At 42.7% G+C, this 109,075-nt stretch overlaps 1 protein-coding gene and 2 pseudogenes across 2 annotated transcripts; 1 reads left to right on the forward strand and 2 right to left on the reverse strand.

Annotated features, from left to right (window-relative positions):
- Window positions 1-745: 745 nt before the first annotated feature.
- Window positions 746-9,510, reverse strand: LOC105746608 (large ribosomal subunit protein uL6-like; annotated as a pseudogene).
- Window positions 9,511-17,727: 8,217 nt separating this feature from the next.
- On the reverse strand, window positions 17,728-96,099 carry VPS26C (VPS26 endosomal protein sorting factor C). Of its 2 annotated transcripts, XM_004463545.4 has the most exons (8): window positions 95,876-96,099; window positions 37,456-37,599; window positions 36,110-36,259; window positions 30,342-30,422; window positions 27,643-27,717; window positions 23,379-23,529; window positions 22,941-23,093; window positions 17,728-19,724 (listed from the first exon to the last, which is right to left on the reverse strand). In XM_004463545.4, exons 1-8 carry the CDS (start codon window positions 95,930-95,932, stop codon window positions 19,642-19,644), a joined length of 894 nt encoding a protein of 297 aa, XP_004463602.1. In that variant the 5' UTR covers window positions 95,933-96,099; the 3' UTR covers window positions 17,728-19,641. The 2 variants fall into 2 exon arrangements, with proteins under 2 accessions (XP_004463602.1, XP_071071072.1); XM_071214971.1 differs by lacking the exon at window positions 36,110-36,259 and having other exon boundaries at window positions 95,876-96,027.
- A 174-nt stretch (window positions 96,100-96,273) lies between these two features.
- LOC131278306 (ribose-phosphate pyrophosphokinase 1 pseudogene) lies at window positions 96,274-103,509 on the forward strand (annotated as a pseudogene).
- Window positions 103,510-109,075: the final 5,566 nt, after the last annotated feature.

The following is a 109,075-nucleotide window of genomic DNA, read 5'->3' on the forward strand; positions in this document are numbered from 1 at the left end:
CCAGGAATGGCACCGCACACACGGAGAGCTGACACAACAAGATGATGCAACAAAAAGATTCCCGTGCTGCTGACAACAACAGAAGTGGACAAATAAGAACAAGCAGCAAATGGACACAGAGAAAAGACAATGGGTGGAGGGGGAGGGGAGAAAAATAAATAAAATAAAATTTTAAAAATGAGGGTGGGTTTAAAGTCTTCACAGGCAAACAAAAACAGAGAGTTTGTTACCAAAAGACCAGAATTACAAGAGATCCTAAAGGGAGTGCTGCAGTCTGAAAGGAAAAGACAAGGGTGAGAGACTTGGAAAAGAGTGTAGAAATGAATTTTATTAGTAAGGGTAATTAAAATAGTAAAATGATATGACAACAAAGAGCCAAAGGATCAAATGGATGAAACAAGTAATGCTTTTACAGTAATAGCCTTGAAGGTTAATGGATTGAACACCCAAATCAAAAGATGTAGACTGATAGAATGGATAAAAATAAATATGAGCCATCTATATGCTGTCTACAAGAGACTCATTTGTCTGATTGTGCAAGGACACAATCAGGATGAAAGTAAATAGCTGGATAAAGATATTCTATGTAAATAGTAAACAAAAAATACCTGGAATAGCAACACTAATATCAGACAAAATAGATTTTAAATGCAAATGCTATAAGAAATGAAGAAGGTCATTTTTTTTTTCAAGTTAAAGAGGAATTTTATTGTGTCTTTAAAATACCACAAATAGGTCTGGCATCTTGTTGTTCCCGTTGCTGCACCACTCTTAGATTTTATTCATCAGCCTGCTGAACTGTTCCTTTTTCAGAGACATAGATACCATCCAAAATTTTTCTTATATCCTCGTTTTTACTGTTGTGGCTTGTTGAATCAAAGTGGCTGAATTTGATACAAGTTCAATATCATTTCCTTCAAGAATTAACTCATCTTTCTGGGCTTGAGATAATGAACAAGCACACCTTCCCTCATCCAAAGCCTGAAAATGCATTTTTCACCCACGAAATTTCGGATTTCAACCAGAGACCCATTCTCCTGAATAACAACATTGATGGGGAAATAAGCATACACAGAACTCACCTTGTAATGGAAGCCCAATGTAACACCCTTGATCATGTTCTTTACATGACTACAGATAGTGCGAACTATAGCCAGCTCCTTTCTATTTCCCCACCATTTGTCAACCTAAAACTTCTTCTTTTTCTTCCCAAGTAGATTTAGTTCTACATTGATGTGATTGAAGTCCCTCCACAGGTTCCTCTGGGGCCCTTCAGAGTAACTGTGCATGATGCTGACATTTTCTGGAATGTCGACAGCCTGGTTGCTGAGACTGGTCTTCAATGTGGCAAAGAGAGAAGAAGGTCATTATATATTAATAAAAGGGGCAATTCAACCAAGAAGAAATAATAATAAACATTTATGTACCTAACCTGGTTGGCCAAAAATGCAAGAGACCCACATTGGCAAAACTGAAGGGAGAAATAGACATCTCTACAATAATAGTTGGAAACTTTAATACATCACTCTCAGCATTGGATAGAATATCTGGACATAGGATAAATAAGGGAACAAAGAGCCTGAATAATACAATAAATGAACTAAATCTAACAGACATCTATAGGGCATTGCACCCCAAAACAGCAGGCCTTATATTCTTCTAAAATACTCTTGGATCTTTCTCCAGGATAGACCATATGTTGGGTCACAAAGCAGATCTCAATAAATATAAAAATATTGAAATTAGACAAATAACTTTCTCTAATCATAATGTAATGAAGCTGGAAATCATTAACAGATGGAAAAAGGGAAAATTGACAATATATGGAGATTAAATAACATACTCTTAAATAATCAGTAGATCAAAGAAGAAATTTCAAGGGAAATCAGTAAATATCTTGAGACGACCTTGAAATCTATTTGGTCTGTTTTCCAAGTCCAAAACAGCCCAGGAAACACCCAGCAGAAGGGGTTTCTATGATTCCCGGGGAGGTGGGCACCAGAGAAGTAACTCTGAATGTCCAAGACTTGAAGCCTTGGGCACTTTGATTCAGAGAGCAGCCAATTATCCCCTGAGATTTATCTCAGGAGCTTCCATTTGGGGAACAGTGCAGTCAATCTCAGACCATGGAATGTAGGGGTGCTGAGAACCAGAGCAGTAAACTCTTCATGGCTACCATGCTTTGGGCCTTTCCATTTACAGGGCAGCCAAACATCCCCTGAAACTCAGATCAGGCACTTGGTTTGGGAAACTGCTCCCAATGTCTCCCACCAATTCAGCTTAGTAGCTTTGGTCTGAACTTTGGGATTTCAGGCATCTTCCAAGACCTAGTTGAGCCACAGGAATTCTTGTTGGAAGGGCTCTGGATTAAATTCTCAGGATGCTGGGACAGAGCATCAGCTCCAAATTATTTGGAGTGGTGAACATTTTAGTCAGACTTGGACTCTGGGACACCAGATCAGTCAACTAAAAAGTGCTACTTCATTCTTCCTAGAATAATGGGCATGTTCTCTAGCCCACCATAGGAGTGTCTTCTCAAGAATCAGGAAAATTTGCCAGTAAAGCCAAGAGCAGCCGCTGTATGGGACCCTAAATTCCAATTAAACCAGTGTAGAACAGGAGGACAGATAGATCTCAGGCCCAGAAACCTCATATCATGTCTCCTTAAAGAAATGAGGAAGCACAACTCAAATTTCCATTAGTTTAAACTCAGTTGTGCCTATAGAAAGTATGAATAAGGATTAAGATTCAGACCAGTTACTAAACCTCTTCCAGAAAATAAGAAACCTCATGTGCCATCAATTAATAGCAAAGAGTTCCTAAAAATGCTAAGGGTATAAAATTCTCTCTTGTTTTAATCTGTGCTTAATTTTGTGTTCAACCTTGAAATCTGTGTTTAACTTTGTCAGAATTGGATTGTGCCAAGGAAATCAGATTTGGCGTTCACTTATTACAAATTGGGTAATGGTGAAAGGTAATGTAAAAATGAGTCTTTAAATGTCAATGTATAAATCACAAGTGGAATTGATTCAAATGCTAGAAAAGCAGAAAAATATAGCAAAGTTATTACTAATAAAATTCTTATGGCTTAGTTAATAAAGGTACCCAGTGTGCCTTAAAGCAAAAATTTACTAGACAGAGTATAAACTACAATGTAAACTATAATCCATGCAGTGCAGCAGTGCTCCAAAATGTACTCACCAAATGCAATGTAAGTGCCACAATGATGAAAGAGGTTGTTGATGTGGGAGGAGTGGGGTGAGGTATGAGGTATATGGGTACCTCTTATATATATTTTTTAATGTAATATGTTTTGTCATCTATGTATCTTTTAAAAAAAGGCAATTAAATTAAAAATATTTTTTAAAAAGGACAGTAAAAGAATATTATGGGGAAGCGGACTTGGCTCAACAGATAGGGCATCAGCCTACTACATGGGAGGTCCACAGTTCAAACCCAGGGTCTCCTGACCCTTGTGGAGCTGGCCCACGTGCAGTGGTGATGCACACAAGGAGTGCTGTGCCACACAGAGGTGTCCCCACGTAGGGGAGCCCCACACACAAGGAGTGTGTCCTGTAAGGAGAGTCACCCAGTGCAAAAGAAAGTTCAGCCTGCCCAGGAGTGGCACAGCACACATGGAGAGCTGATGCAGCAAGATGATGCAACAAAAAAGAGACACAGATTCCCAGTGCTGCTGACAAGAATAGAAGAAGACACAGAAGAACACATAGCGAATGGACACAGAGAATAGACAACTAGGGCGGGGGGTGAGGAGAGAGAAATAAAAATAAATCTTTAAAAAAAAAGAATATTATGGACAAGAACAACAACAAAAAACTACTAGAAACTGTAACCAAGAGTTAAGATCGTTTATAGATGTCTTTATATTATAAAACAGCAGAATGATAATAACTGAAATTATGACTGGGTAGATTTAGCCTGAACCTACTATTTTAAGTATAAATCTTAAACTGGATTTACCTATATTTAGGCCATTTCAAGCCTAGCCTCACCCCTTGCCTTTGCTTATGGTTATTTCATAACAGCGTCTGCCCCTATGGCTCAGGGGAAAGCAAACTTGAGACATCCCTGTCTCCTGTCCTACTGGTATTACGGACCCTGCTTTCTCTCATGGCTCCAAATGTGAACTTAATTGTTGCCTGGTGGAATTCTCAACCCTTGGGGTTGAACACTCACTCTTCCAGTCCAGTGGCCACCAGAGTCCTGTCATCTCTGGGAAGTGAAGGAGGCCTCCTGCCTTGACCTGCAGTTAGTACCCATAGAGCTCGTGTAGGTCCCTCCTGCTTCCTCCTTGCCGATATGGGACTGGAGCCTAGGCTAGAGCCACAATCTTATCTCGGTGGAAAGAAGTGGGTCCCTAAGGTCGCTGCGATTTTCAATCAGCCCCACTTCCCCTCATGCTGGTAGCAGAGCTAAAATGGCAGCTACTGGACTCTTTTTGACTTGGATAATTTCAAACTTTTGCCATTCTTAGGGTTATGCTTTAGCCTGCCGAATTTACTAATCAATAGCTGAAGTCAGTGCCCAACTGACTCTTTTGCCCCCCTTTTTGGGAAGCGGGGCTTCCAATTCCAGCTATGGAATAGCTCCCGAGATGGTTTGTGCTGCCAGTGGAGGATGGGCACTGGCCTCTGCGGTGTAGAGCACTCTACTCACAAATCTTCTCTGCAGATGGGCAGTCTCCTCCTTCCATTCCTTCATGGATGTTGCAGGAAGCTCTTCTGGTCTCCAGGGTTCCCAATCAGGTGTTTTAGATGGCTCTGAGTGATTACTAATTGCCCTGTAGGATGAGCTGACTCTAGCAGCACCTTACTCCATGCCATTTTACCTCCATCCCCTTTATTAGCCTTTTTATAGGAAAGCCACACCAAAACTTTCTCTAATTGTAGAAAACTTGAAGATGCCTTCAGATGGTTTTACAAGGTAAAGCCTTTTGGATAAAATATTTCCTAATATTAAGTCATTTAAAATGACTTTTTAAATGCCATTTTTTTCTTACTAAACTTTTAATATTTACTTTAAAATATCAGGACATCCTTTCATCCTCACATTGTGGAATTCACGTCCTGGCCTTAATCTGATTATATTTATCTTATTTAGGAGTGTCCTCAATTGAGAATGTCCTTCTAGTTCTTTTAAAGTTGGGCGGAACAGTTAATGGTTCATCTGAAGATGCAAAGAGTAGCACAACGAAATGACTTAGCTTCTTATCATGCAGCAATGTGCTTCACAGGAAAATATATTTTATGCTTGTCCATTTTTCCTGTGGCAAGAAAAATAAAAGAATACCATTCCTTAATCTGGGCATAGTAACTAGTAGGACAAATTAAAAATTTATTTTCAGGATGTTACAAACAAATTCAGATGTCCAAGGCCCTTTCTTTATAATTTCTCCCAACTCCTGTCATCTTCTGTTTTGTTTACAGACTATCTCCTCCTAAAGCGAGAAGCCAGGAGGTCAGAGGCTGACAGCTTCACCTTGGGGACCCCAATTCAGCCCAGAGCCTGCCCCATGGCGAGGGACCAATACCGATTTGTTGATTCAATTGCTCTATTTGTACCTGACTTCTGTTCATTAAAAAAATGTGGTAAAATACATAGAACACATAGTTTGCCATTTTAACCATTTTTAAGTGTAAAATTCAGTGCTATTCACCACCCTCACAGTGATGTGCAACCTTCACCAGTATTTATTTCCAAAACTCTTTCCTCACCCCAAAGAGAAACTCTGGACCCATGAAGCAGTGATTTCCCATCCCCCCTTCCAGCTCCTGTTACCGCTAGTCTACTTTCTGGCTCTAGGAATTTGCCTTTGCTTGGGTTTTTCATATAAGGGACTCACACAATATTTGTTCTTTTGTGTCTGGCTTGGCATCATGTCCTCGAGGTTCATCCATGTTGTACCATGTATGAGAACTTCATTTTCTTCTTCTGGCTAAATGATATTCCATCATACAGATAGAACACATTTTATTTATTTTTTCATCTGTTGACGGACACTTGGGTTTGTGAGATTGGGATGGTAAATGAATTTACGAACCATCTTGATTTGCGGGAGCTTCCATTGTTCCAAGGAGTTAGAAAGAAGAAAGAGAGCTTAACTGAAGCAAGCTGACATACAGGTAATCCTTTGCAGTGGTGATAAAAACCCCTGCCCAAGCCTGAGAGGAAGAACTAGAGCAAAGAGGTCAAGCTGACACCTGCAGGACCTGTGACCTTCACCAGAGGGCTGCAATCCCACATCCACATCCTGCTCGCTGATTAGCACACTGGGCTCAAGGGCTCCCTGCCCAAACAGCCCCCGTGGCCCCCGTAGCCCACGCAGCTCACAGAACACACGTACTAACCATACGTCACGTCCCCTTTACCCCTCCCCGCTCCCCCACACCTCTCCTTTGTCTCAAGAGCCATATAAGCTGCTCCCCCTGCTCAGCCCTTTGAGCAGAAATCTCTTTTTGGTGCTACTCCTGCATTAATGCAACTTTAGCTCCATAAAATTGCTCTCCGCCCCCTTTTTTAAAAGTCTGTTTTATTTTCAGCACAACAGGTTGCTTCCACCTTTTGGACTTGCGAATGATGCTCTTGTGAACACTGGTGTGCCAATACCTGTTTGTGTCCCTGTTCTCCTTTCCTGTTTTGGAGGAGTCATCACGGCCACCATTTACGCAGCCCTTCCCAGGGGCCAGGCCTGGTGCCCTGCATTTTAACCCTTACCGCGGCCCTGCAAAGAGTGAGGCGTCCCGCATTTGAATCCTTACAGCCCTGCAAAGTGTGAGGTCCCGGCCACATTCTACAGGGGAGGAAGGTGTGATTTATCGTTCTAGACACCACGGAGGCCAGCCTGCGGATCTACATGAAATCACTAACTAAATAGGGGTTGAACTAAGGTAGATGCTCCCCTCAGCTGTGTTTCAAAACCATGGCCAGTTTAGCTGGACTCCCCGCAGCCCGGTGATCTCGTGGGTTCTCTCCTTCGGCCCTGCTTCTCGTGCTCCTTGTTCAACAAATGTTTCTGGAGCACCTGTTCCCAGCCAGTCCTCGTCTGGGTGCTATGGAAGGAATTGTGTCCGCCCAGAAGGCTGTGTCCGAGTCCTAAGCCTGGGTCTCGTGACTGCAATCCTATTTGGAAATAGGATCTCTGAAGATGTTATTAGTTAAGATGAGGTCGAGCTGGATTAGCCCGGCTCCAGTCCAGTGCGACTGGAGGAGACGGCCGCGTGGCGGGGGCAGAGCCTGAGTAGTGCCACCAGCTATAGAACACCATGGGTTGCCCAGCAGCCACCGCCAGACCCCTACGGCCTTCAGAGGGAGCGTGGCCCTGCTCCTCGCCAGGACCGAGGCACTAAATTTCTGTTGTTTTAAGAGGGCGACACTGGGAGGCGAATAGAAGCCTTTAAGTCTCGGTACGTGGCCCGGGGTAGAGGGGGAGGGAAGCCTTAGTCCCCCAAACGACTGCTGCAAAGGGGAGGTGAGGTTCCAGAGCTAGAAGGGTACCAAGGGGGCGAGGGGGTGGCAGATGTTTGCCAGTGGCCGTGCATCACTGGTCACCTCCCTCTCAGCCGCCAGGGTCTACACACGCTCCAGGGCACCATGCCTCAGTTTCCTCATCTGTAAGATGGGGCTCACAGTAGTGCCTTGCTGGTGGTGAGTGCTCGACAAGGGTCAGCTGTTATTACAGAGCGCTGCAGACAGAGACCTGCGCCCCCACCACTAGGGACCTTCAAACCAAAGAAGAAAAGGCGTTGACAGCCACGCTTAGGCGTCCTCGCTGCTGGCCTGGGCGCCGTTGGTCAGAGGCAGATCCTGGTGTGGACAGGGGCCAGCGGTCACGACTCAAGTCGGGTCGCCAAGGCCGAAACCCCTGCGGGGAGCCCTGGGCATTCTCAAGGACAGTCGGAGTTAAATCACCTGCTCTTCTTCACAGGTCTCACTTTTTTCCAGCTGTGTTTTGAGCACTCTCTGAGCCCTCACTCGGTTTTCTTTGGTTTCTGGTAAATCCCAGGATGAATGGTATATGTTGGTAATGATTTTTTTTTTAAAGATTTATTTATTTATTTCTCTCCCTTTCCCCACCACCCTGTCCCCCCCCCCATTGTCCACTCTCTGTGTCCATTCACTGTGTGTTCTTCTGTGTCCGCTTGTACTCTTGTCATCGGCACCAGGAATCTGTGTCTCTTTTTGTTGCTTCATCTTGCTGCATCAGCTCTCCATGTGTGCGGCACCACCCTAGACAGGCTGCACTTTTTTTGCACTGGGCGGTTCTCCTTACGGGCGCACTCCTTGCGCGTGGGGCTCCCCTATGCGGGGGACACCCCTGCGTGGCAGGGCACTCCTTGTGCGCATCAGCACTGCGCATGGGCCAGTTCACCACACAGGCCAGGAGGCCCTGGGTTTGAACCCTGGGCCTCCCATGTGGAAGGCAGATGCTCTATCTGTTGAGCCAAATCTGCTTCCCTGGTAATGATTTGCTGTAATGTGTAATGTGGACATTATCATGGCATATTTTCTTTACATTTAAAGTATACATTTTTGTGGGTATGTGTGTATACAAATAAACATCTATAAATGCCAGTAGCTCCCATCAGTAGAGTATGACAACACATTACATATTCTAAATTTTAAAATTGTATTTGTTTGGAAGATAAAAAGAACACACAGGTCAGTTAGAAATTCAAAAAGTACAAGAAGTAAAAATAATAAAGAAATAAAAATCTGTTCCTCTGTATCCCTCTACTGACTCCTTGCTCCAAGGGAAACTGATGTTAAAAGCTAGCTGCTAACCTGCCATAACCTACTGAATGGACTGGGGGAGTATAAACCACAGAGTAAATTATAATCCATGCTGCACAGCAGTGCTCCAAAGTGTATTCACCAAATGCAATGAATGTGCCACTCTGATGAAAGAGGTTGTTGATGTGGGAGGAGTGGGGGTGTGGGGAGTGGGGCATATGGGACCCTCCTATATTTTTTAATGTAACCTTTTGTGTGATCTATGTACTTTTTAAACATAAATACTTTTTAAAAAGTTAGTTGTGGGGAGTGGGTGTAGATCAGTGGTTAAGTGCCTGCACAAGGTCCCCCTTTCAATCCTCGGTACCTCCTAAAAAAGAAGTTAGCTGGGGTTGCCTTCAGATCCCTGTTTGATACACAGGCATTGTATATGTGAAGATGCATATCCTTTCCAAAATCACACGAAGGGAACTTCCTACACCTATTGTCCTACACTTTGCTTTTCTGACTTTAACTTATCTGTCCTATTAGCACATACAAATCTGCCTTATCTGATTTACCCACTACCCAGCATTGCATTGTAGTGGGAGCAATGTAGCATACTTATTTAACTCCCCCCCTTTGATGTGGCAAATCTCACCTTAACTGCAAAAGCCTTCATTTATGCACATTCACTGATGAACAAACAGGAGAGCTGCTGATACTGGAACATGCGAATATATAAAGGTCGTCCAAGTTCAAGTCAAGATGAGCGCCTCCCACAAGGAAAGCAGCCCTCCTCAGTTTTCTGAAGGTGTTTCATTTCTTATAAGATGCCGAGGCATACTTCCAAGGTCAAAGTGGTAGGATATCCATGGCAGAGAAAGAGGAAAACCTTTTTTCATCACATTAGGCCACTACACGTCCGCAGTTCCCCTTGGTAGGGGGAGTGCCAAGCCCTCCTGGGCGCTGGCTAGGGCAGAACACGAAGGGAAAGGGCGGGTGGGAACAGGAGAGCCGCCAGCGGCAGGCAGGGCCAACCGACCACCGCGCAGCCCGGCGAGGCGCACCCCTGGGGCGCGGACCCCGGGGGCCAGGCGGCGGTCCCGGGCTCCCCTCGCAGCGCCGGGGCTCATGGTCTTTTAAGTCAGCCCACGGGGAAAATCCTTGCCCAGCAGATTCAGCTCGTCATTGAATGTTCGTCATAAGAAGCTCAAGGAAATTCTTGCTCTCTCTATGGATTCCTATTTACCAAATTAAAGCGTTGGTTACAAAAATTAACATTCTTGTTCCCGTAAGGGTTTGCTCTACACGGTGGAATGGTTTCAGAAAAGCATTGCGTAATTTTTATTTTATTCTACACTTCAGAAAGGGACGGCAGGAAAAGCGAGGAAGTGTGACTCATTTCCCGACGTGGGGGCCCAGCCAGGACAAAACCAAACTTCTCGGATTCAAGGCCCAGCCGCGGCTTTTGGAAGTTCCAACGCCCGCGGGAGACCGGCGGGGCCCATCACCTCCCAGCGCTGCCGGAAGATTCCACCACAGGTTCTAACCAAAGCTACGGTTAACGCTCCAGAGCGGTTCAGCTCGGCCTCTAAAATCCAAAACGGTAGCCTTTCAGCAAGAAATAATCCCAGAGAGCTCATCTCAGAGGTGACATCGAAGAACCCCGCGCGGATGTCTGAGGCCAGCTCCCCCCAGGCTCGGGGACGCGTGCGGGCGGCTCCTGGGCAGCGCCACGCCCGGGCCGTCGTCGGAGCGCGGGGCTGCGCTGGAAACGCAAACCAGGGCCTGGAGGCGTCTGTGCCGTGGAGGCAGCAGCAGCTCATCAGGGAACCCCTAAAGGGCAAGATGCTGCTGATGGGACAGAGCAGTCGTAAGGGCCCCACAGACACGATGCCATCTCTGCGGGGAAAAGCAGGGGCCGCTGTCGTGGGTCTTGCTGCACCAGCGCCGTGGCTTGCGAGCAAGGAGCTAGGGCAAAGTCAAAGGTCCCGGAACAGAAAGGGCGCGTCCGGGGCGCGCGAGGCTGGTGCGCCCCGGGAGCAGGCGCCGCGCACCCCAGGCCGAGAGGAGCAAAGGTGGGCTGCACGCGGGGCCGCTCGGGGCGCTCGGCCAACTCCAGCGCCGGGACCGTCAGGCCGCCGGCGCCTGCCTCTGGGGCCCGCGGAGCCGCGCCCAGGGCGCACCCCTCTCCGTGCACCCGCCGCCGGCGCAGCCCTGCGAGCGCGCGCCCGGGTTTGCAGCAGCGTGGGCCCGGGGTGCCCTCCCTGCTCCGCGCCGCCCCCGCGCCCGCGACGTCGCCGTGGGCTGGGACCCGCCGCCCCCGCGCCCGCGACGTCGCCGTGGGCTGGAGCCTGAGACCCCCCCCTAAATAAAGACTCTTACCTTTTAATTTGCATCGGGTTAAAATATTTTTTTCTGCGATTATTCCTTGGAATATTTTCCTGTCCTCCCTGCCCGCCACACCCTTTTCTAGGACTTCAATTATATAGTGTATGTTCAGCCACTTGATATCGTCCCAAAACGCATGGAGGCTCCATTTATTTGTTTTCACAACATAACATGGCATTTATCTCAATTTTTGAAGTATTATTGAATAATGTTTTATAGATTTCTTCAAATCTATAATGTTTTATAGATTATAAAACAAATCCTATTAACAGTTTTTGTTAAAATATTTACTTTATATTTTAAATCTGTTCACATGTAGGTCTCTTGTGAATGGCAACACTGATTATAAAACTGAATTTTATAAATGTTTATCTCTAAATTTTAGAAAACGATTAGTTTCTATGGATCTATTTATGAAATGGGCTATCATATCAATTGTCTCTCTGATTCTAGTAGTTTCTTTTTTCCAGCTGATTTTCTTGGCTTTCCGGGGCTTTCAATCATATTGCTCACTACTAATGGTAATTTTATGTCTTCTTTGCAGGATTATACCCACACAAGGAACAGAAACTCATTCAGATTAGCTAAAGTGGAAAATGAAGGAGTTTGTAAAGATGCATTTAGACAAGAAGGCAAATGCTATTTGCAATCCAAGGCAAGTGTGGGGACTTCCATTTACTTAACTTGCTCTAGCGGTTCCCATGAACTCATTCACGCAGTAAGTGCAATCACATCTACATCCCTTTCCCTAAGCAGGGAAGGGCTTGCCACTTGGCTCATCACTGTGTGAGATGGAACTACCCCACTCTCCATCCTGATTCAAGCACCTGGTCTAATTAGCTAAGGTCAGACTAGAAGGGTTTGTTTTGTTATAAACATACATGGTGAGCTCTATAAGACTTCCCAGGCCAATCCCATACACCCTTCTCTTTCTTATCCTAATGCATTGGCCCAAATTTCAACTTTGCATGGAGAGTATATATGCTCTTGCTCTCAAAATTAGATACACTTTACTATTCAGGATGATGTTTCATTGCTTTTGAAAATCCACTTCATCATACTTGATTACATTTTTAAAAGTCTGTATTTTCTTCATTTAATAAGTTAATAAATAAATACGAGTTTAAAAAAAATAAAGAATAGATGCCTTGACCGATATTCCTTAAGAATATAGTTACAAAAATTCTCAACAAAATACTAGCAAACTGAATCCAGAAACATACAAAAAGGATTTTTGACATTGGCCAGTGGGATTTATTGTAGGAGTGCAAAGTTGGTTTAATATCTGAAAAATCAATTAATGTAATATACTATATTAATAGAATAAAGGGTAAATCTCACATGATCATCTCAATCAATGCAGAAAAAGTATTTGCTAGAATCCAATACTTTTTCATAAGAAAAACACACTAAACAAACATGGAATACAAAGGAATTTTTGCAACCTGATAAGAAGGTTTACAAAAAACCCACAGCTAACATCATACTTAATGGTGAAAGACTAAGTTTTCCCGTGAGATCAGGAACAAGATAAGGATGTCTGCTTTCATCACTTCTATTCACTACTGTACTGAAGGTTCTAGTTAGGGCAATTAGGCAAGGAAAAGAAATAAAAGTCATCTGGATTGGAAAGAAGAAATAAAACTACTTCTGTGTGCGATGAAATGACTCATATTTGGAAATCCTAAGGAAGCTAAAACAAAAAACAAAAAACAAAACACCACCAAAAACTATTAGAGGTAATAAATGAATTCTCCAAGATTTCTGGATATGAAATCAACATACAAACATCAATTATATTTCTATATACTAGCTGTGAAGAATCCAAAAGTAAAATTTTTAAAAATTCCATTACGACAGCATCAAAAAATAGTTAGAAGTATATTTAACAAGAGAAGTGCAAGAGGTGTTCACTAAAAATTACATAAGAAGTTAAAGAAGTTAAAGAAGAGCTAAATAAATGGAAAGGTATCACAAGTTCATAGATTAGAAGATTTGACATTGTTAAGATGACAATACTTCCAAAACTGATCCACAGATTCAACATAATTGCTATCAAAATCCCAGTTAGCTTTGTGTGTGTGTGTGTGTGTGTGTGTGGAAATTAATGAGATGACCTTAAATTCATATGAAATGTAAGGGGCCAAGAACAGTCAAGACAATCTTTAAAAAGAAGAAAAAAAGTTAGATTTCAAAGCTTAAAACAAAGCTATATTAATAAAGACAGTGTGGTACTGGTGTTAAGAAGAAACATATAGATGCATGGACTACAATTGAGAGTCTAGAAATAAACCCATACATTTATGGTCAATTGATTTTCATCAAGACTGCCAAGACAATTCAACAGGGGAAAGAACAGTCTTTCCAACAAATGGTTCTGGGACAACTGGACAGTCACATGAATAAGAATGAGGTTAGACCCTATCTCACACTGTACATAAAAATTAACTCAAAATAGATCACAGACATAAATGTTGTAGCTAAATTATAAAACTCAGAAAAATGTAGGAGCAGGCCTTTGGGTTACCAAAAACACAAGCACCACACACACACACAAATAAACTGGACTACATCAAAATAGAAAACTTTTATGTTACAAATAATATCATCAGAAAGTGAAAAGACAACCAACAGAATGGAAGAAGATACTTGCAAATCATAGATCTGATAAGGGAGTTGTATCTGGAATATAAAGAACTCTTACAATTAAATAATAAAAAGATAATAACCCAATTAAAACCAGTCAGAGAAGCTGAATAGACATTTCTCCAAAGATGACCTACAAATGGCCTTAACAAGCATATGAAAAAAATGTTCAATATCATTAGTCTTTTAAGGAAATACAAACAAAACCACAATGTGAAAACACTTCACATCCACCAGGATGGCTATAACCAGAAAGATGGAAAATAACAAGTGGAATCAGATATGGTGGCTGTAGCTAGCTGCTATCTTAGACCGTGAAGACAAGGGCCACACTGAGGGCTTCATGAGTCTGGGTTGCCCTCCCACCCTTGGAACAGCTATCTGTGGACTTTTATATGAGAGTCTTAAGTCACTTACTATGTATCTCCCTCACTCACAAGAAAACCTAATCTCAACTGATAAGTCAGGTTTTGATATCAGGGTTACACTGGCTTCATAAAATGAATTGGGAGGCTCCTCATCTTTCCCTATAGCCTGCAACACTTTAAATAGCAGAGCCACCACATAGTTCCTGGAAGTTTGATAGAAATCTGCTGTAAAAGGCTTGGCACCTTTTTAGTGATTTTTCACAATTTTCTCAATTTCTTCCAAAAGTTATCATTTTATTCAAGTAGGCTACTTCACCATTTGCACTTTATTAAGGTTTTCAAATTTGGAAGACACTGCCTTGATTTCCTCGCTGCTAAAACAAATACATACAATGTGTTGGCTTAAACAATGGTAAACAATTGGCTCACACTTTTGAGGCTAGGAGAAGTTCAGTATCGAGGCAGCAGCAAGGTGATGCTTGTTCCTTGAAGACTGGAGCGTTTTGGGGCTGGCTGCTGGTAATCCTTGGGGCTCCTTGGCTTTCTTCACACGGTGATGTTCTCTCCTTCCCCTTCCAGGTTCCGCTGACTTCCAACTTCATTCCTCTCCTCCCTCGGGGCTTTTTCCTTCATAAAGCCTCCAGTAATAGATTAAGGCCCAATCTCCTTCAGTTGGGCCACAGTTTAACAGAAAATAAAATCTTCAAAAGGTCCTATTTACAATGGGTTCATACCCATAGGAATGGATTAAGGACCTGTTTTTTTTGGGGTACATAACTCCATCTACCGTAGTCTGCCCTCTGGACCCCCAAAAGACGTGTTCTTCCCACATGCAAAAGACATTTATTCCATCACAACATCCCCAAAGCCTCAAGTCATATCAGTAACAATACTAAATGCAAAGTCTCCTCGAAATCAGTTATGGGTGTGGTCCATCCTGGGGCAAAATTCCCCTATTTGATGGACTTGAGAAACCTAGAAAACAAGTTACCTGCTTCCTATTTATAATGGAGGGACAGGCATTTCTCCAGAAAGGAGAAATTGGAAGGAAAACAAGGGTCATGGATCCCAAACCCTTCTGAAACCCAGCAGGGCAATTTCCATTAGATTTCAAGTTCTGAGAGTATTCTCTAGAACGATGTGTTGTCCTCTGGGCCTGTTGGAACGGCAGCACAACCCTTTCAAAGCATCTGCACAGTGGCCACGCTGTGCCTGAACACTGGGGCGAGAGCCCTGCCCTCTTTGAGCATTGGGGTGGCAGCCATCTCTTTTCACAATGGGGCGCAAGGTCCACCCCTTCCATGCACATCATGCTGTACCTGAACCCTGGGCTGAGAGCCCTGCCCTCTCTGAGCATTGGGGTGGCAGCCATCTCCTTGCACAATGGGGCGCAAGGTCCACCCCTTCCATGCACCTGGACAGATTGCCTAACCCCTCTAAATGCAGGGGCAGACCCACCCTTTACACACATTGGGTGGCCTGCTCTCTTGGTCCAAGAGATCTATTTGGTCCAGATCTTTGCTTTCACAGGTCTGCCCTTGAAGTCACTCTTCCTTCAATTTGTCCTTTCTCTGCCCCTTTAAGTCCAGTTTGGCAGTGATTCTGCTCATACAAATTTTGCAAAAGCCTTGTCAGCTTTGCGTGCAATTCAAGGGGGTCCAAACGATAGACAGTAGAACTTTCAACAGATCTTTCCTGGATAACTGCATCTCCCATACTGATTTCCTCTGAGATGTCTGACTGGACCCACGTTCAGCCTTTTTAGCCATGTGGGTGCTCCCCAGAATGTGACAAATGTTGTCTGCAATTTATAGTCTTCTAAGTACTTAAAATCTCCACAATATATGTTTGCTGTATGCTACGTGCAAGGTTTGAGAGAAGTGTTAGGGGGTCTGGTTGGTTTGGGTATCAGAAATCCCAGTTATTCATACAATCAAGTCTACCCGAATGTTAAAGTCACCACTTTAACACTGACAGTTAAGAGCCAGAAAAATCCTCGGAGTCTGAATTCCAATAATTTGGCAGCATTTTATGAGTGTTGGACAAGCTTTGATTCTATAAATTAGGTGCCCTTACGTTTCTCAGCAAAAGTCACTTTCTCTGAACAGTCATTCTGACAGTCTTAAATATAAATAGGTTTTAGTGGTCAAAGTGGAGAAGAGATCAACCCAGGAGACTTAATAAAACCTCCATCTCCTAACCCATGTGCTTGACTTTTTTTCTACCAAAGAAGCTAGTGTTGACAGCCTTGGTGTTACAGAATTATTTATATTCAAAAGGCTTTCCCTTTCCAGAGCAATCTGACATTCTCCAAGGCAATTGTTCTGCTTTGTAATTTTTTCATCTCTACTCTTACTCAGAGTCCCAAATTAAGTTATCTTTAAGCCTCACCATGAAAATAGATTTCTTTGCATAAAGGTTTCCTCTTTCTGAAAACCAGCTGGAAGTGATGCCAAGTGGCTTCAGTGCCATGGTTCATGAAGAACAAAGCCACATGCTAGCAGAGGCTGTTTTCTTCTCATAGTTCTTTCAAGGTTGGGGTAAGTTAGTATGGTTTGGGGGCCAAGAATCAGCAAAACTATGCAGCTTGGGCAGGTTGCAGCTGCTTTCTCGGCTTGCTCGGCTATGAAGTGGGGATAATAAAATTCTCCTCAGAGGGCTATTGTGAGGTTTGTACCTATACCTAATAGAGGATACTGGAGTTCTCTGAAGGGATCTAGAACACACACTGGCATTTTTACTCTACATAAAGGATGAGAATGTGGACTTTTTGGTCATTTAATCACTTCTATTCCTAAGCTGGGTCCAACTGCAAATCATTTCCTTGGTCTCATGACTTCATTTTCCTTTGATTCAGTGGATTAAAACTAAAGCCATTAGACCTATGAACAAAGGCAGCAGGGCACTTGGCCTCTCTCAACTGAAGTGGTGACACAGCTAACTCATATGTACTGGGAAACAGGAGGAAACAAGTCAAAAATCATGCTTTTGGCATGGCATGGTGAAGTCCCAGTGAAGCACGGGGAGGTGAGAATGGGTCAAAGGGTGGAAAACATGTGACCATTTTACACAGAATGTTCTCCAGCGGAGGTGGGCAGTGCTAAAACATGGACAGGAGCCTGGCAAAATGGATATCCTTATGTAACAACAATTCCCTCATCTATCGAATGGGATATGCTGATACCCTCTTCACAGGGGTGCCATGACAAATAAGATAATACAACATACAGCCCTTGCAACACAGCCTGCTTCAGAGCAACAACTGATGCTCACGCAGCTCTTACTATCATTAGAGCCAAATCCATCGCTGGTCTCTCTTGATGCCTCAGCAACTTAAAACCACCAGAGCTGAGCAACCCTGAGCAGAGCTACAGCCATCACATACATCCAAAATGGGGAATTTAGGCTCACATAAAGTAGTCCTTCTAGAAAGTTCCAAGGATATCATGGCAACTGGCATAGATAGCAGCACCCAATTATGAGACTCTGATGGTAAGGGACAGAAATGGACCTCAAGCATCCACTTTCCCACAAAGCTACCTGAGAAAGTGGATAACAACGCCCACTCTGGAGGAATTCAGGACACTGCTTTGGTTTTTTCATATAGCTTTATTTGTGATGTACCTCTACCTTTTCTCTGGAACTAACAATGTGGTAGGGAACTGGAGCCAGGGAACTGGAGCCAAGGCCCATTTCTGTTGAAATAATTAGGGAGCTGATAGCCAAAATATGGTCCTGTCTAAACCAAAATGTGGTCCTGTCTAAACAAGCACTACCAAAAAACATCCTGTTTCAGGTTCGGTTTGCTGCCTCTCCTTCACCTTCCCCTTTCCCCTTCCTCTCCTCTTTTTGATCTAATTGGAGAATCTCATAACACTGAGCATCCAACATGGGCACCCCGAACCCAGCCAGCCTGGGCAGTATTGGGATGGGTGCTGTCCACAACACCCAAACTTCTGAGTTTTCCCAAAGAGCTGATCATGGAGATGTCAGACATAGTGGGAGGAAGTGACCAAGCAGAGGCCACTCAGGCTTGAATGAAATGATAGAGGGAGCTGGGCCGGCTCCTCAGGTAGTAATTATTCTCCTCTGCTGAGTGCACTCTGAATGTCATACTGACATTCAGAAAATCAGTTTACTGAGGAAGTTATATAGCAATAGGCAAACCAAACATTTCCTCAAAATTCTCATTTAGCCTACTTTTTAAATTAAAAATGATTTCTACCCTAAAGATTTCCCAGAAAGTAGGGTCACTTTATTTTCCTCTGCTCTAGTTTAAACACACAATCAAGGGCAGACAATTACTAATGTCATGAGATTTATAATCCAGAAATGCATTCTCTGGGAATCAATTTCTGAATGACCCGTGGTGCTGTTTCTCTGGCGAGGGCCTAGAATAGAGCAGTGCCCACGTCAGGTCTGCCTCCTGCGTCACCAGCACAGGGAAGTGCAGGGGTGGCGGAGCCTGCAGGGCTCTGGCCCCGGTGGCCTTGTCCAGGCCTGCTGAGGACAAAGGGCTGGAAGGGAAGGCCGCTTAATGGCCAAGGGGGATGGCTTATTTCTGAGGTCTTGCTAACTGCAGACCAACAGACACAATGGCAGGATTTTCTGGAATAAATGTACTGCAGCATACACCACACACTACGAATCTCAATGAGAGGTGAGGCCAAAATTGGTCAAGAACCCCTGGCTCAAAACACAGGCCCTCTGGTGAGTGTGAGAATGGCAAGACCCACCCTGGGGATGGGTCTCCTGCCATCCAGAGTCCACCCAGCATCTACAGTAGCAGCCATCACCCTTTCTTCTGTAACCCTGTGTTTCAGTATCTCCTGGGAATACAGTAGCAGGAACTTTTACACCAGGTCCTGAGACTTAAGAAATACTCCAGCACCAGCCATCCTTACCAAACCCCTCACCTCTGTGAGGGCAAGGAAGACTTCCTGTTTCAGTTCCCTAAAAGTTTTGATGGTGAAAAAATATTATAAAAAGAATTTCAGACTAGAGTGATAAAAAGCTGCGCAGTCCCAGGAGAGGCCACGGTGTACTTCTCCTTGAAGGATAGCTACACACTTCAGAAACGACAACCCTCGTATAGCCATGTCAGCTCACAGAGCTCAAAGCCATCCTGTGCCCTCCAGTCCATCCATGGACCCGCTGCATCTGCTAGCAAGCTGGGGAGGTTTCTCACTTCCCAGCAAAGCCCAGACTACTGGTATAAACTGTCTGACTATGCCTAAAAAGGAACAAGTTGAGAATAATAGGAAGTTTTGTTTTCTGCGAAGATGATCTTGCAAATAATATTAAGAAATCCTGTCGAATTTCAAAGAAAAGGTCTGATTACAGAGGCACACCCTGGAAGCAGAAGCCTTGAGGAAACAAGAAAGGGTGATTATGATGTGGGGAGTCAGGTTCTTTTCTAATACAAAATAATCGAGAAAACAAGTTCATGCTGCAGGCGGAGGCTCCTGTAGAAGCCTGGCAACCGGCTGGACTTCCACGTGGCCTAGATCCTGCTGAGCTTCAGTGGGAAATTCTCTGTGATGAGATGATCAGCATGAAGGAGCACGACGATGTTCACCTCAAACTCTGCAAAAAGAAGAGAGGGCATTGTGTTCACTGGCACTGAGCGGTGGGAACTCGACACCCACCCACTCCAAGTCCAGCAATCTCTGAAAAGCCAGGGGAGCACGAAGTGCCTTTTGGGCTTTTGTATTTATGTTTCCTGAGCTTTTCGGAAAACCAGTGGGGATGACTGTACGGACATCCAACCACCTGCTGTAAACTTTCTCTACATAAATTTCTATCTCCTCATTCTGGAACAGTAAGTCATCAGGCCTCCCAAACCACAATTTCCTTGTCCTTTGTCTTTTCAAAGACTCTTCTAGAATGCTTCAAACTCTTTTGTATTGTTTGACTTTCTTTTTTCCATTTCCTACAGTTCTGAATGGACTAGCATAGACACTAAACGGGCATGCAGTTGCCTGGGTACATTTCCCAAATGCCCCCGAGAGAAACTCTGTTCAGAAACAGCATACAGTTTAACTGCTGTTCCTCTGGATATTGGTCAGCTTCCTCTGAACCACCTGTTCACACCGACATCTCTTAGCTTTTAGCCAACAGGCTTCTCTACTAGCTCTTCAGCTGCTGTGGTGAGCCTTGTCGATCACAACACAAAGGGGTATGTGTGAAGGAGAAGCTCCCTGAAGACAAACACGCAGTTCCTGCCCCAACGCAAAGTGGGAGGAGGAAGGTGGGAGCTGTGTGTGCCAAGAAGCCAGCTGTGAAAGGAGGGCCTCAGCACTGGCTACAGAAGCTTGTGTTTGGAAGGCGCTCCGGGCAACGAAGCCCCAGGTGGCATCTGCCTCTGCCCAAGCAAAAGCCAGCATGTCTCTCCTCACTGTAACAGCCTCAGACCCCGACCCTAGCCCTGGCCCTCCCACCACCACCCTCTGCATTGCTTCCTCCCCACCTAGTCAGCCCCCGGGCAGGGCGCAGGGGACTGGAACAGAGCAGCAGGCAGGGGGGACCACATTTGGCACGGCCTGGCTCCTGGTGAGCAGAAAGCACTGGATGGAACGGCAGTCTGCGTGGGGCAGGGGCTGGAAGATGCTCTCTGGGCTGCCAAGCATCTGAGGTCCGCTGCAGTCAGCCCCGACAGAGCCCAAAGGGAGCTGCACAAAGATACTGCCTTTGACACGGGATGTCATGCCCTCTCATATCCTCTGGGGGTACCAGAGTCTCTGCTGCCACCCCCTGCCTGAGCCTGAGCGTGCTGGTGACGCAGGGCTGGGCGTCGTCGGTGGGCACGGCTGTCCTTTCTCCACACTCACTGCCGCAGCCACAGGCACTCAGTGATTATTTTTTCCTGTAGAGATCTCCCTTACTAACATCACCTGTCATTTCTCAAGACCCCGAACAAGACCAAACATCAGGTACGGGGAAGGAGTACTGCTGGTATCTTAGACCAGAGACTGAGGGCACTATTTTATATGGAGGAGTAAGAGGCACTGCATGCAACCGTTATATGGCAATGTGTAGAGATCTATTTCCTCTGCAAAATTTTGATAAATCTGATAAAGGTAACATGCAAAAAATTTAAACAATTTATACCATGGCAGAAAAGAAAAATGTTTTGTCCCTTTTGGAAGTATATAGGAAAACCAAATTGAGAAATAACAGACAGCATCCTCCTCAATTTAAAGCAAGGTAATGCATGTAGTTGTCTAGAGTCCGCAAAGAAAAACCCCCATGAGCCTGTGAGCCGGGTGCTCTCCAGCAGGAGACGCCCAAGGCCTGGGCACACCGGCTGCTCTGGGTGTGGAAACGCGGGGGCTTCAGGGAGGGAATTTACTCTCCACGCCCTCTGGTACTTTGGATTTTACACTATGGATATGTACTACCTGTTTGACAATAAATGTAAACTTTTTTTTTGAGAAAAATCATGGTACCTTAGCTGGGAGTTAAGCGTGACTCTCCAAGTCAACTTTACGGAAGCTTCGCTGTCCTCCTCTGTGTATCTGGCGAACAGCTGAGTCTGCTGCTGGTCATGCTACTGGCCCGGGCTCCGGGGCCCCGTTAGGCTTCTTCCCACACATCGTTCCGTACACGGAATGAGCGCCACCAGTAGGGACTCGTGCTCTGAGCCCACGGGCCGGCTGAGCCGAGGACTCAGGACCGCAGCAGAGGCACAGAAAGTCACGGAAGCTCAGTGACTTCCTGGCACACAGGACATGCCTTCCTCTCTTAAAACAAGCAGCCTTATGCTCAGCTATGATGGTACAGGTGTCCTAACTTATATTTTAAACTGCATTACTTGGAATTATTTAAAGTGAAATAATGGTACCATTTTTAAAAACCGAAGATTCTCACTGGACAGTTAATAATGCACTTTAAAGGATTTAGGGGGAATAGGACATTAATAAAAAACATACTGGTCTTAGAGAACCAGCTCCCATTTCTCAATACAGCAGGTAGGACAGCAGAAGCAATTTCAATTGCTTCCTTCTGCCGGGTGTTTATTTACCAAAGCGCCTCAGGCACGGCTCAGAGGAAGTCCCAGGGAAGTGTGGGCAAGCTCCTTTGCCGTCTTTTCAATCAGTGTGTGCAGAAAACCAGGCAATTAGGGCCAGGCTCCCTTCCTTTTGTGCCTTTGTTCCACTTCTTTACAGTGTGGGGTTATCTCTCCAGTGGCCTTCATAAACATGATTCTTATTGGGATAGATTACCACTAAAATAATTTATAAGAATATTTAAAATCATGGAGATGTTGGTGTTACAATGTTAAGGGGGGAACAGCAGATACGAAACCGTGTCTGCAACGTGGCTCAGACCCTGTGGTCAATACACTTAGGTATCTACTCATGAAAAATGACCAGACACCGCCTAGAGGCAGAGCACAGTCTCCATGTGTCACCTCCATGGTGATGCAAGTTCACAAAGGGATTTTCACGCATCGGGTCTGGGCTTACCTTACTGGAGAAACCTGTCCTAAGCCCATCTGCACTGCTCCCCTCCGCTCTCTAGTCCTCGCTCGCCTTCGTTTTACTCATAGCACTTATCACCTGGCACCCGAGCTGTCCTACATTTACAGGCTCCCCGTGCGACGACGTCAGTCCCAGGAGAACAGGGACTGGCGGCAGCGACATCCTCGGCGCTGGCACGGCTGCGTCTCTGGGAGGTCTTGTTGCGTGGTGCGCTGAAGTGCTCTGAGCTGTAGCCGGCCCCCAGCAGAGCCCTTCCTGTGGCCGGGCTGCGCACCAGAAGGCTCTGCAGGCCGCGGGGCTGGCAGGGAGTGGGGCTTACCCACTTTGAAGTTGGTGGTCTCCAGCGTCGGGCAGGTGAAGAGTCTGGGGAAGACCATGTATATGGGCACAGAGAGGCTCGTGCAGACGTCCCCGTCGGCAATCTGGATGTTCTGAATCTCTGTGGCATCCCGGGCGTAGCCTTCTGCACACCCTTGAGAAAGGAGAGACCAGCAGTGGTCAGAAAACATCAGGCGTCAGAACAAGCCGGCCCAGAACTGTTGTGACATCCGAGGCTCTGCGGGGAGCTACCCCCCACCCCCATTTCTCCAATGTGCCCTGCGGGATCCTGGAGCGCTCCCTTCCCTTCTCCTCAGACAATGCTGGAATAAGAGAGGGGCTCTGACTTCCACTTCCACGCACAGTCCCTTCGTCTCTGCACACCCGAGGGCACCGGCTGGAAGCAAGGCCAGCCCGTGGCGGTCACAGTGCCCCTTACCACAGGTCTCCACGCGCACCAGCTGCAGCTCGATGCTTCTGATGGCTGCATCCGAGTTTTCAACCACCAGCTCCCCTGTTAGTGGCTGTGTGATAACACAGTTAGTTGAGTTGAGATGTCCTCTAATAAGAAATTTGGGAAGCAATGCTCTCTGAAACAAAGTAAAAACAAATACATGAGGAATGGAACAAGCAAGGAGAGATTACTCGATAGTTACTTTGGTACAAATGAGAAGTTAAAACAAAGCTGGATAACTGGTTATAGAATCAACTGGAATCCTGTTTCAGAGAACGAGAGGAAAAGGAATCAGCATGCTTGTATCTTCTTTCAACATGGACATTAACAGACTGAATTATTCAACAACCATATTTTTATGGCCCCTAACTAACCCCACCCATACAGAATGATCAGAATCATCCTAATTGTCGACACTTGGGTCTGGAAGTTTCTTCTTACCAAGTAATCAGATAAGAAAAAAAAAAGTCTGAGGACATTGCAAGGGTATTTTAGTTAGAAAAATATAAAGCAATGGCAATGAGCTTTAAAACTCTTTTAGGCACCTGAAGAGAACAGAAAAGCTTTCAACTTCCAGCTCAAGATCCTGACTCCTCTGATCTCTCTTCCCACTGACACGATATTATCATATATGAAAAAAATAACTGCTGCTAGAGAAGCTGTGGGGAGCGGCCCTGGCACACTTCCCCTGTGAGGAAATTCTGGGAGATAAAAATGGTTTGAGAAGCAAGCACAGGAGAGTGCAGGAGCCCAGAGGGAGACGTTTCCAGCAGGCCTGTGACAGCCCTGAGATGGGGCAGGGGACTTAGGGAAGGGGTGGCCCGTGTGCAGTGGCAGCCCATCCAAGGGCATGGCCTCGGCAGAAGACCCGTCAGCACACCCTGAGGGAAAGGCGCGGGGTGAGGGCCCACCCTCCCCGCACAGCACTCAAGGCCAAAGCAGAACGCAAGGTGGTAACTGGAAGAAGAGATGCTCATCTGGGCTTAGGATGTACAGTCCAGCTAACAACGCCAGGAATTGATAACCAAGAATCAGCAAACACTTCAGGAAAACTAAAGCAAGAAAAAGAGGCACATGCTCCACAAACAGAAGAAGCAACCCCTAAGAAAGAGAATCAATATAGGAAATGAAAGGTCATCTTGCAAAACCAATACTTAAAACCCTTAGAGAGAGGAAAGAGCACTGCGTCTATGAAAAAAGAAGAGGCTACCCTGAAGAAGGAACAGTGCTTGGAAAGGAACTGCATTCTCGTTGAAGCCATTGTTTCAGTGGATGGACCACACACTAGCTGAGGAGCAAAAGAGGGAACTCAAAGATCGAGCCAACGGGCTCTCCCATGATGCACCTCAGAAATGATACAGGAGAAGTTCACAGAGCTGAAGGAAGGCTCAAGCCTTCAGCAGGAAAGTCACACCAAATGCCACGCACACTGACTAAAATACAGATCCACACCTGGGCAGGTCCTTGTGAAATTTTAGAACACTGGGAATGGGAGATCTTGGAAATTCTCAGAGAGTGGGAAAGAGGAGAAGAAACTGGTAAGTATATGCAACTTTGAGAATCAGATCATGTGAGCATCAATAAACACTAGCAAGCCAGGAAGTTACTTTTCAAAGTTCTGAAGGCACACGATATTAAAGCTAGAATTTTCTACCTAGACCAACTAGGATTCAAGTGTGAGGGCAAAGCAGGATATTTTTCAGACACTCAAGGACTTAAGTTCACTTCTCACCCTTTCTGAAAGAATGTGTCTAGGATGTATTCCAGCAAAGCAAAAAATAAATCAAAAAAGGAAGAAAGCATAGTTAAGTAGAAACAACTGTAAGCAACAGGCTTGGTAAGACTTATACGGCTATTGTTATTGAGGCAACTATTAAGAAATGATTCCTAAGCCACTAAAGATTTAATGTTGAGAAAAATAAAACTGTTAACAATCTGGAACTTTCAGATAATTTCAACAAAACAAAGGAGGTGTGATGGGGAGGGAAAAAAATCAAGTATGAAAAACATTTTCCCTTTTCAGGCAGAAAGTTAAAAGCACTTATTCTCAATATGGTCAGATCATCTTATAATTGTGAACATTTATGAGTAACTATTGGGAAAGTAGAAATCAGATGGCTAACATCCTAATGACTAGGAAAAAAGGAACAAACAACAACAACAGGAAAATCCCATAACTGCAATCTTAATCAGGTAAAGACAGGGAAGAAAGAAAGAGACAGGAAAAGTGAATACAGGAAAAGATATAAAGAATAAAACAAAGGTGACAGTTTTCAAAATTAGAAAATGAATTGAATTCCTCTAAGAGATCATATTTTTAAAAATCCAACTAGATGCTACTGACAGTGACACCATGACATGGTACTGCTAATCTCTGCTCAGTGCCTTTCCCTCACACCATTTCTTTTACCAATTTCTGCATTATTTAGGTTCTTTAGAAGAAAGAGAAAGAAACTTATTCTAAGTAACTTAAACAAAAAAGAGGCTCAGACACTAATGGGAAGATCCTGGTTCTTCTCAGAATCAAGGAAAAGGCTCACCAGCCGGGCCTGGGAAGGACCCAGGGGCCACACCCAGGGCACTGTGGGCTCTCAGCAGCAGGCGTCTGCGGCCTCCCTACCACCTGCTGTCCCCACACGACTCCAGTCCAGGTTCAAGTTCCTGGGAGAGAAAACCCTGACTGGCCTCTGGAGGCACCCACACTCTGGTGGGGCGAAGAGAGCTGTGAGGTGGACAGGAGTGGCCCGGGCCACTCAGGTCGGTGAGCCTCCAGGACGAGGCCCCAATCCTCACTGTACTCACCCTTGACCAGACACTCATCTAGTCCAGAGAGCAAAATGCAGAGGCAGAGTGAGGAAGAAATGTCACGCCCAGAAAGAACTGCGGGAATTCACGGCTTTCTTCAAAATGGGTATCATTAAAAAATACGTATCTGGGGAATATCTGTGGCAATGGATGAGAGAGCTAGACCAAGGAGGCCAGAACATAATGTGAATCTGGGCCAGATTTGCTTCTCTGTCTGCACAGCCTGGGCAGCCAGGTGGGATCTGCCAGGGGGGCTGTCAAGAGGCCAGATGGCCCCTGGCTTCATGCAGGATGCAGGAAGGCTCAGCAGGCCCAGTCGGGGGCTTCCAGACCCTCACTCTGTCGACTGCTGAAGGAAAGAAGCTGCTAGAATCCTCAAAAAGAATGTTACTGGCTGTAGCGGTTTATACTGTTATGAATTCCAAAATTAGATAGTGGATTATGTTTGTAATCTGGTCTATTCCTGGGCGTGACTGAGTTATGATTAGGGCTTTGATTGGGCCATGTCATTAGGGCATCGAGTCCCCACCCATGGGACTCACAGATAAAATGCATGGCAAGGACAGAGATGAGGGTTTCTGATGTTGGAGTTTGATGCTGAAGTCTTAAGCTGGAGCACCAGGAAGTCAGCATGCAGAGGAAAGAGAAGCAAGCTCCGGAAGAGAGGACCCGAGCCAGGAGAAGAACACAGAGGAATAGAGATGGCTCCTTAGACATGGCAGAAACTCCAGGGAGAGAGACAGAGCCATTCACCTGATAGTCTACAGCTGACCTTGTGGAGAGAGGGAAAGTCTAGAGAGCCTCAGAGTCTACAGCTGACCTTGTGGAGAAAACAGAGGAGCTGAGCCCAGAGGAACCCAGGAAGCCTGAACCCTCGCAGATGTCGACAGCCATCTTGCTCCAACACGTGAAAACAGACTTTGGTGAGGGAAGTAACTTATGCTTAATGGCCTGGTAACTGTAAGCTCCTACCCCAAATAAATACCCTTTATAAAAATCAACCAATTTCTGGTATTTTGCATCAGCACCCCTATGGCTGACTGATACACTGGCTATTCTTTGTTGGATGGAAATGTGGGTGGGGGACGCAAACTAAATTTCAGTAAAGGATGACAAGATACGAGGGGCCAAGCCCAGGGGACTGACCATGAGAAATAAATAAAGGGGCTGGTGCCCAGGGCTCAGGAAAGACGGCCTCTGAGCACAGAGCAATGAGTAAACAGTGGTGAACACAGGAGCTTGACAACGCATTCCTCCACACCACCTTTCAGTTTAAAAATACATGAAATTGAAAATATAGACTAACTTGGATATAGACAACAGTCAGGAATTTTCTCTTGCTGATGAGCTGATACACAAAGAAAAAGTGAGCTGCCAGTGTCTGTCAGTGGACTCTAGTTACTAAGAAAATATTTCTGGTATTGGAGTGTAGGGAATGTGTTACCTCTTTGACATTCTGTAAGGTTTCAGGTGTGATGGTGAAGTCCACAGGACTTGGAGTCAGCTTTCCCTTCTGAGGCTAAAATGGGAGATAAAACCAATATCAGCTGGTTGAGGGCAAGAGCTCTGCGGGTCAAACTCCTCTGTCTCCTTTTTAAAACTGAATGGCAGCAGGAAGAACTTGGTAACAGAAGGCAGGATATTTGGGTTCCAAACACAGTTCTGCCAAAAGACAATATGCTCTTTGTCAAGTTGCTTCATCTTCCAGGAACGCATTGGTAAAATGAGGCGACAGACCTAATAATGTCTAAGGTTCCCTAAAATTAGCCATAAGAAATAGAGAAGCATAGCCGGGAGATGTTTCCTCCAAACATCTCCCCTGGAGTAAGAGCTCGGGCTCGTGTGCCTGCTGGGTGCCATCTCAACTCAGTACCCTGGGAGGTGTAACTCCTGCCAGGCCCACTTACAGGTGAGGGCAGGAGGCACAGAGGTGAAGCGACCCACCCAGCAAGTGGAGGACCCAAGATCCAAGCCCAGCCAGTCTGGCTCCAACGCCAGTGTGCTAGCCACCGAGCTGTGCAATCCCTGGGAGAATCATCCCTGTGAAACATTTGTAAATACTACCATGATTAACTAAACTGACCATCCCCCAATTACCTAACTGAAAACCCCCTGGCATCTTCCCAGGGACCCAAGGGGCCCAGTAACCAATGAGGAAGCAGCAATCAGCTCATGAGCATGTTCTCTAGCAAAGGTTCTCTTCCCTGAGGGGACGTAACGGCGTACACGCGTACCCACGGATCGCACGTGGGTTACCTTTCTGCTATTCATTCCTGCAGGGGTAACACCCCGCGCTGCCCAGCTGGCAGGGGCTGTGCCGTGAACAGCGCCCACTGCGTGGGGAGGCCTCACCTGCCTGGGGCTCCCAGGGGCCCCGCACTGGGTGAGCTGCCGAACTGGGACTCATTCTTCACAAAATTGAGTGCTCTTTTATTAAGGGCACAAAAAGGTATGTGTTTCTCTTAGGGACTAATCTACATTTTTTAAAGCAAATTTTTGGCTTCTATTTGTAGACCTTTGATAGTAAAAGGTAAATTATCCATCTAAATCATAGAACTTACAAAAAAAGATAAACATTTTAAAAATTTTGTATATGAATTTATGCAACAGTTTTATCATTACAATAGACAGTGATTATTAACAATTTAACGAGGGAACTGCAAATGTTCGAAGTCCTAAAAAGGCGACAAAAATGAGTGATTTTGCCAATCTATGCACAAGAGACTTAAATCTTAGATTTTCACTTAATCACTACCAATGGACATTTCATAAGAGTGTAAAAGAAATGCCATAATTGCAAATTTCCCACAAAAATTTATGGAGATTCCAGACAATTTCTTGACAGTTCCTCTCTCACAATATACCTGTGCTAAGGTACCCCCCGCAATTATTCAGGCATGTGGCAGACTGTGAAGTTGGGGTGAGGACCCCAGGATGCTGAGTCCTGCTCAATGCCAGGAAGCTGCACGCTGCGCTGAGGACTGCGTGGAGGAAAGCAGCTGTGCCCAGGTCTGGGCGGTGCTCTGACACGCTGCCCCGCCCCACAGAGCCCACATGCCGATGGACCATGGGTGTGTCCCAGCTCGAGGAGGCCTTGGGGCAGCCTGCCCACGGCTGATGCATATGCACCCCTGCCTGCCCGCTGTGGGGCTGCTCTCAGGCTCACCACCTTCAGGCATGGCTGAGACCTGGGCTCCTCCAGGAAACTAGTGTTTTGCTAACTTCTGTCCCCGAGCTGCTCAGAATCAAACCAAAGCCAGAATGTGCCACTGCTGAGCCTAGTCATGAGGGAGAGAGCTGGACAACAGGAAGACCGGGAATGAGGGAGGAGGCTGGCCCTTGACCAGAGTTGTGAGCACTGTCGTACAGGGCAGGGAGGGACTGCGGGGCAAGGACCAAGGCACAGCAGCCTCCTTGTGATACAGAGCCAAGAGATGCCCGAGAGACGATCAGCGGACTCTAATGCCGTGAGCCTATCAGTCACCACGTGTCCAGCCCTGGGCAGGGGCTGACGGTCACTGCTGGAATCTGCAGGACTAGGGAACTGATCCTTGCTGGCTGCAAAGGGCTCTGCCGGGAGCTCACCCAGAGTCCACCGCAGCCAAGTGGAGCGGGAGCCAGCTCCTTAAGCTGGCACATGAAAGGGCTCTTTCAAGAACATTTTGTACTGTAAATTATTAGCAGAGCAGGAAGGCACTGGGAGAGGCAACCCCCACGGGCCCTGATGGCCTTGCAAGGATATGCTGGGTGTGCCAAGAAGGCAAGGCTCTAGCCACTCTTTACCAGGTTGTTTCTCTGAACTGTTTTCCTTGAGCAACCTTGAGGGACTGAGGCGGTGTCTCCCTGAGACAAAAAACAGGCTTGCTTACTGCCAACTGTAAGAGTGGTGGGTTCCCAAGCTCAGCGCCCCTCATTCAGCTGTGACGCACACCCTTTACGGGGGCAGCATCCACCTGGACCCATGGCATCACCCCGTGGGGTGACGGGGCAAGGGGAATGACCACAGGTTGACGGCCAGGCCACCTGCTGTGCCACGAGACATGAGGGCCCTTGTCTCGTCTCCTGCCAGCATCCACGAAACAGTAATGGTTAACTTACTAACTTGTAAAAAGGTAAAATCCCAGAGCCCCTCATAAAGCTTACGACAGAGTGAACGATGAATTCACAGGTCTTTGTCAAGTCCTTGGCCAACAGAGACCGCCTCATGTCACAGCGCAGTGTATACTGGAGGGAAAAAGGTAGAGAAGAAAACGTCATGTTAGTGAGACTTCTTTTTGTCTTAGAATTATATTCCAAGAGTAAAGAAATGAAACATACTTTAAGGAAACTTTGTCCAATTAAATATGTTGTATAAAATGAATATAAACAGTAGAGAGAGGCGAGACTCAACATAAAGCCATTTCTACCAGAAAAAGATAATAAACAAAAACACTTAAAAGTTTCTTCTTTAGCTTATCCCCACAGCCATCCTGTAGTTGGACCCACTGGAAAATAGGTGCATCTTCTTACCTGTAATAGAGGAAAAGAATGGGCGGTACAAGAGAAAGAGCAAAGCACTTAGAGGCCGGCGCATGTGCAAATCCTGGTAATTGTCCTGCTGTGTGACCTACTTGATGGAAGCGAGTGCTTTCCATTCCTTCACCCCCTCACTCACTGTAACCCACTCTGCGTGCAAAGCCCTGCAGAAGGCACCAGGGCTGAGATGAGAGGCACAACCCTGCCCTCGGGGAGCGTAGCGCTTCCTGAAGAGTACTGACCTTGAGAGCCCCACGTAGTAAAGGCCTTAGATGACCTAAGACTCTACGGAATCTGAAAAACAGTTCCTCAAGGGATAAAGGGGGGAAAGTCTTTAAAATTTTTATTTGGGAAAAATTTCAAATGTATACAAAAGTAAAGAGAAGGGCACAACGAAGCCCCACATGTCCATCAACCAGGCTCTACAGCTGTCCGCTCATGGCCAGTCTGATTTTCTCTCTACTTCCTCTCAGCCCTTCCCGCTTTGCCAACACACAGATGCATCCTGTGTGCAAAAAAAAAAGTGGACAGGAAAGGAGCCTGGCATCACCCTTGCTTTTAACTGAGCCCTACTCAACTTCTCTACCGTCCCTGTATTAGTTTCCTGCACTGGCCGCTGCAGGTGTGCCTGCTGTGGTGCAGTCCCTTTACAGGTAGAATTCTCGAGCGGGAGCCCCACACAGTGCTGGTTACTGAGGTGAAACCATGACTTTGAAAACGGAGTGTCTGTTCACATCCCTGCCGATGAATTATGAGACTGGGTAATTATTCTATATCAAAATTCTATAGCATGATTACTGTCTTAATGCTAGTCTTAAAAAAAAAAGTCACACAACCCATGTTAATAAAGTTAGCTGTTGCTTTAACCATCCAGGAAAAACATCAGGGTTATATTAAAAAAAATTTTCAAAACTCGGGCTATATGCATAGTTGACTCAAGAGGCTACATTCTTAGGAACGTTTCCCCATTGAACAACTTTAAGGTATTACAGGGGAGAGTAAGAGATTCTTTACAGCGCTAGTCGGTATTATACGTATTCTCCATCAAGATCCACTCTGGTCTCCCCAGCCAGGCAGCTCAGCTAGACATGGGCTGGTACCACATGCATCCCCTTCCACCTGCACCCCCACGTGCCGGCTGGCATGGGTCTGGGGTCAGAGGACATTTTGTTCTGGATTGCTGGATTGCCTGGTATCTCTAATTCTTTCCCGATGGGAACTTGCCCCTCCTCAGTTCTACCTCAGGGGTTTGGTTGGGGCTGACCCTCTCCTCGTACCTGGGTCCAGAAGCTGGGAAGAGGAAGAATTCCCTTTCTGCTGGGGTCGCTGACCCAGTAGATTGCGAGCCTGCAGCTCCTTGCTGCCAGCCAGTTTGGCCATCACAAGGGAAGAGGCTGCATGAGAATGAAGCCTACTCAGAAGAAAGCCGAGCTGAGGCACTGCTGGAGCCCCGGGATCCAACCCGGCTTCAACATTCCCACGGGACTGTCAATTCTATGACCCAACAGCCCTTTTATAGCTCAAGTCTATAGCTTGCAAATCAAAGGGTGTGAATAACAGGCAACGACTTTTGATTAGCACATAGTTGTTAAGTGTGAAAGCAATAATTAGTAATATAAGGCAGCTCATTATAAGTGGGAAGGAAAAAAGGTAGAGAAGAAGAGGAAAACACTGGTATATGTTCTAGGAATTGTGTTAAGTTCTTTTACAAGTAACTATCTCATTTAATCCTAACCATATCAATATAAAGACTATTAGGGTAGTATGAGATGAGTCATCATTAATTAATTTATTCAACCATTCAGCAAATACTTAATTAGCACATCCTGTGTGCCTGGCACTGTACTATGTACCTTCCAGGATTATCTCAATTTTTTGTGTTTTTTTTAGATTTATTTTATTTCTCTCCCCTCCTCGCCCCCCCCTCCCTCAACCCCCACCGTTGTCTGCTCTCTGTGTTCATTCGCTGTGTTCTTCTGCATCCGTTTGCTTTATCTGGTGGCACTGGGAAACTGCGTCTCTTTTTTGTTGCATTATCTTACTGCATCAGCTCTCCGCATGTGTGGTGCCTGGGCAGGCTGAGCTTTTTTCACGCGGGGTGGCTCTCCTTGCAGGGCGCACTCCTTGAGCGTGGGGCACCCCTATGTGGGGGCGCCCCTGCATGGCACAGCACTCCTTGAGCACGTCAGCACTGCGCATGGGCTAGCTCATCACACAGGTCAGGAGGCCCTGGGGATCGAACCCTGGACCCTCAATTTGGTAGATGGACGCTCTATCAGTTGAGCCGCATCCGCTTCCCAGGACTATCTCACTTAATTCCCTAGGAGAGGTAAGGACAGCTGCAAGGAGCACAGAGGTGCCAAACCTGTGCTCTCCTGTGGCAAAGCTGTTACCCAAGCCCAGATCTGTCAGCTGCAGACCCTCCATCTGTCCACCTGATCCTGCTCTTTGCCTAATACCAGGGAGGGATCCCAGAGGTATGAGCCACAGGAGGTCAGACTTGAGCAAGGCATCGAGAGGGAGGTGCAAGATGCCACCTTCTTCAACTGTCAATAATGCAACATCAACAGAAAAGAAGACGACGCCTATCACTAGAAGCACAGCAGACTCCTCTAAAGAATACTTTTATCACTCATCAAGAGTAACTTCAACCTCGAGAAATTACTTCTGAATATACCATTTCAAATGACATGCCAGCACTGCTATAGTTTGTGTTGTGGTATTAAATCTTGCTAGCTAGAGTGGAACATGATAAAGCTTGCCTACAATTTCAGTAAGTTTTAAAAGAAAAGGTAGTTGCAGAAAGGACAACTAGGAAAGACTGACAGTTTGTTGTATGGAGTATTTAATATAAAGACAAGAAATGAACTCAGCATGTCGAAGATGACTAGTAAGAGTAAATATAATCAAGCATTCTATCTAGGAAATAACAGGCCAAACAAACCCCCTGCACCTTAGGCATTTAATCCTGGTTAAATTTTTAAATCTTTTATTCTGTCTAACGATTTTTATATTTTTACACTATGTTACTATAATACAATTCAATCCCAGAAGTGATATGGGTATACAAATATTATGGCAAATTATAAGCAAAAATTTTCTCTATGCCGTTATTTCAGAAAGATGTTTTTATGACTTACAATAGAAATTTCTATCCAAAGGAATGTACCCCCTCAGGGTAAACAGAGTAAACAATGGGTCCCCAGCGGAGGTGGTTCCCTGAGCTGAAGTTTGTTGTGTGACCAGGAAAGTACTTGTCCTCTCTGGGTGGAACTTGCTCTACTATAAACAAGGAAGCCAGAAAAGGACTTTCTAGCGTTTGAATGAGTGAAAATAGATTAAAAAAAAAAACAACAGCTAAACCTAGTGTCTCTCAAAAAGCATCTTTTTTCAAAATGTAAAAAGAAGTACTGACATGTGACTAAGAATAGAAATTAGATGAATTTGGGAATTTTTGTTCATTTTCATAGTTGAGAAAATGATAACTGGTTAAGTAGGAGAATGTTCTTATTTTTGGATGTGGCTACTGAAGTATTTACAGATGAAATATCAAGCTTCTGTAACTCATTTTAAAACTTCAGAAAAAAATATGGCAAAATATTAATAAATGTTGACTCTAAATGATATGACAGGTGTAAGGGTAGTAATCTCTTATAAATTTGAGGTTAAGCTAAGAAGAAATCTCTTCAATTTTAGATATTTGTGAGATATCTGTGGAGATAACAGAATTCCAAATTGTAGCTTCTAGATTCAATCCTCAAGTGGCGAAATTTGATGGTAAAAAAGGAAGCGGTGATTATTCGCTTTACTAAAGAATTGACCACATGTTAAGCCTCCCATTGCACATGAAATAGTTTCCAATTTATACACAGCTTTGCAGGAACACAAGCATGCAAGTCTTACACGTACATCTGTATGTCTTTCTTGGCAGTATCTGGAAAAGGATGAGGTTTAATTTATATTTAAACAAATGCATCTTCTTTTAATGGGTAACAATAAAAATAGGAGAGATTAAGAAGTAGTATAACCACTGAAAACTGATGTCATTCCATTCAGTTTCTAATTAACATATCCCGATGTTATTAAATATGTTCTGTATATGTTATAGTATTCTATTTTTCAAATAATAATACTGTTATTATTAAAACAGTATTAAAGAACTACCAGGTGGGGAAAGCAAATTGGTGCTGATTCTGGAAAAGGAATGGAAATAATTTTCAGAGTGAAACATGTATGATGTTTTCAGTTTTGCTAAAAATGTATTTTTCGTTTACTTTCTTTCATGGCCAAAGTACTCCCAGCCTAGAAGGTTAGGCAGAAAATTCACATCCACATAGCAGCGACTGGTGCTTGTACGTGAGCAGCTTTCTCTGGCTCGAGGTGCTGACCCAGTTCCTGTTGGGACTTCCGAGGGGCTGTCCGAAGCCTGAGGCGTGATGCCTGCAACAGGGGCATGAATCGTAAAGGCCTGGAAACGTTTCTCTCCACAGAAGGGTACTGACTGCAATAGAAGGCATCCTACTGCAAGTGATTCGTTTTGACAGATCCTCTTAGGCAATTCATAAAACTGCCGGGCAGACAGACCTTTGGTTAAACCCTCACAAGTATTTTGAGGATTTTTATTTTAAAAGGTGCTGTATATTTCAAGCAGGGAATGGTTTCCACCAATACCACATTATCAACTAAAATGTAATAAATCAAAAAAATTTCTAGCATTCTGCCTCTTTGCACATACGTAAGACAAAACAGTTTTGCCTCATCCAGCAAGGGACTGCGGCCGACTGATGTCACAAAAGTACCTTTCTTTCCACCAAATAAAGGAAAGGCTCTCTTTCTCCTGCTCTGAGTCATGACTCCGAGTGGCTCCTGGGACAACAATAGCAACTGTGAAAGACATCCTTAACTAGCAGAGGTAGCAGGAAGTCATAAATCCACTTCCCCTCATGTCCGAGGCCTGCTCAATAGAGAATTCAAGCCTATGTTCAAGTGGGAGCCTTGGGGTATCAGACAAAGAGACATTTACAAGTGTAAAATAGACAAGCCGGGCAGTGCTGCTGCCAGAAAGAGGTTAGGGCATGTCCTTCACCAGTCAATGAGAGCACGCCTCGCAGGGCGGCCTGCGGCCTGGAAAGAGCCCAAGCGACACAAAGGAACTTGAAAAAAGAAGTTGTAGCAAGTTCTTCCAGGGTTGCCATAAAAAAGCCAATGGTCTCCTATAAAATGTGTTCAGCAGGGCAAAGTGAGAAACCGCTACAGAATATACATGAGAGGTCTCAACAATCAGCATGGTATGAAATTCTTGGGACTATCTATGACTGTTCCATGAAAGACCAAGGTGGTGTTGGGAAGCCACGTTTTCAGGGCAGGCCGAGGGCCTGGGAGCAGGAACCTCTCACCTGGATGTTGACAAACACGCCGTGATAAGTCTCATATAGGACCTTGTTGCCCTTCACGTGCAGAGGAAATTCAAAAGGAATTTCTGTTTTGCCGCTGGGAAATTTTCCTGGCTTCACCATTTCTATGGTACTGGTGATAATTTGGATAGGCTGTAAACAAAAATCAACTTGGTCCATCAGCTTGCACTTTTAGGGCGACTTTCAGAGGACAGTACCTGCGAACAACCTCCTCAAGGCACACCCCGATCCCTTGGGCACTGCCGTGCAGGTGTCACAGGTGGCTGGTGAGCCACGAGTGGGGTCCGTTCTGTCAGTGCGGACCCTGAGGTGCTTGGGGCACGGCAGGAACTGAACAGGTGTTTCCCTCTCCTGACCATATGTCTCCTTTGAGAGTCACCACGGCCAGTCAATGCAGCTTCTTCCTACCCCATCTTGCAGGATGAAGAGGCAGACACGGCACAGGAAGGGACCTGGCTAGGAGAGCTGCCATGGGACCCCGCTGCGTGTCCCCCCCGTCCAGCCCCAGCCCAGCCCTCTGCAGCGGGGGCGATGCAGCCGGCACACAGGCCTCCCCGGGGCTGCTCGCCATGCGGGAAGGCAGGGGCTTCCCTCCAGCCTTGCCTCCAGCCGCCTCTGCCTGTCCTGGCATTTGGAACCGTGCCCAAAAGGCGGATATTCATGTTTTTCATGCGTGGGTTTATCATCAGTCTGAGAAAGTCCATAACTTCGGAGGCAAGCCTCTAGTGCTAATGGGGTCAAGTGAGCAACGCGTGGAAAAACATGGGAAGCCCGGCATGTGCACGCTGAGGATATCAACATGCACCTTCCTTCCCCCTTCAAACTGAAAGAGTGCGCATGTCCTTCAAGATAAGGAAACTAGAAATACAGAAAAGGAGCTTACATTTACATTCTGGAACACATAACTCTACCCTACACGGCAAAAAGAAAGGCTACTGCTCTATTTGCATGTCGCCTTAATGTCCACTCCAAGAGCAGCAATATACCGAGCTAATAAAGCGACACTTTTGGTTTAGGAAGGCAAGGACCAGCACAGTCCCAGGCACAGCTTCTCAGGAGAGCTTTGATCTTTTTATGGTTGAAATTATGAACTATTTATAATTCTCTTAAACATACTTATCAAATAAGAATAAATACTTTTTCAACAACAGGACATATTTAGAAACAAAATATCTGAATATTTTTTCAAATTAATTATTAATTCCTGAAAGTCTGACTATGACTATCCCTTGCAAAATAACAATGGACAGCAATAAAGACAGCAAGTGAAAAACCACCATACACATTTGGATGGAGAACTGAAAAATCTGAAATCTGAGCATTCTTACCTTAACGGAATTATAAAAAGCCTCAAACACGCCCACACTTTTGGCACTGAGCTGGAGGTTTACTGTTCCTTCCATTGTCAAAGAAACTCCCTGGTGTTGGACTGAATCCTTACTAGATATGACCACCACGCCGGAGAGCATTTCCTAGGAGAGAAAAGAGAACCACAGTTCACCTGGTGTGGCTTTTTCATCCACCTTGTTCATTAACAAAAGTCAGCCCCCTTAGCGCAGACATCAGACTTCCACTGAGTACTTACGACAGATTGACCCCAGCTGGGGCCAGATACCCACTGACAATTACATGAGCAATTTAATCCAACTGGCAGTTGGTCTGGTGTACTTTCTGCCCAGAAAACCTCAACTGAGAAGGCGAGATTGTGAGGTTATCACTACAACATGGCCACTTTCACTAAAGACTGTTGTCCCCTGATGTTCACTGTGTTGTCCCCCGATGGTCACTTTGGTAGCCATTCAAGCCTGGAGTTCCTGGTTCATAAACCATAGAGGGAAGATTTCACAAGAGATCATCTATCCATTTATCTGAAGGTAATTACTGAGTAATTGAATATGAACATTAACTACATTCTTTACTGGATGGCAGTTTCTTCCTGTCGCCATAGAACTTGATAGTTTGAATTTGTTCTGGGGATTTGAGTGGAAAAGGAAGGTGAGGAATTAAATAGCATCAACCCAGTGCCAAGAGAATTCACAATAAATACAAAACGATAGGTTTCTGAAATGACCTTTGAGAAGGCAGCAAAACTGCTGTCAAATGGTAATATGATGGTGGAAAACTGTTGACAACGAAACAAAACGAAAAATAAAGACTGGCCTGCAAATCAAAGCATTTAAAAACCTGCTCTATTAACGTTTAAAACTGCTTACTTCTTATTTCCTCTCATGATCCAGTGAAAAAAATGTAGACCAAGTTCCTACATTATGTGGAACTTGGGGATCAGAGAATGTTCCAGGTCTCCAAATATGCTAAGTATTTTGTTTTTGTTCCCCATTCCCCATCCTGAAGTCCAGAAGTTGAAATTAAAACAAACACTATCATCTCCCCTTTAGGCAGATTTCAAGGAGGAGGACTCATTTTGTTCCTAAGAACATACAAAGTTTATAAGCAAATTTAAAGGAAAACACCATTAGAACTGAGGTGGCACAACTGATAGGGAACCTCTCTCCACATCAGGGGGCTCTGAGATCGAACCCCAGTGAATCCTAGAGGAGAGAAAATCAGAAGAGAAGAAAACACAGACAGCAAAAACAGCAGGGTGGGAGGAGGGAAGGGGGAAAATTAATTAATTAATCTTTAAAAAAAAAAAAGAACAGTGGATTCACCTTATTAAAAAAAAGGAAAAAAAAACAACTAAAATAATCTTTTGGTATGACCTAAATTAAAGTGAAATCTAATTTTTAAAAATTTAATAGTATATTTTTAAAAATGCACTTGACTAGTATGTTCCAGAAAGAAAACAAGAAAATAATTTCATGAGTTTTATCGATTAAACAATACATTAGCATTTGAGAGTTCCTGTTTAATTGTAATTTCAGTTATTCTCACGGGAACAGGATCTGGGTTGACCACTGCCTGGGATATTATAATGGTGACATTAATAGAACCTTTTCCTTCCTTAATCCCTATGGCATGGGAAGGAAATAGCAGTGAAGCACCTTGGAAGGAAGCAAGCAGAGTAAATATGTTATGACCCATGAGATTCTTTTGTCATTCTTTGATTTAATTAAAAAACAAAACGGTAGAGAAAATAAAAAATTAATAAAATATTTGTAGATAAATGAGGCATTTTTACAATATACAAGTCTATTCAATTTCTACCAACAAAAGGAGGATATGGAATTAGTCCAAGGGTAGCCCAAAAAGCTAAGAATTTTAGAAACAGAAGATAATTCAACGGAGTTAATTAGGACTTATGGTAGTGAGAAAACAGACAAGGCTTGATTAATTCTGGTAAAGGAGGATAGAGTGAACTTTAATAACAGAAATTAAGGAAATTAAGGAAGATCTCACAGAACTACCCTGAGACTTTTGACTAGAACTCTCAACAAGGGCAAAATTAGATTTTTGATTCTGGGTAGTGTTGATGTCTCACCCAGTGGAATAAGCAGGGCTCCTTCAGCTGGTCTCGAGGACAGCAGTGAGTCCCGGAAACGATACACAAAAACCCTACGTGCATGTGCTCCTTTCAGGGAGAAGACCCGTGGATTATCCTATCACCAAGGAGGCAACTGACCTACAGAAGGTTAAGAAGCACAGATGGACGCAGGGGTGTCCCCGCGTAGGGGAGCCCCACGCGCAAGGAGTGCGCCCAGTAAGGAGAGTGCCCTGTAAGGAGAGCCGCCCAGCACGAAAGAAAGTGCATCCTGCCCAAGAATGGCGCCGCACACACGGAGAGCTGACGCAGCAAGATGATGCAACACAAAGAAACACAAATTCCCGGTGCCGCTGATAAGGATAGAAGCAGTCACAGAAAGAACACACAGCAAATGGACACAGAGAGCAGACAACTGGGAGGGGGGGCGGGGGAGGGAGAAAAAAATAAATCTTAAAAAAAAAAAAAGCACAGATGCAGGATGCAGGCCGTGCACTTGTAGGCATGGGGCAGATAGAGGGGTGATGGGTCCCAGGGCTCTGGACTGCAGATTTCTACCTTTTCAGGGGTTTGCAATTATGCCATTCAGCATAGTAGGCCAGCACAGGTGCCTTGCATCAACCATCATTATGAAAAACTCTCCTCTTGGTCAGGTGATGTGTTGCTGGGGGCCACTCCCCAGAGAGCCTGCTGCAAGTAAGCTTAAGTCCCTTCCCAGGGAGAATCAAGTCTAAGTGGAGGGCCTAAAACTCTGGCTTCAACCTTAAGCCAAAAGATCAGGCTGGGAGTGAGGCAGAAACAAGGCTACTGGCCACACACTGGTCTTCTCAGCCATGCTGGGCTCTCAGCAATAACCACTACCCAGTTCACCCCAGGAGTGGTAACAGAAACCACCCTGTCTGTCTCTGTCATCTCTAAATGAAAAGGTCACCACCAAACTATATAACTTTCTTTCTTTTTTGTTCTCTGGAATGAAATGCCAAAACCGTAATTGGGACTCTGGGTTTCAAGATGGCGGAATCAACTCTCCATTTCCCCTTTTGCTTCCTGGAAACTCTGCCGAAGAACAAGAAACAACCACATACTCCATGAAAAAGGGGGAAGAGCTGCAAACAGAAATGAAGACTGAGCAGGGGACCTGCAGTAAAAAGCTGGAAGAAGGCCGGCATGGAGCTCAGAGAGGGAGCAAATCCACTTCTCTAGGTGCAGGCAAACCTGGAGCAGCTGCAGTGGCTGGCGGCGGGAGCTTTGCTGGAGCCCGCCAGGTCTGCAGAAGCAGATGAGGCAGAGCTAAATGAGGAACCCTACAAACACGCCATTGGCAGAAACAGTTGTCTCTGGGGCCATGAGGCAATGAGACAGCCTGTGTTGTGAAAACGTCCCACAGCTGCTTTTCTCACAGGCTGAAGAGAAGAAAAGGTTAAAGAAACTCACACATACAACCTCAGGCTGTTGGAAAATGCCCAGCCAACCTGGGCTAGGAATAAGCTTATCTTCTGGCAAGGAGACATTACAAAAAAAGAATAAGGACCAGCAGAGGAGCACATGACTGACAGAATGGTTAAAAAATAAAAGAAAGAGGAAAATCCAAATGGCAGATGATGGCTACATAAAAGACAGATTATGTCACTCTTCTACTAAAAAAACCCCAAACCCCAAAATGGCTCCCCATGTCATTTAGGGTAAAGGGCAAAGTCATTACAGTGGTCCACAAAGAGGGCTCTGCCCCTCCCCTTCACCTGTGTGGCAGCATGTCAACCCCCTGCCCCCCAATCCCCACCCCACTTCCCTACTTCTGCCTCACTGGCCTCCTTGTTGCCCCATGCTGCACCTGTTCCAGCCTCAGGACATTTGCACAGGCTCTTCCCTCCACCTGGGATGCTCTTCGCCCTGATATCCATACAGTTCCCTCGCTTCCTTCTAGTCATAGCTCAAATGACACCATTTTCATGAGGCCTTCTTCCCTGACCAGCTCTATTTAAAATTGCAAAGCCGTTTTCCCAACACTCACTTGTCCCCCTCAGTTTTCTCTGGAGCACTTACTGTCTTCTGAAATACTACATATATACTTATTTGTTTGATTTGCTGTCTTTCACCCAATGAAACAGAAACTCCACAAGTGTAGAGTGATCAGCAATAGTAGGTGCTCAATGAATTTTTATTGAATGAGTGATTGTTATCCAGACTAAACAGTACCATCAAGCAAATGAAAACTGTCAATATGCATTTCCCCATGAATTTTAAAAACATAATGAAGCACCTGCCTGGTGAACACAAAACTGAGCTATAAGAACTCAGGGATGAAATGGTGAGGCAACAGCAAAAGATAAAAATGTTTAAAAAATTCAGAAAGGAAGTAAAAGGAAAAAAAGAAAACCATCACAGAAAAGGAGATCAAACTAGGAACACAAAATACATAGAGGACAAAAATGAAAAAATTCAAACAAATAAAATGAAAATTAAAGAATTAAAAAGAATCATAAAGATGATACAAATGGGATACAGGTAAAGAATATCCAAAATATGCAAAATGAAGTTCCCAAAAGAAGAAAACTGAAATAATGGATTAAGAATATTTACTATAAAAATACTGAAAAGGCATAAACTCTAGCAAAATTATTCAACTTCAAAGATAAAGAAGACTTTGAGCAATCAGACAAAAAGATCAAGTGATTTATAAGAGGGAAAAAAACCCCAGATTTCTCCCTAGCAAAAAACATCAAAATGAAAGTAGAGCAATCCCACAAAAATACCCAAGGAAACAAAGTATGATCTTAGAACTTTATATCTACCTAGTCATTCAAGTAAAAAGGAAACAAAAAATTTTAAACATGTAAAAGAAACTCCAAAATCACAATATAAAAGCCCTTCTTTAAGAATTTACTTGATAGTGAACTATATAACTATCTAACAGAGGGCTAGAAAAACGATGTCAAAAGAACAATTGTGAAGATCAAATCTATTTAACTGTAAGAACAAGCCTAAAAGACATGTGATGATTACGGTGAGGGAACAGAATGCAAAATGTAAGTTTTGACAGCATAGGAATTATGTAAATGATAATGTAAAAGGTAGCATAATGTACACTGATTTCCTTATCTTTGACACCTGGGTTCAAAATATAGCATCAAAATGTGCTTTCCCATATGGTAGCCACTAGCCATATGTAGCTATTTAAATTCATAGTAATATTAAATAAAATTTAAAACTTAGGTCATCAGTGCACTAGCCACATATCAAGGACTTAAAAGCCACGTTACGGCTAGTTCGTATTGTATTGTACAGTGGAGATAAATAAGAAGGAAAAAAAGGAAGAGGAAAGAAGTAGAAATATACTAATTCCATTATTGTTCAGACTAGGGAATTAATAATGCCTAAAACATAGACGATTTAGGGAATAATAAAAAGTTATAAGGTTAACCATTAAAAACAAAATTCCAAATTATTAGAAAATCATATTGTAGCAGTTTGATATATTGATGAATTCCAAAAAGAAATACTGGATTATATTTGTAAACTGGTCTATACCTGGGCATGGTTAAATTATGATTAGGGCTTTGATTGGGCCATGTCAGTAGGGTGTTGAGTCCCTGCCCCTGGTGGGTGGGGACTCACAGATAAAAAGACATGGCAAAGGACAGAGTTGGGAGTTTTGATGTTGGAGTTTTGATGCTGGATTTTTGAGCTGAAGCCCTGGGAACTAAGCAAACAGAGGAGCTTGGTTGTGAGGAAAGAGAAGCAAGCCCCGGGAAGAAAGGAATTCAGGAAGCCTGAACCTTGACAGACATTGGTAGTCATCTTGCTCCAACATGTGGCAAATGACTTTGGTGAAGGAAGTAACTTCACTTCACCAAAGCTTTATGGCCTGGTAACTGTAAGCTTCTACCCCAAATAAATACCCTTTATAAAAACCAACCAATTTCTGGTATTTTGCATCAGCACCCCTTTGGCTGACTAATACACATATAAACAGCATAAATCTTCAAGATTGGTGAATGAACAATGGACTAAAGTAGACATTATTATTCTACTATAGACTTATTATTATTCTAGCAATAGAAGAACTCTTATCATTGATGTAAAGACAGTGGCCACCAGATGTTCTGAGGGATGGGAAAGGGAAGAATAGGTATAATCTGGGGGCATTTTGGGGACACTGGATTTGTCCTGCATCACTGCAGTGACAGATATAGGCCACTATATTTTGAAATAACTTACAAAATTGTGCGGGACAAAGTGTAAAGTATAATGTAAACTGTAGTCCATGATTAGTAGCAATGCTTCAGTATGGGTTCATCAGTCGTAACAAATATACCACACTAATGAAAGATGTTTTAATGTGGGAAAGTGGAGAGGGAGGGAGTGGGGCATATGCGAATCCCTTATTTTTTTGATGTAACATTTATGTAATCTAAAGTTTCTTTAAAAATAAAAAAAATTTTAATTATATATTTAAAAAAGAAGCAACCAACAAAGCCACAATGTCAGAATTAATGCCAAATGTATCATATCAAAAAAGGTAAATAGGCTAAATAAAAAAACAGACATTCAGATTATATCACAAAGCAAAACAATTTTATGTTGTGCAAAAGAGAAGCACCTAAAAAAGGCAAAGGGGAGGATTCAGAAAGGTTGAGAAAGAGTAAGTAGCAGTATATGAAGCAAATGCAACAAAAATAAATCAGGGAGTGGATGTAGCTCAGTGGTTGAGCGCCTCCTTCCCATGTATGAGGTCCTTGGTTCAATCCCTGGTACCTCCTACTGAAAAAAAAAAAAAAGAAAGAAAATAAATGATGGGTTGTAATCTGAACAGTGGACAAGGGTGAATTCAGCACATGAAGCTTCAAGACAAAGAAGGGACCTTTACAATTCTAAGGGGAGCAACTCACCCAGTGAAGACCTGAGATAGTATCATTACCTGTGGATCAAGTAATACAAGGATCAACATTCACAAAGCAAAAAACAACAGGGAATACAAGGAGAAACTGAATAAAACCCAGTAATTCATTTCCCTTAGATCATGACAGATAAAGTAGACCAAAAAAAGCAAGGATATAGATGTACATATCAATACAGTGTAAATATTAGCATATATTGAATCTACATCCTAAAAACAGAGAATACACATCTTTTTGTTGTCCGTGACATGTTCACAAAACTTGACTAAACAAACCCACAAAGAAAATAAGAAGTCAGTCCAACACTTTTCTCTTTAGGGGGAAAAAAAAGCAAAACCAGTTAACTAGTCTAATCAAGAAAAATGAGGAAAGCAAACACAAACACCCAAAATAAGGAATAAGGGAGAAATATTCAGAGTTATAGAGGTAATTAAAAGGAAATGAAAGATAGGGGCAAGAAGGCATCTGAGTAAGTACACTGTCATCATCTCTCTTACAAAAGACCAGCTGTGTGGTGACTGGCTGTGTGGAACTGGCAGAGCGGGAGGTGTATGGACATCGATCTGGAGAGACTGCAGCAGAATTGGTGTTTGCTCAAGGTAGAACTGCGGGTTTCTAACACTGAACCCGGAAGCCGTGGGAAGGTAAACCCCTCCCCTCCAGGGATAAGAGCCCCAGGGTTCACTGAGAACTGCCGGTTGTGGGCAGAGTTTCCAAGTCCTGTGTCCCCCAAACGCATGAACCCCAAGCCTGTGTCCCCCTGAATCCCCACGGCCCATGCTAAATACTCCGAGTCCGCATTCTCCCGGGCCTCTGTTTCCCGAGCCCAGAACTCCCGGAAATCCGGCATTGCCCTACCCCTCCAGGTGTGGACTAACTCCAGAAGTGGGAGAGTTTAGATGGGAGGTGCAGAGGGGCCAAGGAGTGCAGGTTCAGTTTTCTGGTACCCCCCCTTTTCACTGAGTTTGGAGGAGATATTAGCTGACTTGGGGAGAGCCTAGGAATAGAGAAGAGGCAAATCTGATGAAAGAGCCCAATTTACCTAAACTTGGTCTGGGAGAAGGTGGAGTCAGAAAATTAACTAGCCCCCTTGTAGCACACCTAAGGGTGAGGGACAGTAGGACGTGCTTTACAGGCTTCCAATAGCATATTTAGGGTTCCTGGCAAGGGGTGGGTGTTCTCTCAAGAAATTAGGAGTCATTGTTTTCTCAGGTAAGTTGGTTCACCAGGCACCCATTTGAATTTCCTACAGGAGCCCTCATGCAGCCTTCCTGCTGCCTTGGGAGAGAAGGAAGTGAGGAAGGGAGAAAGGGGGAAGGTCAGACTCCTAAGCAGTTAATTCAATTGCAAAGAGGATTCTTTGCCTTGCCTGAGGCCTTGTCTGGTCTTTTTTGTTGGTTTGTTTTCTTGTTTTTCTTCCTCTTTCTCCCAGCCCCGGCCTTTTTTCTTTTCTTTTCTTTTTCTTTTTCTCCCCTTTCTCTGCTTTTTTTTTCTTCTATTTTCTCCTCCCCCCACCCCCCCCCCCCTTTTTTCTTTTTTTTATTAGTGCTGCAGGCAACATTTCTTATTATTATGCTTCCTCATCCTCAATTTTCTCTTTTCTGTGTGTACTGATTTTGGCTACCAACACTATCCCCTTTCCTTCACATTATTCTCTCCTCCATCATTTATTATTTCTCTTACATTCCACCTCTCTTTGTTTAGCCCCCAATATTTCTGACTTTTTATCTCTAATACCTCTAATCTGTTTTCTATCATTTATTCACTCTTTATGTTATTGCCCTCTCTCTTCTTTTTCCCTCTCTCCTGACCACACTGGCCTTTTATTTTACTTTATTTTTATTTCTCTTCCCCTCCCCTCCCCCCCCCCCCCAGTTCTCTGTGTCTATCTGCTGCGTGTTCTTCTTTGTCCACTTCTGTTGTTGTCAGTGGCATAAGAATCTTGTGTTTCTTTTTTTTTCTTGTTGCATCATCTTGCTGTATCAGCTCTCCGTGTGTGCAGTGCCATTCCTGGGCAGGCTGCACTTTCTTTCGCGCTGGGCAGCTCTCCTTATGGGGCGCATTCTTTGCGCATGGGGCTCCCCTATGCGGGGACACCCCTGCGTGGCACGTCACTCCTTGCATGTATCAGCACTGCAAGTGGGCCAGCTCCACATGGGTCAAGGAGGCCCAGGGTTTGAACCACGGACCTCCCATGTAGTAGATGGACGCCCTAACCACTGGGCCAAGTCCACTTCCCCAAACTGACCTTTTAATTCATAGTATATTCTTCCCCATACTCAATTTAATATCTCATTATAGGTACTCCACTTTTTTATGGTTATAACTATACACAGCTTCCATGAGTTCTATATCCATTATCCTAGATCTCACATGGTTCTTCTGCTAACACTCACGATCAATACTATTATTATATTTTTCTTTTCTTACCCCTTTTGCTTTCTCTGGACCTAATATTTTCCTTTGAGGGAACTTATACAACAACAAGGAAATAGAATAAGAAGAAAAAAGTGACAAAGAGAAGACTTAACACACACACAAAAACAACAAATTAAACACCAAGGCTAGAATAAGAAGATAATCAACAGCATAAACCCAACAATATAAAATAATGACCAGACAGTAACAAAAAACTACAGACCATACCAATAATCAGGAAAACATGGCCCAATACAATGAACAAACTAAAAACCAGGAAGAGAAGTGGAACACTGAACAAGTAATTAAAGTTCTCAAAACATGCATCGTGGACCAATTCAATGAAGTGAAGGAAGAGATTAAGCATATTAAGAAAACACTTGGAGAGCATACAGAAGAAATTGTGATCATGCACAAAAAGATCATGGAGATGATGGGGATCAACAGCATGATCCAAGAAATAAAAAATACACTCTCAGCAAATAACAGCAGATTTGAAGAGGCAGAGGAAAGAATTAGTGATGTGGAAGACAGTACATCTGAAATCAAACAGATGGTAGAATTAATAGATAAAAAGATAGAAAAAATCCAGCAGAGAATTAGGGACCCAAATGACAATGCAAAATGCACAAACATATGCATTATAGGCATCCCAGAAGGAGAAGAGAAAGGAAAGGGGACAGAAGGGGTACTGGAGGAAATAATGGCTGAAAACTACCCAACCTATTGAGGGAGATGGAGGTACATGTCCAGGAAGTACAACACACCCCAAACAGCATAAATCCCAACAGGCCTACCCCAAGACATATACTTGTCAAATTATCCAATGCACAAGATGAAGAGAAAATACTAAGAGAGTATGCCAACAAGAACCTGCCCTTCAAGAAATACTAAAGGGAGTTCTGCAGGAGGAAAGAAACAAACAGGAGAGACAGAGTTGGAGGAGAGTGTAAGAACAACTAGAACTACAAAAAGAGGGAAAAAAATCAACATAAGACAAACAAAAATCCAAAAAAATATGGCTAATATAAGTAATTCCTTGAAAGTAATAACACTAAATGTCAATGGATTAAAGTCACCTGTTAAGAGACACAGATTGGAAGACTGGATAAGGAAATATAACCCATCTATATGCTGTCTACAAGAAACTCATCTTAGACCCAGGGATTCAAGGAGGTTGAAAGTGAATGGTTGGAAAACAATCTTACAAGCAAACAATAACCAAAAAAGGGCAGGAGTAAGTATATTAATATCAGACAAAACAGACTTTAAATGTGAAACAGTTGTGAGAGACAAAGATGGACACTACATATTAGTGAAAGGGATAATCTTTCAAGAAGAACAATCATAAACATTTATGCTTCTAACAAGGGCGCCTCCAAATACGTGAGGCAAACACTGGAAAAACTAAGTGAAAGAAAAGATGCCTCTACAATTATAGTGGGGTACTTGAATACCCCACTATCAACTTTGGACGGAACATCTCAAAAGAGAATCAATAAAGAAACAAAAACTTTGAACAGTATATTAGAGGAGCTGGACCTAATCGACATATACAGAACATTACACCCAAATACAACAGGATATGTTTTTCTCAGGTGCACATGGATCATTCTCCAAGATAGACCATATGCTAGGCCACAAAGAAAGGCTCAATGAATTCAGAAAGATAGAAATCACACAAAATAATTTCTCTGACCACAGTGGAGTGAAGCTGGAAATCTGTAAGGGCCAGAGGCCCAGATTTTGCAACAAGATATGGAAATTAAACAGCACAGTCTTAGAAAAACAGTGGGTCAAGGAGGAAATCTCAAAAGAAATTAATAACTACCTTAAAACTAATGAAAATGATAACACAACATACCAAAACTTATGGGATGCAGCAAAAGCAGTATTGAGGGAAATTTATAGCCATAAATTCATACATCAAAAAAGAAGAAAGAGCTAAAATCGAAGAACTAACTGCACATTTAGAGGAATTAGTCAAAAAAAAACAACAACAAAGTAACCCCAAAGGAAGAAGAAAGGAAGAAATAACAAAGATAAGAGCAGAACTAAATGAAATAGAAAATAAGAAAGCACTTGAAAAGATAAAACCAAGAGCTGGTTCTTTGAGAAGATCAATAAAATTGACAAACTCTTAGCTAGACTAACAAAGAAAAAGAGAGAGAAGATGCAAATACACAAAATAAGAAATGAGAAAGGAGATATCACCACTGACCCCATAGAAATAAAGACTATCATAAGAGGATACTTTGAAAAACTATATTGCAACAAGAAGAACAATTTAGAGGAAATGGACAAATTCCTAGGAACACATAAACAGCCTCTATTGATGAAAGAAGAAATTGACAATCTCAACAAACCAATTACAAGTAAAGAAATAGAATCAGTCATTAAAAACCTCCCAACTAAGAAGGGCCCTGGGCCAGATGGCTTTACAGGTGAATTCTACAAAACATTCTGGAAAGAACTAACACCAATCTTGCTAAAACTCTACAAAAAATTGAAACAGAAGGAACATTGCCTAACACATTCTATGATGCCAACATTATCCTAGTACCAAAGCCAAACAAAGACACCACAAGAAAGGAAAATTACAGACCAATTTCTCTAATGAACCTAGATGCAAAAATCCTCAGCAAAATACTTACTAATTGTATTCAACAACACATTAAACGAAGTATACACCATGACCAAGTGAGATTCATTCCTGGTATGCAAGGATGGTTCGACATAAGAAAATCGATCAACGTAATATACCATATAAATGGATTGAAGGGAAAAAATCACATGATCATATCTATAGATGCAGAAAAAGCATTTGACAAAATACAGCACCCTTTCTTGATAAAAAACACTGCAAAAGATTGGAATACAAGGAAATTTCCTGAACATGATAAAGGGTATATATGAAAAACCCACAGCCAACATCATTTACAATGGTGAAATCCTAAAATCTTTCCCTCTAAGATGAAGAACAAGACAAGGATGCCCACTACCACCCCTTCTATTTAACACTGTCTTAGAAGTACTTGCTCGACACTGAGGCAAGAACCAGATATAAAAGGCATCCAAATTGCAAAGGAAGAAGTCAAAATTTCATTTGCAGATGACATGATCCTATACATAGAAAACCCTGAGAAGTCTACAAGAAAGCTTCTAGAACTCATAAATTTATGAGTTCAGTACAGTCACAGGTTATAAGACCAATATGCAAATATCAGTAGCATTTCTGTACACCAATAATGAGCAATCTCAGGAGGAAATCAAGAAACAAATACCATTTACAATAGTAAATAAAAAAATCAAATACCTATGAATAAATTTAACTAAAGATGTAAAAAACTCATACACAGAAAACTACACAACATTGTTCAAGGAAATCAAAGAAGACTTAAATAAATGGAAGAATATTTCCTGTTCATGGATAGGAAGACTAAATATTATTAAGATGTCTATCCTACCAAAACTGATCTACACATTCAATGCAATCCCAATAAAAGTCAACATAGCATTCTTTAATGAACTAGAAAAACTAGCTATGAAATTTATTTGGAAAGGAGAGGCCCCAAGTAGCCAAAGACATATTGAAAAAGAAAAATGAAATTGGAGGAATCATACTACCTGACTTGAAAACATACTACAAAGCTACAGTAGTGAAAACAGCATGGTATTGGCACAAGGATAGACACACTGACCAATGGAACTGAACTGAGAGTTCTGATATACATCCTCATATATACAGTCATATAATATTCGATAAGGCCACCAAACCCTCTCAATTGGGAGAGAATGGCCTCTTCAACAAATGGTGCCTGGAGAACTGGATATCCATATGTAAAAGAATGAAAAAGGATTACCAACTCATACCTCATACAAAAATCAACTCAAGATGGATCAAAAACCTAAATATAAGAGCTAAGACCATAAAGACTTTGGAAAGTAATGTTGGGAACCATCTACAAGAACTTGAAATAGGAAATGGCTTCATGAACTCCACACCCAAAGCACAAGCAGCAAAAGAACAAAAGGATAAATGGGACTTCCTCAAAATTAAAGCCTTCTGCACCTCAAAGGAGTCTGTCATGAAAGTGAAAAGAGAACTTACACAATGGGAGAAAATATTTCATAACCATATATCGGATAGGAGACTTATATCTTGCATATATAAAGAACTCCCATATCTTGAAAATAAAAAGACAAACAACCCATTTAAAAAATGGGAAAAAGATTTAAACAGACACTTCTCCAAAGAAATACAAATAGCTAAAAAGCACATGAAAAAATGTTCCAGATCTCTAGCTATTAGGGAAATGCAAATCAAAACTACAATGAGATACCATCTTACTCCCATAAGATTGGCAGCTATGAAAAAAACAGAAGACTACAAGTCTTCCCACTGCTGGCAGAAGGATCCAGCCATTCTGGAGGACAGTTTGGCGGTTTCCAAAAAAACTAGCTATAGATTTGCCATATGACCCAGCAATTCCACTGCTGGGTATATACCCAGTAGAACTGAAAACAAGGACACAAACCGATATATGCACACCAATATCCATAGCAGCATTGTTCACTATTGCCAAAAGTTGGAATCAACCCAAATGCCCATCAACAGATGGATAAATAAAATGTGGTATATACATACAATGGAATACTATTCAGCTTTAAGAATATGCTACAAACACATGTGATAACATGGATGAATCTTGAGAACCTTATGTTGAGTGAAGTAACCCAGGCATTGAAGGACAAATACTACATGACCACAATGATATGAAATAAGTAAACCAAGCTGCCTCAGAGAGCTAAAGACTGGATGATAGGCTTAAAGGAATTTGGGGGGTAAAGGAAGGTTGTAAGCTGACACCTGGGTGAAATCTATGATAAGCTGGAGGTTAAGTATTTGTACAGGGAAGGGATAAAATGGGGCATAGGGATACCTTTGGGTGGGGTTTTGCGGGCTTGAGGGGGGCTAGGGATGGGAGGATGGGTAATATGGCCCAAGAAATTGGGGGGAGAGTGGGGGAACATATGAACATAGGAGATTGTCAGGTATGCCATTGAGAGTATAATGTTGAGAAAACTTTTTCAAAAATATAATAAGGTAGGTTACCTGTTTAAGATGCTTAAAGGAGAGAATCTGACACAGGACAGGCTTCCAGGGAGTGTGTGAGTGCTCATTTTGTCATAGCGGGTTATATCATTGGATGGAGACCCATACAATGAGAGTGAAGGTATACCCACATCCTGGGGAGGACTGATGTTCTCAAATAGAGGGAATTGCATCTCTTGAGAGAAATGGTGGCTCCCCATGCATTAGGGCAGTCAAGCATGTCAAGCCCTCAACACTGTTTCAAGTATCTCTGAACATGGCCCTTCAAGCAATGAAGATTGATCGTCACTGTGGGCCCTGAGGGGTGGGGGAAAGAGGTAATGAATAGGTGGAATCAGTGTAACTGTGGGGCAATGGAAGTGTTCACAAGATTATGCATGGATGGATATAGGACATGTTAAATTACACCAAAAATGCATAGGGGCCTATAGGCTAAAATGTAAATCATAATGTAAAACATAACTAAAAATTTAGAAAAGTGTATAGTCTAAAATATAAACCACAATGTAAAACCCAAGTGTAACCTTGTTTGAAAGCTATTGTCTCAATATCTGTACATCAGTTGTAGTAAATATAGTATGAACATGTAAAAAGATTACTGCTGGGGAAGGAACAAAGTGCCTGATATTGAATATGTGGGAGTACCATGTATTGTATATATGAATTACTGTGGTCTGAAACTTTTGTGAAGAAACGCTTAATAATTAGGGGGAAAAAAAGAAAAAGAAAGGATGTAGACACTGAGGAAGAGATGGAAGAAGTTGCCTTGCCAAGGCACATACAGGGCAACACTTATTGCAGTGTTGGAAGGCAAAACATCAAAAACAAAGCTTTTCCATTTTTAATTTTTTTTTTTAAAAGATTTATTTATTTATTTAATTTCCCCCCCCTCCCCTGGTTGTCTGTTCTTGGTGTCTATTTGCTGCGTCTTGTTTCTTTGTCCGCTTCTGTTGTCGTCAGCGGCACGGGAAGTGTGGGCGGCGCCATTCCTGGGCAGGCTGCTCTTTCTTTTCACGCTGGGTGGCTTTCCTCACGGGCGCACTCCTTGCGCGTGGGGCTCCCCCACGCGGGGGACACCCTTGCGTGGCACGGCACTCCTTGCGCGCATCAGCGCTGCACATGGCCAGCTCCACACGGGTCAAGGAGGCCCGGGGTTTGAACCGCGGACCTCCCATATGGTAGACGGACGCCCTAACCACTGGGCCAAAGTCCGTTTCCCTCATTTTTAAATTTTTTGATACCCCAATTTTTTTTTTACTTTTTCTAAATTAGTATGTATTCTATATCTAACTTTTAAACCCATCACTATATTCCATTTTACTATTACTAGAACCTGGCAATATACTGGGCTTCATTTTCGGGGAGGTTTTAGACCACAGAAGGGTTCGATGGTGACAGGGTAGGAATACTGGTGTGGGGTGTTATTGGTGGGGGGGGCGCATGGTTGGGAGGGCTTTCTCCAGGGCATATGTGCTGGTTTCATAAAAATGTTTGGATATTTCCATAGTGGTTACAGTTGGGAATGACAGCTGGGCAGTGCTGAGTTCCTGGCCCTGGGAGCTCTGTCGCATTCCCTAATGGAACAGCAACAATCCCCCGAGTGCAATGGCTAAGACCAATAAGGAAGGATGGTCCAACAATGAGCCCTTGATGCTAATGATGATGCTTGTGAGCCTGTGTGCCTGAAATAAGAACTAGGCCTAGAGCTGCAGGGTGCCTAAGGGTTACCTCCTGGGAGCCTCCATGTTGCTCAAATGTGGCCAGTCTCGAAGCCAAACACAGCATGTAAGTGCACTGCCTTTCCCCCAGCATGGGACATGACTCCCAGGGATGAACCTCCCTGGCACTGAGGGATTACTACCAAGTACCAGCTGATGATGTGGCTGGAGAACAACTTTGAATAAAAGGGTCAACTCAGACCAGCAGAATATCTCAGCCTACATGTAATATCAGGAGTTAAAAATGCTTTTTGACCTTGAATAAAAGGGGAAATGGAAAGGACAAATGAGTTTATATGGCTATGAGTTTTCAAAAAAGAGCCAGAGGTCATCAGAGGGGTCGCCCTTACGCACACCTCAGCAGAGTCCCAGAGACAGCTAAAGTAGATACAACCCCAGGTATTGCTTCTTCTGAGGGCTACAGAGACCCACAGTTCTATGGTCATGGTGGATGGAGTTCAGTGCCATCTCAGTTGGCCCTACTTTGGAGTTTGTGTTCCTGAGTGTGATGGAGTTGGACTCAGATGTGATCTTTGTTCACAAGCCTCTCCTGTCACTTTTACTGGACCTGTGGTTGGCGCTGGGGTTTGGTGTATACTCAGGGGACCTGAATCTCTGGATTGTCCATGTGACAGCCAGGCCCTGAGCCTCAACAGACTTACAACTCCTACCCTCTGGTTTATTGGACTTACCCCAGCCAACTAACAGGGAGGTGAAGAAGGTCAACCACCACACCAGGGAGCCAAGAGTGCCTACAACGGCAAGCAGGAGAATTGCGTCCATCATCCAAGTGGAATCTAAGCACCCTCTTGATACAGAGGTGGACTGGACATAACCATCTCAGGGTCCACAGGATGGACTTACTGATATTCTAGTCCGGAACTATAGTGAATAGTAATGGAAGTAAATGTAGCATTGAGATGGAGAAAGTGGTCATGGTAGCTGCTGAGGGTGGGGAGTGGGAAGAAGAGATGTGATGTGGGGGCATTTTCAGGACTTGGAGTTGTCCTAGGTGGTATTGCAGGGACAGTTACTGGACATTGTATGTCCTCCCATGGCCCACTGGGTGGACTGGGGGAGAGTGTAAAATATAATGTGGACCATTGACCATGTGGTGCAGCAGTGCTCAGAGATGTATTTTACCAAGTGCAATGAATGTTCCATGATGATGGAGGAGGTTGTTGTTACGGGAGGAGTGGGGTGAGGGGGTGGGGAGGTATGTGGGACCTCATATTTTTTTAATACATCATTAAAAAAATAAAGACAAAGAAATTGAAAAAAAAAGGGAATGAGAATACAGTGTTCAATTGCATATAAATGAATCTGAGAAATTGATATAGTAAATTATTTTTTCTAGGAAAATATAATTTACCCTCTCTAAGGAAGACATACATATGGTTGTGGATAGGAGGACATAACACTCCTACTATACCCTGAAGTAAGTCTATGATGGCAACACAATCCTAATGAAAATGACATCAGAACTGCTTTTGCTTTTGGGGGTGGAGGGTTCTAAAGCCCACATGGAATAATAAATGAGCAACTATGAAAAGAAGAGAAATGAAGGGGCAAGTAGCCCGATGAGATCCTATGATGCTACAATAATCTACGAAGTGTGGTACTAGGCACACATACTGCTGAAAGATCAATGGAACAGAATGGAAAGCCCAGAAATAGACCCAAAGAGCATAGGAAGTTAATATATGATAAAGGTGACCTTTCAGATCCATTGAGAAGACATGAAACATTCTATAAATGATACTGGGACAACTGACTACACAACTGGAAAAAAAATTAAGTGGGATCCATACTGTAAACCTCTGTCCATGGAAAATTCTAAATGCATCAAAGGCTTAAATATAAAAATGAAATAAGTTTTAGAAGAAACCATAGAGAATGGTTATTATGATATCAGACTAAGGAAGGCCTTTCTAAGAATATTTCAAATATTCTGAATAAATATGACTACAAATATGATTAAAGATAAAGAATTAACTTGACAAAAACAATTATAAGCAATGTCACTATATAAATGATAAAGGGAAAATAGCTGCAATTTAATTTAACAAACAGAGGGCTGGTTTCTGTATTTCAAGTTCTAAAAAAAAATTAATGAAAAGGTTAAACAAATCAATTGAAAAATGAAAAAAATGGGCAAATGATATGAACAAAGAGTTGAAAGAAAAGGAAATGCAAATTATTCCTAAGCCCATGAAAAGATGCTCAATATCAACGATAATACAAGAGAGTTGATTAAATTAATTATTTTAATGCCTAACTAGTAGAGAATTTCTGTTTGAGGTTGTGGAAAAGTTGCAGTGATGGATGGTGGGAATGGCAGCATAACACTGTGTGTAATTAACATCACTGAATCATGTAATTGTGTGGTTAAAAGGGTTAGGTTGTATACATGTTACCAGAATAAAAATAAAAACAACAACACAGTATTGTATAACACAAACAAGGAACCCTATTGTAGACTATAGACCATATTTAGAAGCACACTATAGTAATATTATTTCATCAATTGTAACAAAGACAACACACTAATGTAAAGTGTTAATGGGGGAGGGGCGTATATGGGAACTATTTTCTGCATTGTTTTTCTGTGAACCTACAACTTATTTAATTTTTTAAAAAACTATTAAAAAATATTCTCTGATGCCATTTCCACTGATGAGATTAGTAAAGATTAAAACGTTTGATCACACTGAGTTGGGGGTGGGGGTGGGGCAACAGGCACATTCATAGCTGGGGTCAGTCTAGAAAACACTAACTTCTTAAAGGTCACCGGCAACACCAAAAATCTTTTACCAACAGAGGTACCCAGCAATTCCACATATAGACATTTCCTACAGTTATATCTGCACACGTGCAATGACTTCCCAGTATGTTCATTGCAATAACATTTGTAATAACAAAAGGCTGTAAACAACCTAAATTCTAATAATAGGAATCTAGTGGTTTTTTCCTTTAACAATATATCTTGGTACACATTCATCCTGGCACTTAATTTTTTTTCTTTATTTTTTTTTAAAGGCTGTGTTTTGCACCGTTTGTGGGAAAAGGGGAAAAAAAGAACATTTGTACATACTTACTTGTACATGTATAAAATCTATTTGGAAGGAATCACAAGAAATTGATAGTTTTGGATGCCCCAGGAGAGGACCCTGATGGCTTGGCTCCAGGGGTGGGGTGAAAAGGTCATCTATCTTGAAACTCTTAAACTCTGAACCTTGGGAAGTTGACTATTAATATATTAAACCAATTTTTTTTTTTTTTTTAAGATTTATTTATTTAATTTCCCCCCCTCCCCTGGTTGTCTGTTCTCTGTGTCTATTGCTGCGTCTTGTTTCTTTGTCCGCTTCTGTTGTCGTCAGCGGCACGGGAAGTGTGGGCGGTGCCATTCCTGGGCAGGCTGCTCTTTCTTTTCACGCTGGGCGGCTTTTCCTCACGGGTGCACTCCTTGCGCGTGGGGCTCCCCCACGCGGGGGACACCCTTGCGTGGCAAGGCACTCCTTGCGCGCATCAGCGCTGCTCATGGCCAGCTCCACACGAGTCAAGGAGGCCCGGGTTTGAACCGCGGACCTCCCATATGGTAGACGGACGCCCTAACCACTGGGCCAAAGTCCGTTTCCCTAAACCAATTTTTAAATAAAGTGAAATCCCAGAATAGATATATGGTCTCTAGATCTAAATGCACAGGATTCTGGGCTCCTTAAATTTTTTTTCCCTTTCTTTTCTTTTCTTTTTAATACTCCTTCAATTTTGATAACCCAAGGGCAGAACCATCTTCAAACGGCTTCAGGAAAAGTTCTAAAGGCTGTATGCTAAAAAGTCACATTTCTCTGGATTATTTCTTAGTTAAAAGCCTCATTCTCTCTTTTCTGATGGGCCTGGCAGCAGAAGAGGGCCAACAGCCCATAATTGTTCCCAAGAGTCCTCTGTGTAATTCAACAAATCCTTCCTTCCTGAAATTTAGTAATACCCTTAGAATGGCATTAAATTCTTCTAGTACCTTTGGTGCAGAGAATTTATGCACCAATAGTGAGTGGTCCTTCCATTGTTCAATAGGGAATCAAACACATTAAGTTCTTAATTCACCTGAAAAAAACAAGGCAAGTCACTGAGCTGGTGGGGAAAGGGGAAGGGTCATGAGTCTAGACAATTAATTAATTGCTTGTTAATACCCTCCACTCTTTCTTACTAGTACTTAGAGACCATTTTGGCTGGCAAATAAACATCAGAAATATTAAAGAGATTTCAACTTGTTAGGCATCCCCATCTCTACTAGTTTTGTAAAATAATGGCCAATATTTATGTGGTATTTACTGAAGTTCCAGAAAGGAGAATTTTAAAGAGATTGTTTCATCTTTTATCACTCACTAATCTGAGATAATCCAACCCAGCAATTCCATTCCTAGACATTACCCAAGTGAAATTCTGCTTGTAAAAGTTTACATTAGTTTTACTCATAATTATCTAATATTCTTTAACAGGTTGTAAGAGACAGAGATCAGTTTAGTTTTCACAAAAAGCAAAGAGGAAAAAATATTAATTAATGTAACCTAGCAGCCTACTGCCTCAGTCTCCCACTCCTGGGTTAAGAAGGAACAAAGGCAATCAGTTTAAGCCAGTCCTACGGCCGGTAAAAAGGATGCACAAGAGTTAATTCAATACCAATTCAGCACGAAATTCCACTCCTTATTTGGCAAAAGCCAAAACAGCTGGAATATGATGGGGGAAACCGTTAATTAAATACTGGGGGACTTGGGAAGCGGAATTGGCTCAACTGATAGAGTGCCCGCCTACCACATGGGAAGTTCAGAGTTCAAACCCAGAGCCTCGTGACCCTTGTGGTGAGCTGGCCCATGCACAGCGCTGATATGTGCAAGAAATGCTGGGCCACACAGGGATGTCCCCCACGTAGGGGAGCCCCACACGTAAGGAGTGCGCCCCTTAAGGAGAGTCGCCCTGCACGAAAAAAGCACAGCCTGCCCAGGAGTGGCACCACACACACGGAGAGCTGATGCAGCAAGATGACACAACAAAGAAAGACACACAGGTTCCTGGTGCCACTGACAAGAATGCAGACAGACACAGAAGAACACACAGTGAATGGACACAGAGAGCAGACAATGGGGGTGGGGGGAGGGGAGAGAAATTTTTAAAAACTGGGGGACTTGTGTGGGAAAGTTAGACCTCTCAAGTATCCAATCTATGGAGAAACAGAGGAAGGGCTTGTGTGCTAGGCTTAGGAGTATAAATTGTGTCATTTTTCTTTGTTCGGGGCACCAGCCATGTTTTCTAGTTATATGCCCCTCCTTGCAAGATTGAGAATAAATTATTTTCTTCTCCACAATCAGGTGAGGCTGATTTTCTTCCAGAAGATTTCTTTCTTACAACTTTGGGGGCTCGCCCGGGATTCTGAAGCTTCAGAGAGTGGACCCCCGGGGTGGACCATAGGGAGGTGTGCCCTGCTATTTAAGCGTCTTGGTCTGCCCTGGCGGGGGCCTCACCTCTGGCAGCTGAGGGACCCGAGAACAGATGCTTAGATCTGCTGATTGTGGTCAAGAAAAAGGGAAAGGAAAATCTGCCTCTCGTTGACCAGGTGACTCCATGCATGGACCAAGGTAAGAACACGGGCTATTAAGTTTTACCTTGGTGGTCAGAATTTCTGATGAGTCTGAGACTGACTGTGCATGCATGAGACACGTGACATACTGTGCGAAGTGACTGTGGAGTCTCACTTTGTGTTTCCCTTCTCCTGCGAGGGAAAGGGCTGGAGACGGACACAGTGGAAGATGTGAGAGAAAGACCCAGACAAGATTCAGGATGGGAAACAGAGGCAGTCAATTGACTGGGAAAAAGGGGCAGGGGGTATCTGTAGGATCCCCTGGAGATATCCTCCGGATAATCCATTAGGGAGGATGTTAAGGCATTGGACTGATAGTGATTGGACCAGGGGAAAAGACAAGAAGAAAATGATTAAATACTGCTGTTGTATCTGGACCAAAGAAAGTATTTTACAGCCCCATGTATTCTAGCCAAAATAGCAGGGCAGATGAGGATTGGCCTTGTGCTGACCTTGCACTGTATGTTAATGGGAAAACACCCTTCTCCAAAGAAGAGTCTAACTATGCCGTGTGCTGGTTAAAGGAAAAGGGGGTCACTCTCTATCTTGTGAAAGTGGAAAATCTAGACCCCAAGACTAAGCCTGCAGAAACTAAGGCTGCAGAAACTGAGGTTGCAGAAACTAAAGCTGCAGAAACTAAAGTCTGGGACCCCCTGTTAAATCTCCGTCCTCCTTACGTTCCCTCTCCCCTCCTGGGACAGGGGCCATTAGACTTGAAGGGCCCAACAGAATGGATTCTAAACCCTGGGGAACCAGAGAATCTAGTAGGGCTAACAGCCCCACCAGTTACAACCCATCAACAGTTGAGAAAAGAATTGAAAGAGTGTAAGAAAGATAAAGAAAATTTTCCATTCCCCGGAACACCTGAGGAGAAGAGGGTGAAAGAGCAAAACTCCACTGAGCCTTTGTATCCACTGAGAGAAGTACCCATGGGGCCAGGGGAGATTGGCTATGTAAATGCCCCACTGACAAGTACTGAAGTAAGGAACTTCAAAAAGGAGATGAAATCACTAAAGGAAGATCCAGTGGGGCTGGCTGAACAAGCAAATCAATTCCCAGGTCCTAGTTTATATACCTGGCCTGAACTTATGTCCCTACTGAATATTCTGTTTATGGGAGAAGAGGAGTGGTGCGGAGGGCAGCTATGAAGGAGTGGGAAAGGCAGCATCTGCCCAGACAGGGGGTAATGGCAGCAGAACAGAAGTTCCCAAACACAGACCCTAATTGGGATAATAATGACCTGGGGGACAGAGCACAGATGAAAGATCTTAGAGACCTCATTATACAGGGGATCAACTTGGCCATACCCAAATCTCAAAACTGGAATAAGGCCTTTGAAGTAGCCCAAGAGAAGGACGAGACTTCCTCTGCTTACCTGCAACAACTGAGGGAACAAGTGAGGAAATATTCAGGGATGGACCCCGATGATCCTGTGGCTCAGGGAATGTAAAAAGTCAGCTACGTGAAAGGGTCTTGGCCTGATTTTCAGAAGAAAATTCAGAAAATAGGATGGATGGATAAGCCACTGGAAGAGTCACATGGAACTTCCATACACCCTGGCACCTGACATCCTCAGGGAAAGTGGAAAGAATGAACCAAACCTTAAAAAAACATCTAAGTTGGTATTAGAAACCAAATTACCATGAGTTAAATGTTTACCTATAGCACTGTTAAGAATCTGACTGCCCCTAGGAGGGAACTGGGAATTTCTCCTTACATAATGCTCTTTGGTCTGCCCTTCCCTGGGAAGCCCGGAGAACTCCAAAGGAGTCAACTCCTTTGACTCAAAGGATCTCTTCCTTCAAAATTATATACTGGCCTTGTCTTCTACTTTGTCATCACTCAGACACTGTGGTTTGCTCGCTCAGACTCTGCCTCTTGAATTTGCAGTCCACCAACACCAACCTGGCAGCTGGATCCTAATCAAGTTGTGGAAAGAGGCCAAACACCAACTGAGCTGGGAAGGACCTTATCAAGTACTGAAACAGCAGTCCGAATAGCAGGAAAAGGCTGGACTCACTACACTCAAGTAAAGGGACAAGTACCTGAGCCGGACGGTAAGTACCAAAAACACCGCCCAAGTCCTGGGAAATAACTCCAACTTCAGATCCCTTAAAGTTCACTCTGAGAAGGCAATAGTTGGGAGGGTGTATCAGAAAGGGGGGAGGGACTGGTTGGACTCTGAATCAGTGAACTTTGTAGGGAGATACCCCTCCACTTAGAGGGAAGGCTATTATCTATATCCACCTTGTCTAGTGCCTCAAGAGACTAGCAGATGAAGGATTTAAAGTTTCTGAAAATGAGAATAATTATACTGACTATGATGTTTCAGATTCAGGTCATGACAAGCCCCATTAAATTGATAGTAAATATAACCAAAGGCCTAGAGTCTCAGACTGTGCAGTTTGACACCTGCCAAGTGATAAGGTGTGGAGATTTAGGACAGCAGAGGCAGCTGAGTGGGTGAAATAAATATCTATGCCAGGAGTCACCTAGAGGTTATCTCAACCTCCCCCCATCTCGATTGGAGCTTTGTGTGGTGGACTACCGAGTACAAGGGGGGACTGCTGGGAACGGAGGAGGCCGTACTCACTTGAAACTGTCAGAGGACAAGACAGCCTTTGTTAAAGGTAATACCCCACCAGACTGCAAAAACCTCCATTGTAACCCACTAGTAATAACCATTAGAAAGGCAGACAGATTCAGCAATAACAACCGTTATTCTTCCCCTGACAGAGTCTATGGGATGGGGGTGGACGTTATAGGTAAAGATCCTCTGGGGAGGTTCCGTATTCGAGTCCTTCCTCCCCCTGTGGATATGACGTCAACAACGTTCCCTGCAGCTAACCCTTCAGAGGTATCAAGGGAAAACCCACCCAAGGCCAGTTCCCCGTGCGGAAGGATCCCAAAGCAGTCAGGATACTTAAGGCAGAGGATTTAAAGCAGACCACAGAAATAGAGACAGGATGTGGAGATGCAAATGCCTGGGTAGAATGGGTCAAATATATAGTCCAGAGTCTGAACAAAAGCAACTGTTATGCTTGTGCAACAGGCCGACCCACTTATATGGTACCCTTTCCATTAGGTATGGAAGAGCATGAAAGGGAGTTTAAGTGCACAGTGCTCCTCTTTGAGAATACTACTCCTGGTGAAAATTGTAGTACGTTGTCCTCTCTCTTCCCTCCTGTCAAAAAGGGAAACATCAAAGCCGTACCAGCTTCCTGCCTTGGTCCAGGAAGTCACTCTGCCTGTCTCTCTAGATGGGCAAAAGGGCTCCAGGACTTTGGGACCATGGCCTTGTGTACACAAGTATGGAAGGTGAGTGAGGATAGTACTGGCAATTTCTCCAGTTTGGCCATACACCGAGGAGACCTTTGGTGGTACTGAGGAAAGGGTGTACTCTGACCGGTGTTGCCTGAGAGGTGGGGTGGAACATGTGCTCTGGTCCAAGTGGTTATCCCATTCACCCTGGCATTTGAAAAAGCAGCAAAAATAACATTCCGGGGAGAGAGACAGAAAATTCTACTTGGTTCTTTTGACGAGCAGATCTATCTAGACAATATAGGAGTTCCCCGAGGAGACCCAGATGAATTTAAGGCTAGAAATCAGGTAGCAGCTAGGTTTCAGTCATTCTTGTTCTGGTGGGTCACCCTTAATAAAAATGTAGATTGGATTAATTCTATTTATTATAATCAACAGAGATGTATTAATTATACTAGGAATGCAGTTAAGGAAATTGCAGGACAATTAGATGCTACTAGCAGAATGGCATGGGAAAACAGAATGGCCTTAGATATGATGCTACCTGAGAAAGGGGGAGTCTGTGTTATATGATTGGAGGTAGTTGCTGTACATTCATCCCCAATAACACTGCCCTGACGGAACTATCACTAAAGCTTTACAAGGCCTAACAGCCCTATCTGAGGAATTAGCAGAGTATTCTGGCTTTAGCAATTCACTCATAGGATAGCTAGAAAATTGGTTTAGAAAATGGAAAGGGGTTGCACTGTTCATCTTAACTTCCCGCATTATCTCAGCAGGGGTGCTTACCACAGTCTGATGTCGGATCATTCCATGTGCCCAAGGACTACTTCAAAGACTCCCTGAAACCTCCCTAACCCAACAAATGCCCAAACTGTATAGACAAATCAATCTGTACCCCCTTAAAGAAGGAGATCCCTATGATGAAGAGTGAGAGATAGCGCTTAGAAAATTTGAAAAACGGAAATGGAAAACCAAAAAGAGTTTGAAAGAAAGAGGGGCAATTTTAAGAGATGGGGATCAGTTTAGTTTTCACATAAAGGTAATATCAAGAGGGGGGGTATTATTAATTAATGTAACCTGAAAGCTTACTCCCTCAGTCTCCCATTCCCAGGTTAAGCAGGAACAAAGGAAACCAGCTTAAACCAGTCCTATAGCCAGTAAAAAGGATGCTCAAGAAAGAGCTAAGTCAATACCAATTCAGGGCTAAAGTCCATTCCTTATTTGGCGAAAGGAGCAGGTAAAAGCCAAAACTCTTGGAATGTGATGGGGGAAGCTGTTAATCAAAAACTGGGGGACTTGTGTGGCAAAATAAGACCTCTCGAATAGGCTGTGACTCTGAAGTATGCAATCCATGGAGAAACAGAGGAAGGGCTTGTGTGCTAGGCTTAGGAGTATAAATTGTGTCATTTTTCTTTGTTTGGGGCACCAGCCACGTTTTCTGGTTGTGCGTCCCTTCTTGCAAGACTGAGAATAAATTCTTTTTTTCTCCACAATCGGGTGAACCTTATTTTCTTCCAGATTTCTTTCTTACACAGGTGAATGGATAAACAAACTGGTACGTCCATACAAGGGAAGGAGACTCAGCCATATAAAGAACTACTGACACATAGCAACTTAGACGAATCTCAAACGCACCATCATATTTATGACATTTATGTGACATTCTGGAAAAGGCAAACTCTAGGCACCAGATCAGGGCTTGCCAGGGGCTGAGGAGATGGGGAGGCTGACGACAAAGGGGAACAAAGGAATTTGGGGGGGTGAGGGGAGCGACAAAACTGTTCTCTATCTTGATTGTGATGGTGGCTACAGTCTCAAAGAATTCTCTATGAAAAGGGTCATCTACTGTATGAAATAGTTAAATTTAAAAGAAACACTGAGTTATCAAATATGAGGAAATGCAGTTATACTACTTTCTTGACCACAGGGTCATATTCTAAGAGAGTAATAGTTTAGTAAAAATCTATAAAAAACAATCGGCTAACATACACTCACTGCCAAACTACCAGAAGCAATATCATCATTCATTCAACATATGTGGGGTTTTTTTTCCATTCAGCAAATCCTTCTGTATGCCAACCCCAGGCCAGACACTGGCCAGGCCCCAGGGAGTGTAAACCCTGCTCTCAGGGCCTGACGTTGCAGTTTCCCCTTCTACTGCAGGAGGAATACTGAGGGAACACAGCAGGCTCCTTCTAAGGACCGCAGAACTCCAACTATCGAAACATCCACTTAAGAATCACTCAATCCAAGTAAATGTCACACATTCATGTTTTTAAAGTCATATTTGCCAATTCCAGAATTTAAAATTCAAGTAAATGTCAACCCATAATCATCTTTTAAAATTACTGCCCACTATGAAAATGAATGGTTCTGTGGTAAAGGCAGACCAAAGGAAGTGAAACAGAGGATGGATTCCCACCATTTAAGAAGACAAGGAGCAGGAGCAGGCAAGTAAAAGAGGGAGCTAGTTTCTAAGCAGAGGAACGTGCTCGCAGGAAGGCACAGGACAGGGCTTGACGGTGTCTGGCGATGACAGCCTCGTGGGCTGAGGGAGAACCTGTGGTGCAGGGGTGGGTCTGGGAGTGGGGCACGGAGGAGGGAGAACAGCAAGAAACCATTTGGCTCCATTTAGATGACAGAAAGGGGCAGGTCAGGAATCAGAAAAGGCTCCGCTCCAATATCAGCCAGAGGAAAAGCGAGGGCCTGAACTGAAGGGTAGAGAAGGAATAAGGCTACACAAACCTTAAATAACTGTCAGAGTGAAGTAGTGTAGCTGTGAGATGAAGGACAGGGAAACCAGAGAAAATGTGTACGTGTCAGCCAAATGCGGGTGTGAGAATTCCCCCTGAATGAGGGAAGGCCTCAAGAGGGAAGCAGCGGTGGGGGTCTGGGGCAAAAGTCTGGGAAGCTGCTCTGCTGTCCACAGCATCCTACAAAGGGGAAGCAATCCTGGCCTTGCAAGGAGGGAGCGGCCGCCTCACCAAGGCTGAGGTCGTGAGCAGGGAAGGCAGGAAGGTTTGGCAGCGACATTAGGGGATGACTCCCACGGGTGCGGTTGGAGAACAAAGGCTGTCACCCTTGGGGGAAAAGCTATCCAGAACCTTAATTAGTGTTGTGGACAATCAAGAAAAAAGAAAAAGCATCAGCATTTTCGTCCATGAACCCTTCCCATCCCATGAACCCCGAAGCCCTCCTGTAGGAAAAGGACCCCGAGATCTTGTGCAGGGATCCAGATGACGCTCTGCGGGCACGTGGCCACGAGACTGGGCGAGCCCCAGATGTTGCTGAGACCCCTGAGGCCCCGTCCAGCTCGAAACGATGTCAATCAACCCAAAGCTTAGTGGACCAAAAACAACCATTTTATTTTGCTCATGATTTTATGGGTCAGGAATCCAGAAAGGGCTGGGCTGGGCAGCAGTGTCTCTGGTCTGCAAGGCATTGGCTAGGGGAGGCCTCACTTTCTAGACGGCCTCCTTCCTCGCACATGTAGCTCGCCAGTGCTCCTTGATGGCCCCCTCCCCCACCTGAATCTCAAGCCTTGGACTCTCTCCCCACACGGATCTCGTTTTGCTCTCTCTCACCATGTGGATCTCATGGGCATCGGCCTCTTTCACAACGTGAATCTTGTGGACCTTAGCCTCTCTCCCCACGTGGATCTTGTGGTCCTTGGCCTCTGTCCTACATGGATCGCACTGTCCTTGACCTCTTTTCCCAAATGGCTCTCATGATCCTTGGCCTCTCTCTCCGAATGGCTCTCATGGTCCTTGGCCTCTCTCTCCGAATGGATCTCATGGTCCTTGGCCTCTCTCTACCAATGGCTCTCACGACCCTTGGCCTCTCTCTCCGAATGGATCTCATGGTCCTTGACCTCTCTCTCCGAATGGCTCTCATGGTCCTTGGCCTCTCTCTCCGAATGGCTCTCATGGTCCTTGGCCTCTCTCTCTGAATGGATCTCATGGTCCTTGGCCTCTCTCTCTATGTGGACCTCATTCCTTGGCCTCTCTCCATGCATGGGTCTCACAGTCCTTGGCCTCTCACTCTAAGCTTCCCTCTGCGTGGATGTCCTTATCCTTAGGCTTATTCTCCATGTGGCATTTAATCTTTCAGGCCTCTGCATGCAACATGGTTTCTCATGACAGGGCCTTCACACAGTAGTTGGACTTTCTTACATGACAGCTGGCTTCTAAGAGGCAGGAAGTGGAAGCTACCAGATAGTGGGGCAGGTCACATCCAGTAGTGCTGCAGGGTCATTTCTGCTCTGCTCCATTGGCCAAAGCGGTCATGGAGCCCTCCCTGATATAAAGAGTTAGAAAAATATACTCTCTCTCTTCATGGAGGAGTAGCAAGGTCACACTGTCAAAGAGCATTGGACAAAACCAATCTGCCATATTCTGCTCTGGCTCAGACAGCTCATACCTTCCCACATACAAAACCACTCACACCCTCCCCCAAGACCCCCAAATCTCATCCTATTATTGCATCAGCTTATGTCATTCTCTAAATTAGGTCCAAGTATTGATTAGGCACCCATAAATACTCTTGTCAATGATATCTAGTGAACATGTTCAAAAGTCTCTCTGGGGGAAATGAATGTGGCTCAACCAACCGGGCTCCAGTCTACCATATAGGAGGTACAGGGTTCAATGCCCAGGGCCTCCTGGTGGGGGCAAGCAGACCCACATGGACTGCCAGCCTATGCAGAAATGCACGCCCTGCACAGGACAGTTGTCCTGCGGGAGAATGCCACCTTGTGTGGGAAAAGCCGCCCCGCACAGGAGTGCAGGCCGAAGCAGAGAGCTGGCACAGCAAGATGACACAACAAGAGACACAGAGGAGAGAAAATAAGAAGATGTAGCAGAACAGGGGAGCTGAAATGGTGCAAAAGAGTAATTGCCTCTCTCCCACTCTGGAAGTTCCCAGGATTGGTTCCTGGAGCCGCTTAAGAAGAATACAAGCAGACACAGAAGAACACACAGCAAATGGACACTGAGAGCAGACAATGAGGTAATGGGGGGTAGGGGCAAGAAATAAATAAAAAATAAATCTTAAAAAAAAAGTTTCTCTGGGATATATATTTTGTGGTAGAATTCCTGGGAAGTGAAATTTTACACATTCTGTTTTATTAGGTATTCTAAATTATCTTACAACATGATTTTATCAGTGTTTATTTCCATCAAGAATGGATAAGGGAGAAGCAGACATGGCTCAAGCAATTGAGCTCCCGCCTACCACATCAGTTTCCGGTGCCTCCCAAAGACAGCAAGCGGGCCTTAAGGGCAGGTACAGTGAGCTGATGCAACAAGATGATGCAATGAGACACAAGAAGAAAAACATAATGAGAAACACAACAAAGCAGGGAACGAAGGTAGCTCAAGTGATTAGGCACCTCCCTCCCATATCAGAGGTCCTGGGTTCAGTTCCCAGTGCCTCCTAAAGAAATAAGAAAGATGAACAGACATAGCAAGTGCAAACAATGAGGGGAAGGGAGGGAGGTAAGGAGGCAGGGAGGAAGATAAATCTAAAAAGAATAGATAAGGGTTGTTCCCCATCTGTCAACACTGGTAATTGTCCAACTTTTTAATCTTTGCCAATAGTTTGTGGTAAAATAGTATCTCTTTTTGGTTTTAATATGCATTTCTGTTATTACTAATAATGTTCCTCTTCTTTTTACATGTTTATTGGCTCTTTGTATTTCTCTTTCTGTGAAATTTCTGGTATTTTTTTCTATTGGGTTGTCTTTACCTTAGTTCTTTGTAGGTGTTTTTTCTATATTCTGACCACTAATCTCTTGACAATTTTATGTGTAACATATTTCTTCCCTACTTTATACTATAGTAGCATTCTCACACTGTTCTTTTTAAATTTTTTATTAGTTTTTAAAAAGATACATAGATCACAAAAAATGTTATATTAAAAAATATAAGAGGTTCCCACATATCCCACACCCCACCCCTCCCACATCATCAACCTCTTTCATCATTGTGGCACATTTACTGCATTTGGTGAATGCATTTTGGAGCACTGCTGCACCACATGGATAACAGTTTACATTGTAGTTTACACTCTCCCCCAGAACATTAAGTGGATTATGGCAGGATATATCATGTCCAGCATCTGTTCCTGCAGTATCATTTAGGACAACCCCAAGTCCCAAGAAAATGCCCCCCCATCTCATCTCTTCTTCCCTCTCCCTGCCCTCAGCAACTACTGTGGCCACTTTCTCCAGATCAATGCTACAGTTTCTTCCATTACTAGTCACAAAAGTTCTATAGAATACCAGTAAGTCCACTCTAATCCATATTTCCTTCCTCCATCCTCTGGACCCTGGGTTGGTGATGTCCCCTCCACCTCTATATTAAGAGGGGGCTTAGATCCCACATGGTTGATGGATGCAATTCTCGTGCTTGGAGTTGTAGGCACTCTTGGTTCCCTGAAGAGGTGGTTGACCGTCTTCCCCTCCCTGTTAGCCGACCTTGAGCAAGCACCATCTTTGTCGCAGCCTCTCCAGATCAACGTCCAGACACCTCCTGCTTTGCAGGTTCACAAAACTGCCGGCTCAGGCAGGATTCTGTCCCCACTCCCTCACATTGTTCTTGGTATTTGATAAACAGATGCAATTAATTTTAATGTAGTCAAATTTATCTATCTTTTCCTAATAGTCTACTCTTTTGTTTACTGTATAAGAACTCTTTCTTTATCTGAGATCACATAGATAATCATCTATATTGCTTTGCAAAATTTTATAAATTTGCCTTCACACATCTTCAACCTACATGGAACTGATTTGAGGGTATGGAGTAATGCCACTTCTTCAACTCAAAAATTTCTTAAGTCTATTACATATTATACACTTATTATTGTCTAGCAAATGTGTGAATCTAAGACTATAACTATAATAGAGACAAAATAAACATATACTGCTTTCATTGCTGAGAACACTCCCCATTGAGAATAGGGAGCATCAGTGATTTTTTTAACATCAGATTAGTACAAGTTAAATGACAGTCTCTGAAGGGGCCCAGTGATTTAGATAATTACTTGTATTATTGTCTAAGCCTACAGTGCTACTTTGGACTTTTAATCATTAGGATCAAGGCGGTTGCCTAGATAACTTGATAGGGTCTCCAGAAAACAAATTTACAAGCATCACTCTTTCCAAAACTTCCTGCTCAGTGACTTTTCTCATAACCTTACTTGTGGTACTTTGAATCCCCTTCTTCTAAAGGATGAAAAATAGAAACCATTCTGACATTTGTAGCTCAAAATAAATTTCTTCTTAGAGTCTTCTGGTGTATAAAATACCCACAACAGATCATCAGTCTGAGAGCAACACCTCACACTCTTTAGTTTCTGACACAGAGGCCACCTCAAATGAAGATGTGAAAGCATCTTTACCTCACAACCTGGACAAATGCCAAACCTTCCCCATGGGGTTTGGGGTGATCTAGGCAGCACCAACTTACCCTCTGTCCTAGAGATGAGTGTCTTACCCTGTCTCAAAGAGCAGAGAGGAAAGGGAAGGTGAAGAATGGCCGGCAGGTGGGCACCCCCCAAAGCTGCATTGCACCCTCACTTTACACAGCAGTGGCTAACAGCAAGAGTTTTGTAGTCAGACTGGGTCCGAGCCCTGGCTTATCCACAGAACTGAACTTTTAACTTCTCTAAGCCTCCTTTCTCCATCTGTAAAAATGAGAATAATGGTACTAAGCCTCATAAAACTGTTGTGCGGAGTAAATTAGATAATCTGTGCACCACTTATTGTGGTGTTTGGCATTTAGTAAAAGCTCCATAATGTTCTCTAGTGTTAATTAAAATAAATAATGGGCATTGACTGGAGAGAACGGGAGATAAAGAAGCCAATAAGAGGCAGGGATGATCAGAACCCACCTGTCAAAAGAGCCTCCTCTAAAATCCTATCAATTAAAGATCAATTTCCTTAATCAGATCCTTTCTCAAAAGACTAATTATCTCAAGGGAAAGCTGCAACTAAGTGCCCACCACTCACTTTTTCATGTCAGTAATTTAAAAGACATAATTCAAAAATGAATCTCACCCATAACAAATTCTGATCAGTAGCCATTCAGGGGTTCCCAAAAGGCCCAGAGGGGGAGAGAGATGCTGGATAGAGACAGAGGACAGCACGCACATGCATGACCGAAGGTCAGGAAGGAGGAGCAGGGCATGGGCCCCAGCAGACCCAGCCCATTTGTCTGTTGGCTCTTTAGCAACATGAGAGATGGGTTTCTGAGTCTGTGTCCACAGCGCAGGGAGCCAGGGGAAGGACGCTGCAGGCCACCTCCTGGTGAGAGGCACAAGGAGAACCAACGTCCCAGGCATCTGGAACAGTGCCTTCCTAGTGTTAGAACCCTGAAATTGGGAAGGACCTTGGAGATCACTTCTGCTCCCACCCCCTCAATGCATGGATGAGGAAACTGCGACCTGAGAGTCGAAATTCAACTAAACAATGAGAGATTTTATTTTATCTGAGACCTAAGAGTAAATACTAAGTAAATGGGCCAATGAAAAGCATGGGCTATTATTATTCAAAGATGACATCTGATTTATAGTTCTGAAACTTTCTTGAGAGTCTGGAAAAGAAATATGAGTAAAAGTTGTGAAGAAAGAGGGGGGAAAAAGATGGTAAATACTATTCATAAAAAGCAAAAGGAAGTAAATCTGGGGTCTTTCGCAGAGGAGTTTTAAATTCTAATCCTGGGGTGTTGTGCAGTCTCAGGAGATAGATACTACGTATTAGCAAAATTATGAGTTAATAGTATTATTTGATTTCAATAACATTAAAACTCATAAAAGGTTTGGAACTTTGACTTTGGTTTCAAATTGCTGGCATAAGTGAACATTAAGACTCCAGACTATAAACCAAATGTTCAGGCAGGGTCTAATTACAAAGACGTCTGGGAATTGGTATAATTATATGCCAGCTTAATGACCGTGCAATATAGCAAGTTGGCCAGAGAGAATGCTTTGTATGGCAAGCCCACACTTACATAATGAACAACCAAAATGCCATCACATTGAAATCCTGGTCAGAGTGAAAACATAAATGATAAAGAACAGTGAATTGTCCAAATCCAGACCAGAATCCAGGATCAGGCAACTTCAGGAAAAGAAGACAAGAGATGAGGCCAGCAGCAAGTAAGGCCAAAGGCCTAAAAGGCTAATGTTATAAAGTAGGAGCTCAGAAGAAGAGAATTGAAGGACAGATTCCACACTAAAATGCATCCCCAAAGCAGTCTCTCCATGCCTCTGCTTACTGTAGATGAGTAGGCTCCCAGGTTAAGTTCCCTATGGCAACTCTTTGAACCTACTGTGAGGATATAGGAGTGCACTGTGGTGAACTCTGGGGAGTGTTCATGGGGTAGTGGAATAAGAGGGGCAGGGAATTTTACTTTTCATTTGATACTCTTATTTAGTGACTTGAATTTTCTTAGCAAACAAAATGATTATTCTTTCATTTACAAAGCTTGTTTAAATTTTTTAAAGATCTGAAAGGTAAGGTAAAATAAATACTACTCTATCTTTTTTAAATATTAAAACTATTTTTTCCTATTTATTACTGAAGAAGAAAATGTTTGCCCTCTTACCCCTTATTTTTCCATTGATAAGACTTCTGTTCCCTCCCTAAGAAGGAATGGCATAATGTGTAAAAGTGTTCCCATTTTCCTCCCCACCTGCCCAATTCCTCCTCCAAGAAGGCAAGTAGTTAACAATAAATGCCTAATTACCCAGTTGGATTTGAAGAGGCAGTAGAAGAACCCCACTTTGAACTAAAAAATCAGAGGAGACAAATATGAAAATGACAGGCCCATATCAATAAGTATACTATATATTAATGGGCTAAACACTCCATTTATAAAATAGAGACTGTCAGAATGGATAGAAAAGGCAGGACCAGCTAAATGTTATTTGTAATCAATATAAAGACATATATACGGAGAGGCTAAGAATGAAAGGATGAGAAAAGATGAAAAGATTTACTATGTTAATGCTAATCATAAGAAGGCTGCTATATGGCTATATTAATATAAAACAAAGTAGAATTCAAGATGAGTATTAACAGAAACAAAGCAGACATTTTATAACTGGGAACATTCTCTTCTACTTTTTTTTTTTTTTTTTTTAAGGAGGTACCAGGGAATGAACCCAGGACCTCATACATAGGAAACAGGCGCTAAACCACTGAGCTACATCTGCTGCCTAGCACAATCACTTTTAAGGGATACAGGGCTTAAGTTGTTGGAACTAAAGAAGATATAATACTAGTTTATTATTTGACTACTTAACCAGGCATTGAATAGTAGTAATTCAGTCATAATAATGTAAATGCTATTTAATGGTTTTTAGCTTCTAGAATCAATAAATGGACAAAAATTGGTTGTAATTACAGGACAAAATAAACTTTTAAGAATCTTGACAAAGTAGCTGATTGATGAAAGGACAAAGACAGATGAAGAATGGGGGATGGATTTGGATATCCTCACCTTCCAGGATGAAAAGTCAAAAGCAGACTTGGCCCAATGGATAGGGCATCCGTCTACCACATGGGAGGTCCACAGTTCAAACCCCGGGCCCCAATGACCCGTGTGGAACTGGCCCATGCGCAGTGCTGATGCACTCAAGGAGTGCCATGCCATGCAGGGGTGTCCTGTGCATAGGGGAGCCCCACGTGCAGGGAGTGCATCCTGTAAGGAGAGCTGCCCAACACAAAAGAACGCACAGCCTGCCCAAGAATGGTGCTGCATACACGGAGAGATGACACAACAAGATGACGCAGCAAAAAGAAACACAGATTCCCGGTGCCATTGATAAGTATGGAAGTGGTCAAAGAAGAACACACAGCGAATGGACACAAAGAACAGACAACTGGGGGAGGGGGAAGGGGAGAGAAAAAAAAATCTTAAAAAAAAAAGATAGTGGCATAGAAGATGGATCAGAGAGGCAGAGGAATCACTTCTCTCCCAGAAAAAGTAGCTAGAGGACAGGCAGAGACTGGAAGGCTGCTCTGGGGCTCAGGGGAAGGCAAGACACCACCCAGAAGAGAGAGGGGAGAAGCAACAAATGTCAGCAGGCTGAAAAACCCCACTGAGTAGAGTTGCAAAAGCAGCAGCAGGCACCCTTCCCTCCACCCACGGAGCAAACAGAAGTCTGTGGACTGCAGCAGCTGTGGACTGCAATGACTACAGACTGAGGGGGTTGCAGGGGTCCTCTTTCCCAAGAAAGGGGAGAGGGAGGGACAGCCTACGGCAAATTAAGATTTTGGCCAGCAAACTTGGTCTGCTGCATTGGAGGGGTGACACACTTCCAGGCAGGTGGGACCATAAGATTGTTTGCCCTGAGAACTGGCAGGGAGCTAAAGATAATTTGCCTTCTCAAACACCCTCCGTACTGCCCCAGGCTGGTTGCTGAAGAGGCAGAGAGAGGGAGGGTGTGGTTGACCAAAGGTGGAGAACAGCCTCTGAGAAAGATTGTTTGTGAGGTTTGGCCACCCTGAGGACATTGCTTCTGTACCCCCCACCTGCCTGAGGAGTTACACAGAATACATTCCCTGCACCTGGGGTCTGAACTGAGAGGTCTGCCATCTGCGGGCCGGACTGCAGAAAAGTACATGAAAAAGGAAAAATTATAATAAATAAATACAAGAGGAAAGCAGGTACATTTACTGCCACCCTTTCCAAGGCCCTTGGAAACTGGCCTGTACCCCACTACTCAGTCCTTAGCCCTGATTTGAGCAGTTAAACAGGTAGAATCCTAAATATCTAGAACAAGTTGAACCAAGAGTCAAAGAACAGTGGTAGCATACAGCTATTTAACAGTAAATCTCTAGGCAAGAGAGAGAAACTGAACATCAGACTAAACTCAGTATCAGAATCAGATGCCTAGATATCAGCAAAAAATTACAAGCCATACAAAGAAAAAGGAAAATATGACAGTGAAATGAACAAATCAAAGCTCTAGATGAGACACAGGACTTAAAACAGCTAATCAATGAGGTACATAGAAATCTCCTAAATCAAATCATGGAGTTGAAGGACAACATGGCTAAAGACATAAAAGATATTAAAAAGACACTGAGTGAGCACAAAGAAAATGTGAAATCTTGGATAGAAAAATAACAGAGCTTATGGGAATAAAGGGAATAAGTGTCATTAAAAATACAATAAAGGGGAAAGTAGATGTGGCTCAAGCGATTGGGCTCCTGTCTACCATATGGGAGGCACTGGGTTCAATTTCTGGGGCTTCCTTGTGAAGGCAAGCTGGCCCATGCTGCGGAGAGCTGGCGGCCCACTCCGTGGACCTGACACATCAAGATGATGCAATGAAGGGAGACAAAGAGGAGAGACAATGAGAGACGGAGCGGACCAGGGTGATGAAGTGACTCACGCAATTGTGTGCCTTTCTCCCTTACTGGAGGTCCTGGGATCGGTTCCCAGTGCCTCCTAAAGAGAAAGATGAGAAGAAAAGACAAACAGACATGGAAAAACACATAGTGAATAGATACAGGGAGCAAACAGAGAGCACAAACTACCATGGGGGGGTGAATAAAAAAATACAATAAAGGCATACAACAGCAGATTTGAAACCATGGAAGAAAGAATCAGCAATGTAGAGGAAAGGACAACTAAAATTGAAGAAAAAGAAAGGAGAGAAAAGAGAATGGAAAAGTTGAGGAAAAGTGCAGGGAGCTGAATGATAACATGAAGTGCACCAATATACATGTTATGAAAGTTACAGAAGACAAGAAGGGAAAAGAGACAAAAGTATTTGAGGAAATAATAGCCAAAATTTCCCAACTCTCATGAAAGGCATGAACATGTGTGTCCAGGAAGCACAGCATATTCCAATTAGAATAACTCCAACTAGGCCTACCCAAGACACATAATATGCAGAATGTCAAATACCAAAGACAAAGAGAAAGGTCTGAAATCAGCAAGGGAAAAGCAAAACATCATATACAAGGATGTCCAATAAGACTTAGAGGAGATTTCTCTTGAAAACTATGAAGGTAAGAAGGTGGCAGTATGATACAACTAGAGTGCTGAAAGAGAAAAACTGGCAGCCAAGAATGCTTTTTTTTTTTTAAACATGCACAAACTAGCCTTTAGTGATTATAGCAGGATTAAGGAGAGGAAAGGACATGACAACTCCCAGTCCTGGGGAGTAGTCCAGAAACATCATTGTTGCTGCCCAGGAAAAAAAGCCAAGAATTCTTTATCTGGCAAAACTGTCCTTCAAATATGATGGTGAGCTTAAAATATTCACAGAAAAACAAAAACTAAGAGAGACTGTAAACAAGAATCCAGTTCTGCAAGAAACATAAATGGAGTTCTGCAACTAGAAATGAAAAGATAAAAGAGTGACGCTTGGAGGAGAGTGTAGAAGTGAAGACTATCAGAAAGGGTAAACAAAAAGGTAAAAAGATGAACAAAAATAAGATATGGCATAGGAAAGCCAAAGGATAAATTGGCTGAAGTAACACCTTTACAGTAATAATATTGAACATTAATGGATTAAATTCCCTGGTCAAAAGACAAAGGCTGACAAAATGGTAAGAAACATAAGCCACCCATAAGTCTGTCTGCAGAAGACTCACCTTAGACCCAAGGGTGCAAATAGAGTGAAAGTAAAAGGTTGGAAAAAGATATTTCACGCAAATAGTAACCAAAAGAAAGCAGTAGTAGCTATACTGATTTCAGACAAAACATTTTAAATACAAAAAAGCTATAAGAGATGCAGAAGATCATTATGTATCAATAAAAGGGATAATCCACCAAGAAGGAGTAACAGTCATATATATCTATGCATCTAACTAGGGTACTCCAAAACAACTCTGGTAAAACTGAAAGGACAAAAAGACATCTCTACAATAAGAGCTGGAGACTTCAACATGCCACTCATATCTACAGACAGAACTAGACAGAAGATTAACAAGGAAACAGAGACCTCGGACAATATGATAAATGAGCTGGACTGACAGACGTATCCAGAACATTGCACTCATATGACCACATTAAACATTCTTCTCAAGTGCTCATGGATTTCTCTCCAGGATAGACCATATGTTGGGCCAAAACACAGCTCTCAATAAGTTCAAGAATACTGAAATTATACAAAGCACCTTCTCTGGTCATAATGGAATGAACTGGAAATCAACAGGCAGGAAAGGGGAAATTTTGCAAATATATGGAGGCTAAACAACACACTCTTAAACAATCAGTGGGTCAAAGAAGACACTGCAAGAGTCATTAGTGTATCTCAAGACAAATGAAAATGAGAACACAATATATCAAAACTTATGGAATACAGTGAAGGTAGTGCTGAGAGGGAAATTTATAGCCCTAAATGCCTATATTAAAAAAGAAGAAAGAGCTAAAATCAAAGAATTGATTGACTGGAGAAACTAGAAAAAGAACAGCAAACCAATTCCAAAGCAAGATTAGAGCAGAAATAAATGAAATTGAGAACAAAAAAACAATAGAGAAAAATCAACAAAACCAAAAGCTGGTTCTTTGAGAAGATCAATAAAATTGACAAACCCTTAGCTGACTGACAAAGAAAAAAAGAGAGAAAATGCAAATAAATAAAATCAGGAATAAAGGGGGGATTATTATGACTGACCCCACCGTAATAAAGAGGATCATAAGAGGATATTATCAGAAACTGTATGCAACAAATTAGACAATCTAGATGAAATGGACAAATTCCTAGAAATGCACAAATGACCAACGTTGACCTTACAATACAGGAAGTCAATAAACCAAACACAAACCAAGAGATTGAATAAGTCATCAAAAATCTTCCAACAAAGGAAAGTCCAAGACCAGATGGCTTCAGAGATGAATTCTGCCAAACATTTCAAGAAGAATTAATACCAAACCTGTTTAAAACCTTCCAAAAATTTGAAAAGGAGGGACTATTACCCAACAGATTATATGAAGCCAACATCACCTGAATACCAAAGTCAGATAAAGATACTATAAGAAAAGAAAGTTACACACCAATCTCCCTAATGAACATAGATGGAAAAATTCACAACAAAACACTTGCAAATTGAACCAAAAAGCATATAAAAACAATTATTCATCACAATCAAGTAGGTTTTATTCCTGGTATGCAAGGGTAGTTGCACAAAAGAAAATCAATTAACATAAAACACCACATTAATGAATCAAAGATAAAAGAACCACAAGATGTCTTGATTGATGCAGAAAAGGCATCTGACAAAATCTAACATCCTTTCTTGATAAAAACATTTCAAAAGATAGAAATAGAAGGAAAGTTGAACATAATAAAGGGCATATATGAAAATCCCAGTCAATCTCATACTCAGTAGGGAGAGGTTGAAAGCTTTCTCTCTAAGATCAGGAATAAGAAAAGATGCCCACTGACACCACTGTGACTCAACATTGTGTAGAAGTTCTAGCTAGAGCAATTAGGCATGAAAAGAAATAAAAGGCATCTAAATTGGAAAAGAGGAAGTAAAAGTCTCACTATTTGCAGATGACATGATTTTATATTTAGAAAATCTTAAGATATCTACAACAAAGCTACTTGAGCTAATAAACAAGTTCAGCAAAGTGGCAGGATACAAGATCAACATACAAAAATCAACTGTGTTTGTATATACCAGTATTAACAAGCTGTGAAGAGGATAAAAAATTCCATTTAGAATAGCAACAAAATGGTCTTTTTACTATCTAGTAATTTATTTCACCAGGAATGTAAAGGATCTATATTCAGAAAACTACTAAACACTGCTAAAAGAAATCAAAGACCTAAACAAATGGAAGGACATTCCTTGTTCATGGATTGGAAGACTAAATATCGTGAAGATATCAATTCTACCCAAACTGATTTATAGATTCAATGCAATACCAATCAAATTTTCAACAGCCTACTTTACAAAAATAGAAAAGTCAATTACCAAATTTATTTGGAAGGGAAAGGAATCCCAAATAGCCAAAAACACCTAAAAAAGAAGACCTAACTTAGAGGACTCATGCTTCCTGATCTTGAAGTACATTCTAAAGCTATAGTTATCCAAACAGCATGGTATTGGCATAAAGTTAGACACATTAATCAATGGAAATCAGAAATAGACTCACCTCTATTGTCAACTGATTTTCTTTTTTTTTTTCTTTTTCTTTTTCTTTTTTTTTTTAAAGATTTATTTATTTATTTAATTCCCCCCCCCCTCCCCTGGTTGTCTGTTCTTGGTGTCTATTTGTTGCGTCTTGTTTCTTTGTCTGCTTTTGTTTCTTTGTCCGCTTCTGTTGTCGTCAGCAGCATGGGAAGTGTGGGCGGCGCCATTCCTGGGCAGGCTGCACTTTCTTTTCACGCTGGGCGGCTTTCCTCACGGGCGCACTCCTTGCGCGTGGGGCTCCCCCACGCGGGGGACACCCTTGCGTGGCACGGCACTCCTTGCGCGCATCAGCACTGCGCATGGCCAGCTCCACACGGGTCAAGGAGGCCCAGGGTTTGAACCGCGGACCTCCCATATAGTAGACGGACGCCCTAACCGCTGGGCCAAAGTCCGTTTCCCTGTCAACTGATTTTCTATAAGCCTACCAAGTCCATTTTTCTGGGACAGAATAGTCTCTTCAATAAATGGTCCTGGGAGAAATGTATAATCATAACCAAAAAAATGAAAGAGGACCCCTATCTCACTCTCTGTATAAGAATCAACTCAAAATGGATCAAAGACCTAAACTGAAAAGCCAGGACCTTTAAACTCCTAGAAGATAATGTAGGGAAACATCTACAAGACCTTGTAGTAGAAGGGGTTCTCTTAAACCTGATACTCAAAGCACAAGCAACAAAAGAAAAAATAGATAAATGGGACTTTCTCAAAATTCAATACTTCTGTACCTCAAAGAACTTTGTGAAAAGGATTTTAAAAAGGCAGCCTACTCAATGGGAGAAAATATTTGGAAATCACACATCCAACAAGGGTCTAATATCCATGATATACACAGAGATCCTACAACTTAACAATAAAAAGACAAATGACCCAATTAAAAAATGGGCAAAAGACCTGAACAGACATTTTTCTAAAGAAGAAATATAATGGGTGAAAAAACACATGATAAAATGCTCAGCATCCCTGGCTATTAGGGAAATGCAAATCAAAGCTACAATGAGATATCATTTCATACCTACTAGAATGGCCACTATTAACTAAAGAGAAAACTACAAGTGTGGAAAGGATGTGGAGAGATAAGAACGTTTATTCACTGTTGGTAGGAATGAAGAATGGTACAGCCATTGTGGAAGCCTGTTTGGTAGTTCCTAAGGAAGTTAGAGATAGATCTGCTGTGTGGCCCCACAATACCACTACTAGGAATATACACATAAGATCTGAAAGCAGGTACAGGAACAGACGTCTGCACACTGATGTTCACAGTGGTATTATTCACAATGGACAAAATACAGAAACAACCCATGTATCCATCAACAGATGAATGGATAAACAGTGGTATATACACATAGAATATTATTCAGCTGTAAGAAGAAATGAAGTCATGAAGCATATGACAATGTGGTTGAACTTGGAGGACCTTATGTTGAATGAAGCAAGCCAGGCACAAAAGGACAAATATTGTATGACTTTGCTATTATGAGCTAAATATAATGAACTCATGGAGTTAATAGTTAGAATATCAGTCACCAGAGAAAAGAATGTGCTTACAGAATGGAAAGCTGAGGTTTCATCTGTGTAGAATTTGTAAGAAATTGTTTGTAAATATTTGAAAATGAATAGAAATGGTGAAAGCACATCATAGGATTTGTAATTAGTAGAGCTAACATACGGGTATGATAGTGGTTTGCTTTTTGTTGGTTTGTTTTTGGGTTTTTTTTTTTTTGGAGTAATGCTCTAATATTGATTGAAGTAATGAATGACAACTTGGTGATTATACCAAATGCCACTGATTGTTCACTTTAGATAAACTGTATGGTTTATGAACAACAACAAAAAATAATAGGGTGGGGTGGGGGGAAAATACACCAAATGTAAGATACAGACTATTCTTAGTAGTAATACTTTGATGATGCGCCTTCATAAATTGTTACAAGTGTTTCAAAAAAATGCAAGGTATTGGTGGGGGGGGGGGTGATGTATGATGTTGTGCATGTTGTTTTATAAGTTCACCATTTTTCTATACACTTATTGTTTATGTATGTTCATATATGAATGATAAACCTCAATAAATTGTTTTTAAATTTTTTTAAAAAGACAACAGCACAAGTTGATGCAACAAGAGGTAGCAGCAACGGGAGCTTGTAAAATTACAAATAATGACACATACATCTAACTCTGGGACGAGAGTATGGGGAAGGTAGCATTTTGAATTAACCTTTCATATGTCAGCTGACATATATTGTCTTGAGTGGATACATCAAGAAGTAGAGACAATATTACCTAAACATAATATTATCTAAGATTATGAAAATTACCACCAGAACACTGAAAAACAAACAAATAAAACAGCTTAAAGAGGTTGCCTCTGGATAAAGAAAAGGGATATAGAAAGGGGCAATATAAGAGAGTATTGCTTCCTGCTTAAATTATTTCTCCCCTTTTTTATTCTTTTTTTCCTCGGGAGTATATAATGGAATTTTCCAGCAGCTACAGTGGTATGTGATATCACAAGAGAATGAATGCAGACACAAATAAGAGAAAATGTCTGTCTTGTGCTGAGCCAAACATTAGAGCGATCTGCAAAATATAAAACAATGCCATTCTATCACCAAATTTTGTTACTTTAAAAAAATACATTTTTTCATTAAAATGTTTTAGATTAACATATAAAGTGTTTACTGCTAAAAATAAATACTTGAAAATTTTCTCATTTTCAATTTCTAACTCAATACATTTCAATAAATATAATCTACATAAACAAAAATTCTTTGGGTTCATCAATATTACAAGTGTCATAATCCTGAGACCAAAACTCTTGAGAACTGCTGAACTGTCTCTTTGGGGAAATATAAAGTTAGATTCCCAAGGGAGAGCATAATGGATAAAGGATTTCCTGTTTTCACAGCTTCACAGGGCTAGCACAGCATACCCCTAATGAATTTCAGATAGATTAAATACTTAAATGTTTCTTAACTATACAATAGTTAAAATATAGGAGGCTATTTGATAAATGTTTAAGAAAACACAAAACAATAATTTATCTCTGATATATATTCCTTTTATTAAAGATGAATCATTAAGAATGTAGGGAAATAGGAATTCTTAAAGTATTAGTGGGATTACAAATTGGTGCAAACTTTTAGAAGAGTAATCTGTCAATACTATATACTATGAGTAAATATATAGTGAAAGTTAGTTAACATTTTTATTTTCTTGAATATTTATTCAGTCTCATAAGAGAAAGATTTTCACTTACTTTGGCCTAAAGATTTTTAAACACGTAAAACTTTACACTTATTTATTAGTATTTAAATGTTTGGTAATACTTTTAATTATTTCCTAACAGTCAAATATTATATTTAAGAAAAGAAGAAAACCTGGGCCTGTATGTCCTTCCAGTAGCCTTCCATAAAAAACACTATCGCTGGGAAGCCAATGTGCCTCAACCACTTGGGCGCCTGCCTACCACATGGGAGGTCCCAGGCTTGGGTCCTAGTGCCTCCTAAAAGAAGATAAGCAGATGCTGCCTTTGGCCACAACAGGCAGAGGCCACAAGCCAGCAGACACCACAGCCCACAGGGAGTGGATGTGGCTCAGGCCACTGGGCACTCCCCTCTCATGTGGGAGGTCCCAGGTTCAATTCCCAGTGCCTCCTGGAGAAGGCAAGCAAACAACAAGCAGATAGACAAATGAACTATCTGGGGGAAGACGGGGATAAATAAAGAAAAATAAAATAAAATAAAAAATCTTGGGAAACGGATGTGGTTCAACCAATTGGGCCCCCGTCTACCATATAGGAGGTCTAGGGTTCGATGCCCAGGGCCTCCTGGTGAAGGTAAGCAGGCCCACATGGAGTGCTCGCCCATGCTGGAATGCCACCCTGCGCAGAAGTGCCCCCCGTGTGGGAATGCCATCCAGCACGGGAAAGCCGCCCCGCACAGGAGTGCCGGCCAATGCCGAGAGCTGGCTCAGCGAGAAGACGCAACAAGAGACACAGAGGAGAGAAAATAAGAAGATGGAGCAGAACAAGGAGTCGAGGTGGCGTACAAGAGTAATCACCTCTCTCCCACACCAGAAGGTCCCAGGATTGGTTCCTGGAGCCGCCTAATGAGAATACAAGCAGACACAGAAGAACACACAGCGAATGGACACAGAGAGTAGACAGGGGGCGGGGAATAAATAAATCTTTAAAAATAGATAAATAAATATATCTTTAAAAAAAATACCATTGCTTAGCTTTTGATAAGTATTACAAAAGAGTTGATGGGTCATAGTCTCTGGTAAGAACAGAAGTCCAGATATTCTGAGGTAAGGAATAAACCCCATGTTTTATCAAAATTAAGAACCCTATTAAGATAACTGTCTGCCACCTATATTCTGAGGTGGGCCAAGTATTGCCCACAGGTAGACCCAAACCTTGGGCTGCAAAAGATTAAAGTCCACTCCAGCATAAGGGTGAATGGAAGTTGGAGGTCCTATGCAACTACTTTTAGGCAATGTATCTTCCTGATGAAGCCTCCAAGAAGACTTAGTTATAAATTGAACTCTTAACTGAGCGACTTAACTGGCTAAACAGAATATCTGGTTGTAAGTCAACAACTGTTGGGGAACACGTTCTTTCCTTTCCTTTAATATAAGGGAAAGACCAATCTTTGGCTGATGACATTGCTTGTGTGTGACAGTAAAACCATAAGCACAAATAAGAATATCATCATGGGAGGAGGGAATGAGGATTAACGGAGCTCACCATCAAGAAAAAGCAAGCCATCCAATGTGGGTCACCCCCAGCAACTTGCCCAGTAGGTCAGAGCCCAGCTGCTATAACCCTCACAGAAAAATCCAGAGGCAAGTTCTATTTAAGCACCAGTAACCCAGGTCAGTATAGCTTAATCAAGTACAGGTTCCTGTCAACAGATACAAAAGGATACAACAACCTCATATTACCCTAACCAGGGCAAGTTCAAACACAAGTAAGGAGTACAACAGTGCAGGCAGCCTGAATCCACCAGCTTAGGCAGCCCCAAGAACTCCAGAAGAAAGTTTATCATGGAGGAAACTTGCCGATGAACCAAGGATGGTTCTACAAAGATGGTGTATCTACAACTATCTGGGTAGGAGACTACCATTTTTGGTTTAAATCCTCCAATAAACATCAAAATATTTTAAGCCCCACTGCATGCACTATGCACTATAGTCCTGCAATATATCTGAAAGTTAGTAGACTGCCTGTTTGCATAAGACAAAATAAAATGGGTTGGTATGAAAAAAGTCAATCGTTTTGGCTTGTAACCAGCACTTTTCAAATTATGAGCCATTGGGCCCTAGGCCTGCACAGACACCTCTGCAGCCACTTTGAGATCTGAAGAAGATTCAGGAAGGGGGGCGGGGAATGGATATTCTCACTTCAGACAGGTCTGTTTTTGTCTGTTTAGAAAACAAACTATTTTAATATTTATTATCGCAAGTGACTTCTGACACCAGTGAAAATACAAATCTGACTCTACCCAGCGTGAGAGCAGACTCCACAGGTTAAGGGCACAATCTTCACAAGACTGCCCTCACTTCAGACACCAGCTGCAGGTACAAGGGTTTCCAGGCCATTCTCACTCTGACCAAGTGGATATAAACTAGGGGGTTCCCACCACCCCTTCAGGTTTGATAGTTTGCTAAAATGGCTCACAGAACCCACCCACACCCTATAATTACTAATACAGTTTTATTACAGCAAAAAGCCAAAAATAAGAAGAGCCCCATTTGGTGAGGTCTGGGAGGATCTCAAATGCAAGCTTCCAGGCCCTCAGGACGGGTCACCCTCCTGACACTTCCCTGTCAGGTTCCCGGGGTTTTTACTGGGGTTTCGTTATGCAGGCCTGATTGAAGGAGTCCACACGCCTTAGGCCCGGCTGACCCTCCACTCGGAGATGTGTGAGGCTGGAGGCTGGGAAGGCTGGGTCAGCCCCAACACTCTGGCACCTCCTTAGCATAAACGCTACAGGGGTGCTCTGGAGCCCACCAAAAATAACAAAGACCCTCCTGTCTCAGGAAGTTCCAAAGACTGAGAAGGTCTCTCCCAAAAACAGGTTCAAAGACCAGCCAAGTCCTCTATTGCACAATTGTATTTACAAAAATTGATATAGTAGAATTCTATATAAAATTTCACCTAATTAGTTTCATTGAACATTTTAAAAAAAATCTTTATCCTAATCAATGTTGTTCATTTTCTTGAGCTGTTTCAGAGGGAGTACTATTATAATTTTTATCTGTAGTTGGAGAGATGAAAGGTAAAATGTGATTTCTATTGCTTTGTGAGAGGCACCATTTCTTTGAACTTGCTTTTTTCTACCTACAAATGGGAGTATAAACTGAATCTTCACATAGACAATAAAAGACCAAATCAGTCCTGTCAAGTTTACCATCTAAATGTGTCCAGAAAGTCTGTGTGCAGGTACATTAGGGGCCAAAATTGAAGCTGACAAGAATTCTTCACTTCACAAAAGTATTCTTGAAAAAAATCACAACTTTACGCGCTTGTGTTTCTATGCAAAGATACCTTAAGGGAAACCAGTTCTAAGAAGGGGGATTTGCCGAGGGAAAACTTTCACTTTTTTCTTTTATTCATGGTAATGTTTGAGTTTTACCAGTCTTATAATTTTAAAAATGCAAATAAGAGTGCAGTTCTGCAAACAGCTCATTTATGAGCTGTTAAAGAAACAAAAGGGCTCTGAGGTGAAAAGGGCGTGGAAGCACTGAGTACTGGCCCGAGACATTGTGCAGCCCTGCAAGGTCTGCCATGACTCGCAGGGAAAGCCAGGACCCCACGGCACTCTCCCTCTCCCTAGCACTATGGGTACAAATGGGGAGAAGGTTCTTGCCAAACGTGGCGACACGGGCTTTCCTTGCCTGCTGTGGACCTCCTGATGATGCCCTAACGAAGCAGCGTGGCCTGGTGTGCACCCTGGGAGGGGACGCCCAGCAGCCCACCCGGCCCAGCACTAACAAGTGTGTTTGTCTTTCCAATACAAGTTGAGGTTCAGAAAAGTAACTTTGGGGAGGGGGCCATAAGTGAAAGAACTTCATTTATATTTAACAACTACTTGAAAAAGTCGAATGGGATTGAGGGATACTTGGGGCTACAAACTCCTCCAGCATCTCTGAAATGAAAATGGAAAGTGAAAGGAAAACTTAACTTGTCAGGTACCTCCCTGTGCTTGGGGGTGAGATGCCAAGCTAGGATAGAGGGGGTAATGGAAGAGAGAAACGCAGGAAGGGGAGTTGGGAGATCAAGGAGTGGGTCTTGGTGAGGGAAGAGGAAAGAGGGGTGCTGCACGATTACCTTGCTGGGACCAGCTGAGAGCTGGGGTCCTCTAGGAAAGTGAGGGAGGGCTGACAGCTGGCAGGGGTACATCAATCCTGCTCTGCGGCTCAGGTTGGGGCATCAGTGGGGTAGGACTCAAAGAGGGGGAATAAAAGGAGTCAAAGTGAGGTGCTTCTCCCCAAGACCAAGATCTGCCTGTCCTGTCCCATGCCGGGATCTGGGAGGACCATCACTGCAGGAATCAGGCGGGAGGTGTAGACTGTGGGTTTGGGGCCAGGGAGAGGGTAGAATCCAGACAAAGCAGGGTCATGAGATCTAGCCTGGGGACTCAGCATTTAGGCAGAAAGCAGAGGGAGGTCTCAGCCTGGGCAAAAGCCAGAGGAGCCTGTGGGGTCATAGTGAGATTTGACCAGCTGCTGCAGTCCAGAAATAGACAAAGCCTAAGTGGTCCATCAAGCTTTACTAACACTGAGGTCAGCCCAAAATTCGCTGTAATAAACACCAAATGGAGAACTATGTGGACAATTTAATGGCATCCTGGCTTTCAACAGGTTCTGATAATGTAGAAATCTCTCTTTTGCATTCTATAAGGTTTAGGTTATAATTTTGAAGACACACCTTTTCAGAAGAATTAGGTGATTAGTGAGAAAGAGACCTACTTAAAGGTTAGGTGATCATGTTACCTAAAGTTTCCCATAAAATTTCCCAGAGATCCCTCCTAACTCTAAGATATGTATTTCATGCCCTACATCCTTGCTAACAGCAGTCACGATAATTGATCATTCGTGCACTACAAATCCAATAGTACAAAGCACTACACAATTCCAGCTTTGCAGTTTTTATTCATAATAAACTGTTATGTACAGGGTTTCTCCCCTTTAATTTTTTAAATAAGAAAGTACATGCAAACCAAATAAGACAAAATACAAATACAGAGGTCCTTGTGGTAAAAGTACTCAGCAGCCCATAGTGCATTATTCCTTATCATTGTAACCTGGTACTCTGGGCAACAAGTCTCTTATTTATGTTTTTCACAATCATAATATTTAAGAGTGTCATTTTCATGAGTACATGTGCCAGTATTTATGAATGTAAAACATTCTGAATTTATGAAACAATGAATTATTTACATTACAAAAAGACTTACTGCAGGGTTCTTTTAACCAATAAGCTTCCCTAGTCCACTGAAGACATAATTTGATTTGTAATACATTTGAGTCAAACTTTTTTTAGTATATTTTTTATTATTTTAAAGATACTTAGATTACATAGATGTTACATAAAAAAATAAAGGGGATTCCCATACAGCCCGCTCCCTCTATCTCCCACATTTTCCCATTTTAACAACATCCTTCATTAGTGTGGTACATTTATTACAATTGATGAAAACATTTTGGAGCACTGCCACTAAGCATGGATTATAGTTTACATAGTACTTTACACTCTCTTCTGTATAATTTTGTAGGTTATGGCAAGATATATAATGACCTGTATGTGTCATTCCAATGTCATTCAGGACAATCCCCAAATCCCAAAAATGCCCCCATATTACACCTGTTTTTCCCTCTCCCTGCCCAGAACCTCCAGTGGCCACTGCCTCCACATCAATGATACAAGTTCTTATATTGCTAGAATCACAAGTCTATAGCAGAATATCAGTGTGTCTACTTTGGTCCATAGTTCATTCCCCAATTCTGAGGATTCTGATTGAGAGAGGGGCTTTGATCCCATAGGGCAGATGGATGGGACTTTCTTGCTTGTAGCTGTAGACTCCCTTGCTTACTTAGGATGGTCACTATCCATCACGGTCTCCTTGTTAGTTGTCCTGGGTGATTTCAATGAACTGCAGAGTACGTGTTGCAACTCTGTTGAGATTCAGGGTCCAGATGGTACATGAACAGCCCAAAGATTGAAGTCTCTTGGATGTACTCTTATCAACTATAGTTCTAATTACAGGTTCAAATAGAAGGGTCAGAAGACCGATATGTAGGGAAACCATAACTGTGTCCAACTGTGTCACAGTGGAGAACATAAATTCCAAAGAAGGGCCTACTGGCAGGACACGAAACTCCTAAGCTGTCTGCCCTGACTACAGTGTCTAGATGTCTCCAGAGCCCTTAGGAGCCCTGCTATTTGAGGTAGCATTGCTATACTTTTTTGGTGCAGTAGACATATTCTTGATCAAAAGTTTGACTCAACAAGTATGTAGGAATACTAAACTATACCACATTAAAGCCATTGTCATTAAGAAAAATGCTGTAATCTCTATCTATTCTCCCTGGTCATTGGTCCTCCTTCCTCCAAGGCGAAGGAGAAGAGGCAACAATCTGTAGAGTGTCCAACAAGCACCAACTATGGGATTTGTAGTATGAGGTGGCAAAGAACAAGCTGTGAGTGAACAGACATCCTGGAGTGGTGGAAATGTTAAGGATACCACCAGTTCATTGGACTCACCCAGGACAACTAACAAGGAGAAGATGACTGACAACAACCATCTCAAGGAACAGAGACAGTCTGCAATTGGAAGCAAGAAAGTCCATCCATCTGCCTGCCCCATGGGACCTAAGACCCCTCTCAATTAGAGATAGAGAGGGCATCACCATCACAGAATCCTCAAGATTGGGGAATGGATGATGGACTAGAGTAGACTTACGGTTTTACTACTGTAGACATGTGATCCTAGCAATGGAAGAACTTTTATCAGGGATGTGGAGGCAGTGGCCACCAGAGGTTCTGAGGGGAGAGAGAGGAAAAAATAGGTGTGATTTGGGGGCATTTTGGGGACTTGGGAATTACCCTGAATGACATTGCAATGACAGATACAGGCCACTCTATTTCATGTAATAACTTACAAAAATGTATGGGAGAGAGGGTAAACTACAATGTGAACTATAATCATCATTTAGTGGCAATGCTCCAAGATGTGTTCATCAATTGTGACAAATGTACCACACTAATGAAGGATGTTGCTGATGTGGGAAAATATGGGAGGGCTAGGGAGTGGAGCATATGGGAATCCCCTATATTTTTTTGTGTAACATTTATGTAATCTAAGTTTCTTTAAAAAAATAAAAAATAAAAAAAATAAAAAGGATACCAATATCTATCATTAGTGTACCTACTATGAGTCAGAACCTGTAATAAATGTCTGTAAGTCATTATGTCATTTAATCTTTCCAACAAAAACTTTGAGTAGATATCCTCTCCATCCTAGAGATGAGAATTAAGATCCACACAGAAGGTACACAAAGTCCTGGACTTGGGAATAAAAAAAAATCAAGTTTAGCTTGGTGGTATAGTGTTAGTATACCAAAAATTAAAAAAAAAATTTTTTTAAATCAAGTTCAAATAGTTGTTCTGTCAGTGCCCTTGGCATGCTACTGAATTCTCTGAGCCTCAGTCTTCCCCATTAGAAATGGGAATAATGTCACCTCCTCTGGGTACTTGTGAGGATTAAGGCACTCTGTGGGCTGGTAAAGGGATTGGATTAGGGAATGTGGACCCCATTCCTGAGTTGCTTTGTACCACACCTGGGTATTTGGAAGCAGAAGTCAAGTTTTCAGACTCAATTGGAAGGACTCTTGGGGAGAAGGTACCATGGTGACAAGCTTTAAGGGTTCTACTTTGGGAAGAAGACACTGGGGAATTGAAATCTGGACCATTCCATGGTAGGTTATTTCCTACTTCTGAACTGGAGGAAAGAAACCATATGTCTAAGAATTCTGAATCCTCTGCTCCCAGACTTATCTGAACTATTCTCCTAAGAGTAAATGTCTGGAAGCAAACTCTAGTAATGGGAAATTTAATGCATTGCTTTGGGGCTAAGTAAAAATAAAAATAAACCTTACCAACATCTATTTAGAACTTAGAATACAATTAATTGAAAGGAAAATTCCTAATATGCCTGCAAGAGCAGTTTCCCCTTCTGATCAATGCATTTATAAAACCATTAGTCTTGTGAATTCTGTTTAAATGTTTTAAGGCTTCAACTATCATTTAATAAACACATGAGTACCCATTAAGCAGCAGAGACTGAAGGGTCTAGAAGTACAACAAAACAACAACAAAAAAACATTTTAGTTAGGCAGACTCACAGAACAATCATAACAGAAGGTAATTAATGCAATACCAGAGGTATATACAAAATGTGTCTGTGATCTATTACAGGTGACTAATGAGTTATAGAAAACTCCCCCGTATTATTGTCTTTTCCTGCCACTTGTCTAAACAACATTCTTCTGCTCTAACATAACCTTATTTTCTTACTAAAGTTATTCTTCTTGTAAGGAATTTTCCAAAATTTAAATATTAAAATTAAGAATTATTGTAAGCCTAAGAGTGAAAGGGTTGTTGGTATAATAAATTAAAATTTTTAAATAACTCATGTGTCAAAAAACAGATTCATCATGGAAATTATAAGATATTTAAGTAATACAATAATGAAACTACTACAAATAAAACCTTGTGGGATATAACCAGGGGACATGGCACTGGAGTATTATTTTTGGATCTTTCCAAATCCCTACTGAGGATGAGATCACTAAACCATGAAGCCTTGACAGGGTGCTTTTGGGCAGTACCTTCTGCCAGTACTTAGGCAAGATGATTCCACTTTTTCTAAACTCTCTCCCCCACCCCCCATAGTTCACCTTCTCCACTGCCACTCTCTCTTCCGGCCCACTAACCATAATCAGCAGGACATGGGTGGGGTTAAAAAGGTGTTTGCTTTAAAATAATTCACTACCCTATTAAAAACAAAAAAACGTATGGGATACAGCTAAAGTAGGAAAGAAAACAGAAGAAATATTTTGGAAAGATGATAGAGACAAGTTGCTAAAAAAAAAAAAAAAGACTGGCAGATGACGGTGAACAAACGTCTCTAAGTTCTCTCACTTTGCTCACCTTGTTTATTCCTTCTGACCAAAATGAATAATAAATAAGGAAGGAATCTCTGGCCTAACACTTAGCTTCAGAAGGAGGTACATAATAATCACCACCTCAAAAGAAAAGCTAAATAAATAAAAAATAGATAGAGGGAAGCGGATTTGGCCCAATGGTGAGGGCATCCGCCTACCACGTGGGAGGTCCAGGGTTCAAACCCAGGGCCTTCTGACCAGTGTGGTGAACTGGCCCATGCGCAGTGCTGATGCACGCAAAGAGTGCCATGCCAAGCAGGGGTGTCCCCCGCGTAGGGGAGCCCCATGCGCAAGGAGTGCACCCCGTAAGGAGAACCGCGCAGCACGAGACAAGTGCAGCCTGCCCAGGAATGGTGCGGCACACATGGAGAGCTGATGCAGCAAGACGATGCAACAACAAAAAAAGAGGCACAGATTCCGGGTGCCACTGACAAGAATACAAGTGGACAGAGAAGAACACACAGCGAATGGACACAGAGAGCAGACAACTGGAGGGGGAGCAGGGAAGGGGAGAGAAATAAATGAATGAAAGAGTGAATAAATGAATGAATGAATAAAATTTTAAAACTAAAAAAATTTAAAAAAAAAAGAGAGATAGGGAAGCGGCTGTGGCTCAATTGACTGGGCTCCCGTCTACCATATGGGAGGCCCTGGGTTCACATCCCAGGGCCTCCTTGTGCAGGCAGGCTCACCCACACCCACGAGAGCTGACAGCCTGCACCCACGGAGAGCTGACGCAACAAGATGATGCAGCCAAGGGAGACAAGCAGACACAGGAATGTGCAGCAAATGGACACAGAGAGCAGACAGCAAGCAAGCCACAAGGCGGGGGAAATAAATAAATTTTTAAAAATAAATAAATAAAAATATTTCTTAAAAAAAAAATCACACCTCATCAAAGCTCCAGAAATGCCCCGACTTCTCCTCTGGCCCCCAAATGCTTCTACACTGCTTCATCCTCCCTCAGACACCACAGAGACTCCTATCCCAGCCCACTTGTGTTTTGTTCTCCTTATTTCTCTCTCTCTACTAATCTGAACGCCTCATGAGATCCATAGATATTGAATTTATTTTGATTAAATAACAATCTAAAAAAAGAATGAACTGATGAAGATGTGGTGTATGTAAAGGTATCCAAGATACACTGGTGAGTAGAAAGAGGAAGGTGTGTGTGCGGGGGGTGGGGGGGGGAGCGTGCACACATGTGCACCTACTATTCATAGAAAATGTCTAAAATGGTACATAAACTGCCAGAGATACCTCCAGAACAGGAAGCAGGTAGGAAGAAGGAAGGATTTTAACGTTTTCCTTTACATCCTTGTAGGATAAGTTTTAACAAGACCTACTGTACTTTTATATTTAAATAACAAGTCAATTGAGATTTGAAACAAAACAATGCATCCTTTTGGCAAATGAGCATTTTTTTTTTCCTAGCAGAAAACACCAACACCACTTTAAATCTCAGTATGAGTTAGGTTCCCTGGGGTCCACAGAATCAAAGGCATTTTCAAATGCTTCTACAACTAAGATATTAAAATGCACAGTACCAGGATCAGCACATGCTCAGAGAAGTCATATCAGTTTTTTTTTAAACTGAACTAGCACAATGTTTTCACAGCACTGCTTGGAAACAAATAACTAATTCTATATTACAAATTCCTTCATTTTGCATAAAAATGGCCACTCTTGGGAGGCAGTACAATAGACTGTTGGGTGGACAAGCTCTGCAATATGACCAACCAGAGCTGGAATCCAGGTGCTGTTATTAGTTGGGTGATCCAAGAACTCCTCAACGCCTCTTGGCCTCGGCTTCCTCATGAGTAATATGGGAATGAAATACCCACACAGGTTATTTCTCAAGTATCTCAGGATTGCTTCTGGACAGACATGTTTTATTTAAATGATAACTATTATTAGCTCAAGCCTGGAATATTACTGCTTAGGATCAGGTTCAAATAGGAGGCAGCCTCATCAAGCAAACCATGAGAAATATAGGCACTGTGCTGTCTTGTCCATGGATGAGTCAAATCTTTAGTAGCTGAATCTTTCCAAAGCTGTTGAGATGTACAGGGAAAATGGAAGATAGGAAACGTATGTCATTAGCTCTTACATGCAGCTAGGGATGGGGAAGGGGGTGGGAAAGACAGGCTACCCCTCCCATAACAGTGGTGGAAACTACTTTCCAAGAGGGACTTTCCACAGGCACTGAGAGCTCATTGAACCACTAGCCAGAAAGCGTACTGCCACCCCAAGCTTAGGAAGCAGTGTGACACTACCAGCCTCCTTGGCCTGTATGAGTTACAAGTCTCATATATGAACATTGGGCACTTATGTTTAAGCATATATTTTTGTAAATTCATCAGATTTATCAGTTTAATAACTTTTTATCTTGCTTTTATACCTTTTGAGAAAAAAAACATCTCTTTAGAAGCTATTTAGAAGCTATACAAGTTTTTCATTTGTAATCATAGAGACTCCTTTTAAAATATATTTAAGTGTGAAAAAATGACTAAAGATTGAGAAGCACTGCCAAAAGCCAAGAGCTGCAGATTCTGTTCCTGCACAGCTCCTTTTTCAACTCTGCCACCCACTTGAGTGGACCTCACTGTGTAAAACATACAACTGGGCAAGCCTTTATGAGACCATCTCTTGCATCTTTTCTAAATGTACTTTTCATTACTTGTGCTATATTTAAAACCATAGAAAACACCTTAGCTGGAGTAATAGCTTTGAATGGAGTATGCTAGTTTTTTAATGAAAAGATAAATATTACAGCTAAATGTATAAGGTCTTCAGTTATCTCCCCTTACAGCCAATTTTTGGTTTGTAAAATATGTGACATACAGCAACAGTTTAAGAATGCAAAGCAATAGAAAACCTTCATGCATTGCTGGTGGGATTGTAAAATGGCACAACTGCTTTGAAAAACAGTTTGGCAGTTTGCAAAAAGTTAAACATTGAGTTCCACACGACCCAGGAATTCCACTTTTAGGTATATTCCCAAGAGAAGTGGATGCATATGTTCACACAAAAACTTATTATACATCAATGTGCAAAGCAGCATTTTTCATAATAGCCAGAGTACAAATAATTCAGAAGTCCATCAACTGCTGAAAGGCTAAACAAAATGTAGTATACCCATAGAGCAGAATATTATTCACCCATTAAAAAGGAACAAGGAACTTACACATGGTACGACATGGATGAACCTTGAAAACATTATGCTAAGTGAAATAAGTCAAAGACAAAAGGCCACATGTTATATGATTCTATTTATATGAAATATCCAGACTAGATTAGTGGTTGCCAGGAGATTTGGGGGTGGGAGTGGGAATGGGGAGTGACTGCTAATGAGTATGTGGTTTCTTTCTAGGGTGATAAAAATGCAAAACTGTGAATATACCACTGAAATGTACACTTAAAAAAGTGAATTTTATGGTATGTGAATTATAGCTCAATAAAACTGCTATTAAAAAAAACACAAAGTAGACCCATCTAACTTTCAACATGATTCACCAATTAACATTTTGCCACATCTGCTTTCTTTATTTCTCCTACACATACACACACTCATACTTTTTGGGGGATCATTTGAGATTTAGCTATAGATTTTGTGATCTCTGACTCCTAAATACTGCACTATGTAGAGCACTGTTCCACATAACAAACACAAATATGACACTCAGGAAAATTTAACATTCAGATAAAACTATTATTTTACAGTCTATATCCAGATTTAATTTTTATCAAAGATTATGCATTGCATATGATTGTCATGTCCCTTTAGTTTCTTTTAATCTGGAAAAATTACCCTGGCTTTTTTTTTTCTTCATGACAATGATATTTTTGAATGGAGTCGAGGCCAATTGTTTCACAGAATGTGCCTCAATTTGTATATTCCTGATTGTTTCTTTGTGAACAGATGTAGGTTAAACATTTTTGGCAGCAATCTTTCATAGGTGAATGACGTCATTCTCTGTATCAGGCCAGAGGGCACATGTCAATCTGTCTCCTTAGTGGAGATGGTTAGGTGGTATTCACTGTTGGTCTTGATGAAAGAGATGACTGCCAGACTCTTCTATTATAAAGGTAGCTCTTTCCCTTTGTAATAAATGATCTGTGGGTGCCCATCAAGTCTGTGCAAATATCCTGTTTCCCCAAGTGTCTTTTGCCCAAAGGTTTTGGCACCCATTCAAGACCTTACGTGGTATTCTATCCTGAATATTCTATCCTCTGCACAGAGAACCAAAGACTGCTATCAATTTGATTACAGCGCATTAGCGGTAACCGTGATTTCAACCATGGCTACACAACAGAATCACTGGCATGTCTGAGGGTGGGGCCCTGGCAATCATATTAAAAACTCCAGGTAACTGTCTTTGGCGTAGAGTAAAGTAACGTACAGTATATCCTCATTTTGCAAATAAGGAAACTGAGGTCTGAAGAGGTTGAGGGCCAATGGCACAAAACTTGTTAGTGGTATAGTTAAAGTTTGATTTTTTTTTTTAGATTTTCATTTGAACAGGCCATATTTTCTATATGTTATTCAAAGAATAATGGTATCAGCGTTGTCCATGAGCTGAAGTGCTCCGCCACCGATGTGCATATTTCTGCTTTTAAGGTTAAGTCTGCCTTTCGTTCCCTAGACCGTGACAGTGAGGGAAAGACACATTTGGTCTTCGAGCTCCTCCGGCCCTCAGCGCTCACTGAGACATCTCACCCTGGGGGGCACAGGCCCAGCAGGATGGTCAGGGGCTCTGAGTGAGAGCAGCGGCCCTGGCGCCCGCCCCAAGCCGCGGCACGGCCGGCCCGCGGCGCGGGGACACCCAGAAGTGCGCGGGGGGTTGCAGGCCCGTACACCCCCACTTACCCCGGCGTGATAAACTTTATTCGCCCGTTTAATCTTGATGTCCAGGGTGGTCCCCATGTCGGACTCTTAGAAGCAAGAACTACTTCCTGCCCTAGAGCCGCCCCGCCCCCTGCCCTGCCCCCTTTCCGGTCCGCCGACAGTTGAGCCACGTGACCTCGCGCAGAACGCGGAATCAGCATCCCCCGCCCCAATGCGGCCTGTGCCTCACTCCAGCCCACTTCCGGTGCAGGGGCGGGTCTTAGCGCGGGAAGAGAGGCTATCATTTTCGACCCCGCCCCACGCAAGCCGCGAGGGCAGGGCCAGGCTAGCCCCACCTCCTTGCTGAGGCCGCGTCTCACGCCGGAAATACCCAAATCCTCCGCGTTTAAGTGGGAGGGGACCTTCTCCGTTCTCCCGGCAAGCCCCACGGTAGGGGGACGGCGTCTAGGCTCCCGTTAGGCTGTGCGGCTCGAGGAGGAGCTGCGCTATGGAGTTGTCCTCAGGGAGGTTTCCCCGCCGGACCTTGAGTCCCTGGTGTGCGGAGGCACTGGTGGAGCGCCACTCCAGGCTCCCTTCGTCTCTAGTCCTCCTCCACTTTCTCTTCGCGGTACTCAGGAGCCTGCTCCGCTCTCGGCCCTTCCCTTCGGGTGGTTGCAGGCACCTCAGGGGCGCGGCCCCCACTATCCCACCCTGCCAGGCGCTGATAGGCGGGGGCCCAGCGCCCGCCTCCCGCCCGCCGGGCGCGGGGCCAAGGTCTCGGGGAGCGTCGGGTGACCTCGCTCGCCTACGAGCCCAGGCGTTGGGTCACCCGCCAGCCTGACTCCTTGGAGCCGCGAGGCCTTGTGGGTATTCCCCAGACGCGCGTCCTGGAACCGGAGCGTTAAATATTCATAGGCTTGCACCCCAACCTGGAAAGACATGGCTCTCGGGCCCAGGGCACTAGGTGGCTGGAAATGAGCAACTCAAAGCTGAAAAGCACCGTCCTTATCCTTCTTTTAGGCCCGGCAACAACCGACTTAAGTGGACCAGACACAGGAAATATATATTGCTTTATTTGGAATGCGGCCTCCAGTTTAGGCAATAGACTGCATTTATCGAAATATTCCTTTTTAAGTGTCTAAATCAGGACGTTTCCAACAAGCGGAAAGGTAAAATATGATTATTTTGATAACTGATTTAAATAACCCAGTGAAGTACTTTAGTTTTTAAACTCAATCTGTTTTTTAAGTGCATTACCTTTAAAATTGTATCAGAAACTCTAGTAAATGATTTTATGAATTAGTATCAGGAACACCTCTCTTGGGAATTTAAGATAGGATAACAGTTACGGTGATTTAACTACACTGGGTTTTGAAGATTGTTGTGTATGATATATCCCAATATTCAGGTCTCATTTTTTAGCTTCTCTCTGCCCTCAGGGCTTCTGTCTCTGTCTTCGGTGTCTTCCTGGCAAAGTCAAACTCAGCAATTCTGAAAACAATTCATTCGGGGCTTGAGCATCATGGTCTAATCTATTTGTAATTCAAAGAATAGATCCCTCTGCGCTAGACTCTCCCATCATTTTCACCTGGTAAAACAATCTCAATAGACAAAGCAGGTAAACTGCAACAAAACATTTTTTGTTCCTTGAGGACTGGTGTGCCATGTTTTACTATCTTTGTAGGTTTTACTCAGTCTTTATAGAATGCAGTTTAAAGAGCTCCGGTTCCAGCAGTTATCAGTATGATCAGCTTATTGAGCTCTCTCAGTGTGATGGCTTCCAAACATAAAACAGTTCAATTTTTTCTCAATTCACTTCTCTTTTGAATCTTTTCCACCCTCTAACCACACCTAGGTAAGCCACAACTTTGTGGTCAATTTCAGTAATTAAAAATCAAACCATGTCAGAGTGTCAACCTCATCTCTTGAATAGGACCTGAGATCTTTGGTGAGACGTGGGAAGGCACAAGTCCTGGTTCTGGCTCTCGGACACTTCCTCAGCATCCTCCAGGGCCTGGCTTCTCCAGTTTAATGAGGCAAAGAAGAAAAGAGAGAAGGAGGCAAATATCTCTGACCTGGTCTCCCTTGGCATTGGCTATCCCTGCTTTTCTGGGTAACTGGCCCTGTTTGAAACTCCTTTCATGGGACCCATCTGAGAAGCTCCAGTAGGGACTTTTCCCCTCCATGGGAGAGCTGCCTCAGCTTGCTCTATTCAGTTACCCCCATTCCCAGCAGTACTCCCAGTCATGTAGGTGAGTTTCCAGCAAGGCAGCTCGAGCCCATTTATCTTTTGCAGGGTCCTTTTCACTGTAAGAAACGCACACTTTGTCATTCAAAAGGACTGGAATGGAAGCTGCCCCATGGCAGTGTTTTCTTTTTGTCACTTCAATTTTTTCATTCTCTCCTAAAGTACAAGGATAAATCAGCAAGTATGCTGACTAGACCGAGTTGCAAGAAAGGAGTAGAATACCAGTCTCCCCTTCCAGTAGGGACCACAGATACCTAGAAAATATTCCCGTGCAGCTTTCCCCACAATATTGTACTCCCCTCAAGGCCAACTGCCTCTTTTCATTCCTTCCACTGCTTTCCTCTAACGACTCTGAAAAGAGGATTGGGGAGTGTCTGGTAGAAGCAGGGTTAGATACACAGCTTTTTCTTTAGCCCTAGCGCAAGTGTCTGGGCCCCATTTGTAGGCATCTTTCATTAGAAGATGGGGCGCTATAGCCGTTTTCAGCTGTAAACCTAAGCGCTATTTGGGGGACAACAGTAGAGGTTTCTCTAAACATCCATAAGTGAGTGCTGTGAGCTTTGCCCAGATCCCTCCTTCAGGACTGACAGACCAAGCTGCTGGGAGTATTGCCCTCAACAACAGCTCTCAGCTAAGTCTTCAGAACTTGCCCTCAGCTGAAGGTAACTACTTTGCCCAAGGTCATGCTTCCTTCTGGGAGACAGCCACATTTAATGACTCGATTTAGGGGAAAGGCCTATCCTTCAGCACAACCCTGAAGGGTCGTTGCAACTCCACACTGGAGATGTATTAACTTGCTGTGTAACAAGTTACACCAATACTTTGTGGCTTAAAACAACAAACATTTATAATCTCATGGTGTCTGTGGGTCAGGAATTTAGGAGCAGCTTAGCTGGATGGTCTGTCTCAAGGTCTCAGGTTGTTGCAGTCAAATTGTTGGACAGGACTCCAGTCTTCTGAAGGCTGGACTGGAGCTGCAGGGCCCACTTCCAAGACGGCTGATGTCAAGAGGCTCAGTTCCTCACTGGCTATTGACAGGCACCCTCAGTTCCTTACCACGGGACTGCATCAGCTGCTTGGGAGTCAGCAGCTAATTCTCCTAGACCAGGTGATCCGAAAGTGAGTGGGCAGAGAGCTGCAATGCCTTTTGTGACCTAGTTTCTGAAGTCATATGCAGCCACTTCCACTTTTCTTCTGGTGGCAATAAGTGAGTTACTAAATCCAGCACACACTGAAAAGGCGTGGAATTTGGCTCCACCTTTGGAAGACAATGTCAAAGAAAATGTGGTGATGTTTTAAACTAGTACACTCTCCATAGGATTAGCTGAAACCTGTGTTGTAATTGCATCTGTTACGGATTGAATCATGTCCCCCACAAAAGGACCAATCCCTGGTCCTGTGTGTGTGAACTCATTTGCAGATAGGACCTTTGAAGCTGCTATTAACTAAGGTGTGCCCACGCTGAATGAGGGCAGGCTTTAATCCAATATAGTCAAAGTCCTCACACCAAAGGAAACTGGATATGGAAGGAGCAATAAATTGGAAGTCAATGGAACCTGGAAGAGAAAGAAAATGTCACCTGTGCGTTGCCATGTGAAGGACAAGACAAGAAACCCCAAAGATTGCCTGCTCGCCAGAAGATACAAACTCCAAGAAGCAGCTAGCCTTCTAGACTCTGATACCATAACGGGGTTGTGAAGTCAACCCGTTGTATGGAATTTGTTGTAGTAGCCAGGAAACCAAGGCAGGGCCACAGTTCTGCTTAAACCTATTTCCTCCACTCACACCCCCACACAGCTGTTGAACTGGAGATCATCCCCACCATGAACACCTAATACACTTCCTGCATGCTAATCTCAGAATCCGCTTCCTGGCAACTGAATCCACAACAACCCTGTCACACTAGCTTCATGACTTCTCTGAGCCTCAGTTTCCCTTACTGTAAAATGATCTAATATCTTCATTACCAGATAATTGATAGAATTCATGAGCTCACACACTTACAAGCACTTACTGTGAACCAGCCATGTTCTAAACACTTTTAAAGCACTCCAGCCCTCTAACAGTCTTATGATATAGGAATAATTATTTTCACACCTTGCAAAGGGAAAAAACCGAGGCACCAGTGGATTATGTACTTGTCTAAGTTCACATGGCATCTTTGTGGCAAGGCAGATTCAAACCTACCCGTTTTCACTCCAAAGCTCACTGCAATCACCAATCACATGTTATGTATGTAGAAGTCTAAGAAAGGAAGCATGTGATATTAATCAAAGGTCTAAGTAAAAGACTTCCAATAAATTGTGAAAATAAACTAGGGTACAATATATACTCAAAGGAGGTCTTAAGGAAAAGAATGGGGTCATTTTATCAATTGATAGTGAAGAAACAATATTAAAGCCACTGTAGGTAGTATAGCAACAAACTATTTACAACAAAAATATGCAGACTATAAAAATAATTGGACAGATACTGTGAGCAGAAGATTTTAACACAACACTATCAGAGCGCGAGTGGGTTAAAAAAAAAAAGGACTCAGAGGAGTTTAACAAAATAATTCAAAGGCACAATTAATAAATAGGATGGGCTCATATGAAATTCATCTTTTTAAGTGTCCATGGTGTATTTTTATAAGCATTGATTGCATGGAAGGCCACAAAGAAAACGTCAAAATCAATTACGTGCAGTCCAGAATCTTTAGCCACCAGAACTTGAACTACCTGGAACTTAAGATACCTTTCCCAAATATATTAGGTCAAGGAGCAAATGAAAATATAGTAACAGATTAAAAAGAACAAAAATAGGAATGCTTCATACCAAAACGTATGAGATACAGCCAAAGTGAGATGCCTCTGAACAACTGTTAGAAAAAGAGTAAAAAGGTGAGTGCAGGCTGTGGACTGCCATGCTATCCCTGCCTCCTCGGCGCTGGGCAATTCCAAGCTGCATGCCCACCCACCCAGAATATCAGATTACCGGACAGCAATGCCAAGCTGTTGGTTCTGACTGTCTGATCCGACTTTCGTTCCTGCCTCGGCGGTGGCAGCAGCAATAGCAATAGCAGCACCGATCACTGAGGGAAGAGTTCCCAGGGTAGCTGACCACAATGCCGCATATTAAAATCTTCAGCCGTTGCTACCACCAGGACTTATCCCAGAAAATTGCCAAATGCCTCGGCCTGCAGCTAAGTAAGGTAGTGACTAAGAAATTCAGCAACCGGGAGACCTGTGTGGAAATTGCAGAATGTACGTGGAGAGGATGTCTACATTGTTCTGAGTGATAGTGTTGAAATCACTGACTGTCTCATGGAGCTTTTGATCATGATTAACGCCTGCAAGATCGATTCAGCCAGCGGGTTCCTGCAGTCATCCCATGCTTCCCTTATGCCCCGTAGGATAAGAAGGGTAAAAGCTGGGCCCCAATCCTGGCCAAGCTTGTTGCAATTATGCCATCTGTAGCAGGCACGGATCATCTCATCACCATGGACCTACATGCTTCTCAAATTCAGGGTTTTTTTTTTTATATCCTGGTGGACAGTTTTGTATGCAGAGCCAGCTGTCCTGAAGTGGATAAGGGAGAATATCTCTGAGTGGAGGAACTACACTATTGTTTCACCAGATGCTGGTGGAGCTGAGAGTGACCTCCACTGCAGACCGGTTGAATGTGGACTTTGCCTTGAGCCATGAAGAACGGAAGAAGGCCAATGAAGTGGACCACATGGTGGGAGACGTGAAGGACCAAGTGGCTATCCTTGTGGATGACATGGCTGACACTTGTGGTACAATCTGTCATGCAGATGGCAAACTTGTGGCAGCTGGAGCCACCAGAGTTTATGCTATCTTGATGCGCAGAATCTTTTCTAGCCCGGCCGTTTCTTGAATCAACAATGTATGTTTTGAAGCGGTAGTAGTCACCAAAACCATACCTTAGGAGGATAAAATGAAGTATTGCTCCAAAATCCAGGTGATCGACATCCATTATCCTTGCAGAAGCCATCAGGAAAACTCACAATGGGGGATCTGTTTCCTACCCATTCGGCCATGTCCCTTTATAATAGAATAACTTCTTAGGCTTTTTAAAAATAAAATCAAGCCCACCTCTTGTTTTCCCTAGGTATTTGATTTAAAAGTTCAGCAGAAGATCTAGCTTGCTTCAGTGTAGCTTTCTACATCCTGCTTCAGGTACAGTAGAGTTTCTCCTAACATGAGGAAAGACTGACTGAGCTTAATCGCTGGAATTTCCTACCCACGTTGCCTCATTCTGGCTTCTTTGATTTTGTGAGCCTTGCAGCTTTAACTACAGCTCCACAGCAGCAATATTTCATACTTCTGAGGGTGTCCTGTAGGGATGTTTGAATGTGCCTGGGGAAGTTTGGGTGACTTTGCATGTAAATGCTTAAGGATTTTCTTTGTTCAGAACAATTAGCAACCTTACCAGCCCAGGTTCCTCTCTGTCACAAGTTCTCCAAGGTCTCTGCTAAATTACTGCTAGAGCCCTAGACAACTGAAAACCTAACTCGAGCTTTTGTAAAGTAGGGGCAGGCAGCTGTCAGTTTAAGTGGCCATTGGGTGGAGTCCTGAGGGGAGGCAGCACAGAGAAACAAATGCTTCTGGGGAGGAAGAATGATCACCATCACCTTGGGGACTACGTATCTTGGATTCTCCTTTGTACCTGTTTCACCTATGGAAAGCTGTGTACTCTAGTATTTACACTAGATGATTTTGCTGTAGCTTAATCTTCCTTAGCCTGCTACCACCATGGTAGTAGATATTTAGTTAGATCTTTAGTAAATCTTTAGTAGATCTAGTAGTTAGGGCCTGTAGCAGTTTGGTATTGTTTATGAATTCCAAAAATAGATATTGGATTATGTTCGTAAATTGGTTTTTTCCTCTGGGCATATTTGATTGTATTGGATTCACAGGTTTCATTTATACTTGATTAAATAATGACTAAGGCTTTGATTGGGCCATGTCAGTAGGACATTGAGTCCTCGCCCCCTTGGTGGGTGGGGACTCACAGAGAAAACATGGCAGAGAGTGGAGTTTTTTGATGCTGGAGCCCCAGGAAGTAAACACACAGGAGAAGAACACAGAGGAATAGAGACAGCTCCGTAGACTCGGCAGAGGCCTTGGGAAGAGAGAGAGCCTAGTAGTCTACAGCTGACCTTGTGGAGAGAACAGAGCAGCTGAGCCCAGAGAGAGATGAGCCCCAGGAGAGAGACTAGATTTATCCCAGCCGACAGCTGATACTGGAAGAAGCTGGGAGCACAGAGCCTTAAGAGGAAGAAGGCAAGCTGAACCCTTGGAAATGTCGGCAGGCATCTTGCTCCGACATGTGGCAACAGACTTTGGTGAGGGAAGTAACTTAAGCTTTATGGCCTTGTGACTGTAAACTTCTACCCCAAATACATACCCTTTATAAATGCCAACAGATTTCTGATATTTTGCATCAGTACCCTTTTGGCTGACTAATACAGTGCCTTTTGATTAATTTTTTTTTCCTATCCCCTTCCTCCCTCCCCCCTCTGTATCTGCTCTCTGTGTCCATTCGCTGTGTGTTCTTCTGCGTACGCGTGCATTCTTGTCAGTGGCACTGGGAATCTGTGTCTCTTTTTGTTGCATCATCTTGCTGTGTCAGCTCTCGATGTGTGTGGCACCACTCCTGGGCAGACTGTGCTTTTTTTGCACAGGGGGCTCTCCTTGCAGGGCACACTCCTTGCGCGTGCGGCTCCTCTATGCTGGGGACACCCCTGCATGGCACGGCACTCCTTGTGTGCATCAGCACTGCGTGTGGGCCAGCTCATCACACGGGTCAGGAGGCCCTGGGTTTGAACCCTGGACTTCCCATATGGTAGGCAGGCACTCTATCCATTGAGCCAAATCTGCTTCCCTTAAATAATTTAATATATTTAATTTTCATCTTCCTTCCTTGGATCTGTTTGGCCTCTCAAATGACCTGAGATTTCTTTTAAAAAGCTGGTGTTATTGTCTCCTGTAAAGGAAACTAATAAAGAATGTTTATGTATATGGAAAAGAAAAAGAGAAAGAGTTTGGAAATTTGACCAGAGTGAAATGACATGATGGCTGGGATTTTCTTCAAAATAACTCCAGGAGGAAGAGGAAGAGGCAGGGGATAATTATGGCCCAGGTGGGGTGATGGATGAAAAGATGTTGATAACTGTTGAGTCGTGGAGTCAGCATCCTAGGAAAGGATGGGGATGGGCAGGTCTATAGAAAATCTGATTTAAAAAACTCAAAGAGAATGAAGGGGAATAAAGGACCAAGGGAGGAGAAGACCCGGCAAGAGTGAGTCATCTGCTGAGCCAGAAAGGGGAACACTCACGCTTGCTCTAGCAATCCCAGCACGTTGCTGCCTGTGTTGAGTGCCAAAACTGCAAGTTACTCCCAGCTGGGACAGTGGCACATGCACAGGATACAGGGCATTTCGGAGCTGGAAGCCTCTCTCCCCGTCCTATGTAGAAAACTTGAGAGAGAAGGGAAGAGGGTAAAAGGGGATGTAGAAAAAGAATTCTAAAACACTGACTATAAACTGAGTTCCAATTGAATAGTAATATTGATTTTCTTTTTTCTGCCATCAGCAGAAATGGTTGCTGGATAGCTAAACTGGTTTAATTTATAGAGAAATGAAGGCTTACTTTTTTGGCCGTTGTGTGTTGTGATTGTAAATTTTAAAACAGCTACATATATAAAAATCAATAGGCATTTCTATTTAACAGCAATAACCAGTTAGAAGATAAAAAGAAAATGGAGAACATATTCTCAATAGCAATAAAAATATAAAATACTTGAAGTAATTTGAACATGATATATGTTTGGGATACATGAATAAAGAAGCTATAAGTACTAAATTAAGAAATTTAAACTATGAAAAATGGAGGGTCTGTAGTATTTCTGAATAGGAATTTTTAATATTTTTAAATGTCTAGTCTTACAAAGTTAAATTTTAGGTTTAATGAATTCCTCTCAATGTCCTAATACAATATTTAATGAAGAAATTTAGTGAAACTTAAAAATTCATATGAAAAAATGTTATGGAATGTTTAAAAAATGATATATCTTTTAAGAAATTAATTGTAGGGGAAGAGACCTACTAGACATAAAATATAATAAAGCTACAATAGTTAAAACAGTATCATCTGGCATAAGATTAATTGATGGGGCAGAATAAATAGCTCAGAACAGATCCCAACATATTAATATATAGGAGTGAATAAAAGAGGCATCCCAAATCTGTGGAGAAAAAAATGATTATACAAGGAAGCAGATGTGGCTCAAACACTTGGGTGCCTATCTACCACATGGGAGGTCCTGGGTTCCTCCTGGTGCCTTCTAAAAAAAAAGTGAGCAGATGCCACCTCCTGCTGCAACAGAGCTAGATGCCACCTCCCACCGTAAGGAGCTAGACTCCATCCCTGCTGCAATAAGCTAGACTCCGCCCCTGCCGCAACAAGCAGAAGCCACAAGCCAGCAGATGCCACAGCCAATGGTGAGCAGATGTGGCTCAGTCCTTTGGGCACTTACCTCTCATGTGAGAAGTCCCAGGTTTGGTTCCTGGTGCCTCCTAGAAAAAGGCAAGGAAACAATGAGCAGACAGACAAGAACCATCTCAGAAAGGGGGGATAAATAAAGAAAAATTAAATTAAATTTAAAAAAAGAAGACCAATGGAGAATTTTAAAAACATGATTGTACAGTAAATGACACTAGAGCAAATGACAATATTTAGAACACAAATTTATTGAGATTTTGCTATAACACCATAAATCTCCATACACACCCCCCAAGAAAAGAGAAAACTACTTGGATTAAAGTGTTAAGTATTTAAATAATGAAGCAATTTAGGCATAGACTTAATGAGAATTGTGCAAAATCTCTATGAGAAAAGCTATTAAAGTTTCACAAAAGGCATAAAAGTACATTTGAACAGAAGGGAAAACAGTGTGTTCTTGGAAAGGAAGGTTCAACATCATCAAAATGTCAGTTCTCTCCTACTTAATTTATACATTTAAAGCAATACTAATAAAAATACCTTTTTCTTTATTTCTAGAGCTAGACAGTTGATTATAGAGTTTATCTGAAATGATAAGTAAGCAAGAATAGTCAAGGGAAAAATCCCAATTAAAGAAAAGCAAGTGAGGAGGAAAAGGACCATTTATACAGCTATAAGTACATGTGACTCACTGTACCCAGTAGAACGTGGTGGGAGTTGAGGGCCTAAGTCTTAAGAAGGCCTGGCAGCTTCTGCTTTTACACTTCAGGAGCTTTGAGCATCATGTAAGAAGCCCAGCAAGAACCTACAAGGAGAGGGAGAAGCCTGGGAAAACATGGACAGAGAGGAAGAGGCCCAGCTGCGCCAGTGTTCCCGTGGAGACCAGCCTCCCTAGCATCCCCACTAAGGTGGCAACACATGAATGAAGACATCTTGGATGTGCCAACCCCACCGCCATCTGACTGCAGCCAACGCAATGAACAAAGTGACACCAGCAGAAGAACCGCTCCGCTGAGCCTCAATTAACCATCAGAATTGTGAAAAATAATTAAAATGGCTATTGTTTTAGGCCAGTAAGCTTTGTATGTGGTAAGTGCTACATAACATAAAATTCACTATTTTAACCACTTAAAGTATACAATCCAGGGGCTTTTAGTACATTCAATGTTGTGTAACCATTATGACTATCTAGTTCTAGACGTTTTTCATCACCCCAAAAGGAAACTCTGTCCTTGTTAATCAGTCAGTCACTCCCCATTCCCCCCATCCCCAGCCCCTGGCAACCACTGTGAATCTGCCAACATAATTTTTAAAAAGAAGAACATAGTTGGAGGATTTATATTACTTAACCTCAAGACTTACTGTTAAAAAACAGTAATTAAGGCTTAAAGACAGATAAACAGATCAATGGAACAGATTAGAGAGTCCATAAGTAAGTCCATGCATCTACAGCCAACAAATATCATACATGGTTTTTAAGGTGCCAAGGCAATCTGATGGAGAAAAGAAAGTCTTTTCAACAAACGGTGCTGGAACAACTAGATATCCTTATGAAAAAAAATGAACCTCAACCCTTACCTCACATCATATGCAAAAATTAACCTAAACTGGATCATAGACCTAAAAGCTAAAACTATAAATTTTCTAGAAGAACACATAGGAGAAAGTTTTCATGGCACTGGTATAGACAAGGAATTCTTAGGAAAGATGTAAAAATTATGAACTGTAAATGAGAAAAAAAAAAAACAGGTAAACTGGACTTTGCTTTCCAAAATACATTACTGAGAAGAGAAAAAAAGCAAGCAACAGACTAGGAGAAAATATTCACAGTACACATATCTGACAAAGGACTTGTGTATAGAATATATTTTTAAAAGCTCATAATAACTCAATAAATAGGCAAAAGATTTGAGTAGCCACTGTACAAAAGAAGAAATATGAATATACAATAAGCACATATAAAGATGATCATCATTAGCTGTTAGGAAAATGAAAATTAAAATCACAATGAGATACTTCTACACATCCACAAGAATGTCTAAAATTAGCAAGTTGACAATATCAAGTGCAGGAGAGGGTGTGGACTCCCTGGGAATCTCATATATTGATGGTGGGGAACAAATCAAACTGCCATTTTGGAAGACATTTAGGCCATTTCTCATTTAGTTAAACATAAGCTTACCATATGGCTTAGCAAATTCACTCCTAAGTGTTTACCCAGGAAAACATAAGCATATGTCCACATAAAAATGTTAGTATTATTCATAATAGGCAAAAACTGGAAACAAAGAAAATGATCAACTGATGAATGGCTAAGTAAATTGTAATATAGCCATCCAGTGGAAAACTATTCATCAGTAAAAAAGGAACAAGTTATTGACACATACAACATGGATGGAATCTCTGAAGCACTATGCTGAACAAAAGAAATCAGACATAAAAGAAAACATACTTAATATCCCACGTACATTAAGTTCAGGGCAAGCAAAATTAATCAGTAGTGACAGAAAATGGATTGGTTGGTACTGGAGGAGTGGTAGGGGGACTGATTGCAAAGAGCCAGAAGAGTACTTTTGGAGGTGATAGAATTATTCTGTAGCTTGGTTGAGGCAGTATTTAGGTGTATCCATTTATTTAAGTGCATCAAACTGTATATATAAACTGGGTGTGTTTTATTTTATGTAAATTATACTCAATAAGTTGGCTTAAAAAGCCAAATAACATGGCTATGAAAACCATATTCTAACATAGAAAATGATTACGTTAAAATGAAATGTAAAAAGAGTACAGAATTATATCTATATCTATAACATGATTACATTTATGAGAAAAACAGGCTAACAACACACAACTTAAGTTTCTAAATATAGGGGGGGAAAGCATGGAAAACCTAGGAAAACAAATACCCTGGAAGTATTAACAGCATTTGTGTTATGATCGTAGGACCCTGGGCAACTTTTGCTCCTTTTTGCTTTTCTCACAAATACGAATCATTTCCAAAAGATTTAACGTTCAGTTTGAAATATTTACTATTAAATTTTAAAAAATATTTACCATTAAATTTTAAAAGAGAAAGGCAGAGACAAGATTCTTCCAACTGCAAGAGCCAGAAAACAATTTAAATGATCTTTAACAAAACACGAATTTTTTGGCTTTCCTAACTGAAGTCCAGGGTGGAGCTGTTTTAAGTTGTATCCAAAATTAATACGCCAGTTTCTGGATCTTCTTCCTTGCAGAAAACCCTTACCATTTTTAAGGGAAACATTTAAGATATCTCTCAAATAGTCAAATCTATGAATATTGCTTCATAAATGGTTTCAGTACTTAAAGTCAGGAGGTTACAAAGGACTGGTTAAAAAAGACTCGTTTTCATGCCTTCTCCACAGCCTTCCCACATTGGCTCCCGCTCAGTGCCTCTCCTAGTTTCAGCGCTTGCGTTTTCATTTACGTGCCGCGATGGGGGTCTCTGTTTCTGGGGGGATCCTGC

The sequence above is a fragment of the Dasypus novemcinctus genome, chromosome 4 (assembly GCF_030445035.2).
Source record: "Dasypus novemcinctus isolate mDasNov1 chromosome 4, mDasNov1.1.hap2, whole genome shotgun sequence".
Lineage (NCBI taxonomy): Eukaryota > Metazoa > Chordata > Mammalia > Cingulata > Dasypodidae > Dasypus > Dasypus novemcinctus.

Bases quoted from the DNA above. Each gene is read 5' to 3' on its own strand.
- VPS26C (XM_004463545.4), bottom strand. From the start codon at position 95,932: ATGGGGACCACCCTGGACATCAAGATTAAACGGGCGAATAAAGTTTAT. The intron at 30,423-36,109 runs GTGAGAGGTTCC...TTTTCCCTCCAG, and splicing joins GCGTGTTTGTCAACATCCAG to TATACACTGCGCTGTGACAT. The intron at 27,718-30,341 runs GTAAGCTTTATG...CTCCCATTTTAG, and splicing joins AATTCATCGTTCACTCTGTC to CCTCAGAAGGGAAAGCTGAC.